The following is a 144,179-nucleotide window of genomic DNA, read 5'->3' as shown; positions in this document are numbered from 1 at the left end:
TCTCCTTCAAATTTTTTTCCAAGACCTTGCATACTACAGATGTCAAACTAACTGGCCTGTAGTTATCCGGATCACTTTTTTTTCCCTTTCTTAAAAATAGGAACTATGTTAGCAATTCTCCAATCATACATCACAATCCCTGAGTTTACAAATTCATTAAAAATTCTTGTTAATGGGCTTGCAATTTTGTGTGCCAATTCCTTTAATATTCTTGGATGAAGATTATCTGGGCGCCCCGATTTAATCTCATTAAGCTGTTCGAGTTTCGCTTCTACCTCAGATATGGTAATATCTACCTCCATATCCTCATTCCCATTTGTCATGCTACCATTATTCCTAAGATCCTCATTAGCCTTATTGAAGACTGAGGCAAAGTATTTGTTTAGATATTGGGCCATGCCTAGATTATCCTTGACCTCCACTCCATCCTCAGTGTTTAGTGGTCCCACCTCTTCTTTCTTTGTTTTTTTCTTATTTATATGGCTATAGAACCTTTTACTATTGCTTTTAATTCCCTTTGCAAGGTCCAACTCTACTTGACTTTTAGCCTGTCTCACTTTATCCCTACATGTTCTGACCTGAATAAGGTAGCTTTCCTTGCTGATCCCTCCCATCTTCCACTCCCTGTATGCTTTCTGCTTTTTCTTAAACACCTTTCTGAGATGCTTGCTCATCCAGCTTGGTCTACAACTCCTGCCTATGAAGTTTTTCCCCTTTCTTGGGATCTTGCGATAGCTTCTGCAGCTTTGATTTAAAGTAATACCAGGCCTCCTCTGCCTTTAGATCCATAAATTCTTCAGTCCAATCCACTTCCCTAACTAATTTCCTTAATTTTTGAAAGTCAGCCCTTTTGAAATCAAAAACCCTAGTTGCAGATGTATTTTTGTTAATCCTTCCATTCAGTTTGAACTGAATTAGCTCATGATCACTTGAATCAAGATTGTCCCCTACAACCATTTCTTCTTTGAGGTCCTCACTACTCACCAAAACCAAATCTAAAATGGCAACCTCTAGTCAGTTCAGCAACTACTTGATGAAGGAATCCATCAGCTATTGCATCTAGGAAAATCTGAGCCCTATTATTATTACTAGCACTCGTCCTCCAGTCTATATCTGGGAAGTTAAAGTCTCCCAAGGTACCATGGGTTTGTTCTAGCATATGAGGATGGAGGCACTGTGGCACTGTCAGTGTATGAGGAGGGTGGTGAATGACATAAATCTACACTGTATAGAGGTCAAGCATAGGAGTTTATTACGTACAGCGCTGACGTAGTGTCACTTTGCTTATTAGGTGCAGAGATACTGTCAATCAATTGATTACAATGGAATATATGGATTTTCCATGGGCGGGGGAAAGTGACAAGGTAGGCAGTCCGCCTTCCCCGGATAGGTCTAGCAGCAAGACATGATAGCACAGTAGCCAATGGTCATAGATTACATAATGTTTCTGCCCATGGTCTCAAGTTGATAAATTAACATTTAACATTTAATAAGTACTTTAATAAATGTATTTGTATAAAATATATGTTGAATTTTGATTTGGGGTCCATAGGAATGAAGTAGCTCCTTTGATTGTCCAATAGATACATATCTAGGGGTAAAAGCAAAGAAACAGTGAAAGTATATAGCAATAAAGATTTTCTTTCAAGTTGCTTATTTGTGTTTTAAGGCAGGCACTGGTCCCTGGGAAAGGGAGGTGGGAGGAGGCCATATCTTATACTGACATGTTCCAACCTTTTCATAAACTCAAGGTTGGATGTGTGGGAAGAACATCTCCCTGCAGAAGAAACCAACAACAGAAACAGGGCTTCTTTGTTCTATTTGCAACTTTGAATAGGAAACAATTATTGCCCTCAACATCTGGTGATTTGCTGACCAGGCATATCTTAACAAAAGCAAGGTAACCTTTGGTTATTCAGCTTTCTCTTAGCTATTGCTAGGCCTCTGACCTCTTGACCAAACTCTGGACTTTGGGCCTGTACACAAATCCATATACCAGCTTATTACATTAGCTAATGGATTTTAACCCTTCAGGTGGCACCTTGGGTCTGTTGCAGTGTGTGAGGAGGGAAGTGCCATGGGTTTGTCACAAGGTATGAGGAGGGAGGAGCCGTGTGTCAGTCACAGGGTATGAGAAGGGAGGTACCATGGGTCTATCCCAATGTGTGAGGAGGGATGTGCCATGGGTCTGTCACAGTGTGTGAGAAGGGATGTGTATTGGGTCTGTCACAGTACATGGGAGGGATGTGCCGTGAGTCTTTCCCAGTGATTTTGAAGCTGTGGTCCATGGACCCTTGGGGGTCCCCTGCCTATGTCTCAGATTTCCAAAGGTGCCCGTACTTCTATTTGAAAATTTTTAGGGCGCCACAAATGAGAACAATTTGAAAACCCTTTGTCTATCCCATTGGAGCCCTATCTCCCTTGGAAACATGGCTTCCCTGCTCCATTAGCTCTGTACCTCCCTGGGGACATTGGCCCCCTTGTTCCATTGGCTCTCTGTGACATTCTATACCTTGGGGGAGTGTCCTGGAATCCCCATGTGATAAATGAAGGGTGGGTAGTTCCCTTTTATGGACACCCACCCGGCCAGTTAGCTATAAAATCCCTGCTAGTAGCTGTTCTTTGCTTTACCTGTAAAGGGTTAAAAAGTCCACTGGTAAAAGGAAGGGAGTGGGCACCTGGCCAAAAGAGCCAATGGGAAGGCTAGAACTTTTTAAAATTGGGGAAAAAAACTTTCCCTTTGTCTGTCTGTGGTTGTTCTCTGGAGAGAGGAGACACATAGCAGCAATGCTATAAGAAGCTTTAAGCTAGGTATGAAAAATCATCAGCTCATACCTAGAACTACTTATTTGAAACCCCAGATATAGATCCGGAAATGTTTAGAAAAACATGATTAGGTTTATTTCTATATTTTGTAAAGCTTGTGGACTCCTCTGTGCTAATCCCAGGTGCTTTTGTTTTGCTTGTAACCTTTAAACTGGACCTCAAGAAAGTAATTTTGATGCTTAATCCTTATAAGTGGTTCTTTTAAAATCTAGCAATAGCCTAAATTCCAAACGTATTTTCTTCCTTTTTTTTGTTTTTAATAAAATTTACCTTTTTTAGGAACAGAAATGAGATTTTGTGTCCTAAGAGCAGGGGTGGGCAAACTACAGCCTAGTTCCACATCTGGCCCTTCAGATATTTTAATCCGGTCCCCAAGCTCCTGCCAGGGAGCAGCATCGGGGGCTTGCTCCGCACAGCTCCCGGAAGCAGCAGCATGTCCCCCCTCATGTTCCTATGCATAGGGACAGCCAGGGGGCTCCACACACTGCCCCCTCCCCAAGCACCCCCCCGCAGCTCCCATTTGCCAGAAAACAGGGCCAATGGGAGCTGCAGGGGTGGCACCTGCGGGCAGGGCAGTGCGCAGAGCCACCTAGCTGTGCATCTGCATAGGAGCTGGAGGAGGGACATGCCACTGTTTCCGGGAGCTGCTAGAGATAAGCACCAGAGCCTGCACCCCTGACCCCCTCCCATGCCCCAATCCACTGCCCTGATCCTTCTCTTGCCCTCCGAACCCCTTGGTCCCACCATCCTGCACCCCAGAGCCCTCACCCCAGCCCCCTGCCCCAGTCTGGAGCCCCCTCCCACACTCTGAACTCCTCATTTCTAGCCCCACCCCAGAGCCTGTACCCCCAGATGGACCCCTCACTCCCTCCCACACCCCAACTCCCAATTTTGCAATCATTCATGGCCCACCTTACAATTTCCATGCCCACATGGGGCCCGCGGGCCAAAAAGTTTGCCCACCCCTGCCTAAGAGTTTTGTGCATAGGTTGTTTAATTAGCTGGTAGCAACAGCTGATTTCCTTTGTTTTCTTTCTCATCTCTACCCTGGAGGGGGGGGTGAAAGGGCTTGAGGGTACCCCACAGGGAAGAATTTCCAAGTGCGCCTTCCTGGGTCCCAGGGGTTTTGGTTGTTGGGTTTTTTTTGTACTTGTGTGGTGGCATCTACCCATCTTGGGTCAGAGAGAAGCTGTAACCTTGGGAGTTTAATATAAGCCTGAAGTGGCCAGTATTAATTTTTAGAATCCTTGCGGACCCCCATCTTCTGCACTCGAAGTGCCAGAGTGGGGAATCAGCCTTGACACTCCATATTCCTCATTTTTATATCATTAAGATCTTACATATAAAGCATGCCTTGAAAGGTATCAGGGGAAAGGTTATGACCTGCTAAGAGTCATTTCTCTATCCATATCCATATATCATTAATGCATATGAAGTTATGAGAATTGTGTTGTATGGTGGTCACTAAAACATGCTATAAGTTGGGGAATCAACCAGACATTAGCTCTCCAGATGCAACAGCAAGGAAGGGGTGGGGTATCAGTCAACCCATCAACAACCATTGTACAGCAAAGGAGCTGCAATGCAATGATTCATCTGCATGAGGCCACACCAGGGGAATTGCTCAACATTGCTTGGAGAGACTCAGTAATGCCTCCAGACATGCCTGGACTTGTGTTTTCCAAGAACATGGACTGAGGGTATAAAACAGACAGAGTGGACACATACTGGGCCCTTCTCCTGCCCCCACCTACCCTGCAAGCAACTAAGACACTGAGAAGAAGACAAGACTCCAACAGAGGAGTTTGGCCTAGGTTTAAGGAACAAACCTGTATATTAAGGACTGCAGTATCCAGTGGGGTGAGAAAAATTGCTTGATCTAGATGTTACCCAGTCTAATAGGATTGAGAGTTTAAACTGAGTGCTTATATTTTATTTCTTTTATACCTAACTCTGACTTTTTGCCTATCACTTAATATCATTTAAAATCTACCTTATAAATCAAGTCAAATAAGTCAATAAATTTGTTTATTTTTACCAGTGAGTTTGTATGAAGTGTGAGGCAAATCTGCTCTGAGTACAAAGGCTAGTGTATATCCACTTTCCATTGTTAAAATGGTGAAGCAATTAATAAATCTGCATTGCTCATCTTGAGCAATGCAAAACAGTATATTCCTGAGGTACAGTGCTGGGATTTGGGGGGGATTTAGCTCTGGGGCCTTTCTCTGCGTGATTCATGAGTGGCTCTGGGAACTTTCATGCAATCTAGCTGGGTGTGGTGCTCCACATGCTGTTGTGCTGAGTGATCACAGTGCCAAGAGAGCTTTGCTGCTGGTCACTAGCAAGGTATTGTGAGAGACAGCCCAGGCTGGATAGACATAAGGGGGTGTCATAAATATAAAGGGAAGGGTAAACACATTTAAAATCCTTCCTGGCCAGAGGAAAAATCCTTTCACCTGTAAAGGGTTAAGAAGCTAGGATAACCTCGCTGGCACCTGACCACAATGACCAATGAGAAGATAAGATACTTTCAAAGCTGGAGGGAGGGAGAAACAAAGGGTCTGTCTGTCTGTGCGATGCTTTTGCCGGGGACAGAACAGGAATGGAGTCTTAGAATTTAGTAAGTAATCTAGCTAGATATGCATTAGATTATGATTTCTTTAAATGGCTGAGAAATTAGACTGTGCGGAATAGAATGAATATTCGTGTCTTTGTGTCTTTCTTGTAACTTAAGGTTTTGCCTAGAGGGATTCTCTGTGTTTTGAATCTAATTACCCTGTAAGGTATTTACCATCCTGATTTTACAGAGGTGATTCTTTTTACCTTTTCTCATATTAAAATTCTTCTTGTAAGAAATTGAATAGCTTTTTTCATTGTTCTTAAGATCCAAGATTTGGGTCTGTGGTCACCTATGCAAATTGGTGAGGATTTTTATCAAGCCTTCAACAGGTAGGGGGTGCAAGGTTTTGAGGAGGATTCTGGGGGGAAAGACATTTCCAAACAACGCTTTCTCAAAAATAAACCCAGACATTTGGTGGTGGCAGTGGAAATCCAAGGGCAAAAGGTAAATAGTTTGTATATTGGGGAAGTTTTAACCTAAGCTGGTAAAAATAAGCTTAGGAGGTTTTCATGCAGGTCCCCACATCTATACCCTAGAGTTCAGAGTGGGGAAGGAACCTTGACAGGGGGACAGCGGTCCCACAGTCCCAGGCTACACCCTGGGGGGATCCTGTCACACTCCCCATGTCTCTGAGGAGGTTGTGGGCCTCTGACCCTGGTTGGGCTGGTTTATGAGGGGAGGCCTTTGGACACTACCGGACAACTGAGCAAATGGCACTGGAGGAGCCCACGTGCCTGGGCTGTGGCAGTTCCTGCCATTACAAGTGAATACTAGCAGCATCAGCCCCACATGCTGCATGTCACCAAGGCAGCATTCCTGGCCAAGCCAGCCTACTGGTTCTATGTGCCTGTCCCAGTTGTGCCCCACCTGACATATGGTGGGCCCTATTCTCCTCTCAGATGGCCTGCTTTTACATCGACTCCTGATTGATATCACTTTAAATTAGGCTTTTGTCTTTATTCACCACAAATTCCTTTACTCATCCAATGCCAGCCTCCTCACTGCAAATTTACATCCTCAGCCACTCTGTTTCTCTTGCACATGCTCCCTGTGTGACTGTCACAGACTCACAGGACTTGTGCTCTCTCTTGGCTCTGTACGGTTCCTGGGAGGAACCTCCCCTCAGTGCAACAGGCCTTTTTGCTCTCCACTCTCTCGGGGGTTAAGCCATAGGCCCTTCCGCCTCCTGGAACTGCACCTCTCTGAGCCTTCACCATGTCTGTCTCTTGCCGTGGCCCCCCCAAGGAGTCTTCTCATTCTGGACCCCTGGGGCCTCCACACCCAGAGGGAATAATGCAACCCTGATCTCTAGATTGGAGTGACTCTCAGACAGCATAAAACAGAAAGGTTTATTGAGCGTCTGAACACAGCATAGGAAACTCTCAGGGCCTCAGGCCTAGCATCCCTCAGCACAGTACATCTAAGTCTCTCCAGCCTCCAGGTGGGCTCTGGCTGCTCTCCCCTCCCAGTCCAGAAACCCGCACCTTCCAGCTGTGGCATCCTAAATCACCGACCCCAACAGCTGCTCCCCTCTCCTTTGTCTTCTGTCCCAGATAAACAGGTCACTGGGGCCCTCCGTCTTCCATCCTTTGTTCCCCTCTGTCTGGAACTGGTTGGTCAGGTCATTGGGGTCCTCTTTCCTCAGCCCTTTGTCCTCCCACTGGCCAGAACCAGCTGACTGCCAAGCTGCGGTGGGCCTGTTAGTCACCAGGTCACCCGTTGTTACATTACCCCATTTCCAGGCCATTGTCTTGGGGTCCCAGCTGCTAGACGAGGTCACACCTGGTCCTCTGCAACAACAAACCCTCTCTCATGACCTTGTTAAACAGACAGCACACAGGGAAACTGAGGCGCACATGCACTATTAATGTAAAACACTACAAAAATCCTCACTTCGTCACAGTGACCACATCCAGCTGCTCACCCTGGCAAAGCCACACCCTGCGTTTTGCATTGATAGGCAACTTACAATGTCCACATGTGATTTGTAACCCAACACCAGCCTCAAGTTATCATTCTGGCAAATCAGCTCCATTGTACTGCACGACTAGTCAGAGTAGGTGTCTATGCGAAAATGATCTGTTCCTGAAGTCTTTTCCCCCAGCTCATCTCTAGATGTCAGAGAAGAGAACATTCCACCCCTACTCTCATCTGTAAAAGAACTTTGGCCCATTAGTCTGTAACATTCTTAGCATAGATGGGAGTGCAACCCGAACACTGGGGAGTGTTATTGGAGCAGTGTGCAATTCAGAGCTCTGGAACTTCCTCCCAGGAAGGAGTTCCCTGCTGTGTTTTCTGAATAATTTGGAAATCGTTCTGTTTGAAGTTTATTGCAGTGACATGTAGTCTCTGGCTACAATCCTGGCTGACAGTTTCCAGCGGTGCTTCCATCCTCCTCCCTGTAGGAGCGAGAGAGCAGAACTTTGTTCTTTTTAATGGATTGTTGCTACCTCGCCACTCATCTCTTTTCCTCACTGAGTGAGGGAGGCTGACCCTGAGGGTGATGAAGGTTGGGCAGCATCTCCATGGGTTCATGGAGGTGCTCAGTGACACAACCCTGGCCTGGTGCAGGAGCTCAGCAGAGTGTCTGACTCCCTCCAGGTCTTTGTGCACCTAGGGTAAATCCCCAACATGGCTATTTCTGCCTCAGCGATGGAAACTATCAACTCCCCAACCAGTTTTCTCTAACTAGTAGCAAATGGCCTGTCATAAATATAAAGGGAAGGGTAAACACCTTTAAAATCCTTCCTGGCCAGAGGAAAAATCCTTTCACCTGTAAAGGGTTAAGAAGCTAGGATAACCTCGCTGGCACCTGACCACAATGACCAATGAGGAGACAAGATACTTTCAAAGCTGGAGGGAGGGAGAAAGGAAGGGTCTGTCTGTGTGATGCTTTTGCTGGGGACAGAACAGGAATGGAGTCTTAGAATTTAGTAAGTAATCTAGCTAGATATGCATTAGATTATGATTTCTTTAAATGGCTGAGAAATGAGACTGTGCTGAATAGAATGAATATTCTTGTCTTTGTGTCTTTCTTGTAACTTAAGGTTTTGCCTAGAGGGATTCTCTATGTTTTACTCTAATTACTCTGTAAGGTATTTACCATCCTGATTTTACAAAGATGATTCTTTTTACCTTTTCTTATATTAAAATTCTTCTTGTAAAGAATTGAATGCTTTTTTCATTGTTCTTAAGATCCAAGGGTTTGGATCTGTGGTCACCTATGCAAATTGGTGAGGATTTTTATCAAGCCTTCCCCAGGCAGGGGAGTGCAAGCTTTTGGTGAGGATTTTGGGGGGAAAGATGTTCCCAAACAACGTTTTCCCAGTAAACCCAGTCAAACGTTTGGTGGTGGCAGTGGAAGTCCAAGGGCAAAGGGTAAAATAGTTTGTACCTTGGGGAAGTTTTAACCTAAGCTGGTAAAAGTAAGCTTAGGAGGTTTTCATGCAGGTCCCCACATCTGTACCCTAGAGTTCAGAGTGGGGAAGGACATGACATGATGGCAGAGCAGTGGGATCAACTTGAAATCATTTTGAGATTTTTTTTTTTGAACCAGAAGCACAGGTTTGAAAAGGAATTTTTTTTTCCTTTGGGCTGCTGGAAAGCAGGTTAAACTGAAAACAGTTAGGATTTTTTTCCTCTGCTTTGGGGCCAGAGAAGAGACAAAAGGGAATTACCTTTTGTGAGCTGGAGTTTTCTCTACCTAAATGCAGGATAGTTAACTCCCTGCAGGGAAATTCACCAGGCTTCACAGACCTGAAGTTTTTTTTTTTCCTAAGAGCAACTAGAAGGGTTTTCTGCCTATTTGCCTGGAGCCAAAGGTGTTAGGTTTTTTTTTAGGATTTCTCTGTAGGCTGACAATCACTATCAGAGAATATAGGTATCATATTCAGCACAGCAAAATTTTACAAGCCCAGTTTTTTTTTTCTGTTTTGGTTTTCTGTCTAACTCTGTAAAGTTAGATAAAAACAGTTAGTTAAAAAGTTAGTTAAAAACAGAGAGGTTAGGATGACAGACTCCACGGTTAAACAAAAGCTGGAATTACCCAGATTTGAATTACCCAGATACCAGAAGGGACAACCTCAGACCACACCCTACTACCGGGGGCCACCCAAGGCCCCACCTACCCCCAAGGAACCCTCCAGCCACCTTATCATTCCGCCATACCGTTCTCCAGCAACCCACCTCGCCCCAGTGACCCGTCCGCTGGACGATGTTTTAAATGTAACGAGCCGGGGCATATAAAGGCCAACTGCCCCAAGAACCCTAACAGATTACAGTTCATTGCACTGGAATCACCCCAGAGGTCCTCAGGCCCAGATACCTCCCAGATACCCTTGGAGTGGAGGGAAACTGTGAGTGTGGGCAGGAAGAAGGTTACAGTGTGGAGGGACACTGGAGCACAAGTGTCAGCTATTCATGGTACCTTAGTGGACCCCAGTTTAATCAACCCAGAGATCCAAGTGACGATTCAACCCTTCAAGTCCAACTCTTTCAATTTGCCTACAGCCAAGTTGCCTGTCCAGTACAAGGGCTGGTCAGAAACATGGACTTTTGCAGTCTATGATGATTATCCCATCCCCATGCTTTTGGGGGAAGACTTGGCCAATCATGTGAAGTCAGCCAAGAGGGTGGGAATGGTCACCCACAGCCAGACTAAACCAGCTGTCACGCCTATCGCTATTCTGGAAACTCCTACCAGGACCCGGTCAGAGGTGATGGACCCGGACCCCAAGCCAATGTCTGCAACAGCAGTAGTGGATCCAGTCCCAGAGACTCAGACAGAGCCAGTCCCAGAACCGGAACCGGCAGAACAACCAGCACCGGACCCATTGCCAGCACTGAATCCAGTACTTGCAACCTCAGAGGGCCCCACCGAACCGGCAGCAGCCAATAACCCTACACAAGAGGCTCAGCCAGAGCCTGAACCCCAACATAGTGCACCAGCGGAGAGCGGTTCACAGTCAACAGAAACAGCCCCATCCCCTGCATCGCTTCCAGAGGGACCAAGCATAGGTTCACAATCCAATGAGGAACTGATGTCTCCAGCATCAAGGAAACAGTTCCAGGTTGAACAGAAAGTAGAAGAAAGGCTCCAGAGAGCTTGGACGGCAGCATGGAGCAACCCATTGCCTCTCAGCTCTTCTAATCGATCCAGATTTGTTGTAGAAAGAGGACTCTTATACAAGGAAATTCTTTCTGGTGGACACCGGGAAGACTGGCATCCTCTGAGACAGTTGGTAGTTCCAACTAAGTATTGGTTCAAGCTCTTGAGCTTAGCCCACGATCATCCTTGTGGCCATGCTAGGGTGAACAGGACCAAAGACCGGTTGGGGAGGTCATTCCACTGGGAGGGAATGGGCAAGGATGTTTCTACCTATGTCCGGTCTTGTGAGGTATGCCAAAAAGTGGGAAAACCCCAAGACCAGGTCAAAGCCTCTCTCCAGCCACTCCCCATCATTGAAGTTCCATTTCAGCGAGTAGCTGTGGATATTCTGGGTCCTTTTCCGAAAAAGACACCCAGAGGGAAGCAGTACATACTGACTTTCATGGATTTTGCCACCAGATGGCTAGAAGCAGTACCTCTAAGCAACACCAGGGGTAAAAGTGTGTGCCAGGCACTAGCAGACATTTTTGCCAGGGTAGGTTGGCCCTCCGACATGCTCACAGATGCAGGAACTAATTTCCTGGCAGGAACTATGGAAAGCCTTTGGGAAGCTCATGGGGTAAATCACTTGGTTGCCACTCCTTACCACCATCAAACAAATGGCATGGTGGAGAAGTTTAATGGAACTTTGGGGGCCATGATACATAAATTTGTAAATGAGCACTCCAATGATTGGGACCTAGTGTTGTAGCAGTTGCTCTTTGCCTACAGAGCTGTACTACATCCCAGTTTAGGGTTTTCACCATTTGAACTTGTATATGGCCGTGACGTTAAGGGGCCATTACAGTTGGTGAAGCAGCAGTGGGAGGGATTTACACCTTCTCCAGGAACTAACATTCTGGACTTTGTAACCAACCTACAAAACACCCTCTGAACCTCTCTTGCCCTTGCTAAAGAAAACCTACAGGATGCTCAAAAAAAGCAAAAAGCCTGGTATGATAAACATGCCAGAGAGAATACCTTCAAAGTAGGAGACCAGGTTATGGTCTTAAAGGCACTCCAGGCCCATAAAATGGAAGCGTTGTGGGAAGGGCCATTCATGGTCCAGGAGTGCCTGGGAGCTGTTAATTACCTCATAGCATTCCCCACCTCCAACCGAAAGCCTAAGGTATACCATATTAATTCTCTAAAGCCTTTTTATTCCAGAGAATTAAAGGTTTGTCAGTTTACAGCCCAGGGAGGAGATGATGCTGAGTGGCCTGAAGGTGTCTACTATGAAGGGAAAAGTGCTGGTGGCATGGAAGAGGTGAACCTCTCCATGACCCTCGGGCGTATGCAGCGACAGCAGATCAAGGAGCTGTGCACTAGCTATGCGCCGACATTCTCAGCCACCCCAGGGCTGATTGAATGGGCATACCACTCCATTGACACAGGTAATGCTCACCCAATTAAAGTCCAACCTTACCGGGTATCTCCTCAAGCTAAAACTGCTATAGAACGGGAGATCCAGAATATGTTACAGATGGGTGTAATCCGCCCCTCCCACAGTGCATGGGCATCTCCAGTGGTTCTAGTTCCCAAACCAGATGGGGAGATACGTTTTTGCATGGACTACCATAAGCTAAATGCTGTAACTCGCTCAGATAACTATCCAATGCCACGCACAGATGAACTATTAGAGAAACTGGGACAGGCCCAGTTTATCTCTACCTTGGACTTAACCAAGGGGTACTGGCAGGTACCACTAGATGAATCTGCCAAGGAAAGGTCAGCCTTCACCACACATGTTGGGCTCTGTGAATTTAATGTACTCCCTTTCGGGCTGCGGAATGCACCCGCCACCTTCCAAAGACTTGTAGATGGTCTCCTTGCAGGATTAGGAGAATATGCAGTTGCCTACCTTGATGATGTGGCCATATTTTCAGATTCCTGGGCTGAACACATGGAACATCTACAAAAAGTTTTTGAGCGCATAAGGGAGGCAGGACTAACTGTTAAGGCTAAGAAGTGTCAAATAGGCCTAAACAGAGTGACTTACTTTGGACACCAGGTGGGTCAAGGAACTATCAACCCCCTATAGGCCAAAGGTGATCTATCCAAAAGTGGCCTATCCCAAAGTCAAAGAAACAGGTTCAATCCTTCTTAGGCTTGGCCGGTTATTACAGATGATTTGTACCGCAATACAGCGAAATCGCTGCCCCACTGACAGACCTAACCAAAAAGAAACAGCCAAATGCCGTTCAGTGGACCCAAGAGTGTCAGAAGGTCTTTAACCAACTTAAAGCGACACTCATGTCTGATCCTGTACTAAGGGCCCCAGACTTTGACAAACCGTTCCTACTAACCACAGATGCGTCCAAGCGTAGTGTGTGAGCAGTTTTAATGCAGAAAGGCATGGATCAAGAATTCCACCCTGTAGTATTTCTCAGCAAAAAAACTGTCTGAGAGGGAAAGCAACTGGTCAGTCAGTGGAAAAAGAATGTTACGCCATTGTCTACGCTCTGGAAAAGCTACGCCCATATGTTTGGTGATGGCGTTTCCACCTGCAAACCGACCATGCTGCGATACGGTGGCTTCATACCACCACGGGAAATAACAAAAATCTTATTCGGTGGAGTTTAGCTCTCCAAGATTTTGATTTTTGACATCCAACTCATCTCAGGAGCTTCTAACAAAGTGGCTGATGCGCTCTTCTGTGAAAGTTTCCCAGAATCAACTGGTTAAAATCGTCCTTGAGATGTGGAAAATATTGTTAGTCTTTATACAGTTAGTAGTATATAGAGAGGTGCATGTGTCTTATTAACTCTGTTTTCTCCTAGAGCTCCAGGAAGAAATCCCAGCCAGTGTTTCAGCCTAGCTGTGATTTGGGGGGCGTGTCATAAATATAAAGGGAAGGGTAAACACCTTTAAAATCCCTTCTGGCCAGAGGAAAAATCCTTTCACCTGTAAAGGGTTAAGAAGCTAGGATAACCTCGCTGGCAGCTGACCACAATGACCAATGAGAAGACAAGATACTTTCAAAGCTAGAGGGAGGGAGAAACAAAGGGTCTGTCTATGTGATGCTTTTGCCAGGGACAGAACAGGAATGGAGTCTTAGAACTTAAAAAGTAATCTAGCTAGAAATGCGTTAGATTATAATTTCTTTAAATGACTGAGAAATTAGACTGTGCTGAATAGAATGAATATTCTTGTCTTTGTGTCTTTCTTGTAACTTAAGGTTTTGCCTAGAGGGATTCTCTATGTTTTGAATCTAATTACCCTGTAAGGTATTTACCATCCTGATTTTACAGAGGTGATTCTTTTTACCTTTTTCTTGTATTAAAATTCTTCTTGTAAGAAATTGATTCACCTTCAATTCCCAGGTGCCGACCTCCATCCCTGGTGCTTTAGCAATGCTCCCTGTCTCATATCTGTCCTGCCTGCCTGTCACACACCCTTTTCATTTGGTTTTTTTTCATTGTTCTTAAGATCCAAGGGCTTGAATCTGTGGTCACCTATGCAAATTGGTGAGGATTTTTATCAAGCCTTCCCCAGGCAAGGGGGTGCAAGGTTTTGGTGAGGATTTTGGGGGGAAAGATGTTCCCAAACAATGTTTTCCTAGTAAATCCAGTCAAACGTTTGGTGGTGGCAGTGGAAGTCCAAGGGCAAAGGATAAAATAGTTTGTACCTTGGGGAAGTTTTAACCTAAGCTGGTAAAAGTAAGCTTAGGAGGTTTTCATGCAGGTCCCCACATCTGTACCCTAGAGTTCAGAGTGGGGAAGGAACCTTGACATGGCTCCTGTCATCAGTGCTACCAGCCCTACAGCTAGCAAGTGCAATGTGTGGGGTGGGCAGGAGAGGATTTGGTATATCCTACCATGTCAGTTCATGGAAATGGAATCACTGTTCTATGGAGAATTGTGTGGGTTGACCACAGCACCGTCCATGGCCACAGCAAGCAGCAAGACCTTTGCACTTCTGCTTCACAAATGGGAAGGAGCAGTGCCTAAGGAAATGGCACAAGAAGCCAGCACCCATGTGAGCTGCTGAATTCTGCTTTCATCAGCCTCACAAAAGACAGTTCAAGAACAAACACTCACAAAAAGGCTGTTTTCAGAGTAGCAGCCGTGTTAGTCTGTATTCACAAAAAGAAAGGGAGGACTTGTGGCACCTTAAAGGTTAACAAATTTATTTGAGCATAAGCTTTCGTGAGCTACAGCCTACTTCATCGGATGCTGTGTGAGCACCAGGGTGGGACAGGAGGAATCATAGAATATCAGGGTTGGAAGGGACCTCAGGAGGTCACCTAATCTAATCCCTTGCTCAAAGCAGGGCCAATCCCCAACTTTTATTAAAAGGAGCTTTTAATAAACAGGTTTGGGCTGAGGAAATGTCAACACAGGCACTGACTGCACACGCAAAGGTGTGGCCCGACCAGGGCTGGAAAATGATGGGCTCACATCCACAGTGTGTAGCTATAAGAGCTGTGCTGAATTCCGATGGACGGGTTAGCGGAGCCTGACTAGTGCAGAGCTGTGGGTGGTGTCTGGCTTATCTGTAATTTTGTTATTATTAGTCTGAAGATAACTGAGCATGCCTTTCTCGATTCCTCCAGTGCCACTCTTGCCCTTTTGCTTCCACGTACAACCTGCAGCTCCTTTAACCCTTCAGACACTGAGGCCAGATCCTCAAAGATATTGTGGCTTCTAACTCCCAATGAAATCAATGGAGCTACAGCCACTGGTGACTGCCACTGGTAGAGGACAAATGAAAAGGGTGTGTGACAGGCAGGCAGGACAGATATGAGACAGGGAGCATTGCTAAAGTACCAGGGATGGAGGTCGGCACCTGAGAATTGAAGGTGGATCATATGTGACACATTAGCCAGGAGTGTGGGGGAGTTTTCTAGTGCTGGGAAGGTGGGTATGGGGATAAAGGAGAATGTGGGAGCTGGATACAGTAGGGTGTACCAGCTCAGGGCAGATTCCTGGTAGAGTGTCAGGCAAGGGACACTTATGCAATGATTTGAAGATGGTTCCTGGGAGCTCGGCAGCATGTTTGGTCAGCAGAGTGGGTACAGAGTCTCAGCAGTGTTGTGCAGCTGGAAGAAGGGCTTTGTACATCTAACCCTTCTGCCAGGGGGAGTCATTAGCAGAAATGGCTGGGGTAAATATCTAGGGGTTTTTCTTAAAAATACAACACAGAACTGGCTCAAGCCCCCACCTGGAAAAATTAAACCCTACCCCTGGAAGCCTCTAAGAAGCAATACTTCCCATCTAGCAAGCCCAGAGTCAGTGTATAGCAAAGAAAACTTTTAATAAGAAAAGGGAAAGGAATTAGGAAATTATTCATTTAAGAAAATGCCACAAATGTAATTTTCAAGCAGATGACCGTGAGCAAAGCACCCAGCCCAGTCTACATTGGGCAGTGTCCTTTGCCTCAAGTTCTTGCCTTGTGGTGTGAAAGTCCAACAAACAAATGTTCCTTTAAAGTGCCACTCCCCTCTCCCTCCACTGCACTCTACTCACAGTTGTTCTTGGTCAGCAAAGACCCAGAGTTCAGCGGTGCTTCCACATGAGTTCACCTGCCTTCCCAATGGGGGTAAGGGGGAAAGAGATCAAGCAATGCCACAGCAGATCTTTAATTAATTGATCTTTAAATATTCATGGTAAATAGGCCCAATGGCCTGTGATGGGATGTTAGATGGGCTGGGATCTGAGTTACTGCAGAAAATTCTTTCCTGGGTATCTGGCTGGTGAATCTTGCCCATATGCTCAGGGTTTAGCTGATCGCCATATTTGGAGTCAGGAAGGAATTTTCCTCCAGGGCAGATTGGAAGAGGCCCTGGAGGTTTTTCGCCTCCCTCTGTAGCATGGGGCACAGGTCACTTGCTGGAGGATTCTCTGCTCCTTGAAGTCTTTAAACCACGATTTGAGAACTTCAATAGCTCAGACATAGGTGAGAGGTTTTTCGCAGGAATTGGTGGGTGAGATTCTGTGGCCTGCGTTGTGCAGGAGGTCAGACTAGATGATCATAATGGTCCCTTCTGACCTTAGTATCTATGAAATCAGCAGCTACTGCTGCACTGTTCACTCTGTTGCTGCCACTGCACCATCATCCACTCCACCAGCAGCTGCTACACCATCAATTACTCTGCTATTGCACTGTCACCAACTGCATCGTTCTACTGCAACCTCTGTGATGTCTGCAACCTGAGTGATGTCAGTTAACACAGCTCTCAGTGATTTTGGCAGTTACTGGGGGAGTCTCACTACTAGGGCAGGCTAGTCAATCTTTCTCCATAGACTGCCCCACAGCAGATCTAAGGCTTAGCACTTAGACTTGGTTATCAGTGATTTTAGCTCTCGGAATCCACAACAAAACAAAAGATTCCAATTGAGTCTAATGAGCTCTGTCGTTAAACAGTGAAAGATCAAATAGTGTGTAGGACACTTTGGGCAGCAACCACACACCCCTGCACAAATACCTCTCCCCACTCTCTCCTCCACTGGCCTTTGGCACCCCTACCCTCTGCTCAGTGAGTGCAGTTTAATTGAGAGTGACTGCCCTCAATCAGGGCATGCCAAGTACACTTCTGAGGCCCTTTACTCACACAACAAGGATAACAACACTTTATTACCCCTGCAACCAATGTCAAAATGGTTTGCAATCCAACACAAGCCAAAAGTGATCACTTGAGCAAAGTAGTTCCATCATGGTGTGCACCTAGTGTGACAAAGTTCCTGCTCTACCTTGGTGGGTCTTGTGCTTATTGGCAGATTTGCTCACCTCGGAGCTTCACGGCAGCCCTCAGCTTGGCCGTTTTTCTGAACCCACAGTCCAGGTCGATGACTCCTGTGTCTGACCAGGAGTTGGGAGGATTTGGAGGGAACCCAGGCCCACCCTCTACTCCGGGCTCCAGCCCAGGGCCCTGTGGAATGCAGCTGTCTAGAGTGGCTCCTAGAACAGCTGTGCAACAGCTACAACTCCCTGGGCTACTTTCCCATGGCCTCCTCCCAACACCTTCTTTATCCTCATCATAGGACCTTCCTCCTGGTGTCTGATAACGCTTGTACTCCTCAGTTCACGTTCTCACTCTCAGCTCCTAGTGCCTCTTGCTCCCAGCTCCTCACAAGCCCACCACAAACTGAAGTAAGCTCCTTTTTAAAACCCAGGTGCCCTGATTAGCCTGCCTTAATTGATTCTAGTAGCTTCTTGATTGGCTGTAAGTGTTCTAATCAGTCTTAATTGACTCCAGAAGGTTCCTGATTGATCTGGAACCTTCGCTGTTCCCTTACCCAGGGAAAAGAGACCTGCTTAACTTGGAACCAACATCTCTCCCTTCTATTACGGCTGGATTGGGAGGGACAGGGTCTACTTTAGCCATCTCATAGTGCGTATGGCTGGAGTGGCGACCCTGTTCTCCCCCGACCTACGGCCCGAGGTGCTGGGGGTTGCCGAGGCTGTGCCGGGCTGCCTGCTGCACCTACGGGTCCGCATGGAGGGGCTTGTAGTCAACCTCGTTAACATCTATGCCCTGGCAGCGAGCCCAGAGCGGCTGTAATTCTATCAGCAGACGTCCGCCTTCCTGGGCACCTTGGATCCTCATGAGTGCCTGGTTCTGGGAGGGGACTTTAACATCACCCTCGAGGAGCGGGACCGCTCGGGGATCGAGCAGAGCCCGGCCGCCGCCGCTGTCCTCCAGGAGATAGTTGAACTCCAGTCCCTGGTGGATGTCTGGTGTGACTACCACCCGGATGACGCTTCCACGTTCATCTTTGTCCGGGTGGAGTCCCATCGGTTGAACCACTCCTGGTTGGACCGCATTTATTTATCACGCTTCCATCTTTCATGAGCCCACGCCTCCAGCATCTAGCCGAACCCATTTTCTGGCCATCATTTAGCCACCGTGACGGCCTCCCTCTGCGCGGAGAGGACGGGGCCGGCCTATTGGCATTTCAACAACAGCTTGCTGGAGGATGCGGGCTTCGTGGTGTCCTTCTGGGAGTTCTGGCTGGCCTGGCGAGGGCAGCGGCATGTCTTTCTCTTGGTACGGCGGGACCTAGGGAAGGTGCACGCCCGGCTCTTCTGCTGTGACTACACCCGGAGCGCCAGCCGATGGAGGGGTGCAGCGATAGAGCAGTTGGAACGGGAGGTCTTAGAACTGGAGAGGCATCTGGCCACCAGCCCCGAGGATCCACCCCTCTGCGGAGCGTGCTGGGAGAAGCAGGAGGAGCTCTGAGCCCTCGAGGACCATCGGGCCTGGGGTTCCTTTGTTCGATCCCGCATCCGTCTCCTTCGGGAGATGGATCACGGCTCCAGCTTCTTCTACGCCATGCAGAAAAAGAGGGGGGCCAAGAAACATGTCACCTGCCTTCTGGCAGAAGATGGAACCCCCATCACGGATCCAGTGGAGATGTGCGGGAGGGCGAGAGCCTTCTATTCTACGCAAGCCTTTTCTCCCCGGATCCAACCGATCCTAACGCTTGCAGAGTGCTCTGGGAGGAGCTCCCGACAGTCAGCGCGGGCCACCGAGACCAGCTAGAGCTGCCTCTCACTCCGGCTGAGTTCTCGGAAGCCCTCAGCCGCATGCCCACCAATAAATCTCCGGGCTTGGACGGGCTAACCGTGGAGTTCTACCTCGTGTTCTGGGACGTCCTCGGCCCAGACCTAGTCACCGTCTGGACCGAGTCTTTGCAGAGCGGGGTCCTCCCTCTTTCGTGCAGGCAAGCCGTGCTCGCCTTATTGCAGAAGAAGGAGGATCTCCGCAATTTATGAAATTGGTGTCCCGTCTCGCTCATCAGCACGGACTACAAAGTCATGGCAAAAGTAATCTCGCTGCGGCTAGGGTACGTGCTGGCGGACGTGGTCCACCCAGACCAGACCTACACCGTCCCAGGCCGCAGCATCTTTGACAACCTTTATCTAGTCCAGGACCTTTTGGAACTCGGGTGTAGGGACGGTCTGTCGTTCGCCCTCCTGTCCTTAGACCAGGAGAAGGCTTTCGACAGGGTGGATCACGGATATCTTCTGAGTACTCTGCAGGTGTTTGGCTCCGGACCCCAGTTTGTGGGTTTTCTCCTGGCACTGTACATCTCCGCAGAGTGTCTGGTCAGGCTCAACTGGACCCTGACCGAACCGGTCAGCTTCGAGCGAGGAGTATGGCAGGGGTGCCCCCTCTCGGGCCAGCTCTGGCGATCGAGCCCTTCCTCTGTCTCCTCCAAAGGAGGTTGACAGGGTTGGTGCTGCGGGAGCTGGAGCTGCGGATGGTCCTGTCGGCATACGCTGATGACGTGCTCCTCGTGGTCCAGGACCAGGGCGACTTGGCACGTGTGGAGGCTTGCCAGGCCATCTATTTGGCAGCCTCCTCTGTGCGGGTGAACTGGGTCAAGAGCTCTGGCTTGATGGTAGGGGACTGGTGGCAGGCGAGCTCCCTCCCACACGCTTCAGGCCATCTGGTGGAGCACGGGTCTGCTGCTCTATCTTGGCATTTACCTTTCTGCCACGCATCCCTCTCCACTGGAGAACTGGCAGAATTTAGAGGGCGGGGTGATAGAGCGGCTCTGGAAATGGACAGGACTACTCCGGTGCCTCTCCCTTCGAGGGAGAGTGCTGGTGCATAATCAACTAGTCCTGTCCATGCTCTGGTACTGGCTCAACACCCTGGTCCCGGCCATGGGTTTCCTGGCCAACCTCCGGACATCGATTCTGGAGTTCTTTTAGTCAGGACTGCACTGGATCCCTGTAGGGGTTCTCCATCTACCCCTGGAGGAGGGAGGGCAGGGCCTGAAATGTCCGCTTACTCAGGTCCATGTCTTCCGCCTCCAGGCCCTGCAGAGGCTCCTTTATGGTGCAGGTAGACCAGCGTGGAGCATACTGGCGCATGCCTTCCTGCACCGCTTCTGAGGGCTCTGATACAACTGGCAGCTCCTTTATCTCCATCCGAGAGGTCTTCCGCGAGACCTCTATGGGCTGCCAGTCTTCTACCAGAACCTCCTCCGGACCTGGAAACTCTTTTCAATGACCAGATCCGTGGCAGCCACCGAGGGGGCAGATCTCCTCACGGAGCCCCTGCCACACAACCCCCAGCTCCATGTGCAGGTGGCGGAGTCCTGCTCGGTGAGCCAGAGGTTGGTCCTGGCAGAAGTCACAAGAGTCAGAGACCTCCTGGACTATGACCGGGGAGACTGGCTGGATCCTCTGATGCTCACTCTGCGCATGGGTCTCTCCAGACCTTGTACTCTCTGGCGCATACTTCAGGAGATGAAGGCCGTTCTGCCGCCTGCTGCTCAGGTTTATCTCAACCGGGTCCTGCATGAGGGCACGTCCCGCCCACCCTCTACCCCAGGCCCGCCGGACCTTTCAATTGGACCCCTGCCCCATGGACCCAACGGACCCCCTCTCCCCTTCACTGTAAGCCGGCTGCACAAGATGCAGCCGGTCTGCTTTCAAACCGCGCCAAGAAAACATCTATACACACTCGTGCTCCACACCCTTCATGCCCTCACCCTTGTGTCCCACCCCGATACAAAATGGCGGGACCTCCTGCCACCTTTGGAGGGTGAAGAGCCCCGGTGGGCCAGCCTATATTCTACCTTAGTCCCAAGGCCCGCCAGGGATGTCAGTTGGCGGCTCCTTCACGGAGCCGTGAGCACGGGTGTGTTCTTGGCGCGCTTCACCTCAATCCCAGACACCTGCCCCTTTTGCGGCATGAGGGAAATCCTGGCACACACATACCTGGAGTGTGCCAGGCTGCAGCCCCTATTCCGGCTCCTCACCAATATTTTCTTACATTTTTGGTTGCACTTTTCCCCTCACCTTCTTATTTATGCACTCCCTATCCTTGGCCCCACAAAGCCCTCATGGGATCTCCTGATCACCTCCTCCTGGCCCTAGCTAAAATGGCCATCTATAAAACCAGAGTGAGGAGGTTGGCCGATGGAGTCTCCTGTGACCGTGGGGCCTATTTCTGATCCTCGGTCCGTTCACGTATCTGGGCAGAGTTCCTCTGGGTGGCGTCCTCTGACTCCCTTGACACCTTTGAGGAGCAGTGGGTGCTGTCCAGGGTTCTCTGCTTTGTGTCCCCATCCGGTTCCCTTCATTTGACCCTTTGACTACACTCCTGTCCCTGTTATTTCATTAGTTGTCCCCTGGAATTTTTTGGTATCTAGGTCCTGTGGATCCCTCTTTTAGCTCGGGAGGGGGGATCCTTTAGCAATGGACTGGCTTCACCCGCCCACTTCCCAGATCCCAATAGGATTACACTCCTGCAAACCTCTGACCTGGAGGGAGAAGGCTGCTGCTGGTACTGCTTCTAGATCCTGGGCTCTCCCTGGCTGCTACTGCTGTTGCTGCTCTAGCTGCTCCCCTGGCTAGGCCAGACATCACCCACACCCCTTCTCGGCTACCTGGTTGCTGGCTGGCTGCTGGACTCCCCACCCTTGGGTGCTGCTACTGCTCCAACTGCAGCCCCTTGGGGGGGGGCTACTGGCCTACTCCCCAGAGGGGGAGAGTGAGGGACCCCAGCCCCAGCCGTTGCTGCTGTGGACACCACCACCACCACCACCACCTGAGATGGGTCCTTTCTGCCTGCCTGGACCATCACCTGGAGTTCCTGGAGCTGCTGCTGCTGCGGAGTCTGCTGCCTGGAGTTGCTGAAGCCTGAGGAGGAGAAGAAGAGGGCCATCTACTAGTGGGGGAGCACCTAGAGACTTTGCAGACCACTGTGGAGGGGGCCTTAAGACTGAGTAACTTTCAAACTGTGCTCTTGTGGTGGGCATCTTGACTGTGTTTGCAGGGACACAGGGGGTGTGGTGTGGAGCTGCACCCCGATCCATCTGTGTCCCCCTACCCCCACCACTACTACCACCACCGCTGCCCCCTCCACCATTCCCACTGGCTGTATACCATCTGCCTCAGCTCCTGCCTCTGGACTCAGCTGCTTGCTTGGCTTGCCATGCCCTGATTCCACCCTTTGGCCCAAAAGCAGCAACCAGCCTAAACAGACTTTGTGCAAGCGCACGTGGGCGCACATACCCCTCCCCGGGATTGCCTACCTCACAGCTTTGCCCTTGCAACCTGCCCCATTTGCCCTTTGCAGCTTTTGCACCCCCTTATGCCCCAGCCCCCCCTTACTAGCTTAAATTTGTTTGCCTGCCCCACACATTTCCCTCTGCAGCCTTTGTTTGTTTGCCCTGCCCCAGCCTCTGAAGCTAGCCCCTTGGGTTCCCTGCCTTAACTCCAGCCTGCTTGACCCCTTGCTCCGTGCACCCATGCCCCCTCCCATGCGCTTGTGCAACTCCCCATTTTAGTTTCAATCCTCTTCACTACACCCCCAATGCTGTTGTATCCCCCCCTCCCCTAGTGCAGCTAGAGGAGCCAGAATTCCATCCCGTGTCGGCGACTGACCCCTAACTCCTGATTGCTCCCCCGTCCAGCCCACTCCTTTTGGCGCTCTCTTCCCCTGCCTGCAGCCTAGCGGGGAGGAGTAGTCAACCTGCTTCCCCTTTCCCCTCCTTATTCTGGTGTCTCCCCTTCCCTCCCTGTTCATGATGGCGGGGGACGAGAAGGGTGGGGCACCTCCAGCAGCCCGACTGCCCCTCCCCGGCGTGTCCCTCCGTCACCCCCCCCAAGCTTCTACCTCCGCTGCCGCTGCTGAACCATCTGCCACTGCCTCCGCTGGGGCGCCAGCAGCGATGGGCACCAGGATGACCTCCACTGCTGCCATGTCCTTCCCCCCCTCAGATTCTGGGGGCGCCCCCCCAGCCGGTGGGAAGGGACAGGCTAAGAAGAAGGGGAAGGGCCCCCCTAAAAAGACCAGGCCCTCCATGGCAGGAGCTGCCCCCACTGCCGCAACCCTGTCACCGGCCGCGGCGTCCCTCCCCGCTGTTCCCCCCACCAGCTCTGCAGGTGTCTCTCCCCCGGTCGCCAGGGCGTACACCCAGGTGGCAGCTGCCCCCCCGCCTGTGGCTACATCATCTCTCCCGCCCACCACCTCCTCTACCATCTATAGCAGCTGGGGCCCCTTTCCCACCATGACCAGGAAGCACGGTGTCCATTGCCTCCTGGTGCCCGCCTCGCCCCGTGTGGAGACCTATGTGTTGGCGTTGGCAATGGTGGTGGGGCCCACTGCCATTGTGGTGGCCTCCAAAATGTACGGAAAGGTCATCTTCTTCTTAGCATCGGAGGCCGCCGCCCAGGAGGCGGTGGAGAAAGGCTTGGCAGTGGGGGGCGTGTTCGTCCCCCTGGAGCTGCTAGAGGACCTGGGCATCCATCTGGTCCTGACCGCTATCCGTCCCTTTCTTCCCAATGCCGCCCTGTTACCCACCCTCTCTACTCTGGGGGAAACCCATCTCTGTCATCAGCCCTCTCCCGTTGGGCTGCAAAGACCCCGCCCTCTGTCACATCCGCTAGTTCTGCCGGCAAGTGCAGCTTCAACTGCTGCCGGCGGCGCGTGACGGAGAGGCGCTCGAGGGGTCCTTCCTAGTCTCCTACCAGGGGGCCCATTACCGGGTGCACTACTCCTCGGGGGAGGCCCAGTGTTACCTCTGCGGGAGATGGGGCACGTCCAGAGGAACTGCCCCTTGGCCCAGCAAGGAGGGGCATCATAGAATCATAGAATCATAGAATATCAGGGTTGGAAGGGACCCCAGAAGGTCATCTAGTCCAACCCCCTGCTCAAAGCAGGACCAAGTCCCAGTTAAATCATCCTAGCCAGGGCTTTGTCAAGCCTGACCTTAAAAACCTCTAAGGAAGGAGATTCTACCACCTCCCTAGGTAACGCATTCCAGTGTTTCACCACCCTCTTAGTGAAAAAGTTTTTCCTAATATCCAATCTAAACCTCCCCCATTGCAACTTGAGACCATTACTCCTCGTTCTGTCATCTGCTACCATTGAGAACAGTCTAGAGCCATCCTCTTTGAAACCCCCTTTCAGGTAGTTGAAAGCAGCTATCAAATCCCCCCTCATTCTTCTCTTCTGCAGACTAAACAATCCCAGCTCCCTCAGCCTCTCCTCGTAAGTCATGTGCTCTAGACCCCTAATCATTTTTGTTGCCCTTCGCTGTACTCTTTCCAATTTATCCACATCCTTCTTGTAGTGTGGGGCCCAAAACTGGACACAGTACTCCAGATGAGGCCTCACCAGTGTCGAATAGAGGGGAACGATCACGTCCCTCGATCTGCTCGCTATGCCCCTACTTATACATCCCAAAATGCCATTGGCCTTCTTGGCAACAAGGGCACACTGCTGACTCATATCCAGCTTCTCGTCCACTGTCACCCCTAGGTCCTTTTCCGCAGAACTGCTGCCGAGCCATTCGGTCCCTAGTCTGTAGCGGTGCATTGGATTCTTCCATCCTAAGTGCAGGACCCTGCACTTATCCTTATTGAACCTCATTAGATTTCTTTTGGCCCAATCCTCCAATTTGTCTAGGTCCTTCTGTATCCTATCCCTCCCCTCCAGCGTATCTACCACTCCTCCCAGTTTAGTATCATCCGCAAATTTGCTGAGAGTGCAATCCACACCATCCTCCAGATCATTTATGAAGATATTGAACAAAACGGGCCCCAGGACCGACCCCTGGGGCACTCCACTTGACACCGGCTGCCAACTAGACATGGAGCCATTGATCACTACCCGTGGAGCCCGACAATCTAGCCAGCTTTCTACCCACCTTATAGTGCATTCATCCAGCCCATACTTCCTTAACTTGCTGACAAGAATGCTGTGGGAGACCGTGTCAAAAGCTTTGCTAAAGTCAAGAAACAATACATCCACTGCTTTCCCTTCATCCACAGAACCAGTAATCTCATCATAAAAGGCGATTAGATTAGTCAGGCATGACCTTCCCTTGGTGAATCCATGCTGACTGTTCCTGATCACTTTCCTCTCCTCTAAGTGCTTCAGGATTGATTCTTTGAGGACCTGCTCCATGATTTTTCCAGGGACTGAGGTGAGGCTGACCGGCCTGTAGTTCCCAGGATCCTCCTTCTTCCCTTTTTTAAAGATGGGCACTACATTAGCCTTTTTCCAGTCATCCGGGACTTCCCCCGTTCGCCACGAGTTTTCAAAGATAATGGCCAAGGGCTCTGCAATCACAGCCGCCAATTCCCTCAGCACTCTCGGATGCAATTCGTCCGGCCCCATGGACTTGTGCACGTCCAGCTTTTCTAAATAGTCCCTAACCACCTCTATCTCTACAGAGGGCTGGCCATCTCTTCCCCATTTTGTGATGCCCAGCACAGCAGTCTGGGAGCTGACCTTGTTAGTGAAAACAGAGGCAAAAAAAGCATTGAGTACATTAGCTTTTTCCACATCCTCTGTCACTAGCTTGCCTCCCTCATTCAGTAAGGGGCCCACACTTTCCTTGGCTTTCTTCTTGTTGCCAACATACCTGAAGAAACCCTTCTTGTTACTCTTGACATCTCTTGCTAGCTGCAGCTCCAGGTGCGATTTGGCCCTCCTGATATCTTTCCTACATGCCCGAGCAATATTTTTATACTCTTCCCTGGTCATATGTCCAAGCTTCCACTTCTTGTAAGCTTCTTTTTTATGTTTAAGATCCGCTAAGATTTCACCATTAAGCCAAGCTGGTCGCCTGCCATATTTACTATTCTTTCGACTCATCGGGATGGTTTGTCCCTGTAACCTCAACAGGGATTCCTTGAAATACAGCCAGCTCTCCTGGACTCCCTTCCCTTTCATGTTAGTCCCCCAGGGGATCCTGGCCATCTGTTCCCTGAGGGAGTCAAAGTCTGCTTTCCTGAAGTCCAGGGTCCGTATCCTGCTGCTTACCTTTCTTCCCTGCGTCAGGATCCTGAACTCAACCAACTCATGGTCACTGCCTCCCAGATTCCCATCCACTTTTGCTTCCCCCACTAATTCTACCCGGTTTGTGAGCAGCAGGTCAAGAAAAGCGCTCCCCCTAGTTGGCTCCCCTAGCACTTGCACCAGGAAATTGTCCCCTACGCTTTCCAAAAACTTCCTGGATTGTCTATGCACCGCTGTATTGCTCTCCCAGCAGATATCAGGAAAATTAAAGTCACCCATGAGAATCAGGGCATGCGATCTAGTAGCTTCCGTGAGTTGCATCCGGGACCCCCGAGCCCTGGCAGAGCACTGGCCCCATCATCGCCGGCGCCCCTGGCTGCCCGGTGTCTGAAACCACCTCTCCTCCTTCCCAGTCCACCATTGCTCTTCCTTGGGCCCCATTATGCCCAGACGAGCGGGAGAGCCCCGCCCCCGCTGCTTGCAATCTGGCGGGGCCTGTGGAGAAGGATGCGGCAGGGACACCGCTGGGCATGGGAGAGGGCCCGCCCCAAGGGGAATCTTCCCTCCCTTGTGCTGCCCCACTGTTATCCCCCTGAGTCCCTGAGCTATTGCCTCTGCCCCCTGACACGACCCCTGCTAGCCAGCCCCCAGATGATGTCATGGAGGGTTGGGCCCGAGTCCAGGGGAAGCAGGGCAAGTGGAAGGCTCGAGCTCCTCTCCTCCCATCTGATGCAGAGGCCCCTTGGAAGACTAGGAATGGGGGTACCGATACCGAGCCTTCCACTTTACCCACGGGTGTGTTCCATCCACCGGTGCCGGCTGGGGAAGACATGGCAGCACTGGAAGGCAGTATCTCCCCTCCACGGGAGTCCCTCCCTTCCGAGGCCTCCGAGGAAGCCCCTCTTGCCCTGGTGCCATCTGAAACCTCAGTGAGCCCCGAGGCGACCGTCACTTCAGGTGCTGGCGGGGAGAATCCCGGGGTGGCGGAAAGCGATCTCCCATCCATATATGAGGAAATCGAGGCCCTGGGTCTGACCCCGGTCACCCAGGGGGAGGATGACCCTATGCCAGCGGGCCTTGATCTTGGCGACTTCACTCCAGCACCCCTTTCCCCATGCTCCCTCCCCCTAACCAATGCTTCCGCTCCCACCTCGGAGAAATCCTTGGACTCCTCCATCAACCCAGCCACAGATGGCACCCTGCTGACAGCCACCGAGCCTGTTGAGGCAACGGCTAGTGCCACGCGGCCGGGACCCGAGCCACGAGAGGCACCCCTTGTTGGTGAGGAGCAATCGACCTTCTTCCCGGGCGGGGGCCCTACAGAAGATAGTCCACCTCCTGATGCCGTGGCTGCCAAACCCACCATAGAGCCTGTGCCTGGCATCACTGAGAGCCCTCTCCCCACCCAAAATCTCACCTCTAACCCTGCCCCTGCCCCGGTCCTTATCCCTTCCACCTTCCGTGGTGTTATTGCCACCCCTGGGGCTGTCTCCTTCTCTTTTCCAATAGATGACTCCCAGGGAGCGGCTTTTGTGTTTATCTGTCCTGACCCACCAGGTGTTGCTATCCTCCCGCTGCCCACTACTGCCCCAGGGTACGAGGCGGGCCTAGTGGCGCCAGCCCATCAGGCGCCCCGTCGGGGGTCCGCACCCTGTCTGTCCATCTTGGTGGGTCACAGGGCTGTACCAAGGGAGCTATCGGGGAGTAACCAGGAGACCGTAACCCCATCTCCACACGCGCTGCAAGAGGAGTTGCGGGAGTTTTTAGAAGATGTCCGTGGCTCCCGCAACAAAGTACAGCTTGCTCTCCAGCCATAGGGGGACTTTCATCAAATCCTCTGGGCCGCAAAGGCCCTCATTGGGGAGGGTAAAAGAACTGGGAAGCAGGGTGCTGCAGCCTACCAGTGGGTCCACCTCTTCTGTGACTTCTTGCTCACCTACAGGGTAGGTCACGGACCGTTGCGCGGCCCATCAGGAGCCGCGAGCACCCCTGCCGGCGAGGATCCCCCCCAGCCCTCCTCATGGCACCTCTTACCTTCGCAACATTGAACACCCGGGGCTGTAGGATGAGTCTCCACAGGTCCCAGGTCTTCTCCTTCCTTCGGGGGGGGGTACTCCTGTGGTTTTCCTGCAGGAGACCCATACGGATCCGACCGCCGAAGACAGCTGATGGCTGGATTGGGGGGACAGGGTCTACTTTAGCCTTTTCACAGTTCGTATGGCTGGAGTGGCGACCCTGTTCTCCCCCGACCTATGGCCGGAGGTGCTGGGGGTCGCTAAGGTTGTGCTGGACCGTCTGCTGCACCTCCGGGTCCATATGGAGGGGCTCATGGTCAACCTCTTTAACATCTATGCCCTGGAGGCGAGCCCGGAGAGGCTTCAATTCTATCAGCAGGCATCCACCTTCCTCAACACGGATCCGGTGGTGATGTGCGGGAGGGCGAGAGCCTTCTATGCATGCCATTTCTCCTCGGATCCGACCGATCCTAACGCTTGCAGAGAGCTCTGGGAGGAGCTCCCGACAGTCAGCGTGGGCGACCGAGACCAGCTAGAGCTGCCTCTTACTCCGGCTGAGTTTTTGGAAGCCCTCCGTCGCATGCTCACCAATAAATCTCTGGGCATGGAGGGGCTGATCGTGGAGTTCTACCGCGTGTTCTGGGACATCCTCGGCCCAGACCTAGTCATCGTCTGGACCGAGTCTTTGCAGAGCGGGGTCCTCCCTCTTTTGTGCAGGCGAGCCGTGCTCGCCTTATTGCCGAGAAGGGGGACCTCTGCGATTTATAAAATTGGTGTCCCGTCTCGCTCCTCATCACGGACTACAAAGTCATGGCAAAAGTAATCTCGCTGTGGCTAGGGTCTGTGCTGGGGGACGTTTTCCACCAGACTAGACCTACACTGTCCCAGGCCGCAGCATCTTCGACAAACTATATCTGGTCCGAGACCTTTTGGAACTCGGGTGTAGGGATGGTCTGTCATTCTCCCTCCTGTCCTTGGATCAGGAGAAAGCATTTGACAGGGTGGATCATGGGTATCTCCTGAGTACTCTGCAAGCGTTTGGCTTCGGACCCCAGTTTGTGGGTTTTCTCCAGGCGCTGTATGCCTCCGCAGGGTGTCTAGTCAGGCTCAACTGGACCCTGACCGAACCTGTCAGCTTCGGGCGAGGAGTATGGCGGGGTGCCCCCTCTCGAGTGAGCTGTACGCTCTGGCGATCGAGCCATTAACATGACACATCCTGTGTAGGTCACAACAGCTGGTCGCTCACCATCCATATTACCTTCCTTCTAAGAGCTTCCTCAGTTGTTGCAGTGACTACTCAGAGAAGACTGAAAGATGAAAGCCTCATTGGGCTCTCCCTGGGCAAACTCCCTCTGTTAGCCTCTCCGCTGTAGCTGCTCAGCTGGTTCGCAGCTGGCTGCCTTTTTATAACAGTCAGGCCCACCTGGAACAAAGCACTCCCAATTTACACTTTTCAAACAATCAAGCATATGGTCAAACTGACAAACTGTCCCTGCAACAGACGCTCAGATACTCACCAACACAGCCCCCCTAATGCAGCACTTAGAGTAGCTCCTCTCAGAGAGATCACAGTGAAACTCCCTCTGTTAGCCTCTCTGCTGTTCGCCGCTCCAGAAAGGTGCAGAAAAGATGGGGGAGTTGCATTGTATGTAAGAGAGCAGTATGACTGCTCAGAGCTCCAATATCAGACTGTAGAAAAACCTGAGAGTCTGTGGATTAAGTTTAGAAGTGTGAGCAACAAGGGCAATGTCATGGTGGGAGTCTGCTATTGACCATCAGACCAGGGTGATGAGGTGGACGAGGCTTTCTTCAGGCAACTAACAGAAGTGACTAGATCACAGGTCCTGGTTCTCATGGGGGACTTCAATCACCCCGATATCTGCTGAGAGAGCAATACAGCAGTGCACAGACAATCCAGGAAGTTTTTTGAAAATGTAGGGCACAATTTCCTGGTGCAAGTGCTGGAGGAACCAACTAGGGGCAGAGTTCTTCTTGACCTGCTGCTCACAAACAGGGAAGAATTAGTAGGGAAAGCAAAAGTGGATGGGAACCTAGAAGGCAGTGACCATGAGATGGTCGAGTTTAGGATCCTGACACAAGGAAGAAAGAAGAGCAGCAGAATACAGAACCTGGACTTCAGAAAAGCATATTTTGACTCCCTCGAGGAACTGATGGGCAGGATCCCCTGAGAGAATAACATGAGGGGGAAAGGAGTCCAGGAGAGCTGGCTGTATTTTAAAGAATCCTTATTGAGGTTGCAGGGAGAAACCATCCTGATGTGTAGAAAGAATAGTAAATATGGCAGGCGACCAGCTTGGCTTAACTGTGAAATCCTTGCTGATCTTAAACACAAAAAAGAAGCTTACAGGAAGTGGAGGAGTATAAAAATATTGCTCAGGCATGCAGGAGTGAAAGCAGGAAGGCCAAATCACACTTGGAGTTGCAGCTAGCAAGGGATGTTAAGAGTAACAAGAAGGGTATCTACAGGTATGTTTGCAACAACAAGAAGGTCAGGGAAAGTGTGGGTCCCTTACTGAATGGGGGAGGCAACTTAGTGACAGAGGATGTGGAAAAACCTAATGTACTCAATGTTTTTTTCTCCTCTGTCTACTTTTTTTTCTTCTCTGTCACTGGGCAGCACAGTATGGGGAGGAGGTGACCAGCCCTCTGTGGAGAAAGAAGTGGTTCAGGACTATTTAGAAAAGCTGGATGACCACAAGTCCGTGGGGCTGGATGCACTGCATCCGAGGGTGCTAAAGCAGTTGGCGGATGTGACTGCAGATCCATTGGCCATTATCTTTGAAAACTCATTGCGATCGGGGGAGGTCCCAGATGACCAGGAAAAGGCTAATGTAGTGCCCATCTTTAAAAAAAGGGAAGAAGGAGGATCTGGGGAACTACAGGCCAGTCAGCCTCACCTCAGTCCCTGGAAAAATCATGGAGCAGGTCCTCAAGGAATCAATTTTGAAGCACTTGGAGGAAAGGAAAGTGATCAGGAACAGTCAGCATATATTCATCAAGGGCAAGTCATGCCTGACTAATCTAATTGCCTTCTATGATGAGATAACTGGCTCTGTGGATGAGAAGAAAGCAGTGGATGTGTTATTCCTTGACTTTAGCAAAGCTTTTGATACGGTCTCCCACAGTATTCTTGCCAGCAAGTTAAAGAAGTATGGGCTGGATGAATGGACTACAAGGTGGATAGAAAGCTGGCTAAATCGTCGAGTTCAACGGGTAGTGATCAATGGCTCCGTGTCTCGTTGGCAGCCGGTATCAAGCAGAGTGACCCAAGGGTCGGTCCTGGGGCCAGTTTTGTTCAATATCTTTATTAATATTCTGGAGAATAGCATGGATTGCACCCTCAGCAAGTTTTCAGATGACACTAAACTGGGAGGAGTGGTAGATATGCTGGAGGGTATGGATAGAATACAGAGGGATTTAAACAAATTAGAGGATTGGGCCAAAAAAAATCTGATGAGGTTCAACAAGGACAAGTGCAGAGTCCTGCACTTAGGACTGAAGCACTGCTACAGATTAGGGATCAAGTGGCTAGGCAGCAATTCTGGAGAAAAGGACCTAGGTGTTACAGTAGACAAGAAGCTGGATATGAGTCAACAGTGTGCCCTTGTTGCCAAGAAGGCTAACAGCATTTTGGGCTGTATAAGTAGGAGCATTGCCAGCAGATCGAGGGAAGTGATTATTCCCCTCTATTCGGCATTGGTGAGGCCTCATCTGGAGTACTGTGTCCAGTTTTGGGCCCCCTACTACAAAAAGGACGCGGACAAATTGGAGAGAGTCCAGCGGACGGCAAAAAAAATGATTAGGAGGCTGGGGGCACATGATTTATGAGGAGAGGGTGAGGGAACTGGGCTTATTTAGTCTGCAGAAGAGAAGAGTAAGGGGGGATTTGATAGAAGCCTTCAACTACCTGGAGGGGGGTTCCAAAGAGGATGGAGCTAGGCTGTTCTCAATGGTGGCAGATGACAGAACAAGGAGTAATGGTCTCAAGTTGCAGTTGGGGAGGTTTAGGTTGGTGTGGCGGGGTGGTCCCCCTCTCCCCCTCCCTCCATGCCTTGAAGGGCTTAAAACAGCCCAGGGAGAGGGCTGAGAAGGAAAAAGCTGGGCTGTTTGGAAAAACAGCCACAGCTGTAACTTGTGTAATTAGGGCCTAGCTGGCCCTTATAAGAGAGCAGTGGGCCAGAAGGAGAGAGAGATACTCTCTCTAGCTACATGGAGAGAGGACGACCTGGCTGCCTGGGAAACTGAGGAGGGTACCTAGGGCAGAGCAGTGCTGGGGAAGGGCAGAGGGAGCTGGAGAGCTCCAGCCTAGCAAAGCCCAGGCTGCAGGTCTAGTGAAAGGCCCACGAAAGGGTACTAAGGCTGCAGAGGAGCAGCCCAGACCTAGACAGAGGCAGCTGGTCCAACCCCCCTTGCGAATGATGAGTGGTACAGAAGCAATCTGCCCCAGGGAGCGGGGGCTAGATGATGACTGACAGTAGCCACTTAGGCAAGGAAGGGATAGGGGGTTGGGGGTTCCCCCAGGGAGGGGAGACTCAGACTGAGGGGGTACTGCCAGGGGGCAGAACCCTAATCTAGAAGAGCACTGGGGTCTGGGAGGGGCACGGGGCCAGCAGCAGGCGAGACACCGACCAACAGAGGGCACTCCTGGCTGAAAAGAGCTAATTTCCTGGACAACCAGCAGGAGGCGCCGCAGCAGTGAGTCGTCGCCCTGCGACCATTGGATATTAGAAAACACTATTTCACTAGGAGGGTGGGGAAACACTGGAATGGGTTACCTAGGGAGGTGTTGGAATCTCCATCCTTAGAGGTTTTTAAGGCCCAGCTTGACAAAGCCCTGGCTCGGATGATTTAGTTGGGGTTCGTCTTGTTTTGAGCAGGGGGTTAGACTGGATGACCTCCTGAGGTCTCTTCCAACCCTAATCTTCTATGATTCTATGCAGTTCATAGTACACAGGTTTCACCCTTGAAACCTTCATCAGTCTCCTCTGTTGGAGTCTTCAGTCTTCTGAGCATTCTTTTTGCTTTCTTACTACAGGCAGCTCCCAGCCGGTGATGCAGCAGGGCTCAGGCGGTCTGCCTGCATGCCATGGCCCCATGCTGCTCCTGGAAGAGGCTGGCTGCTAGCACATTTCTCTGGCTCCTGGAAGGAGGGGGACAGTGTGTCTCCATGCACTGCCTACCCCTGCAAGCACCATCCCTATAGCTCCCATTGGCTGGGAGCTGCGGGGACAATGCTGGGGGGCAGGGGTAGTGGGTAGAATTGCCTCCCCCCCCAGGGGTCACAGAGATGTGCTAGCAGCCATCCGCTTCTGGGAGCGGCATGGGGCCATGGCATGCAGGCAGCCTGCCTGAGCGCCCCGCTGTGCCGTGGGACTTTTACTGGCCTGGAGTTGGAGATGGCTGCCTGTGATTTATTTTTGCAGGGCTGCCCTTAAGCGGGGTCCTGCGCTGCAGCCCCTACAGTCCCTGCCTTAATCTGGCCCTGCTTGTTCCCTGAGAAGTATCAGCAAAATCCTTTTTGTTCAAATTAATTTGGTCTTTCTCTCTCCTTCTTACAATCTTTCTTAACCAGTTTCACATAAGAGGTCTCTGACATTTTATGAATTTTCACTCCTTATAGTTGAACTCACAGATAGGGTCAGCTGGTAAACCCAGTCATCGGAGAAGCCCTATCTAGCAGGTTTTTGGCTATTTTGGGCTGGTGGAGCTCCTTCTTTTCTGTGAAGTTATTACATTTTATAGCCATACTTAACTTTTAATTGGGCCAAAGAGCAGGAATAGCCTGGGGATGATGACACGCGCGTTGGAGGCAAAAGATGTGGCTTCACATTTTCTCTCTGCATAGTTCAGAGTAGGGATTTGAATCCACATCTCGAAACCCCATCCACCATGAGTGCCTGAATCACCAGGCTATCGTGGCATTCTCATTTGGTCTCTGACCCAATGAATATTTATGTGTACAAAATGGAACAGCTTCAGCAGTCGGACTGAGGGTACCCGTTGTCAGACTAGCCCATAGTCTGGTGGGTAGATACGCACCTTGCAAGTGCGGAGATCACATGGGAAAGGGTAGCACAGTTCCATAAAATGCTCCAGGAGGAGGAACTGACATTTTGAATTCTGAGAAAAAAGAATAAATGTTGAATAAATATTGGTGAGGTTTATTTCACATTTGGCGACCAGGAATGAAGCTGGATAAAGTCCTGACAAAATTTGAATGGAAACATTTGGAAAAAGCTTTCAGTAAAAATATTCAATAATTTCCCCCTTGTTTGGCTCTTGCTGCCTCCTTGCATGGCTGCAACACAGCCCAGATCTTGATATTCTCTATGTAATTATCACAATTGCTTATCTGTGACACAACGATCCCCTAGGGTGCCAGTAGCGTGCCAGGTGTACTACTACTTGGAGACAAGCACGGTAGGTTCTTCAGCCCCTAGGCCTTGGAAGTGCTGGCCCCTCAGACACAAGGCTCAGGGAAAGGGGATTTCACTAGGGCTGGCAGGAGTGCTAAGGGGGCAGATATCCTAGGTACAGAGGCTTAACCAGTTATAGTTCAAAGTGACCAATAGCAGTTCCCCTTTGGTTCCCTGGGACACCCATCAAGGCTCTTCTGGCCTAGGGCTTGGTGGTGCACACTCCAGTCCAGTCTCTGTTCCAACAATAGTAGCTTGTAGGTTTCCAGACTAGGCTGAGTCTCTCATTAGGACCCCTCTGCACTGGCTTTGTGCCCAGCTGCTGTTGCTCCGCATAAGCCCCACACAGACCTGGTCCCAGCTGCATGTCACACCCTGCTCCACCGCAGTTCCCTGGCTCCTGCTGCAGCCTACTCTGCATGAAGCTCCTGGGGGTTTCCTATGCATCCAGCTTCCTGGCTTCTCTTGGCTTGTTGTGCTGCTGCCACTGCCATATCCCCAAAGCCTGGTCACATCCATCAGCTTCTGCCCCCATCTCGCACCAGCCAGGGAAAGAGGATGTGCCTGGATATTGCACCCTCACTACAGGGGCACAGATCAGTGGAGATGACTTAGATGGGGATGTTAGCATCCTTCTTAGCTGAGCCATCCCACTAAGCATGTAACACAAATGGAACAGTAACAGATGGCTCCACTTCTCCATCCCACTTCAGGGACCCACCCACACCATCCCACTCCATCCTACCTCAGGGATCTCACCCTATCCCAGGGACCCTGCCCACCATTCCCTATAGACTCCACCCCAGTGACTCCATCAAGCTCCAGGGACCCCATGCTGCCTAACTCCCATCTCCCTCACCCTCATTCCTTTCCCTAGCCTCTGGGTCCTTCCCTTTGAATATGAACGTGCCTTGGTCTCTCCCCTCATACAGAGCCCAGCCGTGACCTTGCTGCCCCTCAGATTATTGCCCCAGGTCCCTTTCCTTTCAAGCTCCAAACTCATGGTGCACATCACCTACAGCTGCTGCCTTCATCTCCTCTCCTCTGTCTCCATTCTAGATGCCTCCGCTCAGTCTTATATCCCTGCACCCCACTGACACAGCTCTCCACCCGCCTCTGGCCAGATTTCAACTGCAGTGCCTTCCCCACCCTCATTACCTCTCTGCTGCCTTTGACACTGATCGAAATCCTATCATCCCTGGGCATCTTTGACGCATCCCCTCCTGGCACTCACACTGCTCCTTCAGTATCTCGTTCAAGGAGGTATCCTCGTCCCCCCCTCTCTTCCTGTGGGGTCTCAATGTGGGCAAAGTGAGCTCATGATCTTCTCCCAGGACCTGTCTGACAGCAGGTAGCTCCACCCTCCTCCCTGTCTCTCAGGCCCCTGATTTTGGTGTAATCTCTGACTCAGCTCTCTCTTCTGACCCCTATGGCCAGGCTGTTCCAAGATCCTGCTACTTCTTCCTGCAATGCATCTCCCAGGTCTGGCCGTGCCTCTACCCATGTGACCAAGACTGCTCCAAATTCTGATGATCTTGTGCCCTGAACAACGTCATCACTTCTGTGACACCCCAATATTCACCACTGTCATGTAATTAGGATATGCCTTACACAAAGTATGCTTTGAGAGGTGTCATTCTAAAAGTCTTGATCTGCTAGCCAGTAATATCTCATTGGATTGTATGTGCTATCATTGTATGTGAAGTTATAAAGTTCGGCTATGTATGTTACTGTTACATGTTATGAGGTTTAAAACACCCATAAGCAGTCTTTCAGGTATGACAGTAAAGAGGCCAAACAATGTTAATGGCTTATTGAGGAAATGCACACAAGCACAAGGATTACCCCAGGAACTGTGTACACCAGAAACCTCTCAGAGATAGCACTACACAATGGGAACTGTTTGACCCAGGCCAAAACAAAAGAGATTTCCAGCAAGTGGGAGAAAAAATAAAAGGGGGGAAATGACATCAAGGGGACCTCACTCTCCCTACAACAACACACTTGGAAACACCTGAGGAACAAAGACTGAACTGTGGGAAATGATGATCCCAGGCTAGAAGGATTTTTAGCCTGTGTATGAAAACCTGGGAAAGCCAAGGCAACTTGTGCCTTAAGAATCTGCCAGCCAGTTTATCACTCAGGGTGAGAATTTGCTAATTTATATCCTACCTATATAGTGTGTGTGATAAATGAAGGGGAGGGGGACAGCTCCCTTTTATGGACACCCAACCAGCCAGTTAGCTATAAGTTCCTTTTGGTGGTTTAACTCTGTTTGCTTTACCTGTAAAAAGTTAAAAAAGTCCCCCGGGTAAAGGAAAGGGAGTGGGCACCTGACCAAAAGAACCAATGGGATGGCTAGAACTTTTTAAAATGAGGGGAAAACTTCCCCATTGTGTCTGTTGTTCTCTTGGAAAGAGGGGAACAGTTATGCTAGAAGAAGCTTTCATAGAGTCATAGAAAATCAGGGTTGAAAGGGACCTCAGGAGGTCATCTAGTCCAACCCCCTGCTCAAAGCAGGACCAATCCCCAATTTTTTCCCTAGATGGCCCCCTCAAGGATTGAATTCAAAACCCTGGATTTAGCAGGCCAATGCTCAAACCACTGAGCTATCCCTCCTCCCAAGGGTATGCTATCCCTCCCCCCGAGCCAAGTATGATCATAGATCATCAGATCATACCGAGAGTTACTTATTTGGAACCCCCAAATGTGTAAGTAGATCAGGAATGTTTGGAAAGACACCATTAGGTTTATTTTGGTTTATTTCTTATGGTTAGTGGACTCCTCTGTGCTAACCCCAGATGCTTTTTGCTTGTAACCTTTAAGCTGAACCCCCAAGGAAGCTATTTCGGGTACTTAATTTTTGGAATTGCTCTTTTAAAATCTAGCAAAAGCCTAAGTTCCAAAGGTATTGTCTTTCTTTTTGTTTTTAATAACATTTACCTTTTTTAAGAACAGGATTGGATTTTTGGTATTCTAAGAGATTTGTGCATATGTTGTTTAATTAGCTGGTGGCAACAGCTAATTTCCTTTCTCAGCTCTTCCCCAGAGGGGGGAATGGGTAAAAGGGCTTGAGGGTACCCCACAGGAAGGAATTCCCAAGTGCGCTTTCCTGGGTTCCAAAAAGGGGGTTTGCATTTGGGTGGTGGCAGCATCTACCCATCCAAGGTGAGAGAGAAACTGTAACCTTGGGAGTTTAATACAAACCTGGAGTGGCCAGTATTAATTTGTAAAATCCTTGCGGGCTCCCACCTTCTGCACTTGAAGTGCCAGAGTGGGGAAACAGCCTTAACAGTGTGTTAAGCTCAGTTTGTGGTTTTTGTTTATTTACTAAGGTAATCTGCTTTGATCTTTTACTATCACTTATAATCAATCTTTTGTAATTAATAACCTTTTTTTGTTTCTAAAACCAATGTGGAACTCATACTTGGGGCAGAAAGCTGTTGAATATCTCTCTCCACATTGAGGGAGGGGTGAATTTTATGAGCTTACACTATATAGTTCTCTGTGCAGTGCAAGACAATACAATTTTGGGTTTACACTCCGGGGTGGGGGGAGGTGTACTGGTGTGCTGGGCAATTCCTTTGCTGAGCTCTCCCATGAAGAGCTGATCTCAGCATCTGTGTGAATATAGCTGGCAGCGACACAGACAGCTGCAGCGGCACAGGAGCTAGCAAACAGAGCTGTAAACAGGGGAGTTTGAGTAGGAGTTCTGTTGGAGAAGAAGGTAGTTGTACTTGGTTTTGTATTTTTAGTATTTGTGTGTGTGTGTAGGGGTTTTGTGCTGGGAGAGCAGCTGAGCTTGATTAGGGGGTGGGGCTTTGTGCTGAGAGAGCAGCTGAGACCTGCTTAGGGGGTGGGGCTTCTGACTAGGGGTCCTATAAAGGTAGCCAGCCAGTCAGGCAGCAGCACAGACAGCTGCAGTGGCCCAGGAGCTAACAAACAGAGGAGTTTGAAAGGGGAGTTTGTATTGTGGTGCTTGTTTGGGGTTGGCTTTTGCTGGGGGGGGGGTGGTTGTTTTGGTGTGGCTTGTGTTTCACAGATTAACAGGACTTAGGTGGGAAGGCGATGACAGATATGGAGGCAGCTGTGGGAGTGACTCCTGTAGTGGAAGACACATTGAGGATGACTGGATGTGGAAGCTGTGGTATGTACATGATCTTGGAAGGGGGAACCGGTAAGAGTTTTTTCTGCATGAAATGTCGTCTGATAGAGCTGATGGAGGAAAAGATCTGAGGTTTGGAGATGCAGGTGGAAAGTCTGGTTGAGTTTAGGAAGGGGTTTGAGCAGATGATAGAGCAAAGATATGAGGTATCTGAAGGGAAAAGCTCAGACTCACAGATGGAAGCAGGGCTGGGGAATTTTGAGGAGAGACTGGGTGAGGAAAGTGGTCAGTGGAAACATGTGACTAAAAGAACCAGGCAGAGGAAAAGATGGGCTAGTGAAGGAGAAATAGAGCTTAGGAACAGGTTTGCAGAGTTGGAAAATGAAGAAGGGGCTCAGCAGGTACTTGTTGAAGGTGGAAGGGTAAGGAAGAAGAGAAGAGAGGCTAGCCCTATAGGAAAAGGGGAAGAGTCAAGGGAGACTACACCAAATATGAGCCCCAGGAGGATACAGGATGGGTTGAAGAGGATTATAAGGGAAAATAGGAATGGAAAGAACTTGCAGCCAGAGGGAACAGGGGAGAGACTGGAGAATAGCACTGTCACCAGGAAAAGGCAGGTCTATGTGATCGGGGACTCTTTATTGAGAAGAATAGACAGGCCTGTAACTAGAGCTGATCCTGAGAATAGAAGGGTGTGCTGTCTTCCGGGTGCTAAGATACGGCATGTAGACCTGAGGTTGAAAAGGATCCTAAAGGGAGCGGGAAAGAATCCCCTAGTTATCCTTCATGTGGGAACAAATGATACAGCTAGATTCTCACTGGAAAGTATTAAGGGAGACTATGCTAGGCTGGGGAAGACGCTTAAGGAAATTGAGGCTGAGGTGATCTTTAATGGGATCCTTCCTGTTCCTAGAGAAGGGCAACAAAGGTGTGACAAGATTATGACTGTCAACAGATGGCTTAGGCAGTGGTGCTATAAGGAGGGCTTTGGGATGTATGGCCACTGGGAGGCATTCACGGACAGAGGACAGTTCTCTCGGGATGGACTTCATCTGAGTAGGGAAGGAAATAGACTACTAGGATCAAGGCTGGCACAACTGATAAAGAGAGCTTTAAACTAGGAATTAGGGGGAGATGGAGGGGAGATGTCTGGAAAATCTCCATGCCAGATTTTAGCATTGAGAGGGAAGAAGATGAAGTAAGAAAGGATACAGCCGTGGGTAGGAGAATGTATATAAGGAGCGAGGGCGGTGTGGATACTAGTCTAATAGGTTATACTGGCTGTAGAATGACTGTTCCTAATAGGGTACTAAATGTGAGCGAGGCCAAACAGCAAAAATTAAGATGTTTATACACCAATGCGAGGAGCCTAGGTAACAAAATGGAGGAACTAGAGCTACTGGTGCAGGAAGTGAAACCAGATATTATAGGGATAACAGAAACATGGTGGAATAGTAGTCATGACTGGACTACAGGTATTGAGGGGTATGTGCTCTTTAGGAAAGACAGAAACAAAGGTAAAGGGGGTGGAGTAGCATTGTATATCAATGATGAGGTAGAATGTAAAGGAATAAGAAGCGATGCAATGGATAAGACAGAGTCCGTCTGGGCAAAAATTACATTGGGGAAGAAAACTAGTAAAGCCTCTCCTACGATAGTGCTTGGGGTGTGCTATAGACCTCCAGGATCTAATTTGGATATGGATAGAGCCCTTTTTAATGTCTTTAATAAAGTAAATACTAATGGAAACTGCATGATCATGGGAGACTTTAACTTCCCAGATATAGACTGGAGGACCAGTGCTAGTAATAATAATAGGGCTCAGATTTTCCTAGATGCGATAGCTGATGGATTCCTTCATCAAGTAGTTGCTGAACTGACTAGAGGGGATGCCATTTTAGATTTAATTTTGGTGAGTAGCGAGGACCTCATAGAAGAAATGGTTGTAGGGGACAATCTTGGCTCAAGTGATCATGAGCTAATTCAGTTCAAACTAAATGGAAGGATTAACAAAAATAAATCTGCAACTAGGGTTTTTGATTTCAAAAGGGCTGACTTTCAAAAAATTAAGTAAACTAGTTAGGGAAGTGGATTGGACTGAAGAACTTATGGATCTAAAGGTAGAGGAGGCCTGGGATTACTTTAAATCAAAACTGCAGAAGCTATCGGAAGCCTGTATCCCAAGAAAGGGGGAAAAAATTCATAGGAAGGAGTTGTAGACCAAGCTGGATGAGCAAGCATCTTAGAGAGGTGATTAAGAAGAAGCAGAAAGCATACAGGGAGTGGAAGATGGGAGGGATCAGCAAGGAAAGCTACCTAATTGAGGTCAGAACATGTAGGGATAAAGTGAGACAGGCTAAAAGTCGAGTAGAGTTGGACCTTGCAAAGGGAATTAAAACCAATAGTAAAAGGTTCTATAGCCATATAAATAAGAAGAAAATTAAGAAAGAAGTGGGGCCGCTTAACACTGAGGATGGAGTGGAGGTTAAAGATAATCTAGGCATGGCCCAATATCTAAACAAATACTTTGCCTCAGTCTTTAATAAGGCTAAAGAGGATCTTGGGGATAATGGTAGCATGACAAATGGGAAGGAGGATATAGAGGCAGATATTACCATATCTGAGGTAGAAGCAAAACTGAAACAGCTTAATGGGACTAAATCGGGGGGCCCAGATAATCTTCATCCAAGAATATTAAAGGAATTGGCACCTGAAATTGCAAGCCCATTAGCAAGAATTTTTAATGAATCTGTAAACTCAGGAGTAGTACCGAATGATTGGAGAATTGCTAATATAGTTCCTATTTTTAAGAAAGGAGGAAAAAAAAGTGATCCGGGTAACTACAGGCCAGTTAGTTTGACATCTGTAGTATGCAAGGTCCTGGAAAAAATGTTGAAGGAGAAATTATTTAAGGACATTGAAGTCAATGGTAAATGGGACAAAATACAACATGGTTTTACAAAAGGTAGATCGTGCCAAACCAACCTAATCTCCTTTTTTGAAAAAGTAACAGATTTTTTAGATAAAGGAAATGCAGTGGATCTAATTTACCTAGATTTCAGTAAGGCATTTGATACCGTGCCACATGGGGAATTATTAGTTAAATTGGAGAAGATGGGGATCAATATGAACATCAAAAGGTGGATAAGGAATTGGTTAAAGGGGAGACTGCAACGGGTCCTACTGAAAGGCGAACTGTCAGGTTGGAGGGAGGTTACCAGTGGAGTTCCTCAGGGATCAGTTTTGGGACCAATCTTATTTAATCTTTTTATTACTGACCTTGGCACAAAAAGTGGGAGTGTGCTAATAAAGTTTGCAGATGATACAAAGCTGGGAGGTATTGCCAATTCAGAGAAGGATCGGGATATTATACAGGAGGATCTGGATTACCTTGTAAACTGGAGTAATAGTAATAGGATGAAATTTAATAGTGAGAAGTGTAAGGTTATGCATTTAGGGATTAATAACAAGAATTTTAGCTATAAGTTGGGGACGCATCAATTAGAAGTAACGGAAAAGGAGAAGGACCTTGGAGTATTGGTTGATCATTGGCAGCTCAGTCATCCTATGTGATATGGCTATGAAAAAAGCTAATGCGGTTTTGGGATGCATCAGGAGAGGCATTTCCAGTAGGGATAAGGAGGTTTTAGTACCGTTATACAAGGCACTGGTGAGACCTCACCTAGAATACTGTGTGCAGTTCTGGTCTCCCATGTTTAAAAAGGATGAATTCAAACTGGAGCAGGTACAGAGAAGGGCTACTAGGATGATCCGAGGAATGGAAAACTTGTCTTACGAAAGGAGACTTAAAGAGCTTGGCTTGTTTAGCCTAACTAAAAGAAGGTTGAGGGGAGATATGATTGCTCTCTATAAATATATCAGAGGGATAAATACAGGAGAGGGAGAGGAATTATTTCAGCTCAGCACCAATGTGGACACAAGAACAAATGGGTATAAACTGGCCACCAGGAAGTTTAGACTTGAAATTAGACGAAGGTTTCTAACCATCAGAGGAGTGAAGTTTTGGAATAGCCTTCCAAGGGAAGCAGTGGGGGCAAAAGATCTATCTGGTTTTAAGATTCTACTCGATAAGTTTATGGAGGAGCTGGTATGATGGGATAAAGGGATTTTGCTAAGTAATTGATCTTTAAATATTCAGGGTAAATAGGCCAAATCCCCTGAGATGGGATATTAGATGGATGGGATCTGAGTTACTATAGAAAATTCTTTCCTGGGTATCTGGCTGGTGAATCTTGCCCATATGCTCAGGGTTTAGCTGATTGCCATATTTGGGGTCGGGAAGGAATTTTCCTCCAGGGCAGATTGGAGAGGCCCTGGAGTTTTTTCGCCTTCCTCTGTAGCATGGGGCATGGTTGACTTGAGGGAGGCTTCTCTGCTCCTTGAAGTCTTTGAACAATGATTTAAGGACTTCAATAGCTCAGACATGGGTGAGGTTTTTCATAGGAGTGGGTGGGTGAGATTCTGTGGCCTGCGCTGTGCAGGAGGTCGGACTAGATGATCAGAATGGTCCCTTCTGACCTTAGTATCTGTGAATCTGTGTCCTTGCTGGAAGGGGGCTTGAGAGCCTGTCACAGCAGTACAGTGTAAGGGGAACCCAGGCTGGTGGGACAGGACTCAGCGGTATCCCAGTTCCAAGTGGCGCCCTAGGGGGAACCTGTCACAGACTCCCCTCTGGCCTCAACATTGCCAGTCTGCCCCCTCAAACCATCCATGCTGCTGCTGCTGCTTGGACTATTTGCCTGGCTCATCGCTCAGACTATATGACCACTTGGAATCCCTCCACCAGCTCCTCCCCCACCAACTCAGCAAACACAACCAGATGCCCTGTCCTGCTCTTCAGAGCCTAGCTCTGACCCTTGCATCCCACCTGTGATCCTACCGCATGGTGGACTCTGGCCTTGTTGCCTCAGCCGTGCCAGCCTCATCGCCCATTTGCCCTCTTCTCCCATAATCACCATCATACTTTTTTCCCCAAAAGTGGGGAAAGCTTCCAGTGAAAATCCGTAAAGTGCCCCTGCCTTGTCCTTCTTCAAAATTCCCCTCTTCCCCAATGCACGCAGTGAATATGACCAGATAATGGCAATATGTGATCATTGCCTCCAAGTGGCTCAGATTGTTATAGTCTTATGAAACAGACAGTCGTTTCACTGGTAGGAGATGACATTGACCTTGTGCTAAAACATCCCTCCTCTTGTGAGATGTGACGGGGACCCTTTGTGACTACCAGTGGCCAATAGCACCATGTTCCTTCCACCAGCCATCATGGGTATCGGCTCAGTACATCAGAGTACAACCATCTACTGAATGGCTAGCCCTGCCTCAGGCTGCATCCTAATTTTCTTTGATTGCTATGTGAAGGATCTTTTTATGTGCCAGTCCCCAAGGGGATTCATTCTTTCTTCAGGGTAGGCCACACATCCAACTCCTGTGACTGAATGTCTGGGGCTTCAACACTCCTGCTTCACCCGTGAGCTCCGTTCAGGGAGCCCAACTGAGCAAGATGTCTGGTAGACATTTGTCCGCTCCCCAGGGATCAATACACATCACCAAGCATTTGCAGTAACATTCAAAAAATTTTCAAAACAGTTGGGTTTATTAATTACCTGGAATACAGCCTAGGAAGCCTTTTAGTTAGCACAGAGAAATACAGGTTAAAGCATAGTCCAGTGGTTAGCCCAGAGACCAGTCAATCTGTAGTGAACCCCCATGTTCAGGGTCTGTCTCTCTCTATCTGACCTCCTTAGTCAGTTCCCAGGTGTGAGAGCTCACAACTTCCTCCAGAGCCAACTTATCCCCCACCTCACACCTCTCAGTCCTTTGTTCTTGAGCTGGGGATCTCTGCTCAGTTTCCAAGCTGAGTGTCCATCTAGTAGTCATTCGCAAAAAGAAAAGGAGTACTTGTGGCACCTTAGAGACTTTAGTCTCTAAGGTGCCACAAGTACTCCTTTTCTTTTTGCGAATACAGACTAACACGGCTGCTACTCTGAAACTAGTAGTCATTGTCTCTCTGGACCCCTTGTTGATTCGGATTGGTTTCAGCCAGTTCCTTAACAACTCCATTCACTCCACCCACTCGGGGAGATGATACGTACATGCACCCATGTCTGTTAGCCTTCCTGGACTGCACACATAGTTCTCTTCCACCACACCTCCACTAGGTAGCCATGCAACATATGGGGAAATTGAGGTACACTTACACTTCATAAAAATCCCCACTTTGTCACAGCCTCTCATCCATGTATTGACCATGGCTGATCCCATTCATCCTGAGCTAACCAGAGCTCAGCCCACATTTATCACCATCAGCATGCTGCAAATTTGATATTTTGATTTGTTTCAGGAGCTGTCAATGAGCAGTGAAGGAGAAAACTCTTGTTTAAGCCCAAATGTCTTTGATGAATAACAGGACATCTCAGGGAGAAGATCAGCACTCAGATGCAACAGTGATGGGTGCATTAGAATGCCAATGCCAGGAAGGTTTTCAATGGTCTGTTTGCAGTACTTTGCTTCAGCACAAAGTGCTTGAGTGTAACAAGGACTCAAACATTGATGATTAGCTGAAGAATAAGGCTTGAGTGGTTGTTTTGATTCACGTTTCTGTCTCCCAACCGAATACACTTAGCATTCATCAGCGAGCATGGGAGAGGAATGCTCTGTTCTGATATCTTGCACAGGGCTGATAGTTGCCCAATGTGAATCAAAAAGGCATCAGGAGAATTGCAAAACGAAGGGAGGAAATGGATCCAAAGACTTAGTGAACTTTACACAGCTGAGAAAGGTGAGCTGGTTGAGAGCTGATCTGGGGTGAGTAATTCCATCCCCCTGAGATCCTTTTCCTGTCACAGCCCAGAATGGACTCTGTCATGGAATCACCAGGCTCTGGAACTGCTCCATATGAAGCCAGTAAAGACTCTGGAGTAGCATGCCTCCTCTCTGTGAGCATACTGTCTCCAGGGCAAGAAGCCTACACAGCTTCAGCCTTCCTGGGTCTGACCTCAGAGATTCAGCATCCCCTTCCTCACTGTGCACTTCCCACAGTGAGTCTGCCCAGGCAGGGCTCCTGGGGAAGCTGGAGGGGCCCTGCACACCAACTCCGTAGTCAGCAGTGATTCAGTCAGTGTTGTAAAATGGAAGGTTTATTCATCGACAGGCACACAGAATAGAGCAGAGCTTGTTAGCACAGAAATCAGTGACTTTCAGCCAAGCCCATGTCTCCTCCTCTTCCCCACAACAGACTGCCCTGGATCCCAGTGCCTGGCCTCCAAGACGCCCCTTGCTCCTGTTTGTGTTTGTCCTGCTTCCCAGGCAAAGTGTCACCTGGTCGCCTCCCCTTCCTGGATCTCAGGTTACAAAGGGCATCAGCCATCACCTACGTGCAGGCAGATGGGCAGCCTCACTTGCCCCAAGGGCCTCAGCAAAAGTCACACTTGCAATTCCCACCCCCTAGGCATTGATGCAGTACACAGCAGGGTGGATTTGATTTAAATCAAATTGATTTAAATCACTAGTCAGGAAGACTCGATTTAATCATGGATTTCTACATAAAAGTGCATTCTTGGTTGTTACCAACCTGAAGATGCTGCATGTTCAGACATGTACCTTTCATCATCTTCAATGCAGCTTCTCATGATGTTTCATTTGGGCAACCAGGCATTGTTTGCATTTTGCACGCATGCCTGTCTTACCCACAGGTAGAGGAACTTCATTAAAATATTCCCAAACTGGGTCTCTTTTACGGCCTGTTGCCATTATAGGTTGTCCCTTCTAGTGAGAGAATAGTATGGTAGATCTCAAATCAATGAAGGCTACACTAGAAAGACCTCAAGACTTCTGGAATATGCTGCTCAAACAGTTTCACTCTTGTTTCTACTGCCTGTCCCTCCCTTCTCACATTTATCTCCAGACTTCTTCTCCTTGTTCAGATCTATTCCGTCCCCAACGATCTTCTATTCATTGAACTTTTTGAAACTTTTCACTTTTATATAGAGGTAAGGGATTGTCTCTGTGTACACAGATTTGCAGAGAGACAATAGGGTTGTGGTCTGTTATTTTTCACCTCTCTATTTATTTTAAAACATTTTTGCTGTTAACAAGCATGTTATCTATGGAGACACAAATCCACAGTTTGAGAACTGCAAAACTAAGCATCTCTGATAGTATCTTCTAGACTGAGCATTGAGTCCCATAGGGTAGAGAGAAAGATTAATCTAAATAATCTATACAGAAGCCCCTAGAACCCCATAAAATTGGGTCCCTAACCCATGAACTATTGGAACTCATTTACAAAACTTTTCATAAACATTACATGAATATATTGTCTCATACTATAGAATTAGAATTTATAATCCCTATTCCATGATGAGATATCTTTGAGCTATAATGTAGCTTAATTAAAACTATCTTTATACAGGAATTTCCTCAAAAAGCATTTTATCAAAAAAATCGATTTAAAGAAACAATCAGATTTTTTTTTTAAATCATTGATTTGTATCCACTCTGGTACACGGGGAAATGGAGATACACACAGTATTAGTATAGGACAGTAAGACTCACATGCAACATAACAAGGTGAATAAAACCGTCACATCTCTCCTGTCATCTCTCCGAGACCGAACAGAGTAGGTTCACTTTAGCCAGTGGCCTGGGGAAGTTCAGGCCCCCCTCTCTGGGACAATGCATCAGGAGCTTGGCATTGGCCCCTTTCATCTGATGTAGCCATGTCAGGGGTGAGTGGTCAGTGTACACAGTGAAGTGCTCCCCAAATAGATCCGGCTGCAGCTTTTTAAGAGTCCACACCATAGCCAGGCATTCCTTCTCTATGTCTACAATGTATAGCTCTGCTCCCAGGGAGCAGCTTCCTGCTCAGGTACATGATGGGGTGTTTCTCCCCCTTCACATCAGCTTGCTTCGCCACGGCACCCAGCCCTGTGGCCGAGTGAACAGCGTAAAGGGCTTTTCAAAGTCTGGGTTTACTAACACTGGGCCCCTGACCAGAGCCGCCTTCAGAGCACAGAGAGCCCTCTGGCACTGCTTGGTCCAGACCACCTTGCCTGGCTTACCCTTCTTACATAGTTCCGTGATGGGGGCAGCTATGAAGCTCAAGTGGGGCACAAACCTCCAGTAGTGCCCCACCATCCCAATAAAGGCCTGGACCTGTTTCTTAGACTGGGGAGCAGGCCAATCTTTAATCATTCCACTTTGGTTGGCTCTGGCTTTAAGCAGCTGCTCCCTACCTTGTGGCCCAGGTATGATACCTCTGCCATCCCCACCTTGTACTTACCAGCTTTCATAGTCAGTCCTGCATCCTGGAGCCAGTCCAACACCTGTTTAATCTGGGACACATGTTCCTTCCAGGTCTGGCTAAAAACACAGATATCATCAATATATGCCAGGGCAAAATTCTCCATCCCCTTAAGTAACTGGTCCACCAGGTGCTGGAAGGTGTCAGGTGCCCCCTTGAGGCTGAAAGTTAGGATCAGGAACTCATAAAGCCCCAGAGGGGTGATAAAAGCAGATTTAAGCCTGGCATCTGGATCCAATGGCACTTGCTAGTAGCCCTTGGTGAGATCCACAGTAGTGAGATAATGAGTCCTCCTCCCAGCTTGTTTAGGAGCTCGTCAGGCATAGGCATGGTGTAGGCATTGAATATGATGATGGCATTAAGCTTCCGTTAGTCCACACAGAATCAGATCGACTAGTCCTTCTTGGGGACCAACTGTGACGCTTTCGGCCACGGAGACCCCCTTGGGACTCTCAGCTGATGTGCTGAAACAACTTTTAACCCCTTTTTCCCTGTCAGCTTGGGACTCCAGAACCCTGTCTTGTTGAGCCAGATACGCAAGCCTGCTGCAACACAGACCCTGGGTCTGAACCATGTCCCCAAAGCTGCAGGCTTTAACTGAAAACCACTCAGCAGGTACTCCTGTCTCCAGTACCGAGACACCCAGCTCCCAAGGGATCCAAACCACAAATAAATCTGTTTTACTCTGTATAAACCTTATATGGGGTAGACTCATAAATTGTCTGCCTGCTATAACATTGACAAAGAGATATGCACAGCTGTTTGCTCCCCCAGGTATTAATCCCTTACTCTGGGTTCAATAATAAACAAAAGTGATTTTATTAAGAATAAAAAGTAGTATTTAAGTGCTTTCAAGTAGTAACAGACAGAACTAACTTAGTTACTAAGTAAAATAAATCAAAATACATAAGGCTAACTTAATACACTAAAAGAAAAGGAGTACTTGTGGCACCTTAGAGACTAACAAATTTATTAGAGCATAAGCTTTCGTGAGCTACAGCTCACTTCATCGGATGCATTTTGAAGTGAGCTGTAGCTCACGAAAGCTTATGCTCTAATAAATTTGTTAGTCTCTAAGGTGCCACAAGTACTCCTTTTCTTTTTGCAAATACAGACTAACACGGCTGCTATTCTGAAACCTGTCTTAATACACTAAGGATCTAGTTACAAATACTAACTTCTCACCCTAGATGTTATCTCAGGCACAATCCTTTTCAGACCAACATTGTAGTTTATGGCCTGGGTCCAGCAATCACTCAGACCCCCATAATTACAGTCCTTTGTTCCAGTTTCTTTCAGGTATCTCTTTGGGGTGGAAAGGCCATGTCTTGAGCCAGCTGAAGACAAAATGGAGATGCTTCCAGACCTTTTATATTCTCTCTTGTGGGCAGAAACCCTTTTGTACTTCTTTTCAAAATCATAGCAACAAGATGGAGTTTGTAGCCCCCTGGGAAAGTCATATGTCCATGACTGATTCAGCCTTTTGCAATCCAATGCCATTGTTTACATGTTAGTTTGAATGTTCCCAGAAAAGCTCAGTGCAGTGGGGCAGTCACACCACTCTGGTTTAGAAGGAGTTAAAAGCCAGCCCTTGGAGAGGGCTAGGAGAGAATAAGAGAAGGCTGGGAGGCGGCCAAGCTGGGCCCTATAAAAGAGCTGCAGGGCCAGAAAGCAGTCAGTCTCTCTCCAGCTTTGAAGAGAGTTGTACCTGGCTTCCTGAAGGAGAAAAGAGCACAGCGCAGGAGGAGCTGGGGAAGCTTCAGCCTGGCAAACCCCCAGGGCAGAGGCCTTGCTTTAAGGGCCGGAGGAGATACTAGGGCTGTGGGGAAGCAGCCAGGAGGAAGAGGCAGCAGGTCCAACCCCCTTGCCAATGATGAGTGGCTACTTCAGTTTGTCCCTGAGGGAAGGGGGCTAGATGAAGACTCGCAGTGGGTCACTGAGGTGAGGTGGGCTTAGGGGATTGGGGTACCCTGGGGAGGGGAGGACCGTGAGTGTTGGAGTACTGCTGTGGGTAGTACATAAGAGAAGGGGCACTGTGGGCCGGGAGGGATGCGGGGCCTGAAGTACAGTAGTGGAGATTGTGAGGAAGCAGGGAGACACCGGCCAGCAGAAGACACTCCGAGGCTGGAAAGAGCTAATTCCCGGACTGACCAGCAGGAGGTGCCATGGTAGTGAGTGCTCACCATGTTATACTTCCCACAGAGACCTGCCTTGAGCCCCAGGGCTGCAGGAACTGGTTTCAAACACCCCTGCATCCAAAGCTTCATTCTGCACTGCTACAGGGGAATTAGAGACACTTTCCTATTCCCCCAGCAGCACATGTAACTTCAGCCTCCCTCCTGGGGCTTTCAGCACAAGATTCCTCCTTGCTGCTAACAAACCCTGGGACAGATTCTGACACATCAAATAAATCATTCCCCAGTGCAAAATTGTGTGCCACTGCTGCAACAGTTAGTTTAGCCTGCAAATCACCAGTTTCCATGTGTACCTTAGCTAAAGGTGCAAGGACTTTGTAACTTCCCACCAATTCTAATTCTGCCATTTTTCCTGGTAACAAATCCCTCTGGATCAGGTCTCTCTTGACCACAGAAATGTCTGCACCTGTGTCCCCTAAATCTTGGAGCACTTTGCCATTAAGTTTTACGGCATGCATGTACTCACTGCTTGGTTGTGTAGAAGCAACCTTTACAAATCCTGTGTGAAAAGAGGCAGTTGTGACATTGCACCCCATAATGCTTTATGAAAATATGCTTATGAAAGTAAATATGACATAACTGGAATATGTTTTATGCTAGATATGCCATGTAACATGTCATAAATATAAAGGGAAGGGTAAACACCTTTAAATCCCTCCTGGCCAGAGGAAAAACCCTTTCACCTGTAAAGGGTTAAGAAGCTAAGACAACCTCACTGGCACCTGATCAAAATGACCAATGAGGAGACAAGATACTTTCAAAGCTGGAGGGGGGGGGGGAGGTACAAAGGGTTCTCTCTGTCTGTGTGTTGTTTTTGACAGGACCAGAGCAGGAATGCCAGTCAGAACTCCTGTAAAAAGTCAGTAAGCAATCTAGTTAGATGTGTGTTAGATTCTGTTTTGTTTAAATGGCTGATAAAATAAGTTGTGCTGAATGGAATGTATATTCCTGTTTTTGTGTCTTTTTGTAACTTAAGGTTTAGCCTAGACGGATTCTCTGTTTTGAATCTGATTACCCTGTAAGGTATTTACCATCCTGATTTTACAGAGGTGATTCTTTTACTTTTTCTTTTATTAAAAATCTTCTTTTAAGAACCTGATTAATTTTTCATTGTTCTTAAGATCCAAGGGTTTGGCTCAGTGTTCACCTATGTAAATTGGTTAGGATTTTTATCAAGCCTTCCTCAGGAAAGGGGGTGTAAGGCTTGGGGGATTTTGGAGGGAAAGACGTTTCCAAGTGGGCTCTTTCCCTGTTATATTTGTTAGATGCTTGGTGGTGGCAGCAAAAAAGTCCAGGGACAAAAGGTAAAATAGTTTGTACCTTGGGAAAGTTTTAACCTAGCTGGTAAAAATAGGCTTAGGGGGTTTTTCATGCAGGTCTCCACATCTGTACCCTAGAATTCAGAGTTGGGAAGGAACCTTGACATAACATATCTCTGCAAAGGTTATGATCTACTGGATATATTCATCATATTTGTATGCATGAATCATTTTTGTATTTGAAGTTATGAATATTGGCTATGTACTTGTTTAAGTTTAAGCAGCCTCAGTGAAGCAGTTGGTCAGCTTCCTGAGAAAAGTACATGCCCAATCAAGAAACACTTCAGCCAACAATGAACTTGGAGATGCCAATCCACATCTGTGCTTTCCTGGGAATGTGGCCTAGTTGGTAAGAAACTCAGTCATGCATGGACATGTGACTTGCCCATGTGACTCCAAAACTCCATCTTGGAACTGGATTCTGGATAGGAGAGAGAACGGGGTCTCCACCCACAAGAGAGAGTCTTTTCAAGCCCCTAGGAGACCCCTCCATTTGGTCTTCAGCTGGCTCAAGAGGTAGCCTCTCCACCACCAAGAGATTCCTGAAAGAAACTGGAACAAAGGACAATAACTACAGGGGTGTGAGTGATTACTGGACCCAGACTAGAAGAAGTCTAGTCTGTAAAAGAAGCTTACTGGAACACCTCTGAGGGTGAGATTTAATCTCTAATCACTTTCTTACTGTATTAGATTTAGACTTGCGTGTTTTATTTTATTTTGTTTGATGATTTACTTTGTTCTATCTGTTATTACTTGGAACCACTTAAATCCTACTTTCTGTATTTAATAAAATCACTTTTTACTTAATTAACCCAGTGTATGTATTAATACCTGAGGGGCAAATAGCTGTGCATATCTCTATCAGTGTTATAGAGGGCAAACAATTTATGAGTTTACCCTGTATAAGCTTTATACAGGGTAAAACGGATTTATTTGGGGTTTGGACCCTATTGGGAGTTGGGTAGCTGGGTGTTGGAGACAGGATCACTTCTTAAGCTGTTTTCAGTTAAGCCTTCAGTTTGTGGGACGTAGTTTAGACCTGGGTCTGTGTTTGTAGCAGGCTAGCATTTCTGGCACAACCAGGCAGGGTTCTGAAGTCCCAAGCTGCCAGGGAAAATGGGCTCAGAGGTAGTCTCAGCACATTGGTTGGCAGCCCCAAGGGGTTTTCTGTGATCCAGCCCATCACAGCAGTAACCTGGGGTATCCCTGTGCTCTGAAAAACAGCAGCTTCATGTGTTACCTGATGCCTGTTCCCACTCAGCCAAGGACATTTATTCCTCAAGTGCTAAGTGGATTTACAATGATAGCACCTTCTGGGCTCCTCTGCTTGTACAGGAGACGTGGGACAAGTAATAGGGGAATGGGGAGGTGAACATTTTTTATCCCAGGGGTAAAATGGTAATTCTGTTTTCCACCAATCCTGTACCCCTCGGCCAGTGGTTTATGTTTAATTGTAGCTTGTGACTGCTCATTAGAGTCTGCAAACTCAGCTAATTCACTCACTGCACCCACCTTTTTGTCCCACAAATACTGTTTTACATCATCACTGCACATATTCAGGAACTGTTCCTGAATAATTAAATTACACATTTCTTCAAAGCTGTCAGGGTTCCCTCCCCACTCTGAACTCTGGGTAAAGATGTGGGGACATGCATGAAAGACCCCCTAAGCTTATTTCTACCATCTTAGTTTAAAACTTCCCCAGGCACAAATCCTTTCCTTGTCCTTGGATGGTATTGCTACCACCACCAAGTGATTTCAACAAAAATCCAGGAAAAAGGGCCACTTGGAGTCCCTGTTTCTCCAAAATATTCCCCCAAGCCTCTTCACCCCCTTTCCTGGGGAGACTTGAGAATAATATACTAACCAATTGGTTACAAAGTGAGCACAGACCAAATCCCTGGGTTTTTAGGACACTGAAAATCAAATAGATTCTTAAAAGAAGAATTTTATTTTTAAAAAAGTAAAAGAATCACACCTGTAAAATCAGGATGGAAGGTAACTTTACAGGGTAAATAAAAAGATTTAAAACACAGAGGATTCCCCTCTTACTTTGCTTTCCAGTTACAAAACAGGAATGAAATTACCTCTTAGCATAGGGAAAATTTACAAGCCAAAACAAAAGATAATCTAATATATTTCCTGCCTTAACTTACAATTGCTGTAACTTTATCTATATATCATTTCAGGTATCTTTTCAGAAGTTGGTCTACCGGCTTGGTCTCTCTCTCTACCCAAAGAGGCAACAAACAAAGAGGATCAAACAAAACCGATTCCCCCCCTCCCCCCCCCCCAGATTTGAAAAGTATTTTCTTTCCTTATTGGTCCTTTTGGTCAGGTGCCAACCAGGTTATTTGAGTTTCTTAACCCCTTACAGGTAAAGGGATTCTGTACCTCTGGCCAGGAGAGATTTTATTTTACTGCGTACATAAAGGTTGTTACCCCTCCCTTTATATTTATGACAAAAGCTTGTAATGCCTTTTCCCCTCACCCACTTGTCTAACAAATCCCTCATTTCATTTACATAGGCTACATTACTTAATCCAGATCCCCTCTTAAAACTATCCCATCTCCGCCCCCTACCCCAAGACCCTGCCCTCACTCTGCCCCACTCCACTTCTTTCTGTCCCCTCCCCTTAGGTCCTCTCCCCTGAGCATCTCCTGCCCATGGATCACTGCTTTCTGTCCCCTCCTGCATTGAAGGCGAGGTGTGTGTGTTTGGGGGGCTCAGCCTCCCCCCAAAACTGGCAATTTTCAGCATATTTATAAACTTCTTTCATATTCTGTTACTGAATGTCTATCATTGACATCTTAACAATGTAATAATTATTAAAATAGTAATAAAATATATCATCATGAATTACAGTATATTAAAATCATTATACTCCTCTACAAGCTGTCTTCACTAAAATCCCAGTGTAAAGACATTACATTCACTCTGGGCTTCACACCTGCTTAGGGCCTGTTTTGGAGCTGAGGGCCCCTGATGGCTGTGAGAAGAAGGTGGATGGGAGGGAAAAGCAGTGGAGTGTCTTTCCCCTCTCCTTTCCTCTTTCTCCTCTCTCTGTCGCTCTCCCTGCCCCTTTCCCTTTCTCTTGTTTCTTCTCTAAGTCCTTGCTCCCCTTCCTGATGTTTCCCCCTTCTTGCTTCCCACCCATGTCCCTTTTCCCATCTCTCTCTTCTCCCCACCTCCTGGCAGCTCTGTCTAGTAGCTGCTCCCACACACACACACACACAAAGTGGCAGAGGAGGTTCCCCCTCCTTGGGTGGGAAGGTTGCCTAGTGGTTAGGCACAGGCCTCAGGCTCAGGTGTTCTGGGTTTGATTCTCTGATCTGCCAGACTCCCTGCTTAGTCTTAGGAAAGTCACTTCACCTCTGTGTGCCCTAGATCCCACAAGCCAAATGGGGCCAGTACTGACCCTGCCTCCTAGGCTAAATCCATTCATGGCTGTGTGATGATGGGGAAAATGGAGATACCAATGTGGGTAGATTTGGGATGAATTTCTCCACAGCCTGAGAGTGAAAGCCAGGTCCACGCTGGGGGGACAGGAGAGAGAGGGGCTCAGGCCAGCTCCGCACAGCGTGGAGTCGGGCCTTCAGCCCTCCAGCTTCTGCCACTAGGGTGGCTGGGGCTCCCGAGCAGGGGACTTCAGCCCCACATCTTCTGCCAGGGTCCAGGGCTTCTCCTCCCCCCTCCCAGCATGGCTCCTCTCCCCCTACCACTGTGGTTCCTGCTGGGATCTAGGACTTCTCCTCCCCCCTCCCCCACAGCAAGGCTCACACTGGGGTCCAGGGCTTCTCCTTCCCCTAATCAACCACTGCACCCAGACCTAGCCTAGCTGGGCTCCCTTGGGTCACCTGATGCCTGCTGTGGCCGGAGTTGAGCCTGGCTGGCAGGGAGCAACCATACATATGTACGACATGACCATCAGCCCAAGAGGTGTGGGGCAGCTCTAGGTGAGCAGGGGATGGCTGTGCTGCTGCTAATAGCCCAGCACTCCTGCCCATGCCTAACCCTAAGGCTTTTTTTTTGTTTTGGTGAGACTCACTCACCCCCTGCTGGAGCAGGGAGGCAGGAAACAGTTGATCTGAGTCTGCCTGCCAAACAGCTGATTACACTTGCATGCAGACTACCCATAGGAAATAGCTCATCTGCCGAGGCACCTGCAAAACACTTGATCCCTGGCTGCCAATAGCTGGTCATTCCAGTGGGTGCTGACCACCCCATATTTTTTTTCCCCATGGGTGCTCCAGCCCCGGCGCACCCATGGAGTCAGCGCCTATGTCTCAAAGGTGATGAAATATTCAACAATATCACTGGATTCATCGTACTGCAGGCATAATCATTCCCATTTGTGGATTTTTGGGGAAGTGGAGCCAGCTGCTGAAGGGTTTTGTCTCCATTACAGCCAGTTCATGTTTCTGGGTCTCCATCTGAGCCTGTATTTCTGTCTTTTAACTCCATGGCTCTTTCGTGAGGTGCTGTTTCCCTGGCTGCCTCTGCTTCTTTGAGCCTCATTTGGAACTCATGGTCCTTTGCCTTTTCTTCTGCTTCTAGTCTGGCCAGCTCTAGTTTTGTAGCTGCCTCACTGGTAGTCAGTTTCCTGTTTTCTAGTGCTTATTTCCTTCACCAGAAATAAACAGAAAACAACAAACCAGCAACCACTTTATCTGTTTGCTGGCCACCATACTTAAAACTCACTTAAAATTACTACTAGTGTCTCAAATCAGTCAGCTTTGCACAGATCCTGCTCGACTAAGTCACTGTGATGGGTTTGGCCACAGAGACCCCCTTGGGACTGTCACTTGATGTGCTGAAACTATCTCTAAGCCCGTTTTCCCTGTCAGCTTGGGACTCCAGAACCCTGTCCTGTTGAGCCAGACATGCAAGCCTGCTGCAATACAGACCCAGGGTCTGAACCATGTCCCCAAAGCTTCAGGCTTTAACTGAAAACCACTCAGCAGGTACTCCTGTCTCCAGCACCCAGCTCCCAATGAGATCCAAACTGCAAATAAATCTGGTTTACTCTGTATAAAGCTTATCCAGGGTAAACTCGTAAATTGTCCTCCCTCTGTAACACTGATAGAGAGATATGCACAGCTGTTTGCTTCCCCAGGTATTAATCCTTTATTCTGGGTTCAATAATAAACAAGAAAGTGATTTTATTAAGAATAAAAAGTAGGATTTAAGTGGTTTCAAGTAATAACAGACAGAAGAAAGTAAGTTACTAAGTAAAATAAATCAAAATACATAAGGCCATCTCTTGAGCCAGCTGAAGACAAAATGGAGAGGCTTCCAGGCCTTTTATATTCTCTCTCTCTTATGGGTGGAAACCCCTTTGTATTTCTGTGAAAAATCACAGCAACAAGATGGAGTCTGTAGCCACCTGGGAAAGTCATATGTCCATGAATGATTCAGCTTTTTGCAGTCCAACACCATTGTTTACATGTTAGTTTGAACGTTCTCAGGAAAGCTCAGATGTGGATTGGCATCTCCCAAAGTCCATTGTTAGTTAAATACTCCCAATTACTTGAATTGTCCCTTCACAATATGTTGGCCAAAACTCCCTTATGTGTTTCCTACAGCAAACACTTCAAATACAAGCATAGAGCCAACACTCATAACTTCAGATATAAAAATTATATATTCATCCTATTTGTATGCATGTATTCAGTAGTTCATAACCTTTGCAAAGATATCTTTGCATGGCATATCTAGCATAAAGCATATTCTAGTTATGTCATATTTACACTCATAAGTATATTTCCATAAACATATAGAGTGCAACGTCACACCAACACCACAGAGAGGCCCAAGGGCTGGAGGATGGCTGGATCACCCCTAAAGCCAGCATGCCCTTGACCTCTCTCTCTTTTCCTCATGACTCTGAATGGGGAACACCTGACAGGAGGGAGGATTTCTGTCTCCACCCAAGTCTCAGCCAGGTTAGTGAGCCCAGGCCAGTTGGAGAACAGCTGCTGGTAGGAATGCAGCACCTTTCTGATTTCTGCCTGCTGGGCAGGAGTATGTTGGGAAGAGAGGGGAATTGATTCCAGTGAAGGGCTGACTCCTGTCTCAGAGAATAGATCCACCAAGGGAACATCTCCCCGCTCCTCCCACTGGCTACACACAACCAGTACCAAATTCTCCTTGTCAAAGTATGGCTTCATCATGTTGACATGATACACTCGGTGGATGTGCACCCAGTTGGACAGTTCCACCACATAGTTCATCTCATTCAGCTGCTTGATGACCTTAAAGGGTCCATCCCAGGCAGCTCATACTTTGTTTTTCCTCAGAGGAATGAGAACCATCACCTGGTCCCTGGTGGCATAGGAGTGGGCACATGCCGTATGGTCATATCAGACCTTCTCCCTCCTTTGGACCCTGGCTAGATTCTCCCTGGCCAAGCCCATGAGCTCAGTAACCTTTTCCCAGAAAGTCAGTACATACTCCACCACTGATTCTCCATTGCTGATGGCCTTCCCCTCCCATTCATCTCTCATCAGGTCCAGGGGTCCCCGACTCTTCTTCCATACAGCAACTCAAAAGGGGAGAACCCTGTAGATTCCTGGGGCACTTCCCTGTAAGTGAACAGCAGGTGGGGTAAATACTTGTTCCAGTCCTGTGATGCTGGTTCATAAAGGTTTTCAGCATCATCTTTAGAGTCCCATTGAACCTCTTCACCAGCCCGTTGGACCGAGGGTGATATAGGTGTATTTATACAGACCCAGGTGTGCTGGACCCCACACTTCTCCTACAAGCAATGGAGAAGGGTTAGAATGAAATTGGACCCCTGGTTACTACAGAGGATTTTTTCCCTTCTATCTGGTTGGTGGGTCTTACCCACATGCTCAGGGTCTAACTGATCACCATATTTGGGGTTTAGGAAGGCATTTTCCCCCAGATCGGATAGAGACCTGGGTTTTTTTTGCCTTCCTCTGCAGAGTGGGGCAGGTTTAAAATAATGTAAACAGTGGATTCTCTATAACTTGAAGTCTTTAAGCCATGATTTGAGGACTTCAGTAACACAGCCAGAGGTTAGGGTCTATTTCAGGAATGTGTGAGGTTCTATGGCCTGCGATGTGCAGAAGGTCAGACTAGCAGGAGAGTGTGTGGGGGGGAACCTTTTGTAGTGATAATCAAGGTGGGCCATTTCCAGCAGTTGACAAGAACGTCTGAGGAACAGCGCGGGGGGGGGGGGGGCAGGAGGGGAATAAACATGGGGAAATAGTTCTACTTTGTATAATGACACATCCACTCCCAAGCCTAAGTTAATTGTATCCAGTTTGCAAATTAATTTCAATTCAGCAGTCTCTCGTCAGAGAACACTTCAATCTCTTTGGTCGCTCGATTACAGACCTAAAAGTGGCAATTCTTCAACAACAAAACTTCAGAACCAGACTCCTTGAATATCACTACAAAAGATTCCCCCCCCCCCGCCCCCACTCTCCTGCTGGTAATAGCTCACCTTACCTGATCACTCTTGCTACAGTGTGTATGGTAACATCCATTGTTTCATATTCTCTGTGTATATAAATCTCTCCGCTGTATTTTCCACTGCAAGAATCCGATGAAGTGAGCTGTAGCTCATGAAAACTTATGCTCAAATAAATTTGTTAGTCTCTAAGGTGCCACAAGTACTCCTTTTCTATTTATTCTGCCGCACACATCAACCTCAGTAATAAAAGCCCAAATCTGGAGTGATGTTGAGGTGCTGAAGCCCAGAGATTCTGCAATCAGCTAATTCTTTTTTGGGTCATAGAATATCAGGGTTGGAAGGGGCTCCAAGCAGGATGGAGCTCAGCTTGCTCTGCTATCAATGAATTGGCTCAGCAAAGTGGAAGGGCAGCCTTGCTGTTAGGATACAGAAGTTCTGAGTTCATTTCCTGGCCTTTCCACAGATTCCCTTTGTGACACTTTAGAAGCTCTGTGCCTCCATATCCCCATTTCACAGGGTGTTGTGAGGATCAGCTCATTAGTGTATCCACAGTGCTCATGTGGTAGGATTCTGGGAAGCCATGTAAGTAAAGTAACAGTGTCAGACCTGCTTTGTCAATAAACAGGTAGATTGGCCTTGAATATGCACAAAGCTGATGAAAGGGCCTTTGTTACATAATTGTAATCCTTTTCTGAGTTTAACTACATTTTATATTTCAAATGAAATAATAGCAAATAAAACCTCTTCTATTGCAGTGATCTCCTAACAGGCGGCTAATCAAGCAACTCATTATAAGCTCCAGTGATCATATTTGTTATACTGTTGAAAGTCTAGTTCACTGAATGTAAGATCCCACTTGCTTCAATTCCTATGTTAATGCTATTTGTCCAAAGGAGAAGAAGTGAACACTGAGAAGTGATGCATCAGAATTGGACATGCAGAGCTGAAATGGACCCGTAATACCCAGGAGTTCTAAGCTCATAGACTTTAAGGTCAGAAGGGGACCATCATGATCAAATAGTCTGACCGCCTGCACATTGCAGGCCACAGAACCTTGCCCATAAGCTGTTTGATTTTGCATGAAGACCCTGCCTTTTGGCTCTTAATAATAATAGCCTTTATCAATGGTTTCTTGGTTTGTTTCTTCCAGTGCAAAAGATATGAAGCATCAACTGGATTTCTTACTGCAGAAGCCTGATTCACGCGAGCACAGCTCTTCCCACAGCAAGAAAGAGAAAATGGCTCCAGCCCAGAGATAAGAAAAGCCAGAGGCAGGAATGGCAGGGCCTGATGCTGGAAGGGAAAGTTTGCTCCTTCGTTACAGTAGTTCACTAGCATTCCTGGTGGTGCCACTACAGGACAGTAGCAGGCAGAACACAGGGCTAGATGGTTATGGTATGTCCCAGAACAGAAGGAGGCAGCACAAAGGGCTAGATGGAGATGGTACATCCTAGGTAGGGTTGCCAACCCTTCAGGATTGGCCAGGAGTCTCCAGGAATTAAAGATTAATCTTTAATTAAAGATTTTGTTATGTGATTACATCTCCAGGAATACGTCCAACCAAAATTGGCAACTCTAGTCCCAGGATGCAGCAGGCAACGCACAGGGCTGGGTGGATATGATACATCCCAGTACAGAGGAGGCAGCACGCAGGGCTAGGAGGTTATGGTACATCCCAGGACAAAGGATGTAGCATGCAGGACTCTGTGGACCATTGGCCTATTGTGATGTGTCAATTCTATGTTCTTTGTGCCTTTAGCCAAATTAACAGTACCCCCTACAGTCTCAGGAAATCACCCTTTTGGATTCACTGACTTGAACCTAAAGGCCAATCTCTACTCAGTGCTCCTGAGAGAGGCAAACAACCCCAAACTATACCCAAGTCCATACTGACCATCCCTGGGGAAATTTCCCCAGCCCCTTCTGGTGGTGTGTGCTGTGTTGTGCATGTGAACTAGACTCTCCATAGATCTCTACCTGAACTCAGAAGATCAGTGATAGCCACAGGAGGGGCGTTCATCCCAGTGATGTGGAATGGGTCAGTGCATTTAGGGACAGAGAAGTGCTGGTGATGATGTACTGGAGGGCTAAGCAAAAGTCCTAGGTCAACTCCACACTCCATTTATCCCTTTGTCCCCTCCTAGAGTTAGCCACAAGAAAGTCCAGAAATGGGCTGTTTGGAGAACCTGCTACATCATAACAGTAAGTAGATGGGGCTGCTGTGCTGGAGGGATCTGGGGAGAGATCATATTCCGTACTGTTGATTATTTGGCTTGATGAGTGATCCTAGGCTGGTGCCGCATGGTACAACTCCAGGCTCAGAGTTCAGTGCTTTCACTCACTTCCTCCAGCAACACACATCCAGCTAGCTCCTGCCAGACACTGCCATTGGGGAAGGTGACAGGCACAGAGGGCAGTGGAACTGGAGTGGAGACAGGTTCCACTGCATGTAGACTTGGCAGAAGGCAGACTCAAGACCTGTTGTGGCTATGAGAACAGACCATGGCATTCACACTGAACTATCCCTTATTGGTAAAGCAGCACATGCTCTAAGGAAGTTGGGAACAGATGAAATCTCATCCTCAGGCTGTGGGGGAACTCAAGGAACCCACAATTTCCCAAACATGGAGGGAGTGGCTCTGCCTTGGTCCCAGACTGTGGTCAGCGTCAGCTCTGCTGCTGACCCCAGCATGTCTCACATTTCTGTCCTATTCACCCTGAAAGAAGGCAAATGTTGGGCCAAAGTCATCCCTGATGCAATTCCACTGAAGTCAGCTGTGTTAAACCAGAGTGAATTTGGCCAATCTTATTTCCTGGCCTCACAAGCTTGTCCCAGCGCTCAGCTCTGGTTGTTTCCCTGGGGCCAGTTCCACAGAACTCACCCCTGTTGGCCTATTGTGGGCATGCAGCCAGGACACGTGCAACTCCAGGCCTTCCTGAAGTTTGTTCTCATGGTAAAGCTTGTCATGGGTGACATGAAGGTCAGGCAGTGATGGACACATCTCCAGCTGCTCAAGTACAAGCCCCTCTAACTCTGCACTGCAGCCCCTGGGCTCTGTGCCACCAGGTCAGAGAGGTTCCCAGGCCTGGAATCACACACTGTGCATTAATGGCCTGCCTGGGGTCAGCTGGGACAGGGTCTATCCGTGTGCTCCTGTCGGCTGCCCCAGGAAAGGTCACTGCTTGGGAGTTGGTGCCTGAGGGGCCATGTTATTTGGCTGCCCCTTGAGGCCTCCCCGTGCCAGTCATTTACCAGCTCTGGAAATCCCATGAGGAAGGCCAAGCCAAACATGCAGCCTCTGCAGTGAGGAGCTGCTGTCTGCGGATTTCTGGGCAGCAGCCCATTGACTACTTGGGATCACCCTAACACAGCTAAGAGAAGCTAGCAGCCGAGAGGACTCACCTACTTCCTATTGCGTTCACCCCATCTGCAAGTGGGCTGGCTGCTTTCTGGGCTTTCCTCAAGTCTGAGTACAGCGAGGAGAATATTGAGTTCTGGGTGAGCTGCGAGGAGTACAAGAAAACCAAATTGCCAGTCAAGCTTATCCCCAAAGCCAGGATGATTTACAATGAGTTAATCTCTTTGCAGGCTACTAGAGAAGTAGGTGGAGCACCCTCTGGAGAACCCTCAGCCTCAGGGCTAAGCAGAGTGGGCAGCTGGCCCTACAACAGCACTTCTCCTGAGAATGTGGCCCTGGCTCTTCAGAGAGGTGGGGGAGGGGCTTTGCTGTGTGGACAAAATGCCAGTCAAGAGTGCAGCTGAAATATGCCACTTTCACTGCTTTAAATGAGCTCTTCTCAGAGGGGCTCAGTCCCCACCTTATGCCAAAAGAAGGAGAAGAGGACCAGATGAACAGAGGTTCCCCATGTGCGTTCCATGCAACTGAAAGAATCTATCCCAGAGACATGCCACCTTGCCCCTCAGTATCCCAAAGAAGGGAAAGTGCCCTTCCCGACCCCAGACTTCGTGATCCACTCATGCAAATAATCCCATTTGTAGCCAGAGATCCCACTGAGGTCCAAGCAGCCCTCCTTTACTTCCACTGAGTTCTGACTGGGTGGATTCTGTAGTGAGAGCCAGCCCTTTTTAGGTGAATTTAACAGACTAGCTGGGAAAATATCTGGAGCAAACCCTGGCTCTCCATTCCTTGCCTGGCTGCATCCAGGCCAGCCTGTGCTAATCTCTCTCTCCCTTCCTGCACATGGGAAGTAACCAGTCACAATGTTCTCAAGCCCACCCTGTCGAGCTTTGATGAGGCTCAGAGAAAAATCTTCATCCTCAAGGAGAAGGATTCTTACTACCGCTTCCTCAAGTCTCACTTCTACCTCGACTTGGTCAGCCCATCTACAATTACTTGTGCGACTGAGAGCCACAAAAAAGCTATGTCTCCCACCTTAGCCTGCTCCTCCCCTCTGGTCCCTCAGTGTGCTTAGCTCTGAGTGGAGAGCTGGCAGGTCTCCTGGGACTCTCTGGGGATGCATGCCAGCAAAGCACTCCTTGGCATGAAACATTGTTGCCAAGAGCTGCCTGCGGTCCTCACCTGTACCCACTATCTAATTCAGCACCGGTAATCCCAGCCACCACTAGTTTGAGCATCAAAACTCATCATCTACTCAGCCACCATCAGTGCATGAGCCCCTGGAGACAGATTTCCTGACACTCAAAGTCAATGGCAATGTTAAAGGTTAAAGCATCAAGTGTGCATTGTGTTCTTTCCATGTGGCTCCCAAAGCACTAAGGTGCAGGCCCTGCTCAGCAGTGCTTTATTACCAAGGCCCTAGGCCTTTATGGGTGTGACCTGTATACCCAGCAATGGGGCCTGAGGGAACAACCACACTCCCTGGACTAGAGTACATGTCCTTGTGTGAGTGTGTGTATCTGCTCTCTCCTGCAATTGCCAACTCCCTACAAGTTTAGATGCCTGCAACGTGAGGCTCATGGCTGGAGGTTCCTGTGTCACCTCTAAGGTAAGCACAGGGAGAGACAAGAAACACTGTATCTCCCTGACTTATCCAGGCAGGCAGGAGCCAGCCCAGGGGAAGGTCTGCTGGACACAGGAAAACCATGGCACAATTCCCATGCTGTGCCATTGTGTGGGCCATAGGACCATGTAGGCTATGATTTGCTTGTACCCTGGCAGTGCTCCTTTTTGAGGCAGTGTGTGTGTGTGTGTGTGTGTGTGTGTGTGTGTGTGTAAATGTGTATCGTTGCTGAACCTTGGTTTATTATCTCACATTATTTGCAGAGTCTCCAGACTATCCAGGGTTTCTCCAGTGCTTGTTTAACACACACATCTTCTGGGTGTGATGTTGTGTCCCATCTAGTGGCACAGAGACCACTTACAGAGAGTTAAATGAGTCTGCTCTACAGCCTTAGCTAAGAGCCAGTTAGCTTTTAGCTCATGTACTAAACCCCAGTTCAATCCCACCTGACAACCAGGGTCCGCTCACACCTGTTTACAGCTGGGCATGGGGAGATGTTACACCATTAGCAAGTCCATTCAGGAACAGTTCCAAGTTTATGTTATATGGCAACTGCCAGGTCACACCTTTTCAGTCTAACCAACCCACCTGCTGCCATGTCTCTGAGAGGATTGTGATGGTCAACTCTTCCTCTCTGCTGCTGCAGGTTTACTTCAGGCCCCTGAGCCAGCCTGGACCCTGGAGCCACCCAGCCTGTTTCCCTTCCCATCTTCCCTGTGGGATGATGCTGCAGCCACTGCATGGAACAAACCACCCAAAAGTATTGCTAAAGGTTTTGTGAAATCCTCCCCTCCCAGCCCCGCAAATCCACACATTGGGTATAACACCCAGAGAGAATCCCTTGAATGGGGTCTGAGCTGTCCTGGGTTGCCCCGTCCCCTACCAGAGCTCTTTTGGCTGTGCTTGTGTCTCACCCCTGCCTGAGCTCCATAGACTGGGTTTGGTGCTAACCCCTGCCTGAACTCTGCTTAAAGGCAGGATGAATAAACTGCAAAGTTTAATCAGTGATAATTTTGTTTTCCTCCATTTCACTAACAAAAATGTAAAATAATATAAGGACAAGAACTGATCTTTGCAGGACCCCACTAAAAACACACTCTGGTTGAAGACAGTCTAAAAATGTAATTGTAAACAGGGAACTATCAGTTAGCCAGTTTTTAAATCCATCTAATTAAATCTATGAGAAAGAGATATACAAAGTAAGAGTGCATATATTTGCTTGCTTATAATTTTGAAGAAGGCAATATAAATGAAAATAAAAAAGTATGTGGGTGTTTGAGGGTGACTGGTGTGATGTTATAAGGACAATGATATTGAGCAAAGATTCTGCATGAATTTTATTTCGTGGTTAAAGTTGTCTTAAGGCTCCAAAACTGATATAGGAAAGTAAATGCAAAGTAATGCACATTGAAAAATATAATCCCAACTATACATACAAAATGATGGGGTCTAAATTTCCTGTTACCACTTGAGAAAGATCATGGAGTCATTGTGGATAGTTCTCTGAAAGCAGCTGCTCAATGTGTAGCAGCAGTCAAAAAAGCTAACAGAATGTTAGGAAACATTAGGAAAGTGATAAATAAGACAGAGAATGTCATAATGCCATATAAATCCATGGTAACGGTATATAGATCTGGTCAGACTACCTCAAAAATATATTGGAATCGAAAAAGACACAGAGAAGTGCAACAAAAATGCTTAGGTTTCATAGTAGCAGCCGTGTTAGTCTGTATTCGCAAAAAGAAAAGGAGTACTTGTGGCACCTTAGAGACTAACAAATTTATTAGAGCATAAGCTTTCGTGAGCTACAGCTCACTTCAAAATGCATCCGATGAAGTGAGCTGTAGCTCACGAAAGCTTATGCTCTAATAAATTTGTTAGTCTCTAAGGTGCCACAAGTACTCCTTAAAAATGCTTAGGGATATGGAACAGCTTCCATATGAGGAGAGATTAAAAAGACTGGGACTTTTCAGCTTGGAAAGAGACAACTGGAGGGTGATATGGCAAAGGTCTAAAAAATCCTGACTGATGTGGAAAAGTTGAATAAGGAAGTGTTATTTATGTCGTCACATAACACAAGAACCAAGGATCACCCAATGAAATTAATAGCCAGCAGATTTCAAACATAGTGAAGTACTTTTTCACATAACACACAATCAACCTGTGGAACACATTATCGGGGGATATTGTGAAGGCCAAAATTATAACAGGGTTCTAAAAAGAATCAGATAAGTTCATGGAGGATAGGTCTATCAATGGCTATTATCCAAGATAGTCAGGTTTGCAACCCCATACTCTGGATGTCCCTAGACTCTGACTGCCAGAAGCTGAGAGTGGATGACAGGGGATGGATTGCTTGATGATTGCCTGTTCTGTTTATTCCCACTGAAGCACCTGGCATTAGCCACTGTTGGAAGATGGGATACTGGTCTAGCTGGACCATTGGTCTGACCCAGTATGAGCATTCTTATGATACCTCAAGGCTTGGACTGAGAATACCTTGCTGTATTTTTCCCTGATTGTTCTAAACTTGCATATAAACTTAAAATATGGTTTTAATTGGTGTTTGTATATACTATTTTCTCTCTTTATATAGGAATTAGATACAGTGCTCCTGTCAGCTAATTTCTAAGTTATCTCCAAAAACCCCTAAAGTTTCCATGTGTGTAAGTAGTCCCTGGTATCATGGTTGAAGCTGCCCCACCCCCCCAATCTGATATGGGGCCCTGTGATTGGGCCTTCAGTGGCCAGGCAGCCTAGTGGCTAGATTGTCGATTAGGGGGCTGTAGGGTGACCTGACCCCTCCTTCTCCCTCAGGTCCTGGCACAGGATCCTGTGTCGCTCAAACACCTAAACAGGGGAGATGGATCTTTTTCCCAGCTGTGAGGAGACAGAGGGGTTCAGGACCTCTTTTCCTGGCTGCTCTCTATGAAAGTCCTTTTAGTTTGGGGTGAGGCCCCATTGGGCCAGTTACCCCACAGTTGTGGCATACCCACAGGCTCCCGCTGAGAGGGGAAGACTTACTTGCCTTCAATGGCTGCATTGGCTGGTAGGGTTGTCAGTCCATGACTTCAGGCAGGCAAACAGAGAACTCCTGCCTCTTCACCAATCAGCCCCTAACTGAGTCAGGCTCCCTTCTTTTCTTCCCACTCCAGGCCTGGCATTTGCTGCAGGTATAACAGGGTGGGGCTAGCTGAACCCACAGGTTTTCTTTAACCCCTGCTGTGCCAGGCAGCAGTTTCTCTGCTCCTTCACAGACCCCTGCAGTTACTAAGGGGGAAATGCAGCTCGGTTTGTTCCCTGACTGGATGGCAGGGATATCCGAAATGGGACAAAGCAGGAATGGGAAATAGTGTATTTTCCCGGAGGGTTTTCAGCCAAAAAGTCTTTCATTCTAAATTGTGTGAACTGTGATTTCTGTGATGACCCATTAGGAGACTGTGAAGCATAAATACTTAGCACCTCAAGTGGCATCAAACTGGACTTGGGGCAGGGAGATGCAAATGCATCCTGGATCAGGTGTTCAAGAATTCAGAATAATTGGCCACATTCTGGTTTCCACGGGCCTCATGATATTTCTGACCCAAAGGGTTCAAGTTTGTCAGATAGACCCAAGCCATCACTAGCCTGGCTGCAAGATGAAGGCAGCTTATTTACCCTCCAGGCAGAAGATTATTGCTTTGTCTGGTGATTTTCCAGCATCCCATGGGCCAGTCCATCCCTGGGCTCCACTGTCATACACCATGATCTGCCAGAGACCCCTCTACTTTTCTGCTGGTCCTTGCCAACATAGGCCAGTGTGTGGAACACAGCCCACCCCTACCCCACGGCATGCTGGCAGCATGAAGTGATTGACACTGATCTGGATGATGTTCCAAAACAGATGCATTCCGATTTGTTAGTGTGAGCACAGGTATCTGTGCTTCGCTGTGCTGCTCTCACTGCAGCTCCTAGTGGTGGTTCACATTTATCCCATGTCCCATTCATGTGATCAGCAGGATGCAGGAGCTGGTGCCTGGGCTGACCTTTTAGTGTTTCCCTTGCAAGCTGAAAGTCCTTCACTGTAGTGTTTTGTGTAATTTATAGCATGCCATTGCAGCTCATGGGGCTGCAGAGAGAAACAGCATCAGATGAACATCCCTGAGTGCAAATACGCACTTCACCCAGCTCCAGTTCCTGGGTTCCCTATCATAGAATCATAGAATCATAGAATATCAGGGTTGGAAGGGACCCCAGAAGGTCATCTAGTCCAACCCCCTGCTCAAAGCAGGACCAAGTCCCAGTTAAATCATCCTAGCCAGGGCTTTGTCAAGCCTGACCTTAAAAACCTCTAAGGAAGGAGATTCTACCACCTCCCTAGGTAACGCATTCCAGTGTTTCACCACCCTCTTAGTGAAAAAGTTTTTCCTAATATCCAATCTAAACCTCCCCCATTGCAACTTGAGACCATTACTCCTCGTTCTGTCATCTGCTACCATTGAGAACAGTCTAGAGCCATCCTCTTTGAAACCCCCTTTCAGGTAGTTGAAAGCAGCTATCAAATCCCCCCTCATTCTTCTCTTCTGCAGACTAAACAATCCCAGCTCCCTCAGCCTCTCCTCATAAGTCATGTGCTCTAGACCCCTAATCATTTTTGTTGCCCTTCGCTGTACTCTTTCCAATTTATCCACATCCTTCTTGTAGTGTGGGGCCCAAAACTGGACACAGTACTCCAGATGAGGCCTCACCAGTGTCGAATAGAGGGGAACGATCACGTCCCTCGATCTGCTCGCTATGCCCCTACTTATACATCCCAAAATGCCATTGGCCTTCTTGGCAACAAGGGCACACTGCTGACTCATATCCAGCTTCTCGTCCACTGTCACCCCTAGGTCCTTTTCCGCAGAACTGCTGCCAAGCCATTCGGTCCCTAGTCTGTAGCGGTGCATTGGATTCTTCCATCCTAAGTGCAGGACCCTGCACTTATCCTTATTGAACCTCATTAGATTTCTTTTGGCCCAATCCTCCAATTTGTCTAGGTCCTTCTGTATCCTATCCCTCCCCTCCAGCGTATCTACCACTCCTCCCAGTTTAGTATCATCCGCAAATTTGCTGAGAGTGCAATCCACACCATCCTCCAGATCATTTATGAAGATATTGAACAAAACGGGCCCCAGGACCGACCCCTGGGGCACTCCACTTGACACCGGCTGCCAACTAGACATGGAGCCATTGATCACTACCCGTTGAGCCCGACAATCTAGCCAGCTTTCTACCCACCTTATAGTGCATTCATCCGGCCCATACTTCCTTAACTTGCTGACAAGAATGCTGTGGGAGACCGTGTCAAAAGCTTTGCTAAAGTCAAGAAACAATACATCCACTGCTTTCCCTTCATCCACAGAACCAGTAATCTCATCATAAAAGGCGATTAGATTAGTCAGGCATGACCTTCCCTTGGTGAATCCATGCTGACTGTTCCTGATCACTTTCCTCTCCTCTAAGTGCTTCAGGATTGATTCTTTGAGGACCTGCTCCATGATTTTTCCAGGGACTGAGGTGAGGCTGACTGGCCTGTAGTTCCCAGGATCCTCCTTCTTCCCTTTTTTAAAGATGGGCACTACATTAGCCTTTTTCTAGTCATCCGGGACTTCCCCCGTTCGCCACGAGTTTTCAAAGATAATGGCCAAGGGCTCTGCAATCACAGCCGCCAATTCTTTCAGCACTCTCGGATGCAATTCGTCCGGCCCCATGGACTTGTGCACGTCCAGCTTTTCTAAATAGTCCCTAACCACCTCTATCTCTACAGAGGGCTGGCCATCTCTTCCCCATTTTGTGATGCCCAGCACAGCAGTCTGGGATGAAGAGTGAAAAGGGGTTAGAAACTGGCTGTAGATGACCAGCACCAACTCCCCCTGAACTGCAGAGCTCCCTGCAGAGCTGATGACTGGGTCCTGGTTCCAGCTCATTGTTCCAAGCTACCCCTCACTTGGGGCACTCTGATCTGCCAGGTGGTGTTTGGTGTTTATGACAGCAGCTGGGTCTGGTCAAACTGCCCGACAGGTGTCTCACAGTGAAGCTGCCAGCCTTTCCTGAAGGAGTGACTTGGGTGCTTATATCTTCTCTTCAAGAACAGGCCGCCTCTGTCTGCACAGCCCTATCCTGACCAGATTTCCCTCCCCCGTTCCATAAGTGATCTTGCAGTGGAATCAGAGACCTGTTTCGTGTGCCTGAGCCATCAGCTGCCCTTCCTGTGCTCTGGTGGGCTGGGGGCTGACAGAATATAACCCTGTGTTCACACCCTATGCCCTTTGTAATAATGCTTATACAAGATATGCCCTGTGAGGTATTATTTAAAAATGCAAATTGCAGCATTATATGTGAAATTATAAACACAAGATGAAATCAGGACTAAAAGTATGTTTCCAGAGAAGTCTGGGGAGTGGCCAAGCCAGTTTCTCAGAGACAAAAGGGAAGCTGATGCCTGAGCCATGTGTAAACAAGACTGATGGACAGTTACCCAACAAGTGGCTATTCTTTGTCGGGGCAGGGGGCAAAAATTGAAGGGGGCAGGGCAAAAATTTACATCTTAGTGAAGAAACAGCATGGAGTTTCCTTCCACACAGACTGTCTGTCACCTTGCTCCCGGCTGGAAATGCTTCTCAAAGTGGATACAGGACTATAGAAAGAAGGGGCAGACACCCCAATGCACCTGCCCTCCCTGCCCATCACATTCACAACTAAAGAGGCAAAGGAAGCAGCCATTGGACTCTGGGGGGAGGGGTACTGACCTAAAGAGTAAAACTGCTGAAAGCATGTGGTGAAAGAACTTTTGTTTTGAATCTAATATAGGTTGTTAGGCACCAGTAAGCATTTTACCTCTATTTTTCTTGTAACCATTTCTGACTTTTATACCTCATAATTTGTACTCACTTAAAATCTCTCTCTTTGTAGTTAATAAACTGTTTTATCTAATCCAGAGTGTTCAAGTTGAAGGGTCTGGGTAACTCCATTTGGGGTAACAAGTTATGTGTATATTATTCCCTTAAAGGAATAATGGACTCAGTATATATGTACTGTGCAGGAGAGGGCTGGGCAGTACAGGACATATATTTCTGGGGAAAGATCCAGGACTGGGGCTGTGTTGGGGTCACCCTGCAGCATAACCAAGGCCAGTAGGAGCCAAGGTGTGGCTGGCTGGCAGCAGCACACACAGACATGGCTGGGAGTGACTTACATGCTGAAGGCTGTTTATGAGCAATCCAGGATGGAGCCTACTGCAGCAAGACATTGTAAAGGGCAGCCCAGGTTACAGGGCAGGGGTGACAACAGCTGCTCACTCGTCTGGATTGTACCCTGGTATGTCACAGGGGCTCCACAGTGTTATTGCCTCCCAGACTCTCCCTCTGACCACCCATTTTCTCAGCATTTGTGCTAGGGAGCATGACATGCCAGGGATATCCATCCAGCCAGACATGTCCCTGACCCAGGACCTCTGGGCAATGACAGCACAGTGTGTGCTGATCACCGATCATAGCACTGACCAGGCAGAGCTCTGTGACCTCCTGGGACATGGGCATTAACATGCTGTCTTGAAGTGCCATGCTGGGCAGGCCCTGCTCCTAGTTTGGCAATCCCTAACCAGGCATCTCACCTGGGAGCCTGCTCTTCTCCAGACACTTAAAAATCAGCTCCCTACCAGGACAAGTGGGCAAGATTCAAGCACACCAGCACGCAGCTTTGCCCATGGTAGGTCAAAGAGCTGGCACAGCACCTTTGGATGCAGGGTCTACTTGGTGTGCCATGGGCACCCTTACACGGGTGCTGGCACAGCACCTTTGGATGCAGGGTCTACTCGGTGTGCCATGGGCACCCTTACACAGATGCTTTGTGTCCATATATTATTACCCTGGCTCTGCCTCTAGCTGTCAGCATGCCCTGGGAGGTCTCCTGGAGCTGAAATACCACTTGCTTTCTCTGGCCTTAAGGAACAGCCTCCTCATGCCCTGCAACAGGGCTCCTTCCTGGCAGCAGTGGATCCTCTGTAGGCTAGAGCACTTAGCAGCAGGGACAATGTCCCTCTTGTATCTGGACTGCCTCTTCTGTGTCAGGGCATTACTTCTTGGAGCTGCCATGTCTTGTCTTGGCTCCTGAATGGCTGTTGTGCTATCAGGGTCCCAGGGCGCTGGAGAGAATCTGTCTCAGCTGTGTTCTGTGTCATGCTGCCCTCTGCTGAAACATTCCATATTCACAGCAGACTAGAGACTGATCCCCATGATATACTGCAACTAGCAGAGCTGCCATGCATGCCTCACCTTCACTCCTTAGCTGGGTCTTTCCTTTTGTTTTTGCTCCCCCCACCCCCAGCTGGCATTCATTCAAGAGCCAGGTGTCAGCAAATTCTGAATTGCTGTGAAAAGGGGCTTGAGGGATTTTTGCCTCATTACTTGCTAAAAACCCTGTGAAAGTGCCAATTCTATCCTTTCACCTGAATAACCCCCTCACTCCATGTGTGGTGATTTGTGTCAAAGGGCTGGGCACCAGAGCTGGGCTAATAATGAGTTTTCTGGCTCCTCAGGAAAAGCAAAAAAACAATTTTTAATTTTTGCTTTGACCTGATTTGGGGCAAAGGAGAGGAGTGGCGCTTCTCTGCCAGAGGAGTGATGCAGGGGGGCTGTTATACTACAGGCCGGGGCAGCCAAATGCACAGTATGGGTATGATGTTGTACTCCATATGTTTTATGGAAATATATTTATAAGTGTGAATATGATGTAACTGGAATATGCTTCATGCAAAAGGTCTCTTGTAAAGTATCATTACAAAGCTTATGATCTACTGTGTGTGTTCATCCTATTTGTTTGCATGTGTTATTTCTATGTCTGGAGATAGGAGAATAAGATATACACTTGTGTTACTGATGTAAACATGTTAAGTGGAAGCCATTAAGGGTGCTTCAGAACCAATGGACTGTGAATGGGTTTGTTTACCTGTGAGCCTTCCTGTGTACCTGTTTTCTAGCTCCTAGGTAATGAAGAAGGAGGTCTTACAGTGACATATGATCATGTCACCTGAACTGGAATCCGTCTTAAACCTGATGCTTTTCCATTTAGAAGGAGGGGTGGGGACGCAGAGAGACAAAAGATTCCCACCTTGTGCCAAAGCTATAAAAGGGGGTGGAACAGAACAAAGGGGACTGCCAATCCTGAGAAATCCCCTAGTTACCACCTGAGCTGGAACTAACAAGGATTGTACCAGGGGAAAGGAATGGACCCAGACTAAGAAGGAGTCTAGTCTGTGAAAGAAGCTTAATGGAGCATCTGAGGGTGAGATTTACCTGTATTCAGTTTCTTAATGTATTAGGCTTAGACTTGCATATTTTGTTTTATTTTGCTTGGTAACTTACTTTGTTCTGTCTGTTATTACTTGAACCCACTTAAATACTACTTTTTATACTTAATAAAATCACTTTTGTTTATTAGTAAACCTAAAGTAAGTGATTAATACCTTGTGGGAGTGAACAGCTGCGCATATCTCTCTACCAGTGTTATAGAGGGTGGACATTTCATGAGTTTACCCTTTATAAGCTTCATACAGAATAAAACAGATTTATTTGGGGTTTGGATCCCACTGGGAACTGGATGTCTGGGTGCTGGAGATAGATAACCTGCTGAGTGTTTTTCAGTTAAAATCTGCAGCTTTGGGGGCGTGGTTCAGACCTGGGTCTGTATTGCAGCAGGCTACCATGTCTGGCTCAACAAGGCAGGGTTCTGGAGTCCCACGCCATCAGGGAAAACAAGCTCAGACGTAATTCTAGTACATCAGGTGACAGTCCCAAGGGGGTCTCTGTGACCAAACACATCACAATGGGAAGGATTGGTCCCAGTCTTTGGTTACCAAGTGGTGGTCTATGGTTACCAGTTGAAGTGTGCTGGGGCTGAAGGGGCTCACACCAGGAATCTGGGGCAGACCAATCTCCAGTGGTTGCTGGTTCATTTTTTAATCCCCAGGAAATCTCTCTCTCTGTTGTAGCAGAAGCTTGGGGCTTCATTTTGCTCTGTGCCTGCTTTCATTCGCCTTTCTAATAAAAGCCAAGTCCTGGAAATGCATTGCTGAAGCTAAGCCTGATCCTTGACCTTGATCATAAAGAGATGAAGTAAATAAACAAGCCACAGAGCCATGTCAGTGATAAAATGTTTATATTCTGGTTATATTGAAGGTTACATGCATGTTACAGAACAGACCTAGTTGACCTAGCCAGCAGTGCCCTGACATGGCAATGCCTCTGTGGGGGGGACACACCCTGTACCATCCTGTACTGAGGCCTGAGGCCATGGGTGTGGATGGATAAGAGCCCCTTGGGAGAACCACTCAGCAACCTACAAGACAGGCCTTGTCATGGGAGCTGACCCATACAGATGTTCACCTCTTGTAGTGGGATGTGGTTTGGTTTGACATTACATGATGTTAACCTCTTCAGTGTACAAAGGGCAGATTTAAAGAGATTATGGTCCTGAAGATTCTCCAGGTTCTGTACCAGATAGGAAGATACCAGTGAAAGGCTGAGTTTTAGCTCAATAAAATACTTGAAACCATTCTACTTCTATTCAGTGCTCATGGCTGTGAGAGGCAATGGGCAAGTGTGAAAAGTGAACAATCTTGTTGTTAGCTAACATGCATTTAAATGGTATGTTTTGATTCACTGACTCACTAAGGACTCAAGTGAAGTTAACATGATAAATATATGTATAATGTGTATATAAGAATACAAATATATAATGCTGTATATATCATGCTGATACATGTGTAACATAATAAAAGTAAGAGTAACAGAGAATATATAAAATACTTGATAACAGACCCATTACAGATGGTATCAGTCCCATAGCAGATGTTGCTTGGGTTTCAGAATTATCCGCTTCCTCATCAGATGGTGTCATTTGTCACTTTTCAGGCTGTCTGAATGCCAGAGTGAATAAACAAAGTGAAGAGTCTACACAAACACAGCTTTTAGAAATCCCAAATGCTTCTGAGGTCACATTGCACAGGCCCTTCTGTAGCTAATGGAGAACTAGGCTAAATTGGACCTAGTTCAAAATTAAGTATCTAGGAGAGGAAATTTATCCTTTCTGCAGCAGAAGTGGAGGCCAGGAGGGGTTTCTGATAGACTAAACTTTCAAAAGAACTCAAACCCAGGCCCAAGGTGTCTTGCTGCCCAGGTGTCACCAGAGGTTGTTGTGATAGCAAATGACAAACTAAAGCAGTTTTTAGGCTACAAACCACATCTCAGCGCAGGGCCACCCAGCACATCACTGTGCTATCCTAATACAGCCAATATTTGGTTTTTATGGGCATGAGTGCACTCTGCTTTCATGAGACTAAGAGGAATTTTCTAAGGAGCACTATGAAGGGAGAGATCTGGTTGACTGGGGAAGATCTGAGAAGTTTGAGTATCTGGTAGAAGAGCACAGGTTAGGATGTACTCACCAGTGGTTACCAAAATAACCCACAGCACTTCTCACAGCTTTAACTGTCAGGAAATGGTCAATGTACATCTGATGCCCATGGTTCCTATGGCACATTTGATACCTATGGCATCCCCCTTTCCTTTTAATGTGCAAGGCACAGTCCTGACTTCACCATAAATACCCAACCCACCCTAACTTGTTCTCCTGTGTAAATTACCCTGCACAGGATTCAGGGAACAAAGATTACATATGTTGGAATCCAAATCAGATAGCTACAAGAGTAGGCTTTTAGGATCACATTTTCAAAAGATGCCCTTGAATTTTGGGTGTGGAATGACTGCCCGTGCGTGTTTGTGTGATCAGATTGGCTAGTTAGCCCTGAAGTACCTGTTTTGCAGGCATACATTTGATAACTAGGCAAAAGCAGTTGAGCATGTAAAATTTGCATGAACAAATTTGGACACCTAGCAGAAACTGACTGAACATCTGTGTGTGATCAAGTGTCTATGTGTGTGCATATATGTATATGGAGAACTGTGCATTTTAAGCAACCATCCAAAGGACCAGCCAAACCAGATACCTACTGGATAATGACCTTTTTAACTACAGAACTGGAAACGTGCAGATACCTTAAACTAACAAGAAGTCACCCATTGGTGGCAGTCCATAGAATAGAATAGAATACCATGGTTGGAAGGGACCTCAGGAGGTCATCTAGTCCAACCCACTGCTCAAAGTAGGACCTGTCCCCAATTTTTGCCCCAGATCCCTAAATGGCCCCCTCAAGGATTGAACTCACAACCCTGGGTTTATCAGGCCAATGCTCAAACCACTGAGCTATCCCTCCTCCCCAGGGCAGATCTTACTGGAGAAAGAGAGAGAAGTGGATTAAATATATTGCCAATTAAGACAAAATTTGTTTGGTTAACTTGCAATTACAAATTTGAATTCCTGATGTATCCGTGAGGCATTTCAGTCTTTCCAGCAACATCTTAAACAAGTAAATGACAGGTGGGAGTCTTTCTGCTGGGAGCTCATTTGAGCCTGCATTTCTGTGTATACTGTATGGCCATCTGTGTTATGCAGAGACATACTGAACCAAGCTCATTCTCTGAGATACGTGCACTAAAATGAATAGAATTACACCAGGAGTCAATGTGGCCAGCGATGGTATGGCTATCCTATATTGTAACTGCTGAACCAGTTTTGGTCTTAACCCCAGTTCTGTTCCTAACCTATTTCCCTTCAAAGCCAGACAGAAAAAGTTGTGGGATATTTTCTGCTCTAACCTTTTACTTTCTCAAAGGGGATGTGAAAGATGTGTGAGGTTCCTTTGCAATTGGTTGGGCCCATTGTGATATTGCCACTGTACCACGTTGCAGGCTGATTGACAGAGGTGTTACATCAGGGGTGATTAAACTTTTTGGCGGGCCATGAATACTCACAAAATTGGGGTTGGGGTGCAGGAGAGGGTGCGGGCTCTGGGGTGGGGTTGGGGACGAGGGGTTTGGGGTGCAGGAAGGTGATCTCGGCTGGGATCGAGAATATTGGAGAGTGGCGCTTACCTCAAGTGGCTCCTGGTAGCAGTTGCATGTCCCCTCTCCAGCTCCTACACAGAGGCACGGCTAGATGGTTCTGCACGCTGCCCCATCCGCAGGTACCGCCTCGGCAGCTCCCATTGGAGCACATAGAAGCCGGAGTGGGACCATGTCATGGCTTCCGAGAGCCGCATTTTGCAGCCCCCAACCCAGCGCCCCAGCCAGAGCAGGGCTGAGCCGCATGGTGCTGCCCCAACCCAGCGCCCTGGCCGGAGCGCCAGAGTGGGGCCGAGCCATCTGGTGTGGCTCGTGGGCCAGCTTAAAACAGCTTGTGGGCCGTATCTGGCCCAAGGGCCATAATTTGCCCACCCCTTCCCCTTCACACAGGGGAAGGGAATGAGAATACCAGGCAGCGGCCCTGTCATGAGGCCTCTAACTTTCCCAGGCCATTTGCTTGAGAGAAAGAAAAATAAATGCATTACCACAGAGTTTGTTTCCTGGAATGTTCAGCCCAGCTAGCCATGTATTTTTATTCTGTCACCATGGAAACAAGGTGTAAATATTTGGGTATGGTGTTTTTTTGATAGTTTTTGTAAGTGTATAAAAGGTTTGCAGACCCATCATTTATTTTATTGCATGTTGCACACAGTCTCCCATGCTCTGGATTGCCAGCTCTGGATTCTGAGCGTGGGGGGCCTATTTTAACAGACTGCGGAGAGATTTGTAACTGATTTTAAAAAATAAAAATGCTGGATCATCAACTGTGGAGATGTCTTGTATTTAGCCACAGGCAGTCTTATTACAAACAGTGGCATTGCAGGCTTCCTACCCTGGCACCTACCAACCTGGACCTAGGAAACCCCCCTGGAGGAGAAAAGACATTCATGTCAAGTTCCAGTCAGTCCCTGGCCTTTTCACCAGCAGTTACTGCCAATCACGGCACTGACTGTTCTGATGGACACTTAGCTTGAACTGGGTTGAGACCCCAGCTTTATTTCACACAGGCCACTGCCCGCCCCCCAAGTCTGCAGATGGTCACAACTTCTGGTGGCTGCTGAGCTGGGCTGGAACCAAGGGCAAAGACTATTGTCTGTGAGCTGTAATATTTTTCAAAATGAAACAAGTCTGTCACCATCCAGAAGGCCCACCGGCCCTGCCATCCTGCTTGGACACAAGCTGGCCAATTGTGTCAGCAATACAAATATGTACGCCCCATCTAAATAGAATGAGGAGCTTGGACAGAGGGAAATGAACTGCACAAAGCTCAGCACCATTTACCATCTGTTCAAGAAGGCAGGGTTTTATTTCTCCTATTTCCACTGATGCCTTTTCTTCTCAGCAACTGTTTCTATTAGTCATGTTCTTTCAACAAGTTTTACCTCCTCTAATGAACTTTCTCTTTTGGGTTGGTGCAGAACTCTCACTTTGGCATGCTGCTCTTGAGAGAATAACTGGGACAGGCTTTCACCAGCAGGACACCCACACTGACGAGTCAAACACACCTCAAAACACCTGGGGAGCATTGAGTAAGGCTGTGCACAGGCATTGTGGGGTTGTATAGGGCTCTGGAAATGACAAGCTCTCTAAATCTAATGCAGGCAAAGCTCTGGGTTGCTAGGCAGCAGTCCTAGTGTTTTGGACAAATGATGTTTATTTTATTCTTCTCCCTGTCTCCAGCTCAAAAGGAGCACTGTTTGTTCCAGCAGAGGTGGTGTGTTGAAGGGCCTATCACTCACAATAGCCTCCCGCAGCACACTGGCAATGGGAAGTGTGTTACTAGCTGAAGAGCACAGTCTGGGAGCTCCGGTTACACCCTGTACCTGGGGTATGGCATGAATAGAACCATCTTTGTTACCAGTTTGTGATTCTCATCCGACCTTCCTGTGTCCGCACAGCAGCTGTTTTCAAAAGCAACCTTGTGACACCCATGTATGCCTGTGCCTTCCATGCTGCCTGGCTGTGACTGGATCAGTGCATGCTGGGAAAACCCCATAATGCTTCTGTGTCCAGCAGGTTTGCTGAACGAGCAGCAAGTGGGCCATGCTCCCGCTTGGAAAGCAGGGAGGAGAGAGGGCAGGCCAAACCAGTCATGTGGACACAGTTTGATGTGGGTGTGGAGAATCTACATTGCAAATAACAGTGTCCCACAGGATCCAGGAAGGCAACCACGTGGCAGTCTCTGTCGTGGCCAGGGGCAAGACACTGATGCTGCCATGGCTATGGTTACTAACCATGTAGCCAACATGTTGTGTGTGGACACAAGTGCAATTAGAGTCAATCCTGTCACTAGCTGGTCTCAGACTCAGTGTCAGGGCCCCCAGAGAGCAAATGTTTCAGAAGAACTGAGGTGGCTTTCACTCAGTGGGGCTTGCTGTCAAACACCTCCTCCCGCAAAGACAGTCAAAACAACACAGAGTCCTAGCACTTAGAGCACAGTCACTTCAAGGTCTTGGGTCGTGGCGGGAGGAGACGAGTATTTTAACACCCTTTCCATGCCATTAGTATTTAACATGTTCAATTCATCCAGCTGGTCACAGCAAGGATATCAGATCAGTGTAACCTGACGTGTGAGTAGGGATGGGTGAGGACACAGGGTCTAGCAACTCAGTCATGTGGTTGTTTTGGATAAACATTGAAGTATGGATGCTTCTCTGATTCTCATCTAAGTTTATCTGAATCAAGGCTGCTCAGATCCAGCTAGAGCACTGGACACTAGGGTCTTGCCTACAGTATACAGTTTTGTCCGCAAAAGGCAGCTTTTATCAACAAAACACTGGAGGTGTACACACTACAATACTACTTTTTGTGGCAAAACTCTCCTGTTTTACCAACAAAGTAAAACCACCTCAATGAGAGGCAGACAGCATTTTGCAGTAAAGTTAAAGCAACAAAGCGACACTGCTGTTTGTTATGTCGATGTAACTGGCCTCCCCCAGTATCCCACAATGCCAGCTGTGACTGCTCTGCTCACTGTTTTGAACTCTGCTGCCCTGCAGGCATGCACCCCTCGCTTTTCAAAGCTCTGGGAAACTTTGACATTCCTCAGCATGGAGAGCAACAGGCTGCCCTGCCTGGAGTACAGGGGAGGGGTGGATCATTGGTCTGTGAGCTGATGACACTATGTGGGAGAACGTGGAGGGAATCACAGGACCTTAACGTGGAGTCCTGCTCTCCCTGGAACTAGGAACACAGCGGCAGATAGAGCAGGGGAGACAGGGGAGAGACTGCTGTGCTGTGCAGAGCCAGGGAGGGAGGAGGGGCCTGCTGTGTGTTCGGGGGGGGCATTCTCCCCTCCATCTCAGGATTGTTTGGATTTACAAAGACAGCACAGTGACACACTCACTCTCCCCCAACACACACACTCCCCCCCACACACACACTGTCACACGCTCTCCCCCCCCCCCCACACTTTAGTTGAAAAGCAGCTGGCAATCTAGTAGGATGTCCATGGAATGAGAAACTTGCATCATGTAATGCTGTACCTGCACCACGAGGCATTGCAAACTCAACCCAAAGCACAGTGTGGCCAGTTGCACAGTGGAATAGCTACCCACAGTGCACTGCTCTGTGTGTTGATGGAAGAGCTGGTAGTGTGGATGCGCTTTGCCAACACAAGGAGCATAGTCTGGACATGCAACAGCAGTTTAATTAAAGCGATTGCTGTACGGTGGCATAACTTTTGTTGACAAAACTCTGTCGTGTGGACAAGACCTAGGACCAATAAGCTCTACAGGCCACAGCTCTGTGTAACAGATGAGTGCCAAGGCTCCTGCAAGTCTCCTTTGCATCTCCATGGAGGTACTCAGGATAAGCTTTCTGTCAACTGGCTGCCAAGATGACTCTCAGTAATGCAGTCTAAGACCAACGGGTAAAATCACTAGGGCTTTTTCATAACAAGGATCTTGGGAAGGGAGCAGGGAAAGAGACTGTAGAAGAGGAGACACTTGGCACATAGGAGGGAGTCCAAAACAATGTGGAAGGAGTTTAGCAATGCAGTTGAGTGCTTTCTCAGTTTGGTATCTTTAAGGCAAAGCAGCTACAGACTAAAGCTGGGATTTGGAAAGAGGCAATAGCATGGCTCACAGTGAGTGCCTAGCAAAGAATGCATTGCACAGGCTTGCTACATTGCTACTTGATTAACTCTTGATAAAACTCTGACCGCACAAATCTGGGCAGGGAGTCCTTCTCCATCAGGGCAAAGATCCGCTTCTGAGCCTCATTGAAGCTGCTCACCGATGGCTCCACCAAGTTCTTCATGGTCACAGCTTTAGTGCAGTGGTCTATGTTCACCTGTGATAGGAACACAATAGGAAGTGAACAGGACAAGGACTCAGTGACCTAAGCAAGGGAGTGGGAACCATACTGTGCTATCCAGATACAGATGTGCAAACAGCAAGGTAAGTGATCAAAGCCAGGTTCATTGGGTGCTGGGAGGCACTAGTCCTGACTCCATAGTTCAGGTGGAGCTTTGTTCTGTATCTAAAGAAGGGATTCAACCTCTTACTTCTGTGTGAAAAATAGCATGTACCCTCCCCAGAATTACAACACCGACTCTCTGGGAGTGAAGGAATGTTCTGGGAATTCACACGAAAACCCTTTCATTAGTTTATGATTTAAACTGGGTCATTGATGAAATTTACCATTTTGTTGGTCTTTTCTTTGTCCAGAATGTTGTTAATAATGAAATAATACAGACATGTTAAACTTTCCATATTGATAAATTGATTGAAATCTTGTGCACAGACTGCATCTGGAGAAATCTGGTTGTGATCAGATTAAGTTAATAATAATTATATATAACATCCTTATGATTATGATTAGACAAAGGCAACTCTTTCAAGTGGAGCTATTATGCTATTAGAGGTAACTTTATCAGTCACCACTCTGCCTCTATAGCTAATTTGCATGTAACACTCCTATTCTCTGCAATGACCCAGTGATCTGAGGGAAACTGGACCCATGCTCTTCAAATGTTCCAAGAATGCTAGCTTGGACACCCATGCTGGAAAGGCAAGAGTACAGGGGAGCCCTACAGCACAGAAACACTAGGGCAGGGCTCTCCCCATCTCCCCCTGCACAGAACACCATCACACTGACACATCTCTCTAAACCTGCAAGTTAGGGGGCACATTCAGCAGTGCACTTCAGCTGCTTTGCCCTACTCTGGTGATACAAAGCAGCAGTACTCCCTGTGTAACTGGCTAGTGTGCTCTGACTTCTCTGTGTTGGTTTGGAGCTCTGGGGAATCTGCCCTTAGAAGTTCAACTACAGAAAAATTGTTTAATGTCAATGCTGAATATTATCATCTCCTTGCCAATGCTGCATTGTTCCAGCATTCTCATTTGGGGTTCCCTTTTAAAGTCTGTGTATGCAATTGTAAATAAATTTTCAAAGCTAAGGAAATTCCCAGACAAAACCTACATTAAAAATCATTATCTAATATGGGAGCTCAGACACTAAAATGCCTTCAGCTCAGTTCTACCATCATTGTATGGAGTTGCTGCAGGCAGAGTTAAAGCTGGTAAACTGCGTAGAGGCTGAGAGTGTGGCTGGGTTGATAGTGCACTGGCCTATGACTCAGGATACTTTGGTTCTAGTTCTAGACCTGCTGATTTTAGGCAAGTTACTGCCCCTCTCTGTGTCTCCATTTTCCTATCTGTAAAATGGGATTAATGTTACTGACCTGCTTTGTAAAGCACTATGGGATGGAGAGTGTTAGAATATAGATATTCAGGCCTGCCTGTAAAGGCCTATACTTTAAGAACTCAGGTGTATTTTTATCACTTAGCTAGTTACAGGGGTATAAAAACAAAGAATCAAAATCACAGTCTGCCTATGTATGGGCCTTCTCTCACTAGGATAGTCTGAGGCCTTGTTCTTAGGCTAAGGCCTTTGGCTAAGCAGCAGGGGCAGCCATAAACTGGGAAGCATACAGTCATATAATCACATCCCAAACCAGTCACATTGAAATAAGGTGATATTAGGCTGTTAGGAAGACAATCCTGTCCTCATAGTGCCCATCACCACCAGACAAAGAAACAGATCTTAAGATGGTTAAAGAAAATTTAGTTTGATAGCATTCTATCTGGCAAGAAATCACTTATCAATGATTGTGGTTGTGAAACTCTCATTTCTGTATTGTTTTATCTTTGTGGCCCCCACTTTTCTATTGTTAATCTGTCTGGTTCTCTAATTGTTTCGGTCTGCTGTATAATTAATTTTGATAGGTGTAAGATAATTAGGGTAGTGGGATATAATTGGCTAGAGAATTATGTTACAATATGTTAGGATTGGTTAGTTAAATTTCAGTAAAATGATTGGTTAAGGTATAGCTGAGAATATTACTATATAAACTTGGGTCAAACAGGAAGTGGAAGGGAAATTGGAATCATGCTTGCTGGGGTCCGGAATAGGGAACAGGGACATGGGCAAGGCTCTGTGGCTTCAGAGCTGGGAAGGGGGACACAGAGTAAATGCTCTGCCGTGTCAGAGCTGGGAAGGGGGACACGGGGTAAATGCTCTGGCATCAGAGCTGGAAACAGAACACTGGGGAACAGACTCTCTCAGAGATAAGCCTAACTGGTATGAAAGGCTTTGGACTATGCTTGCTTGGAAACTAACCCCAATAAACATCACATTGTCTGCACTTCGGACTTCTGGTTTTTGCTGCTTGCTGGCTGCATGACAAGAACCAGGGAAGTGGGAGGGAGAAGGGAAAGACCTCTAACAGAGCATGCTAGGTAAGAGCTATGTAATTCTTCCCTTAATGTGTTTAGATTTCCCTTAACTCTGATTATCCTGGTTTTATTATAGTGGCATGGGGAGGCCACTATAGTTAAGGTCCCATCATGACATCTGTTTAAAGTCTGACTGCTCTAAAATCTACATGCTTTGCTATAGTTGGATTCCTTTGCAATTTGGTGTGCCTTTGGGGGCTGTGGGGGAGGGTTAATGACCCAGATTTGGAGCCATTGCAGCTGGAGATCTGGAGATATAAGCCCTAGAAAAACAATTTTAAAAAGAGTTTCTAGGTGGGTTTTGGTTTTGCTGAGAGCTAGAGAGCCAATTATTGATGTGAGGTGGGTCAACATGATCTCAATCTCTTGAGTTTTACCAAAGGTAGTGCTTGGTGCCCGGTAAACCTCGGGGGACCCAAACTGAGAACACATTTTTACATGGCACATGCGACAATACCAAGGTGCAGGAGAGCATTAGTGCCCCAAAGTTGGGGTCATTTGAATTAGTGGTTCCCCCATTACAGGCGACCCCAAAACAGATCTTTTAACTATTCAATGTAAATAGGCCCAGTGGCCTGTGATGGGATGCTAGATGGGGTGGGATCTGAGTTACTACAGATAATTCTTTCCTGGGTATCTGGCTGAATCTTGCCCACATGCTCAGAGTTCAGCTGATCGCCATATTTGGGGTCAGGAAGGAATTTTCCTCCAGAGCAGATTGGAAGAGGCCCTGGGGTTTTTTTGCCTTTCTCTGCAGCATGGGGCACGGGTCACTTGCTGGAGGATTCTCTGCACCTTGAAGTCTTTAAACAATGATTTGAGGACTTCAATAGCTCAGACATAGATGAGAGGTTTATTGCAGGAGTGGGTATGTGCCTGCATTGTGCAGGAGGTCAGACTAGATGATCATAATGGTCCCTTCTGACCTTAATATCTATGAGTCTATGAGTTTCTTCTACAGCCTTGTATTAATAAGCTGTGAGGTACTAATGACTGGATGAATCACAAGCCTCATTGTTATTGATGGCTGTGAACTCCCCCTCCCATTAACATAACTAAGGCTGAGTGAATCACAACCTCCATCTATGACAAAAGGAGTTTTGGACTAAATGGCTGGTGGTTGCTACAATTTGTGAGTCATGGGTGGCAGTTTTATTGTGGGGGGAATAGACATTTGACTGCTTCCTGGGAGGGGAGGGCTATTGGGGGTTGGAGGAGTGGGGGAAATAGTAGGGAAAGGATTTGGGGCTGCAGCGAGGAGAGTCGGGCTATAGGGAGTGGAATAAATGGGGATAGATGGTAGGGTAGGATTGGGGAGAGAGCTTGGGGGCTCAGATGAGGGGGGCCTGGCACCCCCAGCTGTGTCAGCACACTCCAACCCCTCCAAGCTCTGTCAGTACATCCCAACTCCCTGCACTCCAAGCTCTGTCAGTGCACTCCACTACATCTGCACCTCCCCACTGTGCTGGTGCACCCCAAATCCCATAGATTCCAACTCTGCAGCTCTGCCAGTGCACCCCAAGTCCCATGTGCCCCTGGCTCTTCCAATGCACCTCAAAACCTCTGCATCCCCAACTTTTCCAGTGCATCATAACCTTCTGCAGCCCATCCACCCTTCTGCCTTCTACACCCCAATCCCACTGCCCCACAATCTGCCTTCACTCCACAGCTCTGCCAATGCATCCTAACCCCCCCGCACCCTAACCTCCTGCATCCCCAGCTCTGCAAGTGCATCCTAATGATCTTGCATCCCAATACCATTGCTCTGTACCATAGCTGTCCCTTGCTCCAGGCACTCCATGTGGGTTGGGTTATGGGGTAGTGGTGGTAATGGCAATAGAGATGTTTGCATACCAGGGAGTGAGGACTTCAAGGAGATGCATTCCATCCCTGTGGTGTGGAGGGCTGGGTACAGAGACATGGCTGGGGAAGTGTGCCAAAGCAGGTCTGGTGGGACCCTGCCGATGTGTGTGTGTGTGTGTGTGTCTGTGCACACACGTGTGTTGGGGGATGGCTGGTTTAGTATGTTAACTGTGGGACATGATATGAACAACTGCCTAAATAACTACTAACTCCTACCAGCCACATATCTTTTCTTGTTAAAAAAAAAGGAAATTCAATGGGAAAAAACCTACATTGATGAAGGGTTAAGGTTGCCTGGTGGTATGTCGAGAGTGTCATCTGGTATCCTGTAGGTGAGAGTCTCTAAACCTATCCCTAACCCAATCCTGTGGGTTGTAAATGGAGATGAAGCACTCTTACATTTAATCAACTGTGGGATTGGCAGAGGAAAGGTATGTGTGTCAATGGGTCATATTCGGATATTGCTGAGAGAGGGCAGATGTAAAGTTGCATGGGAAACCTTAACTGTTCTTTTCCTGGTTTTCAGAAATTTGAGTTTTGTGCAACTGAGCTTTCTGCCATGGGACAACATATCACCAAGCAACCATAACTATGCATTACTATAGCTTTTTGCCATGGATTAATAATTAGTTTGGGGATAATTGTGACATTGCTGTAATGTTGTTTCCCTTAAATTATCAATACAAATTCTCAACTTTAACATCATTTTATCATAATTTGTGTGTGGGAATATACACAGAGACAAGACATCAGAGGGGCAACTGTGACTTCTCCTCTGCAGCTTCCCAGGCTGTCTTTCCTGCCTTTTCTCACTCTTTGTTTCTTTGGGCCATAGGCTTTCTCCACAAGAAGGAGATAGTGGATTTCCTGCACCTGTCCCAGCACTGCTGGAAGTGATGAGATCCCCCGGATGGAGCTAAGAGATGGAGGGGAATGGTGGAGACAACTCAAGTCTTGTGCTTGGAGAAAGGACAAAGAAAGGGATGCAAAGAAGGAGCAGGTGGTTAGGAGATGGGCCTGCAGCAGCATTTTGAATAGCTGTGAGTGTTAGTTTGGAGGCCTGAGGTCCAAGAGGAAGAAATCATAATAATCAAGGCAGGAGATGCAAGGGGCTTGGACAAGAGATTTGATCCGCTTTATAGACAGGTAAGGCTGGGTATTCCCAGTGTCCTAGGGGCCACAGCAGTGAATTTTAGATACAGCTTGGATGTGTAGATCTGGGTGAGGGCCAGGTCATAGTGGCATGTTGGTTACCAGTGTGAGTGACAGGGAAGCTAGGAATGTAGTCTGGGGTGACAGTGGGGAGAAGGAAGGGTTTGGGGGAAGATGAAGAGCTCCATTTAGGCTGTGTTAGATGTCCCTGAGAAAAGTCAGAGACACAGGTGAGATGTCAGTGTGGATGGAGAAAGACAGACCTGCAGGAGACAGGTAAACTAATGAGTCATCACCATAAAGATAAAGCTGTTGCTGGCGTCACAACATAACTAGATACATGCACATTTCTCAAGTGTTCCTTACCAGTGTAAGCCAGTTCACTAGCTCTAGGGAGGAATGGAAGCTGGTGTGACTGAAGTGCAGCCACCAGGCATGGGGCTCAGTGACCCTTCTCTCTGCAGCAATTCAGAATTGCATGTGGGGAACTGCAGGCTCCTTGGCTGTGCCTCTGGATTGTAGACCAGGTGGTTGGAAACTGCTCCAATTTTTGCACATTTTCTATGGCTCTTCAGGTCTAGACAAGATGCCAGTGTGGCTTTCAAATGAGCACAATGTGAGCAACCTGCTTTGGTGCTATCAGTACTTGTCATGTATCCATCCCTCTCCACATCAGCCACCCTCTGACTGGACTGACCTCTTTAGGTGCCTCCATCTGGATGAACTCCTCATAAATTTTCTTGGCCTTCTCAGCCATCTTGGTGGGGGACTTGATTTTCTTGTATTCTTCACAGGCTATCCAGAACTCAATGTTTTCCTCACTGAACTCAGATCTAAGGAAGCTCCTGAATCTGGCAAGCCCATCTGCTCAGAGAGAAAATTGGGAAAGGCTCCTCTCAACATCACACTTTCCAGTACAATCAGCTGGAAGAAATGAATTTGACATGGCTGGGGCAGTTTGGGAGTGGAGGGGAAATGGAGCCATCCCAGACCATGCACATCCAGCTCTGCCAGACCCAACCTTTGTTCAAGGTGTTTGCATTGACAATGTGAGATCATATCACCATGTTATGACACGGCACAGAGCAAAGACCATGCCGTGCTGACCTGTGAGGCTGTGTCTGATCGCAGTGATCCCTTCATGCAATTAGCACTGCAGAACCCATCAGGTGTTCAATTTCAAGTTCTCTGTACATTGTGTGCAATTCCAAAATCCAAACCCAATCTTCTCTCACCTCACTAATAAGCTCTTTTCAGTTACAGACATGTTTAGGTCCTCAGCAAACAAGCCCAGCATTGTTCAGGTGCTTGACTTTGGCAATCCTGTTCTGGGACACCCTGAGCCCTGGGGAAATGGCACATCTGAACCCAGACCCAGATCTGAATTTCCTATCTGCCTCTTGTCTCTGCAAGGGCCCAAATCAACAACCAAACTCATAGACTTTAAGGTCAGAAGGGACCATCATGATCATCTAGTCTGACTTCCTGCACATTGCAGGCCACAGAACCTCACCCACTCCTAACCTCTGGCTGAGTTACTGATATCCTCACTGTTCTCTGGGTTGTCAGTAGTTTGGCTCAGGCTTCCAAATCTACATGGAAATCATATGGAAAGTCTCTGGAATGTATTCCAGACTCCAATGATTCCATCCCAGCTTTCACAGCTAACTGTATCAGTTAGAAGGTGAAGACACTGGCTGAACCTGCCAGTACTCACAGCCTTCCATTCCATTGTACATGCTCTGGGTTGCTCCAGAACCAGCCTTGTGATTGTGATTGGTGTTTAGATCAGCACAACCTTATTACATAGCTGAATGAAAAACAGGCAGTGGTGGTGTACCAGGACTCATCATTACAGGAGGGAAAGGGAGTGTGGAGGGGAAATGCTGACAATGTGTCCTAGTGGTTGGGACTCAGGATCTAAAATAATATGTCCTGAGAATTCCAGTATTGTTTGGTATCCCTGTTACCCTTATATACATAACCTAAAATCCTTACTTGAAGTCAAGCTCAAACAAACATTGTGCTATGTACAGTCAGCAGGCAGCCATCCTGCAGTCATGCTAACGGGACAGTGCTTATCTGCTTCCAGGAGCAGCGGTTAGTGGAGTTCCCTCCTGCATGTCCCATGTCCGGGGGTGTGGAGGAGCTGCAGGGAGCAGCATGGATGTACCATAATGCATTTGGGGGGAAGGAGCCTGCTTGTGCAAGTCTGTGCTTGATTCACAGGGAAAGAGAGGAAGAGAGATGGTACAAGAGTGGAAAGAACATAAGTATATATGGGGAGGGGTCAGAAGGTTCCCTTTGTGCCCCGGGCTGGCAGTGCTGTGGGGTGTGGTTGGGCATTCCCCTCTTGCCCCTGGCTGACAGTGCTGTAGGGTGGGGTTGGGCATTCCCCTCGTGCCCCTGGCTGGCAGTGCTGTAGGATGGGATTCTCCTCGTGTGCCTGGCTAGCAACTCTGTGGGGTGGAGTTCCCCTCATGTGCCTAGCTGGCAGTGCTGTGGGGTGGGGGGGTTTCCTCTCATGCCCTTGGCGTAGGTAGTATCTACACTCAAAGTGATATAGTGTGCCACTGTAGCGTTTCAAGTGTAGACAAACTATTACAAATAGCATAAGGGAATATCTGGGCTGAACTGGCCCCATGACAGTCCAAGAGAACTTTGTCACTGACTTCAATGGATCCACACAGCGTGGATCATTTTCTCTGGATCTGTAAAGAGGGCCATGAAGCTTACCCACTAATGCATTTCTGTTGCATTCCACAAACTTGTATAGAAAGCCCATCATCTAAACCAGCATCACTGACCAGGGCACTGGGAGGATGGAAGAGTAAGGAACCAGTACATAAGAATGGCCAACTGAGTCAGACTAATGGTCTATCTAGCTCAATATCTTGTCTTCTAACAGTGACCAGTGCCAGATGCTTCAGAGGGAATGAACAGAACAGGTATCATCAAGTGATGATTCCCAGCTTCTGGCAAACAGAGGCTAGGGACACCATCCCTGCCCATCCTGGCTAATAGCCATTGATGGACCTATCCTCCAGGAACTTATCTAGTTCTCTTTTGAACCCTATTATAGTCTTGGCCTTCACAACATCCTCTGGCAAAGAGTTCCCCAGGTTAACTGCATTGTGTGAAGAAATACTTCCTTTTGTTTGTTTTAAACCTGCTGCCTTTTAATTTCACTGGGTTTTTGTGTTATGAGAAGGAGGAGTAAATAACACTTCCTTATTTACTTTCTCAACACCAGTCATGATTTTATAGACCTCTATTATATCCTCCCTTAATCATCTTTTTTCCAGGCTGAAAAGTCCCAGTCATATTAATCTCTCCTCATACGGAAGCTGAACATTTTTGTTACCTTTTCCAATTCCAATATATCTTTTTTTGAGATGGGGCGACCCTATCTGCACACAGTATTCAAGAGGTGGGTGTACCATGGTTTATATGGAGGCAATATGATATTTTCTGACTTATTATGTATCCCCTTCCTAATGATTCCCAACATTCTGTTAGCTTTTTTGACTGCCATTGCACATTGAGCAGATATTTTCAGAGAACTATTTATGATGATTTCAAGATCTATTTCTTGAGTGGTAACAACTAATTTAGATCCCATCATTTTATATGTACAGTTATAATTATGTTTTCCATTGTGCATTACTTTGCATTTATCAACATTGAATTTCATCTACCATTTTGTTGCCCAGTCACCCAGTTTTGTGAGATTCCTTTGCAATTCTTTGCAGTCTGCTTTGGACTTAACTATCTTGAGTAATTTTGTATCATCTAAAATTTTTACCACCTCACTGTTTAAACCTCTTTCCAGATCATATATGAATATGTTGAACAGTACTGGTCCCAGTACAGATCCCTAGAGGACACCACTATTTACCTCTCTTCATTCTGAAAACCGACCATTTATTCCTACCTTTTGTTTCCTGTCTTTTAACCAGTTACTGATCCATGAGAGGACCTTCCCTCTTCTCCCATGACAACTTACTTTGCTTAAGAGCCTTTGGTGAGGGACCATGTCAAAGGCTTTCTGAAAATCTAAGTACACTATATCCACTGGATCACCCTCGTCCACATGCTTGTTGACCCCCAGTAAAGAAGTATTAGTAAATCTAGTAGATTGGTGCAGCATGATTTCCCTTTACAAAAACCATGTAACTTTTTTCCAACAAATTATATTCATCTATGTGTCTAATAATTTTGCGCTAATTCTGGGCATCAGACTTTACCACAGAAGCTGATAGGTGACCAGTCCCGGACTTGCTCTCCCCAGGTAACAAAGATAGAGAATGCACCGACAGAATGGGGGTGCTGGAACAAATGGACACAGGAAAGAACAGAACTGCATGGTGCATAGCCAAGAGGGCTCAGAATTTAGGAGCTTCTAGAAATGCATTCCATCTATTACTAAGGAAGGCTATTTTTCTAAAGAGCAGCTATTCAGCTGTCATTTACAGATGATTGGAATTCCATCTTCCCAAAGGAAAATGTTGACAAAAATTGCTGAAATTCCCCCCCATACACACACACACACACACATTTTCACTGAAATATTTTGGCCCAAATCTCTACATTTTCTTTTTTTGACAAAAAGTTAAATTTTCCTGCAGAAACTGTTCATGAAAATAATGTTATCCTGTCCAAACAATGCCGTAACTTGCTGTTTCCAGGGGTTCTGAGGCAGTGACCACTGTGATCCTTTCTGGCTGTGGAATCCATGAATCTTTGACTCAGTAACCATCAGAGAGAATGCACCTACCTCATCCAATCACTAACTCACCTGTGCCCAGCGGAGGTGAGATGGGATTGCAGAGCACAGGACGCATCACTGGAGGGGAGATGTGAGAGACAGCCACAGTGACCCTTTCACTCAGCAGAGGGGCGTGACAGAGGCCTCTGCTCCCTAGTCTTAGCTGTACCTGGGAGTAGAAGGTGATGGGAGGCAGGAGGGGAAGGGGATTGGCTCAAACAAGAACAAGGAGCTGCTGCCCCAGAGGCAGAGGATGCAGGCTACCTAGGGTGATAGGATCTGTGGGAAGGGGCCAGTGATGTTACCTTTTTGGGCAGGGAGCTGGGGGGTATTGGAGCTGCATCTGACACTGAGGAGTGGGAGGGAAACGTTCAGCAAAGAAAAGGGCAAGGAAAGAATTGCCAAACCTGGGCAAGGAGGCCTGCTGGGGACAAGCTGTCTGGGCATGGGGAGAGATGTCCATGGACAACCCAGCACAACTTCAGGGCAAGAGAACTCTCTGAGACTCTGAACTATGAAACCCCGTGTGGATGAGCCTGGAGACTGGGAAAGGGAAATCTAAGGTTCCCCATCCCCACTGCTGCTGCTGCTCTGGGAGCATGTCATAAGAGCCATCAGACCCTGTTTGTATCCCCAGATCCCTTACCACTTACATCACTGCAGTGGGGTTCAGTGAGACCCACCAGAACTGCATGGAGTACTGAATATACTGACATCACTGCATGAATAGCCACCTGTAATTAAATGTTCATTGAAAGGCCATTTGCTTCTCCACCCATTAGCCCCAGCTCTGCAGTGCCACAGCACACTTCTCTGGCAACAGAACACCCGCTCTCACACCCATCACACACACAGCACAAGTTGTCTCTATTCCCTGGCTGAAAGCTCATGCAAGACTGAGAGCAGGGCATGCAGGAGGGAATGGGGACCTTCCCCAGCTTGTTGACAGTCCTGCTCCCTTTTGGGACCAGCAGAAATGCTAGCCCTAAGCAGTGGCAGGGCCCTCTCCTGTACCATACCCCAGACCTATCAAGCCCCCAGCAGGCTGGTGTTAAAGGGAATCACAAGGGACGGGTCACTGCTTTATGCCAGTGGGAACATTTCACACTCTGGGCATCTCTGTTCTCACTGCAGGGGCACAGGGAACTTACAAGCATTTTGCAGGAGCTTCTCCAGGGACTCACGCCACTGCAAAGCCTCATCTGGTGAGGTCCTAGAGGGAAAGAAAACCATAGACTGAAATTGTGACAGCACATCATCAATGAAAACATAGTAGCACTGAGAACACTTCACAAGCCTTATCACCCCCTTTTACAGAGGGGAAACAGAGGCACAGAACAATGAAGTGACCAGTCCAAGGGCACACTGCAAGTCAGTGGCAGAGACAGGAACAGAACCTAGAAGTTTTGACAAGGCATTAACCACTAAGCATATGACTCTCCTCCTGGAGATGCATACAAATATAACCAGTCTCCTTGAGAGCCAGCTGGAGTTTGTATTGGGAAATAGAGGTGTCTTTTCCCCACACACTGACAAAAAGGAAAATCCAAACCAGCAGGTGTGAGGTAAATCTGTGCAGGAAATACATGGCACAGAGCAGAAAATTGCCTGCAGAAACAGGGAGCATCCATTGCCCTCTCCCCCTGCTCATCTGCCCCGCTGCAGTCTGGGACTGTGCCTGGCCCTGGGACTGGTTGCTGCTGGGAATCAGGGTGTTGTGAGGGTGCAGGGAATAGCTGGATGCTCCTTGGAGCATAGGAGATGCTCCAAGGAGAGCTGTTCCTCAGATATAAACAGCAGCAACAACCTCAATCTGTTTATCAGCATTAAATTGGTGGAGTGAGTCTTGAAGATACTGAGGGTCAGTCATCCCTGACATGGCAGAGCCCAGTGCAAGGACTGAGATGGAGGCTTGTGCTCCCCCCACATCCTGGGGCTTCAAAACCCATGGTGCAGCCACCCTGAGGGCCGCGCTGACTAATTGCAATGACCTATATGGTCTGTAGCAGTGCCACAGAATAGTTGGGGCAGAGCCTAGCCCTTTTATGCCCCCTTCTACTCCTGACCTTTCACAGGGGTTCTGTGTATTGTGGGGGTTTTCCCCTTCAGTTTGCAGAGGCTGGTAACTGGCAGTGTGCAACAAGGGAGGCTGGGGAAGACGCATAAAGAAATGGAAGCTCAGGTGATCTTCAGTGGGATTCTACATGTCTCTAGAGGAGGAGAACAAAGGCAAGACAAGATTATGATGATCAACAGATGGCTCAGGCAGTGGGTCTATAAGGAGGGCTTTGGAATGTTCGACCACGGGGAATCATTCATGGACAGGACTTTTCTCATGGGCTGGACTCCACCTGAGTAGGGACGGAAATAGACAAGCACCATCCTCCAAAGACTTATCTTGGCAGTTGCTACTCCCAGTTGCTGGAGTGCAGTGTGGTGCTGGGCACTATCTTGCCTGTGCCCTCAATGCCCTCCCTCAATGGCACCCAGGCAGTTAGGAGGAAAAGGGGTATGCTGTCTGACAGGGCTGTAGAGAGGTGAGGAGTGGGTAGGATGGGGCAGCGTTACTGGCCTATGGTAATTGTCCTGCTCTACTTGGCACTGGTGAGGACTCGGCTGGACTACTGTGTGTAGTTCTGGGCACCACATTTCAGGAAAAAATGGAGACAAATTGGAGACAGTCCAGAGGACAGCAACAAAGATGATAAAATGTTTAGAAAACCTGGCCTATGAGGAAAGGTTAGAAAACCTGGGCATGTTCAGTTGTGAGAAAAAAAGACTGAGGGGGAACTTGATAACAGTCTTCCAATATGTTAAGGGCTATTCTAAAGAGGGTTGTGATCAATTATTCCCCATGTCCACTGAAAGTAGGGCAAGAAGTAATGGGTTGTATCTGCAGCCAGATTTACATTAGCTATTAGAAAAATCTTTCTAACTATAAGGGTAGTTAAGCTCTGGAATAGGCTCCAAGGGAGATTGTGGAATTTCCGTCATTGGAAGTTTTTATGAACAGAATGAACAAACACCTGTCAAGGGTGGTCGAGGTTTACTTCAGTGCAGGGGACTGGACTTGATGACCTCTCGAGGTCTCTTCCAGCTCTACATTTCTATGATTCTATAGGGGATCATCATTGTGTGGGGGAGTTTCTAGTGGGTTTCCTCATGGATCAATTCTAGGCATGGCACTATTAAACATTTTTGTCAGTGATCTGGAAGTAGATGTAAAATCACTACTGATGTTTGCAGATGACACAAGGATTAGAGGAATGATAAAATAATGATGAGATAGGGCAACCGTACAGAATCTCTTGGTAAGCTGGGCCCCTCCAAATGTATTAATATGTGTTGTAACACAGCAAAATGTAAGGTCATACATCTAGGAATAAGGACTGTAGGCCATACCTACAGAATGGGGGATTGTGTCTGGGAAAGCAGTGACTCTGAAAAGGATTTAGGGTTCATAGTAGACAAGTAACTCAACATGAGTTCCCAGAGCAATGCTGTGACAAAAAAGGCAAATGTGATCCTTGGATGTATAAACAGGAGAGTAGTGAGCAGGAGTAGGATGATGATTTTCTCATTGTATGCGGCATTTATGAGTGGTACTGGAATACTGCATCCAGTTCTGGCGTCCACATTTTAAAAAGGATGATGAAGAATTGGAGTGAGTGCAGAAAAGAGACACAAAAATGATTCACTGGCTACAGAAAATGCCAGACTGTGAGACATGCAATCTGTTTAGCTTATCGAAAAGAAGATGTCAAGGTTACTTTATTACAGTGTATATGTATTATAATGTGGAGAAAATACCAGGTGCTAATGGACTCTATAATCAAGTGGAGAAAGGCAGAACAAGAACCAATGGCTGGAAGTTAAAGCCAGACAAATTCAAATGAGAAATAAGGAACACATTTTTAATAGTGAGGGTGATTAACCATTGGAACAAACTATCAAGGGAGGTGGTGGATTCTCCATCTCTTGATGGCTTCAAATCCAGACTGGATTCCTCTCTGGAAGAGGCTTTAATCTGGGCTCAACACAAGGGTAACTGGGTGAAATTCTCTGGCCTGTGCTATACAGGAGGTCCAAATAAATGGTTTTGAAGTCTCTTCTGCCTTAAAATGTATGAATCTATAACAACTTGGTTATCAAATGGTATCACAAAAAGGAAGAGTTAAGCTTTATGAGTGCATTAATTCAAGATTTGCAGACTTTAACATTTGTTTAACATTGATAAAGGTAATAGTGTTGATGTAATATACTTAGATTTCTATAAAGTATTTGACTTGGTATTGCATGCTATTTTGATTAAAAAATTAGAATGATATAAAATTAACCTGGCCCACATAAATGGATACAAAGTTGGCTAACTGATAAATGGCTCAAAATATAATGGTAAATGGGGAATCATCGTCAAATGGGTGTGTTTCTAGTGGGGTCCTGCAGGGATTGGTTTTGCCAGCGGTCCTTAAAATGTGAGGTGCGCCTCCCTAGGGAAGCACAAAGGAATGTCTGGGGGAGCATGGCAGGCCCAGGACAGCCTCCTGGGGGTCAGGGAGGGAGCACTACCCAGCCCTGTTCTGCCCCAAATTTCACTCTGGCCCTGGCCCCAGTCCCTGCCACCCGGACACTAAAAGTCCAGTTATCCATAGTAACTGGCCTCTGCTACTAGCAGGTGGGAAGAGCAGCTGCTGCTGGAGCCTGGAGGAGCACTCAGGGACAGCTCCCCTGTCCTGCCCTGAGCACAGCTCCCCCTCCCTTGCCCTGTCCCACTCACCCCCCTCAATCCCTAAGCACGGCTCCCCCTCCATTCCTGTGCCCCACTCACCCCTCCACCTCCTGAATGCAGCTCTCCCTCCCTCATCCTGCTCCACTCATGCCCTACACCCCTTTCCCCGGCTCCCTGGCGGGTACCAGGTAAAGGAGGAGCACTATTGAAAAAGTTTGGGGACCACTGCCCTACACTGTTTAACATTTATATTAAAGAACTGGAAGAAAACATAAAATCCTTACTGATAAAGTTTGCAGATGACACACAAATTGTGGGAGTAGTAAATAATGAAGAGGACAGGTCACTGATACAGAGCGATCTGGATCAATTGGTAAGCTGAGCAAAAGCAAATATGTGTTTTAACATGACTAAATGTAAATGTGTACATCTAAGAACAAAGAATGTTGGCCACACTTACAGAGCGGGGGTCTCTATCCTGTGAAGCAGTGACTCTTACATAGATTTGGGAGGTGTGGTTGATAATCAGCTGCACATGAATGCCCAGTGCATGCTATGGCCAAAAGAGCTAATGCAATCTTTGGATGCATAAACAGGGAAATCTAGACTAGGAGCAGAGAAGTTATTTTACCTCTGTATTTGGCACTGGTGCAGATGCTGCTGGAATGTTGTGTCATGTCTGGTATCCACAATTCAAGAAGGATGTTGATAAATTAGAGAGGGTTCAAAAAAGAGCTAGGAGAATGTCTAAAGGATTAGAAAACCTGTATTACAGTGATAGATTCAAGGAGCTCAATTTAACTTAACAGAGACAATGCTAAGAGGTAACTTGATCACAGTCTGTAAGTACCTGCTTGGGAGACAAATATTTAATAATTGGTTCTTCAATCTAGCAGAGAAAGGTCTAACACGATCCAATGGCTGGAAGTTGAATGTAGAAAAATTCAGACTGGATATAAAGCATATATTTTTAACAGTGAGGGTAATTAACCACTGGAACAATTTACTAAGGGTTGTAGGGGATTCTCTATCACTGACATTTTTTAAATCAAGACTGGACGTTTTCCTAACAGATCTGATGTAGGAATTATTTGGGGCAGTTCTCTGGTCTGTGATATACAGGAGATCAAACTAGATTATCACAATGGTCCTTTCTGGCCATGGAATCTATGAATCTATTAATTTTTTATGTTTAACCTTAAGTCTGAATTTCCTGGGTTTCTAATGTTTGGGTTTGGGATAATCACAACAATGCTGGAATGTGTTTTCCCTGAATTACAAAAGTGCACTTTCACCCAGAGCTCCCATTTAACATACTTTTCATCTGGGAATAAAGATGAAGTTTCCCTAAAGTTTCCACTGTGACCGGAAGCTGGGGCTGATAGCAACGGGATGGCCCCTCCTCAGTTCCTCATGCATTCATCTGATTTATCAGAGGATCCTGTGTCCTCAACCCCCCTCTGAATCAGAAATGGTGAGTGTGTAGGGGGGTGGGGCGAATCATTTCAATTCTCAATTCTCTCCACTGTGGTGTGGGGCTGCTATCTTGAACTCCCACAGCCTGCCTGTCCAGTTCCCATGCCCTGCTGCAGTGCAGGACACAGGGGATGACTCACTCTCTCTCTCAAGTGAACATGAACACCACCGTTCAGTTTTTAAGCCTTTTGGGAAGTAAAAGACTAATGAGATCCTGCCTGTGAAAAGTACTGAAATGGCAGAGGGTGGGGACTGTTCTGCTGCTCGAGAGTGGCAGCATAAACTGTGCTAGCCATGGCCTCAGTGTGCTTCCCCTCCATTCCTGGAGTGACCTTCCAGTTAGGCTCCTCCAGCAGATAGGGAAAGAGACTGCAGTTTTAGGACAACTTCTCTGTGCATCACATTGACTGGGAGATGGGCTAGAACAAAGCCCCGGATCTGAACTCATGATGTGGAGCCAAACTTCCTAGAGAACTGAACAAAAAGCCTGAATCCAAATAGCATATTTGGAGCGGGGGGGGGGGGGGGGGAAGTTAGGGCGGGCAAATATCTGTATCTAAATTCCAACTTCCTCAATGTTCAAGGTGCTCAATTTTGATGTGTGTGTTTTTAGGAACTGACAGCCTCTGTGTGTGTTTGAGTCAGCCTATATTTATGCATTCATTACAGCATTGCACTTGATAGATATGGATGATTGCCAGTGGGCCAGGTTTCCACTTAGTTCTTTGCTATTTCCATTTCTCCAATCTGTCTTTTGGTTTGTCTTTGTGGGTACATCTACACTGGAGCTGGACAGGATCAAGCTAGTGCACTAAAAATAGTAGGGCAGCCACAGCGGTGGGAGCAGTGGGAGGAGCTAGCTGTCCTAAACCCTAGGTACATAACTAGCTCCTTCCACCCTATGCACCACTGTGGTTACACTGCTGTTTTTAGTGTATTAGTTTGATCAGAGCTAGCATGAGTATGTCTCCTCGAGCTGGGACACAAACCTCCACCTCCAGTGGACATAAACTGTGTCAGGGCAGTGCTGTTAGGGTTGCCAGTTTTTGTTGGATGTATTCCTGGAGGTTTCATCACATGACATAATCTTTAATTAAAGATTTGTCTTTAATTCCTGGAGATGCCAGGACAATCCTGGAGGGCTGGCATCCGTAAGTGCTGTGTCTCATGTTTGTAAGCACCTGGCACAATCAAGAAGCTAATAAATAGTAACAGTAAAGTACTTAAATTAATGTGAACAAGGGCCCTTAGAGTTTGCACCTGCAGCATGCACACAGGAGAGTTACGACACAACACTTTCGCATGCACTGCAGTTCACACCACTGTCTTCTTCACTGGGAGGCCAGTGTAGAGATTCCTTATGATTCAGCCATCCCTGGGTTGCAGCATGGCAACCATCAGAACAGCCATACTCCACAGCAGTTTAGGACAGGAAGTGAAGAATACCAGTGTCAAGCTGTCCTGCAGTGGCTCAAGGGCATGGGTACCAACCTCAGAGCAGATTGTTAAAAAGCAGGGCACAAACCCCAAACTGGCTGTGAGTTCTGTACTTAGATTTCACCAATCAATTATCAAGTGTGAACTCCTGAAATACTATACCAGCCTTAACACAGTCACAGTCCCCTTGAGCACTCCAGTCTATCTTGCCACTCAGGTAGGCTTACCTTTGTGATAAATGGTTCCTTACACTGAAGATCACAGCAATAGTCAGGTTACTCCGAGTCCCAAAGAACCAGTCACTTACCTCGGGTCAATTGTACCTAAGATTTCTCATCAAAGACAACTCTTGTAGCCAATCCAATATTAAACTAAGGGCATGGCTACACTTGCAGATTTAGAGCACTTTGAGTTAAACCAGCCTTCTTAGAGTGCAGTAGGGAAAGTGCTGCAGTCTGTCCACACTGACAGCTTCAAGCGCACTGGCCTGGCCACATTTGTGGCACTTGCAGCAGCATTGGGAGTGGTGCATTATGGGCAGCTATCCCAGCATGCAAGTGACTGCAACGTGCTTTTCAAATGGGAGGGGTGGAGTGTGACAGGGAGTGTGTTGTGTGTATGTGGGGGGAGAGAGAGTGGGTTTTGGGGGGCTGAGAGCATGTCAGCATGCTGACTTGTAAGTTCAGCCAGCAGCAGATCCCCTTTCCTCCCCCACCTCTCTCTCTCACACACAGCATTCCACACTAATGGTTGCTTTGTCTCGGAGAAGATAAGCAGCCAGCTGTCAGAAACGGAGCTTTGAAAGGGCATACCCACATTCCTGCAGAGATTCCAAAACAATGAGAAGAGTGGCCACTTGACTTAAGGGGATTATGGGACATTTCCGGAAGCCGATCAGAGCGCAGTAATGCAACACCTCGTTCATACTGATGCCCAGGCATTGTAGCCAAGGCACAGCAAAATTTATTCCACTTGCCAAGGTGGAGTACCAGGAGCACTCTAGCTGCAGAGTCAGAGCGCTCTACGTGCCTTGCCAGTGTGGATGGGTAATGAGCTAGGGCGCCCAGGGCTGTTTTAATGCGGACTAACTTGCAAGTGTAGCCAAGCCCTAACTAAAGATATATTAACTAGGAAAAGGAAATAAGCGTTATTTACAAGATTAAAGTGGGTAAACGTAAATACATACAAATTCATTTCAATCTTAAATTTCAAAAGGTAATAGACGCTTCTATAATAAGCAAGCGCTATATGTCCTTTTGGGCTAACACAGGCCAAGCACTGGGGATCTTTTGCTTATGTTTAGGCCATATCTACAATACAAACTTAGGTTGACACAAGTTATGTCTGTCAGCATAAAGCCGCCAGAGAGAATACATACATGTGCACGTGCATACTTGGCTGCTTATGTTGGTGGTCCATGTACTCACCATGAGCGCTTGTGTAAATGCACAGAGAGGTGCACCAGGGGTAGGTATCTCAGTGTGCAACTTGCCACCATCCAGCACACAGTCTTTTGGGAAGTTTTGGTAGTATATGATGGGGCAAAATGAGTTGCGCGGGAGTGACTGGGAGCATGGGGTCAACTTCCCAGTTTGCAACTGACTTTATTCCAGCATGTTATCTGTATCCCATAATTTTCACATCTTTTTCTCAAAATCCCATAAACCCACATGGCCCTCCTTGCTGTCCACTATCTCTGACAGAAGCATGGAACCTGTACAGCTCTTCAGTGTTGTCATGAGCATTGCAAGCAGAGAGCACATGATCCTGCAGCATTTGCAGAGCCACAAGAAGAACTGAATCAGTGGGGAACATGACAATTTCTTGGAGGACAGGTTGCTATGGGACATAGTGAGAATCAATTCAAGTTTATTGGTGGTGTTCACAGTGCAGCTGCAGATGGTGGAGCCCGAGAAACAAGCACTGACTGCTGGGATTGCATCATAATGCAATTTTGGGATGATAAGCAGTTGTTGCAGAACTTTTGGATGAGTAAGGCCACATTCCTGGATCTGTGCACCAAGCTTGCCCCAGGCATCCAGTGCAGGGACACCAAAATGAGAGCTGCATTGACAATGAAGAAGTGACTATTGATCGCACAGTGGAAACTTGCAATGCCAGATTGATTCCTGACTGACCAATAGCAATCTGGAGTCAGAACATCCACCGTGGAGGTCATTGTCATGCAGGTGTGCAGGGCCGTTAATTGCCTTGTGCTTCATAGAACTGTGACTCTTGGCAATGTGCAGGACGTAGTGCATGGATTTGCAGCAATGGGCTTCCGAAACTGCAGTGGAGTAATAGACAGCACACATATTTCTAATTTAACAACAACAGATCTCCTTGCCACAGAGTACATCAACAGAAAAGGGCTGCTTTTCTGTGGTTATGCAAGCACTGGTGGATAACTGGGGAAGGTGCATGATGCTTGCATCTTTAAGAACAATGGACTTTTCAGAAAGCTGCAAGCAGGGACTTTCTTTTCTTGACGTGAGGATTACCATTGGGAATATTGAAATGTCAATAGTGATCCTGGATTACCCAGCCTACTTCTTGCTCCTCTAGCTTATGAAGCCATACCCAGATCACCTCAATGGCACCAAGGAACAATTTAACCCCCCAATCCAACAGAATGACAGTTGAATGTGCCTTTGGTCATTTGAAGGGGGACTGGCATTGTTTACTCACAAGTTTGGACCTCAATTAGAAAAATATCCCAATCCTACAGCTGTCTGCTTTGTCCTACATAATACCTATGAAGCAAAAGGGGAAAAGTTTCCGGGGGGAGGGGGGGCGCAGAGGTGCAGTGCCTGTCTGCTGAGTTTGAACAGCCAGACGCAAGGTCTATTATAAGAGCTCAAAGCAGAGCTATATGGCTCAGGGAGGCTTTGAAAGACCATTTTAACAGTGAGCCTGTCAAGCCTGAATCCTCATTCTGGAACCTTGAATGCAGGAAGTTGGGGCCTGCAAGGATTTTAAAAATTAATACTTGCCACTCCAGGCTTGTATTAAACTCCCAAGGTTACAGCTTCTCTCTGACCTTGGCTTGGTAAATGCTGCCACCACCCAAATGCAATAAAAACCCCTTTGAACCCAGGAAGGAGCACTTGGGAATTCCCCTCTGTGGGATACCCTCAAGCCCTTTCACCCCCCTCCGGGGAAGAGCTGAAAAAGGAAACAAAGGAAATTAGCTGTTGCCACCAGCTAATCAAACAGCATATGCACAAACCTCTTAGGACACCAAAAATCCAATCCGGTTCTTTAAAAAGGTAAATTTTATTAAAAACAAAAAGGAAAAAAATACATCTGGAACTTGGGCTTTTGCTAGATTTTAAAAGAGCAATTCCAAAAATTAAGCACCCAAACTAGCTTTCTTGGAGGTTCAGCTTAAAGGTTACAAGCAAACAAAAGCATCGGGTTAGCACAGAGGAGATCCACAAGCCAAAATAAAAATAATTCTGATTGTGTCAAACTAAACATTACATATCCAAATAATTTCTTCTAGGTATGGAAGATGAATTTTCATACCTGGTTCTAGCCTTACATAGCATTGCTGCTCCGTATCTCCTTCTCTGGAGAACAACAGACAAAGGGAAAGTTTCTTTCCCAATTTTAAAAAGTTCTACTTTCCCATTGGCTCTTTTGGTCAGGTGCCCACTCCTTTTCTTTTACCTATGGGCTTGCTAACCCTTTAGCGAGAGACCCTTTAGAGAACAGACACCAAGAGGGATTTTACAGCTAACTGGCTAGCTGGGTGCCCATTAGGGAGCTCCCCCACAACCTCCTTAAGTTATCACAGAGCCACAGTAACATATTTTATTGCAGTGTGCTTTACCTGGCCCTGCTCTTTTGTTGCCTGGTAGGAATTGTGTGGTGATTGCTGTACATGTAGGAATATAACATTGTCAATACATCTATTATTTTTGTTTGGGTTTATCCTATCAGTTGTGTCTCATTGTCAGTAACAAGTAATTGGTTGCTTCAGACCTGCCAAGTACTTAGGAGCAGATCTTGCAAACTAATAAAGAGGAGTTATTTTTTTAAACAATAGAAATTTATTTTGTAAAATAATTCTGTCAAAAAACAAAACTGTGAAATTTTAAAACAAATACATTTAGAACTTAATAAAACTTAACAAATTCAGAGAACAGAATTGATGAGGAGGAAGGAACATTTGTGTCCATTTCAGCTACACATACATCAACTGTTGCTTTCATAGCTTAATATACATGAAGCTGTGATGTCCCTCTGGATGGAGTGGTAGGGGTAATGCAGTGACCACTGATGCCATGTGGAATGTTGAGGGGGGTATATGATGGTCCTGATATTAAGTTCTCAATGGGCTGCAGAGGGAGGCAAGCCCCACTCCATCAGAATCTGCAGCATCTGTGTTAGCTGCCCGAGAAGCACCATTATGTCCTGGTGCAGCTCCCTCTCCTTTTGCTGTTGGGAATCCGGGTCTTTCTCCTCTCCACCTTATCCTTCTCCAGGCTGTCCTCAATGTTCATCCTCCAGGCCCTGTGCTCATGGGCCAATGCAGCACTGGCTTGCAGGATCTCATTGAATATATCATCCTAAGTCCTCTTCTTTCTCTTCCTTATCTGGCTCAGGCATTCTACGGGTATGGAGGGGGAGGCCCTGAAGGCTGCAGCTGCAGATAAAACGTGCAGAGGTACCATTGTCAGTCTGTTCACTACAGAAAGCAAAACTTAAGATGCAAAACTCACTCCCCTAACATTTTAAGCACAACATTCTAACTCCTGTTTGGGATTCCATGCACACAGCACCAGTCACAGCACCAGCCATAGTGAGTATAGCTACTGGACGGTGGGGAAATGAGGAGGGAATTGCTCAGTTACATGAATCCAGTAGTCCAGGGCAATGGCACTGAATACTGGCACCATTTTCCACAAGCGATGGTGATATCTGCTGCGGGTAGCACAGGCAGAGAGAGCACAGCATCCTGAAGCTGCCCAGGCTTGTATGCTGCTAGCCTCTGTACTGCAATGATGCCCACTGAAGTTATCACTGGGTGGAATGAGAAACTGTCCTACTTTGAAATAATAAGGCTGCCAGTCCTAGAAACCTTCCAGAGAGAATTGCAGAGAATTTCCATGGAAGTGGCATTGAGCTCTCACAGGAGAATTCAAGGGACATCCCTGTATACATGAACAAACTACTCAGCGTGCCCCCCCCCCCCACCTAACTCTAGAGGGGCAGGAAATGTAGATAGAAACTGTATCTCTCTTGGTTGTACCACTACCTCTTCTAGCATGAGTAAATTAATGAAAAGTCAGAAGCTGTGTCCTGCTATTTTGAGGGTGCCAACCCTGTAATGGAAAATTGATCTGCGCACTTACCCGAGGTTCCTTCCCCTGCATTGGGCTCGCCTGTGCTCAACTGGCAGGACTCGCTAGGCTGCGGTGGAGTCAAAAATAGGTTCTGGCTCACTGCATAGCTGGATCACCTGGTTGCCTGTCCCCCATATCCTTCCTCATCTTCCTTGCCCACCTCCTTCTCCTCTCTGTTCACAGCAGGAGCCTGTGACTCAGGGTCCTCGGAGGTATCCACCATGGCATAGGGGGCTGGAGGGGTCAGTGCTGAGTATGGCATGCAGCTCATTTATTAAAATGTCAGGTCTGCAGCTTGGCACCAGATCAATTGTTGGCCTCCCAGGCTTCTGGTTTGCCTGCCGTAGCTCCTTGGCTTTCACTCAGCACTGCTGCTGGTCCCTGTCATGCCCCTTTTCCTGCATCTCCCAGGCAATCTGCTCATAAATGTGGACATTTCTGTTGGCTGGTTCAGAGCTGTGACTGCATAGCCTCTTCTCCTCACAGGCCCAGGAGGTTCAGTATCTCCTGTCTACTCCAGGCAGAAGCTTATCTGGAGTGTATACCTGGCACGGTCAGTTGCAGTCAACAATGGAGAGCTGCTAGGTGTGCTGGCCAAGGCAGGCAATCAGGAAAAGGAATTTCATAAATGTGTGGGCTTCAAAGGGGAGGGGGTTTCTAGTCTACATGACTCCTGGTCAGTGGAGTTCACAACGATGACCAAAGTGGTCATTGTACAATCCAGACTAATGACAGAAATGTATGCTCAGCCCTCTCCTGGACAATACAAAATAGCTTAAGTCTGTTATTCCTTAAAGGTAATAATATATCACCTTATTATCTCAGATAGTTATTCAGACACTTCAATTTAACACACTGGGTTGGATAGAACAATAAAACATGTTTATTAACTAGAAAGAAAGATTTTGAGTATAAGTTATGAGGCATAAAATTCAGAAATGGTTACAAGAAAAATAAAGATAAGACTTTTCTGTTACATAATTTAACAAACTATATCAGAGTCAAGCAAAGTTATTAACATGTTTTCAGCAGTCTTACTGATCAAACAGTATAGGTCAGGACCCCTCCCCACAGTCCAATGGATGCTTCCTTTGTCACTTCAGGTGCAGTGAATGCAATGTACAGGGAGAGAGAGGGGTGTGCTTTGGGGTATTTGTCCCTCCTTTTTATTGTTTCAGTCCCTTTCTTTAAAAACATTTCCAGCAGGGCACTAGGAGACAGAGTCTATGTAAAAGGATGTTCTCTACTGGCTTTTTTTTGCTTGTTTGAGATTTCTTTGTTTCCCTTCCTGCTTGATGACTTGATGCAAATTAAGCAAAGCACACATTCCTTTATTTAGGACAGACCTATTTACCAACCTGTTTGGGCAGGGCTGTGAGGGTTGAAACCTGTGTTAATAATACCCCATAGGGAAATCTTATAACTTTACATACAATGTTGCCACACATATTTTATCAGGATGATACTGATCAGCAAATTATGAGTTTTCAGATGATACCTTACAAAACATGGCTTGAACAAAATTGTCACAATTGTGTGTATGGCGTGAACACAAGGGTATATTCAGTCACAATGCAGCACTGTGGGACAGCAGCTGGAGGACAGATAAGGTTGACATAAGTAATGTAATATCTACACTCGCACTGCATCAACCTAAGTATATCAACTGTGAATCTTAGCTGGCTCTTAGGCTCAGGGAGGTGGTGTTCCCATGTCAGTTTAACAGGGCACTTATATTGGTGGGAGAGACATACAAAACTAGGCTGACATAAGCTGCCTTGCATCAAACCTAACTTTGTAGGGTAGACCAGGCTAATCCTTACTCCTCTGAGGCCAAGCGGCATAAAAGCTACAATTCCTCCTCCTTAGGGCTTTTTATCCCTTTCCCGCTTCTACTTCGAGTTGCAAGTTCAGCTGTTGGGAGGAATTCAGTTGCATGTCTCCTTTTCATGGGTCGGGGGACAATGGTGGGGAGCAATCAGCACAGTCTTTTGGCATCTGATGTTCCACAATTGTCCGTCTGGTGTTGGTGGGCCTTCTTTTGTAGGGCAGAAGATAACACCTCCTGTGGAAAACTAGTATTTCACACTTGTTAATTCCTCTCTCATGTCTGGTGATTTACAGTTACAGAGCAAAAAAGAAAAGGAGGACTTGTGGCACCTTAGAGACTAACAAATTTATTTGAGCATAAGCTTTCATGAGCTACAGCTCACTTCATCGGATGCATTCAATGGAAAATACAGTTGGGAGATTTATATACACAGAGAACGTGAAACAATGGGTGTTACCATACACACTGTAATGAGAGTGATCAGGTAAGGTGCGCTATTACCAGCAGGAGAGCGGGAGGGGAAAAAACCTTTTGTAGTGATAATCAAGGTTGGCCATTTCCAGCATTTGACAAGAACATCTGAGGAACAGCGGGGGGGAGGGGGGGAGGAATAAACATGGGGAAATAGTTTTACTTTGTGTAATGACCCATCCACTCCCAGTCTTTATTCAAGCCTAAATTAATTGTATCCAGTTTTCAAATTAATTCCAATTCAGCAGTCTCTCGTTGGAGTTTGTTTTTGAAGTTTTTTTGTTGAAGAATTGCCACTTTTAGGTCTGTAATCGAGTGACCAAAGAGATTGAAGCGTTCTCCGACTGGTTTTTGAAGGTTATAATTCTTGACGTCTGATTTGTGTCCATTTATTCTTTTATGTAGACACTGTCCAGTTTGGCCAATTGCCAATTGGCCCAGAGGGGCATTGCTGGCACATGATGGCATATATCACATTGGTAGATGTGCAGGTGAACGAGCCCCTGATAGTGTGGCTGATGTGATTAGGCCCTATGGTGGTGTCCCCTGAATAGATATGTGGACACAGTTGGCAATGGGCTTTGATGCAAAGATAGGTTCCTGGGTTAGTGGTTCTGTTGTGTGGTGGCTGATGAGTATTTGCTTCAGGTTGGGGGGGCTGTCTGTAAGCAAGGACTGGCCTGTCTCCCAAGAGAGTGATGGGTCGTCCTTCAGGATAGGTTGTAGATCCTTGATGATGCGTTGGAGAGGTTTTAGTTGGGGGCTGAAGGTGATGGCTAGTGGCGTTCTGTTATTTTCTTTGTTGGGCCTGTCCTGTGGTAGATAACTTCTGGGTACTCTTCTGGCTCTGTCAATCTGTTTCTTCACTTCAGCAGGTGGATATTGTAGTTGTAAGAATGCTTGATAGAGATCTTGTAGGTGTTTGTCTCTGACTGAGGGGTTGGAGCAAATGCTGTTGTATCGTAGAGCTTGGCTGTAGACAATGGATTGTGTGGTGTGGTCTGGATGAAAGTTGGAGGCATGTAGGTAGGCATAACAGTGGGTCAGACCGCTATCCTGAAGGACGACCCTCACTCTCACAGATCTTGGGAGACAGGCCAGTCCTTGCTTACAGACAGGTTTTATATAAAGACCTATATAAACAGACACGCCCCAGCCTCAGGCAGGAGTAGATGCTGAGATGGGAAATGAAACAACTATCTCTATGCACAGAAAAGGGACTACAGAGAGGTCTGCCAAGCACAGAGTCATTTGTGCAGAGATCCCTTCTTTGTGCCTTTATGCAACAATGCGTAAGTACAGGATGCGAACACTGGAGCCCCAGGCACTCCAGAAGCACAGCGCCAAATTTGTTCCTAACAGCTTGTTAAAATGAGGCTAATGGTCAATAACAGTAGAACATCATGACCCAGATTAAATCTCTGAAGACACATCTGCAGAGTCTGCCAGGTTTTAATTTAACCAGTTTGATTCAAGGATACACAGCCTTGATTCATCTCCCCCTGAAAGAGGCCATCAGTTTTCCTTAGAGAATCAGATGCTAATGGGTTTGTTGTGTTCTGATTCCTAAATCTGATGTGCGCCTGGTACAGATGGAAGTCTGTTCTTCAGAGATAAGGCTGGTGTTGATTCATATTATATATTTTCAGGCACTGGCATCCACCAAAGCTTGTGCCAGGCTCCAAAGGTAAATGCAAGGTGGATAATACTGTATTAATGCTTTATCTGTTTCCCTTGTTTCTCAGCTTGTCCTTTGTGGGTCCCAGCCTTTAGCTTTTGTCTTTATTCCTACACACCTCGCTCCTAGCTATGCACTTTGTTATTAATGTCTTTTATTAACTCTTTTTCCTCCCAGTCACCTCCATCCCCGTTCTAGTTCACCTAACACCCCTCAGCATGAAAGTAACCTTGCCTAAGCTCCCCACACAGGCGTGTGCAATTGTTCACCCACATACTACAGTGATGGACAGCTATATAATGCCCTAACAGACGGGGACTTCTGACAGTTCCCTAACAGTAAGCCCCTTGCCAGGACTTCCAGAGTTCAGCAGCTGCACATGGTGTATGGCAAATGGTGCTCACACAGCATTCCCTGCCCCGTGACTGCAACATCTGACAGACGCAGCATGTCACAAGTTCCCACAGTCTGAATTCAGTGTCAGCCCCAGATTCCTGCTCTGTGAATAAAAAGAAGCAGATACAGCAGGCACCCTCCCAGGGCTGGGCCACTCCTCAGCATATAGGGTACACCATTCTGGACTTTGCTGGACTCCCACCCAGCCACCGCCCTACAACCAACAGCCCCTTCTACCACTCCTTTGAATGGGGCCCACTCAGTCTTCAGGACTCTACAACAGGGGCAGCACAGAGGAGTATTGCAGGATGAACAGCTAATGGTAGAGTGTGAGGAGATATAAGTTACATTTGGGAAGAATAATGATTATATATTCAGTTTTTGTGGGTATAAAATTCAAACAAAGTGCCTGCTATCTGGTGGCAATGAGTGAGTGCAAAATACACTGCAAGACAATAGCTTTCATCCTTTTAATTGCCTTCTCTCAGACTATTATGAATGGGTGATAAAAATAACAATGGATAATAACAATAACAATGCATTACATTTACATCACACACATCTTGGAGGATCCCAAAGCACTTTGCAGTCTGTTGTTAATGCAACACTGCAGTGACAGCTATGGTGAAGGAGCCTGAGTGTTTCTATTTTAAGCTTCTGTTTTTAGTTATTGATACTTTATTTTCTTAAATATTCATATTTTGTGCAAAAATTTTCAAGTTCTGGTCCAAAATTATGAGAGTAGTAGGGAAAATCCCTATTTAAAAAAAAAGTTGTGATTTTTGTAAACAGCAGGAGTTCTGGAGTATATGGGAAGTCAAAAGATGAAATCTGGCAAGATAAGAGTACTGAAGGAGCAGAATCGTCTTTCGGTGTTTTGGGGAAAATCAACTTTGAATATGCCCCATCATTCACTGGACTGTGTGCAGACTACTAGAACTATTGGTATTTATCAAGTTATCACCTCTTAATCTTCTCTTGGATAAGGCTCTTCAGTCTCTCACAGTGAGGCAGGTTTTCCAGACCTCAAATTGTTCTTGTAGCTCTTTTTTTACTCCTTTCCAGTTTTCCAACATCATTTCAAATATGGAGAACCAGAACTGGACACAGTATTCAGTAATGGACTTGCCAATACTGTACACAGAGGTAACACTGCCTCCCTGCTTCTACTCAATAGACCTTTATTCATGTATCCAAAGATCACATTGATCCTCTTAAGCCACAGCATTGCACTAGGAGCTCACTTGTTTTCCACCATGGACCCATAAGATCTTTTCAGAGTCACTGCTTTCCAAAGCCTGTAAATGTGACCTGCAGTCTCTGTCCCTTGGATGTTTGACCTTGCATTTGGCCATAATGAAACATATATTGTTCCAATGACCCCACCTTATCAAGAGATCCAGATCTCTCTGAGGAACTCTGTGGAGCAGCGAACAGAGGAGAAGCCAACAAAGGGAGTTCTCCTGGGGGGAGTTCCCACAGAGTTTTTGCCTTTCAGGCTTCTATGAGCAGTAAATACAACTTCTGAAGAGGCTCTTAGGAGGAAGACAATATGGAGGTCAGCAATCAGCTGTTCTGACCTGCACAGGATGTGCCATGTGTGTCTTTCTCCCAGAGGATAGAAGCGACTTTGTCTGTATGAAGTGCAAGCTGGTCTCCATACTGGAAGAGAAGGTTAAAGGACTAGAGACCCAAGCATCAATCCTGCTCTGCATCAGAGAAAATGAAGACTTTCTGGATAGAAGCCAGTGTTTGGTACTGCAGGCACAGCATGCTGAAGAATCAGAATCAGAATGGGGAAGAAAATTGGGAGCAAGTGACCTCCAGAAGAATAAAGAGAAGAACCCATGTATCTCCAATGCAGATAGACGTAAGAAACCATTTTCCTGCTCTCTGCACAGGTACTATGGTGGAGAATGGTTTGATAGAGTCATCTGAGGGAAGGGATCAGAAAGAGACCCCATCGACTGGAAGGCATGGGATGCGTTGTCCTAGGGATGGGGGTTCCATAACAACGACTCCCAAGAGGAGGAGATGGGTAGTGGTGGTTGGGGACTCCCTCCAAAGTGGGATGTAGTTATCCAACTGTTGTCCAGATCAGGAAACTCAAGAATTCGTGATGGGCGTGTGCTATAGATCACCAGACCAGGAGGATGAGGTAGAGGAGGATTTTTTCAGACAATTAACTGAAGTTTCCAGAACTCAGGCCCTGTTTCTCATGGGGGACTTCAATCACCCTGACATCTGCTGGGAGAGCAATACAGCAGTGCACAGACAATGCAGGAGGTTTTTGGAGAATGTTGGGGGACAACTTCCTGGTGCCAACTACTGGAGGAAGCAACCAGAGGCCATTCTCCTCTTGACCTGCTGCTTATAAACAGGGAAGAATTGGTAGGGGAAGTAGAAGTGGGTGGCAACCTGGGCAGCAGTGACCATGAGATGGTTGAGTTAAGAATCCTGAAAAAAGGAAGAAAGGAGAGCAGCAGAATATGGACCCTGGACTTCCGAAAAGCAGACTTTGACTCCCTCAGGGAACTGATGGGCAGGATCCCCTGGGAGGCTAATATTAGGGGGCAAGGAGTCCAGGAGAGCTGGCTGTATTATAAAGAAGCCTTACTGAGGGTGCAGGAACAAACCATTGTGATGAGCAGAAAGAATAGCAAATATGGAAGGCGACCAGGTTGACTTAACTGTGAAATATTCGGTGAGTTTAAACACAAAAAGGAAACTTACAAGAAGTGGAAACTTGGACATATTACTAGGGAGGAGTATAAAAATATTGCTAGAACATGCAGGGGTGTATTCAGGAAGCCCAAAATGCAACTGGAGTTGCAGCTAGCAAGGGATGCAACAAGAAAAGGGTCAGGGAAAGTGTGGGACCTTTAATGAATGGGGGAGGCAACCTAGTGACAGATGATGTGGAAAAAGCTGAAGTACTCAATGCTTTCTTTGCCTCGGTCTTCACAGACAAGGTCAGCTCCCAGATTGCTGTACTGGGCAGTGGAGTATGGGGAAGAGGTGAGCAGCCATCAGTGGTGAAAGAACAAGTTAAGGACTATTTAGAAAAGCTGGACAAACACAAGTCCATGGAGCCGGATGCAATGCATCCGAGGGTGCTGAGGGAGCTGGCTGATGTGATTGCAGAGCCATTGGCCATTATTTCTGAAAACTTGTGGCAATCAGGGGAGGTCCTGGACAATTGGAAAAAGGCAAATATATAGTGTCCATCTTTAAAAAAGGAAAGAAGGAGAATCTGGGAGCAACAGAGCAGTCAGCCTCACCTCAGTCCCTGGAAAAATCATAGAGCAGGTCCTCAAGGAATCCATTTTGAAGCAGTTGGAGGAGAAGATGGTGATCAGGAACACTCAACATGGATTCACCAAGGGCAATCATGCCTGACTAGCCTGATTGCCTTGTATGATGAGATAACTGGCTGTGTGGATATGGGGAAAGTGATGGATGTGATATAACAAAGCAAAGCTTTTCATATGGTCTCCCACAGTATTCTTGCCAGCAAGTTAAAAATGTATGGATTGGATTAATGGACTATAAGGTGGATAGAAAGCTGGCTAGATCATCAGGCTCAAAGGGTAGTGATCAATGGTTCGCAGCCAGTATCAAGCGGAGTGCCCCAGAAGTCAGTCCTGCGGCCGGTTTAGTTCAACATCTTCACCAATGATCTGGATGATAGGATGGATTGCATCCTCAGCAAGTTCGCAGATTACACTAAACTAGAGGGAGAGGTAGATACACTGGAGGGTAGGGATAGGGTCCAGAGTGACCTAAACAAATTGGAGGATTGGGCCAAAAGAAATCTGATGAGGTTCAACAAGGACAAGTGCAGAGTCCTACACTTAGGACAGACGAATCCCATGCAGTGCTACAGGCTGGGGACCGACTGGCTAAGCGGCAGTTCTGCAGGAAAGGAACTGAGGATTACAGTGGATGAGAAGCTGGATATGAGTCAACAGTGTGCCCTTGCTTCCAAGAAGGCTAATGGCATATTGGGCTGTATTAGTAGGAGTGTTGCCAGCAGATCGAGGGAAGTGATTATTCCCCTCTATTCGGCACTGGTGAGGCCACATATGGAGTATGGCATCCAGTTTTGGGCCCCCCGCTACAGAAAGAATGTGGACAAATTGGAGTGGAGGGCAACAAAAATGATTAGAGGGCCTGGGGCACATGACTTATGAGGAGAGGGTGAGGGAACTGGGCTTATTTAGTCTGCAGAAGGGAAGAGTGAGGGGGAATTTGATAGCAGCCTTCAACTACCTGAAGCGGGATTCCAAAGAGGATGGAGCTATGCTGTTCTCCGTGTTGGCAGATGATAGAACAAGGAGCAATGGTCTCAAGTTGCAGTGGGGGAGGTCTAGGTTGGATATTAGGAAAAAAAACTATTTCTCTAGGAGGGTGGTGAAGCACTGGAATGGGTTACCTAGGATGTGGTGGAATCTCCATCCTTAGATGTTTTTAAGGCCCAGCTTGACAAAGCCTTGGCTGGAATGATTTAATTGGGGTTGGTCCTGCTTTCAGCAGAGGGTTGGACTAGATGACCTCCTGAGGTTTCTTTCAACCCAAATTTTCTATGAGTCTATGCTGCTAACTCACCTGTTCCCATCATTACTCACCACTTCATCAATTTTTGTGTCATCTGAAAATTTGATCAGCAAAGATTTTACATTTTCTTCCAGATCGTTGTTGAAGATATTGATTTGTGTTGGACCAAGAACAGATTCATGCAGGGCCCTATAGAAACACCCACTTTGGATGATGATTCACCACTTTACAGTCACTTTTTGAGATCTATCTCTTAGCCAGTTTTTAAACCAGTTAATATATGCGACATTGTTTCTTTTTAGTGCTGCTAATTATTTATCCAGCATGTTATTTAATACTAAGGAAAATGACTTAAATAAATCTCAGTATATTTTGTCAACAAAGTTACACTCAAAATTAACCAAATATGAAATCTGATTAAAAAAATAAAATAAAATCATGGTTGTTTGTAAGTCCTGTTTTCTGTAAAACCATATTGATTGGCATTAATTATGCTGCTATCTATTAACTCTTTACCACTGTCTCCCATATCAGCGTTTCCAGTTTTTCTTGTGATTGATGTCAGGCTGATGGGCCTGTAGTTACTCATTTTTATCCTTTTTAAATATTGACACAAAGTAACTTTCCTCTAGTGCTCTGTGAATTCCCCAAGGAAATGCTACTTCTCTCTAGAGGTTTGAGGCAGAGACTCTGAGTTCTCTTCCCCTGACTGGGACATGTGGGGGCTACCATAGTCTAAAAATCAAATAATTAGAATAATAGAGTTTCATCCAAACCCAAAAGTATGGCAGAAATCATGAGTGACAAAGAAGGGGGAAAGAGAAAAACTCATCCATAACAGTAGCTTTCTGCATACATCTATCATGCTTTCTCTATTAGATGCTACAGACAAATTACGACCCCTTAGGTGCCTCACTTTACAAGAAACACATCACTTCACCCAGCATGAAAAGCAGCTAGATTGAGGCTGGAGGCTAGAGCTGTTTGATGACACCCAGCTGCAGTTTAAGAAAGGAAGTTGAGAAGAGCACCACATCTAGCTGGAACAGCAGGGAGACATGGTGAGGCACATGGAATTACCCTTCAGAGAATTGACCAGGACATTCTGTTTAGATTAGACAATTGATTTGAAAATTTAACTGAAAAACAGAAAGCAAGCACTCCAAACCTCCCCCAGTAAAGCTTAATGCCCCTTGAGCCAGGGTGGTTCAGGATGACAAGTCATTCCACTCAGTTGTAATGACCCATTTCTCCAGTGTCTGACAGAGCCAGCATTGGGGAAGTACTCACTTCTGGGCCTTGGCTGGCTTCTCTGGCTTCTCCGGGTATGGGATGATCAGGTCAATAGCTGAGTCAGGCTTCTGGAGGAGCGTGCCCAACTTGGTCTTGATCTCCTTCGCTCTGCAGAGGGACAGAAACCAAGAGTGAAGAGAAGGTGGAGAGAGAATCTTCAGAGTGCTTAAAAGTGTCTCTTGGCAATGATTACTATGATCATGTGTTGTCCTGGCTTGACATAGGTAACTTGCCTCATTTCTCTGTAAGTATAATTGAGAAGGTGAGTGGAAGGTTAAATTGTAAATAGGAGTTTGACAGACAGTATGCTGGAGTCAGGATGTCTGTGCTAGCTAAGATAAGCAGCAACACCTTCATGCTAGGGACTATGGACAAGAAAAAGCTGGAATGTAAAAACGAGGTTCCACATGAACAGCACATGGACAGAGCATGCTGTACAGAGGATTGATTCCTGCAAAGTAACCAATCCAAGCCAAAAATGAGTGGTGTAATGTATAGCAAATGCAATGTAATGTGTAAAGTCTATAAAGGAAGAGGTTGTCTGTGCAACTTTGGATGTGTGGTACGCTCTATACCCACACCCTATGCTTGAGTCTGATCAGCTCAGTGTAGCTTTGCTGTATCCCAAATAAAGGAACCTAAGTGATGAAATCCAGAGTTGAACTGAGTGTTTTGGATTCCAGAGAACTGGATGAAATGTTCTCCCAGAACTGGACAAGGTATTCTGGATAAGTTGAATGGAAAAAGTCTTGGAGGGAATTCCAACATCATGTTTCTACTGAGTGTACTTATCTGGGAAGGAGGCAAAGCCCGGCCATGAGCGACAGCCATTTATGTGGTGGCTGTATAGTATGTAGTTGTTATGCTTCTGTTTCCTGTCTGTCTCTAAGGTCGCTGTTCATGGGCTGGAGACAGACAACCATTGTGAGCTGAACATGCAGAAGACAGACTGTGGGCACTCTCTCATGGACACCCAACATTTGATGTTCCTTGTTTATTTGTTCCTTGGCTCTAAGCATAGGTCAATCTGTCTGAAAGCATGTGCCTGCCCTTTGCGTATGGAGGTATAGCAGCTCAGACACAGCAGGCTCTGGCTGAGCAAGAGATGCCTCACAAAACAGTGCCCTTGCTTGGCTTTGGATGCTCTGTCATGAAGAGACATACCACAGATCATGTTGGAAACAAGGCTTTATTTCCAAAAAAAACTTTTGACTTTTCAGTGAAAAAACTGAAAATTGAAAAGCTTTTGGCTGAAAACTGATGTTTTTCAATTTGGAAATGGCAACTTAGAGCTTCCTAGGAATTGTAGTTCATGCCACCCTTCTCCCTGTGGCTGGAGTTCCTGGCAGGACCACACCCCCAGTCAGTTGTTGGGCATTCAGCTTTTTAGTGGAAAGCAGACACTTTTAGTGAAAATTTTATTTAACTGAAACCCCCAGTTTTCTGTCCAAAAGCAGCCTTGATGGCAAATGGGCTGATATATTGTGCAGGGCTTGGAGAGAGGCCAGGGAGGGTGCTTGGCACCCTGGGCAGGAGTTAGCTCCAGCCCTGGGGTGTAAAGGCATAGCCTGCATGGGGCACATAGACAGGAGGGGACGTGGCAGACACGAGGGAGCAAGGAGCAAGAACAGAGATGCATGATGGAGAAGCATCGAAATGTCAGGCTGGAAGGGATCTTGATAGGTCATATAGTCCCTCCCGCCATACGGAGGCAGGACCAAGTAAACCTAGACAATCCCTGACCCGTGTTTGTCCAACCTGCTCATAAAAACCTCCAATGATAAGGATTCCACAACCTTCCTTGGAGCCTATTTCAGAGCTTAACTACCCTTAGAGTTAGAAAGTTTTTCCTAATATCTAACCTAAATGTCCCTTGCTGCAAATTAAATGCATTACTTCTTATCCTACCTTCAGGGATATGGAGAACAATTGATCACTGTCTGCTTTATAACAGCCCTTAATATATTTGTTAAGGGCTGTTATCAGGTCTCCACTTCTCCAGACTAAACATGCCCACTTATTTTTGTTACACAAGTACGAGAACAGGCTGTGTGAAAAACATATGAGTGAAGCAATTGTAATTAACCAGGCACTACCTCAGACTTCTCATAGTTCCTTGTCCCTCTGCCCCCTAGTGAAAGTACAGGCTTCAAGTACAGGCTTCAAAATTCCTTTCTCTGCCCTGAGACTCTGAGTCAGGTCCAAACCAGTTTATGCATCTTCTCCAGGGATGGGGGGACAGGGTTGGATGTTAAAGCTGTGGGCTTTCTATTCTGGCCTTTAATTACCTGTGATTGCAGGGCTCTGAAGAGCATTGGTCTGTATTTCCTGTCCAGAGGCCTGTCAGCATCTGCTGGAGGTTACCCCTGGTGAGCCCTCAGTCCCCAGCACCATAGCAAACTGACAAACAGGCACATCAAATTTCATAATCATTACCCTGAGATCTCCCCCACTCAGCACATATAGCAAAGGCTGAAGCTGGGGTTCTGAAAGGAGCTGAGGGAGTTAGGTGCACAAAGCCCACTGACCTTTGGGTGCCTAATTCCTTTAGCTGCTCTGGAAATCTCACCTGACCGGGCATGTGTACAAGAGACTAAACCACACAGGCATCAGGATTGACGTTTCCTAAGCCCTAATAGCTTGGCCTTGCAACCTAAGTAATGTCCTTGTGATGTAGCATATAACATGTAATATAAACTGTGCTATGAGTATTCACTGCAAGCACCCAAGGCTTCCTTGCATGCCAGCAGTAAAGAGCTGGAAGCAGTTAGAAACTCCTATATCAGAAGTAGAACCTAGGGTGAGCTGGGAGTCAGCATACTGCTGTCACCAGTCTGATCAGGCTCCCCATGATGGCAGCCCAATAGATGGCTCGGGAATATCTAGCCTCTGGATCCCCAGATGTTTTAAGTCTCTGGAGTCTGAACAGAGCTCAGGCAGACCCAGTCTTTGGGTCCCTAGACACACTCCTGAGGTGAAGACCTTCTGTCTAGCACCCCTTCCTGGGAGCGGAGACCACACGGTCTCCTGCTCAGTCTGTGGAACAAGTGTTGGCTGTTTCAGATGCCCCCTGTAGCTTAACCACTCCCTGAGGGTGTTAGCCTCCTGAGTTAGTTTAACTTTCTCAAGGGCACATGGTAAGTGTAACATACAACATACATAGACACTTGCACAGAGTTTAACACATTATTGCATTTTACTGAATCACCGAAGATCTACACAGATCCATACAACATGCAGGCCCCCCTGCCTCACCCAGCTCCTGCAGCAATTTCCCTCATATTAAACTTGTGGAAAATGGCAGAATTGAGACCAGCTTCTGCCCTCTGTAACCTTCCGATCTCCTCTGTTCAACAACTCCATGGTCAGTCTAAATAGGTGACCACAGAGTCCTATCAGGAAACTTCGTTGCTACATGACCTCTCCCACAATAAACCAGTTCTCGTGATTGGGAGCCAGTCTATTGTTTAGAGTGATTCCATTTCAATGGTGAAGCACCTGAACATTGATAACCCTATTTCTTTATCGTTTTGCCACCCTCCTCTGGAATTCCAGTCCAACATGGACACAAACAGTCAATAGAGAAGGCAAATGCAGGTTGCAGCTTGGCAATGATATACACAGAGAGTTAATCATCTCACATAGAATTCATAGCTTGCATACACAGATTTCCCAAATCCCCAGAGAAGGTCCATTCCCCATGAGAAAGCAATGGCTGAGGCAGTCACAGGCCACCATTCTGCACTACTCCAAATAGGGGCATTTTTGTCAGTGGGGAAGGAGAAGTCAGCCCAGTGAAGGAGAGGGCTGCTCCCCTGTACTTCCTCAGACTTCTCAGGGATGTTTTACATGGAATCAAGATTCTGCACAAGAGGAATGAGGAGTGGCCTGACCTGCAGGGAGTGGAAGTCAGCAGGGACTAGATTCAAACTGCATGGAGGCCACTGTGAACTGGCCAGACACTTTAAGACTATACTGCTCTCCCCCTAGAGCACATGCTGTCTGGGTGACCCCCACTGAGAGAGGCCCAGCTGCAGCCTGGGGTGGGTTCTTTGTGAGCACTGCCTTCTTTCTGGAAGGGGCCAGCATGGGGCAGAGGGAAAGACTCCATAAAGCTGGCCTTATGTATTACATGGGATCAAGGGTTCTGAGCCTCTGTTTGTCCAGTGATGGGCTGGGCTGGGGAAGACCCCTCCTCCACCAAATCCATAGGGAAACCACATGTAGACAGTCTGTGCACCTTTCTCCCCCAGCATTTAGCCAACCCCGAGTTTCCATTTCTCAGGTTTTGCTGTTGTCCAACACTGGTCCCCTGTGCCATCCCATCCTGGCTATCCTCAGCACAACTGGGAGTGCAGGAGCAAAGTTGTTTAGTGTCTCATGCATGAGTCCCATGTTGTCCAGTGCACTGCATGCAGGGTTTGTGTAGAAAGAAGCAAGACTCATTTATTTAGCTGGATCCATAGGGTGGCAGGTATAATAGGCCAGAGAAGGCTCAGCCTCCCGTGGCAGAGCCGCTGCTGCAGGACCCCAGGTTGTGGGTTTTTGCTTATTATTATGTGCTATGCAGGTTCCAGGGCAGCTGAGGTGGTGGTATCTGCTATTCAGCTTTCTGGGTTAATCAGTAATCTCCCTGGACTCCAGAGAGATTACTGATGAACCCAGGAAGCTGAATAGCAGATACCGCCTCCTCAGCCACCCCAGAACCTGCATGGCGCATATAAAAAGCTCAGCATTCTTCTACTCGGGGTCTGGGGGTCTCGGTAGGTGAGGCGCATTGCCTTTCCCATTCTCCAGCCTGGGTCTAGGACCGGCCCAGGGCTCAGGTCGGCCAGCCCCGGGCTCGGGTTGGTAGGCCCGTTGGCGCGGCTGGGGCAGCAAGAGCTGGCCCGGGACTGGGGTCGGTCAGCTGGCCAGCACAGCTGGGACTGGCCTTAGGCTCAGGTCGGTTGGCCAGCACAGCTGGGGCCAGCCCAGGGTCCTCCAGTGGTGGGGGGGGCAGCCCATGGTTCTGCTGGCCCAGGGCTTCTCCGCCCGTGGGAGGGGAGGTGGGGGGGGGGCTCAGGGCTCCTGCCATGGGAATGGGGCCTCGTCCAGACAGGGTGAGGCTGTGGAGCTAGCCTCCCCGAAGGCGGGGGTCCACCCGCTGCCCATGTCTGGATCTGAGATAATGACACCCAATATAGGGAGCCCTGGGGTTTGCTTCAACTTTGTAATCATCCCAGAGAGCAATTTACTGGTCGTGTGTCCTGGTTTGTGTGGACACTACTTTAAACAAAAGAGAACACTTTCCAGTGTCTCACTATGTATTTTGTTAAGATCCTGCTTTTCCCTGTTAAGTGTTAAGTCACCATCCTCAGGTACAGTGTGGTCCCTTTGTTCTCTCACCATTTGGTTTGTTGATTCTAATAAGTGTGGTGAAGTCATTGTGACCCTGCCAGCCCACGACAGTGCAGCCTTCACCTTGCTGAGCATTAGGCATACTTTGGCCCTGCTGGCCTCACTTCCTGGCCCACAGACAGTGAGTTCTCACTGGACTAGGAGTCTATTACTATGTATTTGGGATGTGTGTGTATGTGCACATGCATGCTGTAAGTATGATTGTACCAGTACCTGCCTATGTCTGTGTATGCAGGTTTCTGGAACTGGCAGTAGGGGCCAAGTTCAGTGATGACATGAACAGACCTGTGGGTTGCCTATTGGCTATAAATTGGAAGGAAAGGTGTGAACGGTAGGCAAGTCTTGGCATTCAGTGAATAGTAAAAAGTTGTCCCAATGAGAGGTTGCTGGAAGCTGTGTAGCAGAAAAGGTGGCTAATGAGGAGTGTAAACTAACCCAGACAAGGCCACAGAGGCAGTGGAGTTACGGCAAAGAGGAACTTCAAAATGTACCCTATGAGGTCACATTCTATGGCCCAGGCATGTACACTAACACCAGTTCCATTGTGTTAGAATAGCTTAGCAGAGCCAGCTGCTCTTCTCCCCCATAGGTCATCACTGGAAAAATTATTTGGGTTCATTTTAAAAATTCTGTAGCCCTATTTGAATGGCTTCCAGTGAGGGAGAGGTGGCTTGCAGGGTCTTGGGGTCTGGCCATCCCAGTCTAGTTTCTAACCATTCTAGTCATCAATCCCACATTCCTCTCACTCTCTCTGGTATGTACACAGGAAATCCCAGGGTTTCCAAAAGTGACCCTTCTGTCCTTCACTTTTTAGGAAATGGTGGGGATGGGAAGCACCAATCCCACTGTACTGGGATTTTTTTAAGTCCTGATTTGCTGCTTACATCACTATCATATCACGTGGAACAGCACATTGCATTTGACGTTGTGCTGTTTTGACATCTATTGAAATTTTTTTCCCCACTGTAAGTTGAGGGGTACATTTGACAAAATATCAGCTCCTAAGAAAGCAAAGTTAGATGCCTGTTCATTTCACTTCACAGCAACATTTGGTGACTAAGTCGTGGCAAGGTTTTGGTGTGCTTTGTAAACTGTTTTGATGCAATCAAGGCCTTTTTGTCGGAAAAAGGACAAAACTACCCCAAACTGGATGATGACAAATGGCTGTGTCAGCTCATGTTTCTAACTGACATCACCGCTCACCTAAACGAACTCAACCTCTATCTCCAGGGTGCAGGGCAAACAGTTCTGGATCTTTATGAAACCTGGAAGGCATTTGCTGTAAAACTAATTTTTTTTTATTTGTTGTAAAACTAGTTTTTTCTCAGGATATTCGAACTTCAAATTTCTGCTACTTCCAACACATAAAAGAACTATCGACATGTTGCACTGTCAGTGTTGATGAGATTGGAATGTACATGCAAGAACTAGAATCAGAATTTTCTGACAGATTTCAAGATTTCCAGCGATTTGGCCCAATGCTTTTTCTAATTAAACATGAAAAGTTCAACAAAAGCGACTTGGATTTGTCTGTATTTCAGTGGATGGGTGTTGAAGATTTCGAAATGCAGCTCATTTAGTTAAAAAGCTCAGAATTGTGGGCATCAAAGTCTGGAGATCTGCGGAGTGCATTTAAAGCTACCGACAGAGATCTTGAAGCCTCTATTCTGATCTGCTAGACGTCCCTGCCAGTGAAATTTAATTGTTTTAAGAAAATTGCATTTGCAATGCTTTCAGCATTTGGATCCACATACCTGTGTGAACAGGTATTTTCACACATGAAATCTGTCCTCTGTCCCTCTTGGAACCGGTTAACAACTGATCACTGTGTGCAGCTTAAACTATCCAAATACGTGCCAGACTTTGGAAAACTCAGCAAGGAAAAGCAAGGGCAAGGATCACACTAAACTGATAAGATCTGCATTTTAATTTAATTTTAAATAAACATTTTAAAAACCTTATTTACTTTACATACAACAAGAGTTTAGTTATATATTATAGAGCAAGACCTTCTAAAAACGTTAAAATGTATTACTGGCATGTAAAACCTTAAATTAGAGTGAATAAATGAAGAATTGGCACACCACTTCTGAAAGGTTGCCGACCCCTGCTCTAGGAGAAGCACTTTAGCGATCACCTCGTCTGCAGTGTGGGCCCAGTAAGTACCCATAGGAGCAGCGGAGCCCACAAAGCTCTATGGAATGGCCCAGGCCTGCCCCTGTTTTAATAACAGAGAGTGCAGCTTGTGGAGTCGACTGAGGAAGGGTACCTAGGAAAAGATGGAGCTGTGCATGCTGGGACCCCTTGTCTGTGGATACACCTTCATGCCTCATATGGGCTATAGAAACCGGATCCATTTTATTCACATTTGTGCAGCCCCTGGTGGGACACAGGTGAGAACCCGCTCTGTAGCTACAGGGTTTGGCTACTAGGGACCAGCAAAGCACAAGATAGCAGAGCACAGAGTAGCCCAGGGTCATCCTAAAAGAGCCAGGCTTGGTTGGTGCTTCTTATCCTCACCCACTGCTAGCTAGAATTCCATGTCTTACAGCAGATGTCCTAGGTTCCTAAAAATTCATCTGATAAGACAACTCCCAGTTAGGCTGAACACCACGTCAGTGTCCATAGACTCTGGCCTACATGGTATACACACCGCAAGACTGTGCATAGGGCCTTGGCTGCTATGGTCACATGGTTACAACAGAATCTCAGCTTTCATTTAAAGGGGAAAAAAGTGTTTCTAAGTAAATTTTTAGCCCTCGTGGTTTCACATTTTTTTTAAGAAGCTGGAAAAGGTGATTTGTGTGTAACTGATGCAGTGAAGCTACCTTAGTCTGCCGAGAGCCTGAGTCCATAGCTCTGGGAGGTGGAAACTGTCCTGCGTGTGCCTGTCTGCAGAGAGCTTGAGCCTGTCACTCTGAGTAGGGGGAGCTGCCCCAAGTGTAACTGATGCAGCAACACTGCCTGAATTTGCAGAGAGCCTGAGCTCATTGCTCTGAGAGGGGAAACTGTCCTGAGTGTGACCGACACAGTGACGCTTCCTGTATCTGCAGAGAGCATGAGCCCATCACTCTGAGAAGGAACATACATCCCATGTATCTCAGTGAGGTGTTATCTCCCAGTCCCACTGCTCCAGGGACCCCACCAGCCCCACTCTGGGGAGGGGTTCCATGGAACCAACTCCACAGAGATACCAAGCAACTGGAGTAAGTATGGGGGAGCCCTCCTTGCATCAAGCTGCTCCCAAGGGTCACACAGTCACTTCTGAGGGGGAAGGGGGCCTATGCTGCTGCCCCTGCCTGTCTTGAAGTGGTGCCCATGCCACTACCACTGCCACTCATGCCACTCTGGCAGTATTAATATTACTGTACCAGTCACTGGTAAAGACCCCATCTGGAATACTGTGTACAATTCTGGTCACCCGTATTCAAGAAAGATGAATTCAAACTGGAACAGACACAGAGAAGAGTTACTAAGATAATGAGGGGAATAGAGGACCTATCTTATGAATGGAGACTGGAAGAGCTTGGCTTGTTTAAGTCTAGCAAAATGCAGGTTGAGCAGGGATCTGATTGTTCTCTATAAATACATCAGAGAGATAAACACCAGACAGGGAGAAGAGCTATTTAAACTAAAAGACAATTTTGGCACAAGAACAAATGGATATAAACTGGCCATGAACAAATTCAGGCCAGAAATTAGAAGACAATTTCTACCCATCAGAGGGGTGGCACAATCTCCCAATAGGGATTGTGAGAGCAAACAACTTAATTATGAGTGCAAATTTATGAATACAATTGTATGATGAGGTTGCTTGTGATTGGAGGCACAGAACTCAGTAGGCCTGGGACTCGCTTCTGGGTTATGCCTTATGTTTCTAAAGCTAATTAGTTTGCGGCATTCACCCCATACTAGCCCTGGTGTGGTTAAAATAGGCAAGTGAGACCAATTAGCCATTGGTTGCACCTGGGCGGGAGGTAGGCTACAATAAGGCTTACTTGGGGATGAAGCTCACCTGGGCAAAAACAGTCAGGGCTTTTATAAAGCCAGGGATCTGGCAGTAAAGACATAGGCAGTGTAGGAAGCAGTTCAGGGGAGAGTATTGAGGGCTGGGAGAGCAAAACCCTGAGCTGCTAAATTGCTGGTTCCTGGATTGGAACCTGGTGTAGAGGTGAGCCCAGGTTCCCCTACAAACTACTGTGGGAGCAGTGTGCTGGAGTAGCCTCTTTGGGGACTGGTGGGGACAGACTGGAAGGAAACTTTGATAATACCCCAGAAGGGGGGAACCTTCAGTGTGACTTAGTTGGAGGACTAAACCACAAAGAGGAAAGTTCTGTGAGCATGAGTGGGGTCATGGAGTGAGTGGGACAACAGGCTGAGCAACTGCAGGAAGGAGTGTCAGATCATGTGGTGAGCTAATCCCCAGATGGGCCACAAAGAGGTGCCAAAGTAGTAAAATGATACATCCTGTTGCATTCATTCTTCAAAAAGAAAAGGAGTACCGGTGGCACCTTAGAGACTAACAAATGTATTAGAGCATAAGCTTTCGTGAGCTACAGCTCACTTCATCGGATGCATTTGGTGGAAAAAACAGAGGAGAGATTTATATACACACACACAGAGAACATGAAACAATGGGTTTATCATACACACTGTAAAGAGAGTGATCACTTAAGATAAGCCATCACCAGCAGCAGGGGGATTAGCCTACCTTGCTTGTCACCATGAAAGGTTTTCCTCCTTTCCCCCCCCTGCTGTTGGTGATGACTTATCTTAAGTGATCACTCTCCTTACAGTGTGTATGATAAACCCATTGTTTCATGTTCTCTGTGTGTGTGTGTATATAAATCTCTCCTCTGTTTTTTCCACCAAATGCATCCGATGAAGTGAGCTGTAGCTCACGAAAGCTTATGCTCTAATAAATTTGTTAGTCTCTAAGGTGCCACCGGTACTCCTTTTCTTTTTGCGAATACAGACTAACACGGCTGCTACTCTGAAACCTGTATTCATTCTTCAGTGGTTTAGTTGGCCACCTGCAGGGATCAGGAAGGGATTTCTCTTCCCTCTGTGTATTTTGTTTTTTTTAACTCTGCTTCCTTTGAAGCATCAGGGATGGCCACGGCTAGAGATTGGATGGGGAGGGTCATGGCTCTGAGGTGGTGCCAAGCATTCTCTCTCTGAAGTGTGTGGCTGGCTGGTTCTTGCTCGCATGCTCAGGGTCTACCTGATTGATGTGTGTGCAGTCAGGAAGGAAGTTTTCCTCCAGATCAGACTGGGGGATTTTTCACCTTCCTCTGGCAGTATGTGGGTGGGGGTCACTTAATCATTTCCCTGCCATTGCAGGCACTGAGGCACTTTTGCCCATCCTATTCTTTGCCTGTGGCTCATCATAGTCTAGTCTCCTGTGGGCTGTAAGATGATGGTTTTGATTTGGGTTGTTGAGTTTAGTGTGCAGGTGCTAGGGGGTGCAGTTGGTCTGTGAGGTACAGAAGGTCAGACTAGATTATCTGGTGGTCCATTCTGACCTTGAACTGACTATTTGGGCAGGCCCATGAGGGTCCCCTGGTGGGGTATAGCTGGGGCCCAACTGCCTGAATCTGAGTCTGTCTGAAGCTGTACAGCTGAGCAACAGTGGCCATGAGGATGCCTCTGCGTGTGTGCCAGAGAGCGGTTCCAGACTTTGCCTTTGTTGGACCATTACCACTGGCCTGCTCTAGACCTAAAACTTGGGTCAATCCTAACTATGGCCTCTGGAGAGGTGGGTTTACTACAGCGACAGAAAACCCCCTTCCACGGCTGTAGCAAGTGTCTACACTCTGGTGCTACAATAGGGTGACCAGATGTCCCAATTTGTTTCGGACCATCTCTATTATGGACTTTGTCTTATGTAGGAGCCTATTACCAGGCATACTCTGTTACCTGCCCCCCATCCTGATTTTTCACACTTGCTATCTGGCTGCAGTGCTGTAGCATCTGTAGTGGAGACAAGCTCACAGACATTTGGCTGTTCCTGCCCCCTTGGGAAAGGCAACACTACTGAACAGAGGCTAGCCAGCACTCTGCACAACATTAAACCATGTGGCACATTTCCATGACATCCCTGCAGTGTAGTTAACAGTTCTGTAGCTAGAATTTCAGTATTTGTAATATTATCATGGCACAGAAAGTTAAAGTTCCCTTGTGACATCTGTTTAAAGGGGGCATTTTAAATCCTCTAAAATTGATATACCTAGTCTGATTCCTTTGAAATTTGGTGTGACTCAGGAGGATAAGACAGGGTTACTATTCCAAATTTGGAATAATTTGAGCCAGGGGCTCCAGACATACAAGCCCCCAAAATAGCAATTTTTTAAAAAAGTTTCTAGGTTTATTTTCTACAGAGCTAGAGATCAAACTGAGACCAAGTTGACCCACATCAATAATCTGTTGCATTTTATATCAAGTAGTTCATGGTACCCTCAACTTCTGAGGGCCCAATCTGAGAACAGGTATTTAGGAAAAATACATTTTTACACTGCACCAATACAGAAAAACAGCTAGAGGGTTTCTATTCCCACCATTTTATATGTTTTAAAGATCAACTCTTTGTAAGTGCTTTTAAAACTTGGTGGTTAATCACATTGCTTTGAAATTTGGTGTCTTATTAGGGCACAGAGAAACACTAGAGTTCAAAAGTTGGGGTAATTTGAATAAGGGCTTCCTTAGTTACAGCCCCCTCTCCCCAAATGGCTTCCTTCTGCTGCCTTGTACTGTTAAACTGAGAGTAGGGTGACCACCAGACATACCACTATTAAGGGCTTTGTCTTATATATGCAACTACCCTTCCCTTCCCCCCCCCCCCCAAAAAAAAGTCGTGATTTGTCACACTTGTTATCTGGTCACTCACTGAGAAGCCCTAATGACTGGTATAATCCCAGACCCCTGGAAGGCTGAACTCCCCCTTCTGTTATCATAACTAAGGCTAAGTGAATCACAACCCCCATCTATGACAAAAGTTTTGAACTAAATGGCTGGAGATTGTTACAGTTTGAGTCATGGGTGGCAGTTTTATTGGGGGCTCAGGAGAAACAGACATGTGACTGCTTCCGAGCAGGGCTATTAGGGGTTGGAGGAGTGAGGGAATAGCGGGAGAAGGACTTGGGACTGCAGCAAGGGGTGGAGTGTTATGGGGAAAGGAATAGATGGTTGGATAGGGTAGATATGTTGGGGGCTCAGTGAGGGATGCATGGTACCCCCAGCTCTGTCAGTGCATTCCAACATCCCTATACTCCAACCCTGTTTGTGCCCTTCAGTGCTACCACTACACCCCAATGTGCCTGCATCCTGCCAACCTGAACCCCAAACCCTCTTCATGCCCAGCTCAGCCAGTGCAACTCAACCTTACTGCACCTCAGCTACCCTGCAGCCTCAGCTTTGACAGTGCACCCCAACCTGTTTCCACCCCACTGCTATGCCAGTGCACCCAGCCACATACCCTGATGTCTCTGCACTCCACAGCTCTGCCAGTGTATGTCAAACTTCCTGCATCACAACCCCACACAGCTCTGCCAGTGAACCCCAACTGTTGCTAATGCACCCCAGCTCCAGGGTGGCCTGGGCACCCTTTTCCCTGCTCTTTGTCCTTTAATAGAATGGAATCCTGTGGTGAGATTCAATGGGTTCAAAAAGTAACCAATAAAATAAGGCAATACAACAACAAGACAATGAAAAACATCCTTTTTAAAAAAAAAAAAAAAAAAAAGAGGGGGGGCTGTATAGACCTCCCCATCATCCATCTGGTAAGCACAGATGGGGGAGGAGACAAGAAAGGACGGCTGTGGAGGAAGGAAAGTAGTAAGGCTAAACAGCTTCAAACTGGGGGGGGGGTGTTTTTTTCCCTGCTAGTACATTAGCTGAAGAGAATAAAGAGCTGGGAATGTGAAGGTTCTTTATCAGATACAGTCCAGTCATGCTGGGACAAACCAAGAAGAGCGGACTATTGTCTCCATCTGTAGTATTGATCACATGCTTCTGGATGTGTTACTGTACACATTTAAAGCAATTATATGGATACCATTTGGCCTATAGATTTAATAAAGGAACTTATGGTTAAGTAATGTCTCATGGTGCCCTATCATAAATAATTCCAACACTTTGGACTTGTGACCTGGTTTTAATTTCTAGCTGTGCCACAGACCGTCTGTCTAGTCTTGGGCCAGTCACTCAGTGTCTCTGGGAAGACAGTTCCTGCCTCACAGGATTGTGAGGTGCCCTCGTTGCGGCAATGGTGGGGATGGCTTAGACACAGTACTGTCTGGGCTTCTCTTGCCACATGAGGATGTGCATGTGATGTTACACTCTATATTCTTTATGAAAATATGCTTACAATATGATTGTCATAACTAAGATGGCTCATGTAAGTTATCATTGGAAAGGTTATGATTTACTGAATGTGCTTATCCAATTTGTATGTATGGTTTCTGTATCTAAAGTTAGGAATATGGACTATGTAACAATTACAACTGGGTGTGTATTGGGAAGACACCCACCAGAAAACAGGCCACCAAATTTGATGGGATGTTAGGAAGAAACAACAGACTGTGAAGATACTAATCTCTCTCCTTCCTGGGAGGCTTCCTGGAATGTAGCTGTGACAATACTAGGTCAGGTGGTCTTGTCACCTGGTACTAAACATTATCTTGGACTTCTTGTAACTTTCCACTAAAAGAAGAGGGGGAGGCAAGTTTGGGAAACAAAAGACTCTCGCTGTATGTGTCAAAGTTCCTTCCCAACTCTGAACTCTAGGGTACAGATGTGGAGAGCTGCATGAAAACCCCCTAAGCTTATTTTTACCAGCTTAGGTTAAAACTTCCCCAAGGTACAAACTATTTTACCTTTTGCCCTGGGACTTTATTGCTGCCACCACCAAGCGTCTAACAAATATATAACAGGGAAAGAGCCTGCTTGGAAACTTCTTTCCCCGCAAAATCCTCTCCAAGCCCTACACCCCCTTTCCTGGGGAAGGCTTGATAAAAATCCTCACCAATTTGTACAGGTGAACACAGATCCAAACCCTTGGATCTTAAGAACAATGAAAAAGCAATCAGGTTCTTAAAAGAAGAACTTTAATTGAAGTAAAAATCACCTCTGTAAAATCAGGATGGTAAATACCTTACAGGGTTATCAGATTCAAAACATAGAGAATCCCTCTAGGCGAAACCTTAAGTTACAAAAAGACACAAAAACAGGAATATACATTCTATTCAGCACAGCTTATTTTATCAGCCATTTAAACAAAACGGAATCTAACGCACATCTAACTAGATTGCTCATTAGCCCTTTACAGGAGTTCTAACCTGCATTCCTGCTCTGGTCCCAGCAAAAGCAACACACAGACAGAGAGAACCTTTGTTTCTCCCCCCCTCCAGCTTTGAAAGTATCATGTCGTCTCATTGGTCATTTTGGTTAGGTGCCAGTGAGGTTATCCTAGCTTCTTAACCCTTTACAGGTGAAAGGGTTTTTCCTCTGGCCAGGAGGGATTTTAAGGTGTTTACTCTTCCCTTTATATTTATGACAGAATGTAAATCTTATTTCAGGGTGGGGAGGGGTGAAGGCAAATAGAATTCTCCTCTACTGCCTACCCAAGAAGGATGACTGCTGAAAGAACCAGAAGGGACAAAGGAACTAACCTGAAGGAAAAGCAGGAGAGAGTCCAGACTGAGATGGGGTCCAGTTTTTAAGAATAATAACTGGAACTCTGAGCTACAGAAACTCTGCATCCTGCATAAATTCAACATTTAGGGTGAGAAATGACATTTTGTAACCTGTTTCAAGCTTAGTCCGCATGTTTTATTTTATTTGTTTAGTAATCTCCTTCGTTCTATCTCTTACCACTTAAAATTTGCCTTCTGCTGGAAAGGAGCTAGTCTCAGTCCCTCCCATACTTGGAAGCTCACTGCTTCCCTGTGTTACAGTCACAGGGATCCTCACCCACCTCAGTGATTTCTGAGATCACATCACCCTTTTCTGGGCTACCCTCTGGGACACATTTCCTTATGCTCCCTAGAGTGGGTTTTTTCTCTGGTTCATCTGCAACTTGCTGGCAGCTCACAACCTGGACAATTTTCTCCTGGGCAAGCATTACATCCCCCTTCCCTTCCTGAGGTGATGTTGCCTCCAGCTGCAGTGCAGGAGTTGGTCTGAACCACCCTGTGGCTTCCCCCTGCTGCAGAAGAATCAAGGAGACTCTCCCCCATTCTTTCAAGCAGTTCCTGAGACCTTACCCTTTCCCTAGGGAGTCCCAGCATAAAACTCCCTCCTGCTGCAGGCAAATACTTTAATCTGAGCTACATGGAAAAATAGCTACCAAGAAGCAGGTCAACTAGGAGGTGTTTCATTACCCCCAGTCAAAATACTTTCCAAATCTTCCAACATGAATTTTAGCTAGTGGTACGAGGAATCTGCTTTCACCCACCCCCCACAATCTCTGCCATTTGGCCAGGCAATATGCTGGCTTCTGGAACTGCACTCAGCTTAACCAGAGAGATCTGAGCCCCTGTATCCCTCTGCCCCAAGCATTCCCTGCCATCAATTTGGCCAACCTTAACGTGTTCCATATCTGGTTCCGCAGAGGCTAATTTCACAAAACCAGTATGATAGGTTGCAATTGCTTGGGAGGTTTCTGTGTTGAGGACAGCAGAACTAACATGAGCTATTGGTCGCCTGCTTCCTCCTAGTACAGGGCATTTATTCCTCAGGTGATCAGTGGAATTAAACTGATAGCACCTTTTGGGCTCCTCTGGATTGATAGGAGGTTTGGGATGGGAATTACCAGTAAGGGGATGCTTTTGGAAAGGGGAATGTCTGGGCTCCCAAGCCCACTCCTTCTTCCTAGGGATAAAATGGTACCCTCCCTTCCCACCAGGTTTAAATAACTCTTTTAGCAGTTTGCTTTCAATAGATGCCTGGATCTTTTCAAAGGCATCACCTAGAGATGCCATCTCATCCACAGACTTTACTGCTGCGGGCGCCGTGCCTGTGGACAGTCAATGTAAACAAACTGTCTCATGGCCTGCCACCGGATTACCCTGACAGTCCGCAGGTTACCCACCACTGGTCTAAAGCATCCTCAATGGGCATTTCACTGAATACACTTAGAACTTTACCAGTTAATTTTGCAATCAGGGTAGGAACTCTTGGCATCAGGGGTTCCATGCACTGCATACAGCCTTTCAAAGGTAGTCAGATATTCAGTAATATCTTCTGCCTCGTATGCAGAACATAAATGGTCCCAATTGTGGATTTTTGGAGTTATGGGAATCGCTGGGGTCAGTGGGTTCTGGTTCTGCTTCTCTAGCAGGTCCAGTTGGTGTTTTCACTCTTTCCTTCTCCTTTATCTATAGTTCTTTCAGTTGTAATAATCCCTGGTGCTCCCTCTCCTTTTAAGAACATAAGAACGGCCATACTGGGTCAGACCAAAGGTCCATCAAGCCCAGTATCCTGTCCTCTGACAGTGGCCAATGACTGGTTCCCCAAAGGGAATGAACAGACAGGTTATCATCAAGTGATCCATGCCCTGTCACCCAATCCCAGCTTCTGACAAACAGAGGCTAGGGGCACCATTCCTGCACATTTCTGCAGCCTAAAAAGCTGCAACTTCGCAATCGCTTCACTGCTTCAGTCATTTTCCTGCTTTTCTGTCCTTACTTCACTTTCCCAAAATAAGCAAACAGAAAAAAAACAAGTAGCCTTGTCCTGACTGTCCATAGCTACCACACTTAAAGCCTCACTTAATCTTTACACCAGCGTATGAAGTGCAAATCTTGCTCAGTACAGCACGCTATGTATTTCAACCTGCTTTCTGAGCTACTATGATGGGATCCCTGGGGTACAGCCTGGGACTGTGGGACTGCTGTGCCCCCTTAGCTCTCTCCAGCCTGGGCTGTCTCTCGCAATGCCTTGCTAGTGACCAGCAGCAAACCCCTCCAGGCGCTGTTACCACCCAGCACAACCAAATGCAGAGACCCCAAACCCAGCTAGATTCATGATAGCTCCCAGAGCCACTCATGAATCTCACAGAGAAAGGCACCAGAGCCAAATCCTCCCAGCATTGTACCCCAGGAATATACCGTCTTGCACTACTCAACATGAGCAGTGCAAATTTATTAATTGGTTCACCACTTCATCAGTGAAAAGTGGATATCCACCAGCTTTTGCAAAACCTGAGCAGATTTGCCACACACTTCATACAAACTCACTGGTAAAGATAAACAGTTGTATTGACTATAAAAGGCAGATTTTAAGTGATATTAAATGACAGGCAAAAAGTCAGAGTTAGTTACCAAAAGAAAGAAAAAAATAAGCATGCAGTCTAAACTCTCAACCCTATTAGACTGGGCAACATCTAGATTAAGCAGTTTCTCACCCCACTGGATACTGAAATCCTTAATATACAGTGTGATGTTTCATTCCATATTCTTTATGAAAATATGCTTATGATATGAATGACAAAACTGAGAAATACTTTGTGAGATGGATTATGTGAGATATCATTGAAAAGGTTATGATTTACTGAATGTGATTATCCAATGTGTATGTCTGTATCATTTCTGTATCTGATGTTAGGAATATTAGTTATGTATCTGTATTTCAAATGAATGACTTTGGGTGTCACCCCCAACATCTGACAAACAGATACCACAATGGAAAAGCCAGACAGGGCTAATGGGCCATTAGCAGAGGCAATGGACTGTGAAAGAGCTTGGTCTTCCTGTGGATGCTGGAGACAGCCTACGAAAAATGGCTGCCACAGCCCTGCAGAGACATGGGTGTCACCTGATACTAAACATTACCTGGGACTTCTTGTCACTTTCCAAAGGAACGGAAGGAGGGTCAAGTTTGGGAAACTAAGGATTCCTGCCTTATGTAAATCATATTTAAGGGTGGGGAGGAAGGCAAATGGGACTCCTCTTCTCCATGGCTGTCTGCCAAAGAAGAAAGACTGCAAAAGCCACCTGAAAGGAAGGCAAGGGAGGAGTCCAGACTGAGACAGTGGTCCAGTCTGAAAAGGAATATAACTGGAACTCTGAACCACAGAAACTTTACCACTTAAAATCTGCCTTTTATAGTTAATAAAATTTGTTTTGTTAATTATTAAGCCCAGTTTCTGTAATTTCTAACTGGGGGGGTGGAGCAAGAAGCTGTGCATACCTTCCTCCATATTGAGAGAGGAGGCGGATTTCATAATATATCTTTGGGTCTGCACACCTGCATGCTGGGGCAAGTCCCTTAAACTGAGCCTTCCCAGAATTGATCTCAGTGTCTGCTTTGTTCTGCAGTTGGGGGTAGCCCTGCCTGCAGGTGTGTTGGAGCAGGCTTAAAAGCCTGACTCAGCAAGACAGGTAAAAAGGATACCAAAACTGGTATAACAGGCGAGCTCAGTGATATCTCAGCATATCGGGTGGCCTCCTGTCACATACAGGTTTGTTCCTTAATCTAGGCCAATCTCCTGTGTTGGAGTCGTCTTCTTCTCAGAGTCTTAGTTGCTTGCAGTGTAGGTGGAGGTAGGAGAAGGACCAAGCAGAGGCCCTCTGTGTTTGATTTTATACCCTCAAACAATGTGCTTGAAAAACACAAGTCCAGGTATGTCTGCTGAATCCTCAGGCAAGGTTGAGCAATTCCCCTGGTGTGGCCTCATGCAGGTGAGTCATTGCATTGTAGCTCCCTTGCTGGACAATGGTTGTTGATGGGTTGTTTCACACCCTGCCCGGGTGCTAGTTACTTTCCTTGCTGTTGCCTCTGGGGAACTAATATCTGGCTGATTCCCCAATTTACAGCATGTTTTAGTGACAACCATAAAACACAATTCTCATAACTTCAGATGCATTAATGATATACATATATGGATAGAGAAATGACTTTCAGCAGATCATAACCTTTCCCCTGATACATATATAGCATGCCTTGTAAGGTAAGATCACAGTTATATACAGATGAGGAATATGGGGGGGGTTACAGGGTGCTCCCCCCAAAGTACAGAATGTCACACCAATCTTTTAATCAATCTCATGGCTCTTCTTTGAATCGTCTTCAATGTATCAACATGCTTCTTGAATTGTGGGCACCAACATTGCACTAGTGCCAAATATGAGGTAAAATAACCTTTCTACTTCTCCTTGAGAGTCCCCTATTCATACATCTAAGGACTGTAACTTCTCAGCTGGACAATGGCTGGTGATGTCTGTTCGGCACCCACCTGGATGTTGGTTACCCCTTCCCTTGTCATTGTCTCTGGAGAGTTAGTATCTGGGCACTTCCCAAACCCACAGCATATTTTAGTGAAAACCATACAACATAATTCTTATAATTTTATATGCATTAATTATACACCTATTTTGACGGAACAATGGCTTTCAGCAGATCATAACCTTTCTCTTGATACCTCTCATGGCATGCTTTATAAGCAATATCACAATTATATGTTAATGAGGAATATGAGGGTTACAGAGTGCTCCTCCAAGATATAGAATGTCACAATAGTGTAGAGTCATGACAAGGTCACCCGGCTGTGTGAGCTACATCTTTGCTTGCCTGAGGATCCATTGCAAAACCCACCGTGAGCCTTGGAGCATTGGAGCTCCAGCCCCTCCTAAGCACAAAGGAAATCAAAGGCTCTCTCATGTAGGCATCTGCTTCAAATGGGTTGAGCTTGGTCTGTGGGATGAGTTTTGGAGAATGGATTTATTTTTCCATTTAGAGACCTAATCATAACCCCTGCACCCCTCTACACCTAGCTTCATGACCCGTTAGCACAGGGGTTCTCAAACTGGGGGTCGGGATCCCTCAAGGGGTCACAAGGTTATTACACAGGGGTTCGCGAGCGGTCAGCCTCCACTCCAAATCCCGCTTTGCCTCCAGCATTTATAGTAGTATTAAATATGTAAAAAAGTGTTTTTAATTTGTAAGGGGGGTTATACACAGAGACTTGCTATGTGAAAGGGGTCACCCATACAAAAGTTTGAGAACCACTGCCTTAGCAGCTCCAGAATTGCACACAGCCCCTTTCCAAGCCCCAGCACACCTTAAAGCTCCTTTGAACTGATAAGGTCCCCAGGAGCCCCTGAGATTCCTTCTGTGTCACAGCACTACCTCTGAGTCTCCAAACAAAATTGACACTGCAGGCAGGATTAATGACTTCTCAGGCCACTTTGATTCTGAGTGAGAGGGTCCACGTAGGGATTTTAATGCAGTTTGACTAATTCACTTTAAAAGGAAATTTGGTCCCCATGTAGACAAACCCCTGCCTTAGGCCTATTCTTGGTAAGCATACTGATAAAGGAGAATATTTCAAAATCTCTACATCCCATTGAAAGTCAGTTGAATCACCTTTGAAAATTGGACTTAGGCTTCTAAATCATGTAGGCACTTTGAAAATGCTCCCCATAATCTACTGTGCACACTCATTACACAATTTTCAGAGGTTCACAGCTCAGACAAATCAAATGCTTCCTTTGGCCCAAGGTAAGGTGTTGCTGTTCAATGAGTGCTGTCTCTATGCTATCTGTAACCTGCTAGCCTCTCGCTGGGCTGGTTGTGGCACTGCTCAAAAAGAAGTCACAAGAATTGTTTATACTCTATTCATACTCAAAAATGGTAAAACCATTTTCCCTTCAACTGTCTCCAGAACATCCTCATCAAGCAGAGGCCAAGGTCTCAATTCTCCACTGACTTGCACTCCCAAGTCTTATTTGCACTGAGGCTCCCATGTCCTGCTCTGACTGCAGAAAGACAGCCTAAGTTACATTTATACTCTTTAAGGCCCCTTGACACTGGCAGAGTTGTGAAAAAAGAACTTGTTTGTATATGAGAATTTGGTCCTATGTTGTCATTTACACTTGTGTAAAGGGGGATAGATAGATTTAAGCTGCAGCTACATACATACAAAATCTCCTAGCAAAAACAAAATGGACAGCTGATTTGCATCAGATTTGTGTTAATTATTTGGTAAAGTGGGGGAGTCCCTAGAAGAGTCTATTTTTTAGCTGTTAGTTTTAAAGAGTGTCCCAGAGCATGGTGAGCCCAGGGTCAGCGCTTCTTCATACGGAATAGACTGAGAGCACAGTTTCTGAAACTATAGCTACTTGCACAAATCAGAGGTATTTTAAAGTTACAGAGTAACTTGGCCCCCAATGTGGGGAGGAAATTACACACAAGTATAGAGATTCTAGAGTGTTTGACCAATGCCATATGAAAAGAAAGATGGACTTTCTATCACATATTGCCAATATTAGTCCTACCATCTTTGTTCATATGTATGCATGCATGTGGAACTACATTAGTGGTGCAGTTGTTTAGTGCAGTTATTTCTTAATTAATCACAAACATGTTAGAAGGAAATGGAGCAAGTCGTCCATCTGCAACAGCTCTGCCCTGGGGGTTCTTAAAAGAACTAGCAATGGGGGGGGGGATTTTCCAAACACAAAAAGTGACTCTTAGTACAGGGGTCCCTGTGACTTGTACTCTGACATCCCTTAGGATCTTCTGAAATCCCCAGCTGACACAGCTAAGACAGGCATTTTCCAGCCAGGGACCCACAAATCCAGCCCCATTCTCTCTCTGTAAAAGTGTTTTCTCTCTGACCTCAGGGAGTAACCTGGAAAATTCTAACATGGCCCCTAGAAGTTCTCATAGCAAGTGTGAAGTACCTCAAGTAGGATAGGATGAGAACTCTTGGAAATGTGGTTATTAATAAAAACAACAACAAAAGAGTGAAATAGCTGCATCAGAACTGTGCCTTGTCAGAGGGGCTGGGGACTATGGATTTGGATAATGCACATTCTGAAATCCAGGAAACAGGGGAGGACTTTGAAACATTTTAGAGAAAGGCTATTTCTTAATAGCCACAAATCACATTCTGATCTCATGAGATCATTGCATTAAGCCTGGCTTCACAAAAAGCAATACATATCTTTTTCTCCTTGTGCCTCTAGTCCTGTATAATGGGTAACAAATCTGTAATCTACAGGGGAAACAGCAGACTTGGCTCATATAGATCCTCCAGTGTATTCAATATCTCCAGCTATTTACACAATAGACCCAATCCTCCCCAATCTAAATAGCCTAGCTCCAGATCTGCAGTTGGGATTGTGAAGAGAAACACTTTGTAAAGATTCACATGTTTAGGCAGGGAATCTGTCACTGGCCAGTTCACTAGTGTAACTGTTGCTTTCTCAGATTGTTCCAGATGCAGGGTCAGAACTCTGTATTCAGGGCTAGATTGTGAGGTGGACAAGATGTCTGTGCAAGGGAGGAAGAAGGAGTGACCAGTAGCCTGGTACACGTGCACAAGCTAGCCAGCCTTCTCCTGTCAGGATCAGCCACACACCTGCTGACCCCCCACTTCCCACAGGGGCTGTGTGGGTAGAGTCAAAGAATGGGCTGAACTTTGGTTGCCTTCCGCTCAGTGAGGTAGATCTGCTCCTTGCACATGTATGGGAAGTGGGGTCATTTGTTGGTAGCCTTGGCCAGCACTCGTGAATGCCCCCTACACAAGGAGGGAACAGGAAGGAATTGTGACTATACCCAGGCCTAGGAAATGAGGACAGTATAACTCCATAGCTCACCGGGGTGTGAAAATCCACACCTCTGAGTGATGCAGTTAAACGGACTTAGCCCCCCTGTAGAAAGCGCCTAGCACCCGCCTCTCGGGGAGGTGGGGCACCTAAACTGATGGGAGAAGTCCTCCTGTCTGCATAGGTAGTATCTTCACTGCAGCACTACAGCAGAGCATTTTAAGTGATAGACAACATCTCAGAGTTGTGTTTCTTGAAGCACAAGCCTCCAGGGTTACCTGTGGGTCTCTCACTGACCCCACTCCTCACACAGTGTGGGCATCAGTCAGCTCAGGACCCCGCCCATGGCAGTACAGCCCGGATCCCATAGACTCCCCGCGAGCTCTGGGGCAGCCGGCGCCGGCAGGACCCGTGAGCTCCGGGGAAGCCGGCGGGCCCCGCGAGCTCTAGCCCTGGGTTCGGTCCGGGGCAGCCGCCCGGCCCCGCATTGCTGCTCAGGGGGCTGGGGGACCGGTCGACCCGGTCCGAGGCAGCCGCGCTACTGGGCTCCGGGGCAGCCGCCAGGGGGTCCGGGGTCGGGGTCTGCGCTGCAGCTGCCCCTGCCACCCGGCTCCTGCGGCCCAGATAACAATCAGAGGCAACATACAGGGAAAGACACCCTCCCGCTGCTCTTTGGAATAATACTGAGACCTGCTTTTCTCTTACATGCTGTAACTGTCCTTTGTGGGGGACAGGGCAGCATGCAGGACCTTGCCTCACGCCTTGCCCTCCAACACAACACCGGGCTAAGCATTTGTATGTTTAAATGCCCCATCTAATTTAAGAAATTGAAGCAATCTTGCCTGTAAATCAACAACCATCTTGTTTTCTGCACAAACTCCCATTGTTCTCACCTCTCCAGACATGTGTGTGGCAAGGCAGCTAATCCTTTGCACATTTTGTCGAGCAGTTATTTCCTCAGCTTTGAGCAGACCGTGGGAGAAGGCAGGACGAGGCGGCTGCAGCTCTCTCTGATGCAGCTTTCCCCTCTCCGGGCATATATAGAGGCTCTCTCTGCCCTGGAGCTGAGCCAGACTCTCCAATCACACCCCACAGAGTATTCCCAGCTGCGGAGCAGTCAGGCCGACGTTAGGGAATGTGAAGCCGACAGGCTTTGGTGTTCATTTTATGTTCCCCAAACCAGCGCATGATGGCCAGTTTATTTCACTGGCGTGAGATCAGATAACCAGATCTGAAGGCTGGAAGATGCTTTGTGTGCCCTTAAGATTTCGCAGGGATATCAGGCACCTGCTCTGAAAGCTCTCTCCCTGACAACTCTTAGCGCTGTCCTCTAGGTTCCTGTTGGTGAAAGATATCAGAGAAAGGCTATCCCCACAGACAGCAGTTCAGGGTTCATTCGCCTCAGAGTTACTTGTTGACAACACAATGCAAACTCCCCACACAGCCCCTCCCCATGTACCCAGCCAGCTGCAGCAGGACCACTGAGAGAGGGAAGATAGTCTTCTGGCATGCCCACCCTGTTACCCCTCTGCCTGGCCGATGAATGCTGGAGCCAATTCACCCTAATGGCATCAGCGACACTGGCCATGGAGATCTGGACCAATATGCATTTCACATGGTGACTATTAATTATTGCAACTGATTACATACAGGTGTATGCCATCCCACTGGGATAGAATCATAGAATCATAGAATATCAGAGTTGGAAGGGATCTCAGGAGGTTATCTAGTCCAACCCCCTGCTCAAAGCAGGACCAATCCCCAACTAAATCATCCCAGCCAGGGCTTTGTTAAGCCTGACCTTAAAAACTTCTAAGGAAGGAGATTCCACCACCTCCCTAGATAATGCATTCCAGTGTTTCACCACCCTCCTAGTGAAAAAGTTTTTTCCTAATATCCAACCTAAACCTCCCCCACTCCAACTTGAGACCATTACTCCTCGTTCTGTCATCTGCTACCACTGAGAACAGTCTAGATCCATCCTCTTTGGAACCCCTTTTCAGATAGTTGAAAGCAGCTATCAAATCCCCCCTCATTCTTCTCTTCTGCAGACTAAACAATCCCAGTTCCGTCAGCCTCTCCTCATAAGTCATGTGCTCCAGTCCCCTAATCATTTTTGTTGCCCTCCGCTGGCAATTTTTCCACATCCTTCTTGGAGTGTGGGGCCGAAAACTGGACACAGTACTCCAGATGAAGCCTCACCAATGTTGAATAGAGGGGAACGATCACGTTCCTCAATCTGCTGGCAATGCCCCTACTTATACAGCCCAAAATGCTATTGGCCTTCTTGGCAACAACGGCACACTGTTGACTCATATCCAGCTTCTCGTCCACTGTAATCCCTAGTAATTTTCTGCAGAACTGCTGCCTAGCCATTCAGTCCCTAGTCTGTAGCAGTGCATGGGATTCTTCCATCCTAAGTGCAGGACTCTGCACTTCTCCTTGTTGAACCTCATCAGATTTTTTTTGGCCCAATCCTCTAATTTGTCTAGGGCCCTCGGTATCCTATCCCTCCCCTCCCCTCCAACGTATCTACCTCTCCTCCCAGTTTAATGTCATCTGCAAACTTGCTGAGGGTGCAATCCACACCATCCTCAAGATCATTAATGAAGATATTGAACAAAACCAGCCCCAGGACTGATCCTTGGGGCACTTCACTTGATACCGACTGCCAACTAGACATGGAGCCATTGATCACTACCCATTGAGCCCGACAATCTAGCCAGCTTTCTATCCATCTTATAGTCCATTCATCCAACCCATACTTCTTTAACTTGCTGGCAAGACAACTGTGGGAGACCATGTCAAAAGCTTTGCTAAAGTCAAGGAACAACACGTCCACTGCTTTCCCCTCATCCACAGAGCCAGTTACCTCGTCATAGAAGGCAATTAGATTAGTCAGGCAAGACTTGCCCTTGGTGAATCCATGCTGACTGTTCCTGATCTCTTTCCTCTCCTCTAAGTGCTTCAGAATTGATTCCTTGAGTACCTGCTCCATGATTTTTCCAGGGACTGAGGTGAGGCTGACTGGCCTGTAGTTTCCCAGATCCTCCTTCTTCTCTTTTTTAAAGATGAGCACTACATTAGCCTTTTTCCAGTCTTCCGGGACCTCCCCCGATCGCCATGAGTTTTCAAAGATAATGGCCAATGACTCTGCAATCACATCCGCTAACTCCTTTAGCACTCTCGGATGCAGCGCATCCGGCCCCATGGACTTGTGCTCATCCAGCTTTTCTAAATAGACCCGAACCACTTCTTTATTCACAGAGGGCTGGTCACCTCCTCCCCATGCTGTGCTGCCCAGTGCAGCAGTCTGGGAGCTGACCTTGTTCGTGAAGACAGACAAAAAAAGCATTGAGTACATTAGCTTTTCCACATCCTCTGTCACTAGGTTGCCTCCCTCATTCAGTAAGGGGCCCACACTTTCCTTGACTTTCTTCTTGTTGCTAACATACCTGAAGAAACCCTTCTTGTTACTCTTAACATCTCTTGCTAGCTGCACTTCCAGGTGTGATTTGGCCTTCCTGATTTCACTCCTGCATGCCTGAGCAATATTTTTATACTCTTCCCTGGTCCTTTGTCCAATCTTCCACTTCTTGTAAACTTCTTTTTTGTGTTTAGAATCATCAAGGATTTCACAGTTAAGCCAAGCTGGTCACCCGCCATATTTACCATTCTTTCTACACATCAGGATGGTTTGTCCCTGTAACCTCAATAAGGATTCTTTAAAATACAGCCAGTTCTCCTGGACTCCTTTCCCCCTCATGTTATTCTCCCAGGGGATCCTGCCCATCAGTTCCCTGAGGTTGTCAAAGTCTGCTTTTCTGAAGTCTAGGGTCCGTATTCTGCTGCTCTCCTTTCTTCTTTGTATCAGGATCCTGAACTTGACCATCTCATAGTCACTGCCTCCCAGGTTCCCATCCACTTTTGCTTCCTCTACTAATTTTTCATGTTTTGTGAGCAGAGGTCAAGAAGAGCTCTGCCCCTAGTTGGTTCCTCCAGCAGTTGCACCAGGAAATTGTCCCCTACACTTTCCAAAAACTTCCTGGGTTGTCTGTGCACTGCTGTATTGCTCTCCCAGCAGATATCAGGGTGATTGAAGTCTCTCATAAGAACCAGAGCCTGCGATCTAGTAACTTCTGTTAGTTGCCGGACGAAAGCGTCGTCCACCTCATCCCCCTGATCCAGTGGTCTATAGCAGACTCCCACCACGACATCACCCTTATTGCTCATGCTTCTAAACTTAATCCAGAGACACTCAGGTTTTCCTGCAGTTTCATACCAGAGCTCTGAGCACTCATACTGCTCTCTTACATACAATGCAACTCCCCCACCTTTTCTGCCCTGCCTGTCCTTCCTGAACAGTTTATATCCATCCATGACAGTACTCCAGTTATGTGAGTTATCCCACCAAGTCTCTGTTATTCCAATCACATCATAATTCCTTGACTGTGCCAGGACTCCCATTTCTCCCTGCTTGTTTCCCCAATTTCTTGTATTTGTGTATAGGCACTTGAGATAACTTGCTGTTTGTTCTGCTTTCTTAGTATGAGGCAGGAGCCCTCCCCTTTCACGTTCTCCTGCTCATGCTTCCTCCTGGTATCCTATGTCCCCATATACCTCAGAGCTTTGGTCTCCTACCCCCGGTGAACTTAGTTTAAAGCTCCCCTCACTAGGTTAACCAGCCTGCTTCCGAAGATGCTCTTCCCTCTCTTCATTAGGTGGAGCCTGTCTCTGCCTAGCACTCCTCCTTCTTGGAACCCCATCCCATGGTCAAAGAATCCAAAGCCTTCTTTCCGACGCCACCTGCGTAGCCATTCGTTGACTTCCACAATTCAACCCAGTCTCTACCCAGGCCTTTTCCTTCTATGGGGAGGATGGACAAAAACAACACTTGCGCCTCAAACTCCTTTATCCTTCCCAGGTAGTGCCAGGAGCCCTTCATGTACCCAAAAGAAGGTTGAGAGTGACAAGATCACAGTCCATAAATATCTGTGTGGAGAGAAGGTTTGAAACAGGAGAGGGCTAGAAGCCCTCTTTGAGCTAGCAGACAAAAGCAGAGCAAGGGTACATCCATTGCCACAAAGGTGTGATTGTTTGAGAGGAGAGTTTGAGAGAGACCCATCCCAAAATACTTCTATAGACCAGTGCTTGGGGCACTCTCCTGAGAGGCGGAAAATCTGGGGTCAAGTCTCTGATCCAGCTCAGGCAGAGGAGGAAGTTTAACCTGGATCTCCCATTCCCAGGGGACTGCCCTAGCTATGGGGTGTGCACAGCAGCCAGCCCCCCCCAAATTCCTACTCTGCTCACCCCAAATGTCATCTGTGTGGGGTCTGATCCAGCAGCACACTCCAAGTACACCCATGGCCTGGAGTCTGCAGGTGAGAAAGGCAGGTGATGTCTTGCTTGAGATTCCTGCTGGGGCTTTGGGGGGAGCCAGGACACTGAGCTGCATGGCAGCCTCAGGACTCAGTGATATTTTGCGTGCCATGGACAGAAAATTAGGTTCCATGTTATTATGTGCCTCCAAGGGCAGGTGGCAGCTGAACAGGGTCTGAGGATCTCATTGGTGCCTAAATGTTGGATTTAGGGCCCACAGTGGTAGATAGGCACTTGAGTCCCTTTGTGGATCTCAACTGCTGTCACTCCTCAGACTTATCCAACATCCTCCCCGCACTAAGGGGATCTGGGGTCTGGCTCCTACCTCAGGAGGTTAGAGCAGTGGTCTCAGAATTCCGGGATCATAGGTTCAAAACTCTCTGAGGCCAGCCTTGGATTCTCCTCACTGGTAGCCTGTTGCTCCTCAACCTCAAGCAATCTCCTTAGAATCATAGAATATTATGATTGGAAGAGACCTCAGGAGGTCATCTAGTCCAACCCCCTGCTCAAAATAGGATTACCCCAACTAAATCATTCCAGCCAGGGCTTTGTCAAGCTGGGCCTTAAAAACCTCTAAGGATGGAGATTCCACCACCTCCCTAGGTAACCCATTCCAGTGCTTCACCACCCTCCTAGTGAAATAGTGTTTCCCAATATCCAACCTAGACCTCCCCCACTGCAACTTGAGACCATTGCTTCTTGTTCTGTCATCTGCCACCACTGAGAACAGCCTCATTCCATTCCCCCCTCACTCTTCTCTTCTGCAGACTAAATAACCCCAGTTCCCTCAGCCTCTCCTCGTAAGTCATGTGCCCCAGGCCCCTAATCATTTTTGTTGCCCTCCACTGGACTTTCCAATCTATCCACATCCCTTCTGTAGTGGGGGGACCAAAACTGGACACAATACTCTGGGTGTGGCCTCACCAGTGCTGAATAGAGGGGAATAATCACTTCCCTTGATCTGCTGGCAATGCTCCTACTAAAACACCACAATATGCTGTTGGCCT

General features: G+C 47.1%; 2 protein-coding genes and 2 long non-coding RNA genes across 4 annotated transcripts; 2 read left to right on the top strand and 2 right to left on the bottom strand.

The window, feature by feature from the left end:
• Positions 1-60,296: 60,296 nt before the first annotated feature.
• RGS4 (regulator of G protein signaling 4) lies at positions 60,297-63,620 on the top strand. Its single transcript, XM_043490621.1, is given in 5 exon segments — positions 60,297-60,403; positions 61,284-61,312; positions 61,315-61,345; positions 62,575-62,744; positions 63,311-63,620. Coding segments are annotated over 5 exon segments (597 nt in total). The 5' UTR covers positions 60,297-60,299; the 3' UTR covers positions 63,574-63,620.
• On the bottom strand, positions 61,633-67,373 carry LOC122455480. The gene is made up of 3 exons (XR_006273701.1): positions 67,147-67,373; positions 62,543-62,643; positions 61,633-61,856 (listed from the first exon to the last, which is right to left on the bottom strand). It is a non-coding gene; the product is annotated as an uncharacterized LOC122455480 (long non-coding RNA).
• A 10,325-nt stretch (positions 67,374-77,698) lies between these two features.
• LOC119860146 (regulator of G-protein signaling 5-like) lies at positions 77,699-138,923 on the bottom strand. Its single transcript, XM_038413469.2, has 5 exons — positions 138,687-138,923; positions 114,842-114,952; positions 92,777-92,838; positions 87,555-87,721; positions 77,699-81,395 (listed from the first exon to the last, which is right to left on the bottom strand). The coding sequence occupies exons 1-5, from the start codon at positions 138,728-138,730 to the stop codon at positions 81,234-81,236; spliced, it is 546 nt and encodes a 181-aa protein (XP_038269397.1). The 5' UTR covers positions 138,731-138,923; the 3' UTR covers positions 77,699-81,233.
• Positions 80,117-111,448, top strand: LOC122455479. The gene is made up of 3 exons (XR_006273700.1): positions 80,117-80,227; positions 111,062-111,067; positions 111,402-111,448. It is a non-coding gene; the product is annotated as an uncharacterized LOC122455479 (long non-coding RNA).
• Positions 138,924-144,179: the final 5,256 nt, after the last annotated feature.

This window comes from Dermochelys coriacea, chromosome 8 (assembly GCF_009764565.3).
Source record: "Dermochelys coriacea isolate rDerCor1 chromosome 8, rDerCor1.pri.v4, whole genome shotgun sequence".
Classification (NCBI taxonomy): Eukaryota; Metazoa; Chordata; order Testudines; family Dermochelyidae; genus Dermochelys; species Dermochelys coriacea.
This window is presented reverse-complemented; position numbering and strand designations above follow the sequence as displayed.

Excerpts from the sequence above, each read along its gene's own strand:
- LOC119860146 (XM_038413469.2), bottom strand. The coding sequence starts at position 138,730 with ATGTGCAAAGGATTAGCTGCCTTGCCACACACATGTCTGGAGAG. Across the intron at positions 92,839-114,841 it reads AAGCCAGCCAAGGCCCAGAA|GACCTCACCAGATGAGGCTT; the intron begins GTGAGTACTTCC and ends CTTTCCCTCTAG. Across the intron at positions 87,722-92,776 it reads GAAGCTCCTGCAAAATGCTT|ATGGGCTTGCCAGATTCAGG; the intron begins GTAAGTTCCCTG and ends CTCTCTGAGCAG.